The 144,179-nt window shown below is 46.4% G+C and overlaps 3 protein-coding genes and 1 non-coding gene across 5 annotated transcripts; all 4 read left to right on the top strand.

Annotated features, from left to right (window-relative positions):
- Positions 1-75,263: 75,263 nt before the first annotated feature.
- Positions 75,264-78,804, top strand: LOC123053744 (histidine protein methyltransferase 1 homolog). Its single transcript, XM_044477283.1, has 8 exons — positions 75,264-75,568; positions 76,462-76,636; positions 76,753-76,815; positions 76,944-77,010; positions 77,101-77,201; positions 77,532-77,576; positions 77,748-78,203; positions 78,322-78,804. Exons 2-8 carry the CDS (start codon positions 76,505-76,507, stop codon positions 78,490-78,492), a joined length of 1,035 nt encoding a protein of 344 aa, XP_044333218.1. The 5' UTR covers positions 75,264-75,568; positions 76,462-76,504; the 3' UTR covers positions 78,493-78,804.
- A 775-nt stretch (positions 78,805-79,579) lies between these two features.
- On the top strand, positions 79,580-99,043 carry LOC123053743 (eIF-2-alpha kinase GCN2). 2 transcript variants are annotated; one of them, XM_044477282.1, is made up of 30 exons: positions 79,580-80,053; positions 80,852-80,923; positions 81,014-81,073; positions 81,147-81,252; positions 82,126-82,230; positions 83,111-83,548; positions 84,098-84,229; positions 84,331-84,417; positions 84,516-84,602; positions 84,712-84,808; positions 85,346-85,463; positions 89,692-89,746; positions 89,847-90,013; positions 90,712-90,899; positions 91,340-91,488; positions 91,645-91,894; positions 92,683-92,941; positions 93,073-93,169; positions 94,195-94,275; positions 94,410-94,466; positions 94,658-94,789; positions 94,867-94,953; positions 95,172-95,280; positions 95,362-95,498; positions 95,933-96,037; positions 96,835-96,923; positions 97,021-97,123; positions 97,201-97,323; positions 98,131-98,350; positions 98,439-99,043. In XM_044477282.1, exons 1-29 carry the CDS (start codon positions 79,935-79,937, stop codon positions 98,239-98,241), a joined length of 3,720 nt encoding a protein of 1,239 aa, XP_044333217.1. In that variant the 5' UTR covers positions 79,580-79,934; the 3' UTR covers positions 98,242-98,350; positions 98,439-99,043. The 2 variants fall into 2 exon arrangements, with proteins under 2 accessions (XP_044333217.1, XP_044333216.1); XM_044477281.1 differs by having other exon boundaries at positions 79,581-80,053; positions 83,081-83,548.
- Positions 99,044-111,399: 12,356 nt separating this feature from the next.
- TRNAL-UAA (transfer RNA leucine (anticodon UAA)) lies at positions 111,400-111,482 on the top strand. The gene has a single exon. It is a non-coding gene; the product is annotated as a tRNA-Leu (tRNA).
- A 464-nt stretch (positions 111,483-111,946) lies between these two features.
- On the top strand, positions 111,947-112,953 carry LOC123049548 (probable calcium-binding protein CML22). The gene has a single exon (XM_044472448.1). It carries the CDS (start codon positions 112,038-112,040, stop codon positions 112,698-112,700), a length of 663 nt encoding a protein of 220 aa, XP_044328383.1. The 5' UTR covers positions 111,947-112,037; the 3' UTR covers positions 112,701-112,953.
- Positions 112,954-144,179: the final 31,226 nt, after the last annotated feature.

Here is a 144,179-nt window from a genome sequence, read left to right as displayed (position 1 = left end):
CATGGAACCGGAGAAATTTCGAATAACACTATGTTACCTCAACGGGGATGTGCACATCCCCAACAATAAGAATATCATATTTCTTTGATAGTAGGAAGAGGAAATTCAAAACCTCCAATAGTAATAGTTGAATTTTTTCCAATAGAATTGATACTTTGGACTTGAGGCTGTTTCCACGGAAAGTGTACCGTATGCTCATTACCATTAACATGAAAAGTGACATTGCCTTTGTTGCAATCAATAACAGCCCCTGCAGTATTCAAAAAGGGTCTACCAAGGATAATCGACATACTATCGTCCTCGGGAATATCAAGAATAACAAAGTCCGTTAAAATAGTAACATTTGCAACCACAACAGGCACATCCTCACAAATACCGACAGGTATAGCGGTTGATTTATCGGCCATTTGCAAAGATATTTTAGTAGGTGTCAACTTATTAAAATCAAGTCTACGATATAAAGAGAGAGGCATAACACTAACACCGGCTCCAAGGTCACATAAAGCAGTTCTAACATAGTTTCTTTTAATGGAGCATGGTATAGTTGGTACTCCTGGATCTCCAAGTTTCTTAGGTATTCCACCCTTAAAAGTATAATTAGCAAGCATGGTGGAAATTTCAGCTTCTGGTATCTTTCTTTAGTTTATGACAATATCTTTCATATACTTAGCATAAGGATTCATTTTAAGCATATCAGTCAAACGCATATGCAAAAAGATAGGTCTAATCATTTCAGCAAAGCGCTCAAAATCCTCATCATCCTTTTTCTTGGATGGTTTAGGAGGAAAAGGCATGGGTTTCTGAACCCATGGCTCTCTTTCTTTACCGTGCTTCCTAGCAACGAAGTCTCTCTTATCATAACGTTGATTCTTTGATTGTGGGTTATCAAGATCAACAACAGGTTCAATCTCTACATCATTGTTATTACTAGGATGAGCATCAACATGAACATCATCATTAACATTATCACTTGGTTCATGTTCATCACCAGATTGTGTTTCAGCATCAGAAATAGAACTATCATTGGGATTCTCATGTGTGTCTACAACAGGTTCACTAGAAGCATGCAAAGTCCTATCATTTTTCTTTTTCTTCCTTTTGGAAGGACTAGGTGCATCAACATTGGTTCTCTGAGAATCTTGCTCAATTATCTTAGGGTGGCCCTCATGATACAAAGGTTCCTGAGTCATTCTACCCCCTCTAGTCACAACCCTAATAGCATTATCATTTTTCTTATTATTTAATTCATTGAGCAAATCATTTTGAGCTTTAAGCACTTGTTCTACTTGAGTGGTAACCATAGAAGCATGTTTACTAATGAGTTTAAGTTCACCTTTAACTCTAGACATATAATCACTCAAGTGTTCAATCATATAAGCATTGTGTTTCAATTGTCTCCCAACATAAGCATTGAAGTTTTCTCGTTTAACAATAAAATTATCAAACTCATCTAAGCATTGGCTAGCAGACTTATAACGAGGAATATCACCTTCATCAAATCTATAGAGAGAATTTACCTTTACTACCTGTGTCGGGTTATCAAGACCATGTATTTCTTCAATAGGCGGCAAATTAAGACCATGTATTTCTTCAATAGTAGGTAAATTCTTACCATCTTCAGCTTTAATACCTTTTTCTTTCATACATTTCTTTGCCACTTGCATATCTTCAGGACTGAGAAATAGATTACCCCTTTTCTTCGGAGTTGGCTTAGGAGTTGGTTCAAGAAGTATCCAATTATTTTCATTAGTCAACATATTATTCAATAGCAACTCAGCTTGATCAACTGTTCTTTCCCTGAAAACACAACCAGCACAACTATCCAGGTGGTCTCTGGAGGCATCGGTTAGTCCATTATAAAAGATATCAAGTATTTCATTTTTCTTGAGAGGATGATCAGGCAAAGCATTAAGTAATTGGAGAAGCCTCCCCCAAGCTTGTGGGAGACTCTCTTCTTCAATTTGCACAAAATTATATATTTCCCTTAAAGCAGCTTTTTTCTTATGAGCAGGGAAATATTTAGCAAAGAAGTAATAAATCATATCCTGGGGACTACGCACACAACCAGGATCAAGAGAATTACACCATGTTTTAGCATCACCCTTTAATGAGAACAGAAATAATTTAAGGATATAGTAGTAGCGAGTTTTCTCATCATTAGTGAATAGGGTGGCTATATCATTTAATTTAGTAAGATGTGCCACAACAGTTTCAGATTCATAGCCATAAAAAGGATCATATTCAACCAAAGTAATTATCTCAGGATCAACAGAGAAATCATAATCTTTATCAGCAACAAAGATAGGTGAAGTAGCAAAAGCAGGGTCATATTTCATTCTAGCATTCAAAGACTTTTCTTTTAGCTTAGCTAATAATTTCTTAAGATCATTCCTATCATTGCAAGCAAGAAAGTCTCTAGCAGTTTCTTCATCCATAACATAACCCTCAGGCACAACAGGCAATTCATATCTAGGGGGAGAATCTTCATCATCACTTTCATCAATATTATCAGTTTCAATAATTTCATTCTCTCTAGCCCTAGCAAGTTGTTCATCAAGAAATTCACCTAGTGGCGCAGCAGTATCAAGCATAGAAGTAGTTTCATCATAAGTATCATGCAAAGCAGAAGTGGCATCATCAATAACACGCGACATATCAGAATTAATAGTAGAAGCAGGTTTAGGTGTGGCAAGCTTACTCAAAACAGAAGGAGAATCAAGTGCAGAGCTAGATGGTAGTTCCTTACCTCCCCTCGTAGTTGAGGGATAAATTTTGGTTTTCTCGTCTTTCAAGTTCCTCATAGTGACCAGCAGATATAAATCCCAAATGACTCAAAGAATAGAGTTGTGCTCCCCGACAACGGCGCCAGAAAATAGTCTTGATAACCCACAAGTATAGGGGATCGCAACAGTTTTCGAGGGTAGAGTATTCAACCCAAATTTATTGATTCGACACAAGGGGAGCCAAAGAATATTCTCAAGTATTAGCAGTTGAGTTGTCAATTCAACCACACCTGGATAACTTAATATCTGCAGCAAGGTATTTAGTAGCAAAGTAATATGATTGTAGCGGTAACGGTAGCAAAAGTAAAGATAGCAGTTTTGTAGTAATTGTAACAGTGGCAACGGAAAAGTAACTAACAAAGAGCAATATGTGAAAAGCTCGTAGGCATTGGATCGGTGATGGAGAATTATGCCGGATACGATTCCTCATGTAATAGTTATAACGTAGGGTGACACAGAACTAGCTCCAGTTCATCAATGTAATGTAGGCATGTCGTTTCGAAAAAAAAATGTAGGCATGTATTCTGAATATAGTCAGACGTGCTTATAGAAAAGAACTTGCATGACATCTTTTGTCCTATCCTCCCGTGGCAGCGGGGTCCTATTGGAAACTAAGGGATATTAAGGCCTCCTTTTAGTAGAGTACCGGACCAAAGCATTAACACTTAGTGAATACATGAACTCCTCAAACTACGGTCATCACCGGTAGTGGACCCGATTATTGTCACTTCGGGGTTAACGGATCATAACACATAATAGGTGACTATAGACTTGCAAGATAGGATCAAGAACTCACATATATTCATGAAAACATAATAGGTTCAGATCTGAAATCATGGCACTCGGGCCCTAGTGACAAGCATTAAGCATAGCAAAGTCATAGCAACATCAATCTCAGAACATAGTGGATACTAGGGATCAAACCCTAACAAAACTAACTCGATTACATGGTAAATCTCATCCAACCCATCACCGTCCAGCAAGCCTATGATGGAATTACTCACGCACGGCGGTGAGCATCATGAAATTGGTGATCGAGGATGGTTGATGATGACGATGGCGACGGATTCCCCTCTCCGGAGCCCCGAACAGACTCCAGATCAGCCCTCCCGAGAGAGATTAGGGCTTGGCGGCGGCTCCGTATCGTAAAATGCGATGAATCCTTCTCTCTGATTTTTTTCTCCCCGAACGTGAATATTTAGCGTTGGAGTTGAGGTCGGTGGAGCACCAGGGGGCCCACGAGGCAGGGGGCGCCCCGGGGGGTAGGCGCGCCCCCACCCTCGTGGACAGGGTGTGGGCCTCCTGGCCTTGGCTCTTTCACCAGTATTTTTTATTAATTCCAAAAATATTCTCCGTGAAGTTTCAGTTCATTCCGAGAACTTTTATTTCTGCACAAAAATAACACCATGGCAATTCTGCTGAAAACAGCGTCAGTCCGGGTTAGTTCCATTCAAATCATGCAAGTTAGAGTCCAAAACAAGGGCAAAAGTGTTTGGAAAAGTAGATACGATGGAGACGTATCAATTATGCACATTAAATGCCCAAAAACTCAATTAATGTATAAAAAAGGCCAAACGAACCCCGAAAAATTCCAAAATTAAACACAACACTCCTGTTGTTCTATGTTGACACTAGAAATTTTTTGAAAGCAATAAGAGGCAACGGATATCGTTCCGTCCCCAAAGGTGGCACGTTCCCTAGCGAAACCATCACGCTTGTTGTGAGAAGCTCTGGTTTGTGAGAAGCTTATACCCAAACCTGCCCCAAATGGGACAAAATTTTTACCACGGCATGTTGATGCCGCTCCATGATAGCATGCCAAGTTTCATGAATTTCAGACGAGTTTTGGATTTACTAGAATTTAAAAACCAGGTATCTCAACATTTTGCCGGCAACCAACAGTGCTCTGGTGTTTGAATTTCATTCCCATCTCTTGCATGGGGCCTAGAAATGCACCCAAGGACACACATGTGATTTTCAACCAACTTTGGTGCACTGGAGCATGTGCTTGTAGTTCAAATTTGAATTATGCACATTAAATGCCCAGAAACTCAATTAATGTATAAAAAGGCCAAATGAACCCCGAAAAATTCCAAAATTAAACACAACACTCCTGTTGTTCTATGTTGACACTAGAATTTTTTTGAAAGCAATAAGAGGCAACAGATATCGTTCCGTCCCCAAAGGTGGCACGTTCCGTACCGAAACCATCACGCTTGTTGTGATAAGCTCTGGTTTGTGAGAAGCTTATACCCAAACCTGCCCCAAATGGGATAAAAAAATTACCACGACATGTTGATGCCACTCCATGATAGCATGCCAAGTTTCATGAATTTCAGACGATTTTTCAATTTACTAGAATTTAAAAACCAGGTATCTCGACGTTTTGCCGGCAACCAACGGTGCCCTGGTGTTTGAATTTCATTCCCATCTCTTGCATGGGACCTAGAAATTCACCCAAGGACACACATGTGATTTTTCAACCAACTTTGGTGCACTGGAGCATGTGCTTGTCGTTGAAATTTTAATTATGCACATTAAATGCCCAAAAACACAATTAATGTATAAAAAAGGCCAAACGAAGCCTGAAAAATTACAAAATTAAACACAACACTCTTGTTGTTCTATGTTGACACTAGAAATTTTTTGAAAGCAATAAGAGGCAACGGATATCGTTCCGTCCCCAAAGGTGGCACGTTCTGTACCGAAACTACCACACTTGTTGTGGGAAGCGCTGGTTTGTGAGAAGCATATACCCCAAACCTGCCCCAAATGGGACAAAAATTTTACCACGGCATGTTGATGCCACTCCATGATAGCATGCCAAGTTTCATGAATTTCAGACGGGTTTTGGATTTACTAGAATTTAAAAACCAGGTATCTCAACGTTTTGCCAGCAATCAACAGTGCCCTGGTGTTTGAATTTCATTCCCATTTCTTGCATGGGACCTAAGCATGCACCCAAGGACAGAGATTTGATTTTTCAACCAATTTATATGAACCGGAGCATGTGCATGTAGTTTAATTTTGAATTGTGCACCTAAAATGGCTAGAAAACCAGTTTAATGTATAAAATGTCCAAACGAACCCTGAATAATTCCAATTCTTTTACGACACACATATAGTTGCATATTCACTGCAGATAAAAGGTCTAGCAATTCAAGCAGCGTCCATTGCCGTTGTGACCCCATTATGTAATTCAAATCAAGATAAAAAATCAAGTATACCCCACACAGTTTATTATCACCAACCGTGTGAGATGTAGTACAAATATCCCGGAGCACAATTGGTGTATAGTACGCCTATGGCTTACGCGAGAAGGTGCGTCGGCTACAGTCCACAGTCGGCGTGTCAAGCACACTAGCTCGCTCCCCAAATACTCCCGCCTCTGCATCCCTCGCAATCTCAAAAATATTACTGCCTCGTAATCTCAAAAATATCTACCGCCTGGAAGGTTTTAATGTTTGATAGCACACGATTAGTATGTGCGGACTATGTGCGATGTTAGTTACCCCCGCTCTGCTTCAGTCCCTTGATTCAAATTTTCAGGAGCCTCTGCATCCCTTGTAATCTCAAAAATATCTGCTCGCCCTTGATCCAAATTTTTAGTAGCCCCACCTTGTTACACCCGCCTAGTAAAATTTTCAGTTGCCGCAGTATTTCCTCAAACACCACCTTGCCCCCCCCCCCCCCCGCCCCCTCCACACACACCACACACCCCCAAAACCTCCGCTCGCGCAGACACACAGCCCTCGAAACCATTGGTAGGTCCCCGCCATCGCCGGCGCCTCCATCCACAACTCTGCCTGTGTGCCAGGGAGCTCGAGGAGCCAATGGCCAAAAAGAGGTTTATCGCGGCCTTTTCGCCCGACGCCGGCAAGGTGGCCGCCGAGGTGTCCCCGTCATCCTCCGCGGGCTCGATCCGCCGTCGTCGGTCCCCCGATCCACCCGCCGCCGCGCCCCTACACCGATTCATGGACTTCCCCATCCTCCCTCGGACCCGGCAGCCGACGAGGTCCTACCTCGGAGTCCGGCAGTGACGGTGGGGGACGTGGGTCGCCGAGATTACAGATCGGGAGACCCACACCCGCCGGTGGCTCGGTAGCTTCCACACGGCCGAGCTCGCGGCCATGGAGTACAACCGCTGGCAGGTCCGCTACCACAGCGCGGTGGCTAGGCTCAATTTCTCCTTCGGCACATGTCCGGTCGACCTCGTTCCGCTGGACCCAGGGTGGTGAGCTCAGTTATGGCGTAGGAGGACCGCGAGGCGTGGGAGCGCCTCGAGGCCGAGGCTGCCGACGAGGCCTACATGCAAGAGCTCCGTCGGCAGCATCCGGAGCTCGTGGAGGCGGAGCGGGCGATCTTTGCCGGCACGGAGGGCGGCGAGGTTATCGCGCTCTCCTTCGATGACGAGGTCGAAGGCGGCGAGGACGGTGGCATGGAGGGCAGTGAGGTCATCGCGCTCTCCTCCGATGATGAGGTCGGAGGCGGCGGCGACGGTGGCGCGGAGGGCGTCGAGGTGGGCCCCGAGGGTGAGGAGATCGACATCGATGAGTGGAGGAGTGCCTTCCCCAACGACCCTGACGACGACACCGGCCCGGACCCGGCTTGCGGCACACCGTACATGGCGAGGAAGGATTGGCTCGACCTCTACTTCGACCGAAAGTAGTTTAGCTTAGTTTAAATTTATGTTTTATGTATGGTTATGCAAAACTATCTATGTTTATGTTTGAATGCATGCTACTTTCGGTTGAACCTGCTTTGAACTTGATCAAATTGAAGCTTACAACGTTAAGTTTAGGGGATCGACTAGAAAAGGCCAAAAATTGCTGGAGTATATATATATATATATATTCCACTAAGGGTTTTAGTCCTTTAACTTTTTAAGGATCGGCTAGAGATGGCCTTATGACTTGTTTATTTCAGTTCTTCACAATGTGATGCTCTATATGTGCAACTATTTGCCGTGCAGTTCAATTTCCTCAATAACAGTTTCAACAATACCACTATGAATTATGATATTTGGTTGTTGTTAAGGATATTGTAGTTAACATGCCATTTCGTTTTTTAACAATAACTAGTGTATTGTAGACCTGCACAATACTAGTTTGAATGACTATTTGCTTGTTTTTAAATGTTATGCCTGATGCAGTTAACACACCTTTCCACTTCTTGTTTTGCTTAACTAGCGTGCTTAAGCCTGCACACTAAAGCTATCATTTGTAGATTATGATGTCTACCATGGATATATTTGGTTGATGTTTAGCCTGTTGTGCTTAACATGCCTTTATATGTACTCATGCAGGACAATATTGAGAATAGTGTTGTTTTCCATTGAGGTTAGTTTCATCTCATTGCTTATATGTACTCACTGTTCAGGATATTGATAGCTGGTACCATATAGCCTGGGGCTGATAAGGGATTAATCATCGAATCGGACATTTCACTGAATATATCTATAACCCATTTATCAGTAGGTTAACTAGGGCCATATTTAATATATCTGAGGCTACATAGCAACATGCATTGTACTGAATGACTAAATATGCAATCCCAGGCTACATAGCAACAAGGAAGAGTGTTACCTTAATGTTCTGATGATGTCTAGATATACATGTAGTAAAATCTTATATAATGGGACGGAGGGAGTGTTGTACTACATCATTTTCAATTGTTGTTTAGCTTCTAATATTAACTTGGTGTTTTTAGGTACATATATCATTGCCAAAGATCCACACTTTGACCCTTTCTGCGTATGGGGCAATGAGATATTCATGAACCAGCATCAAGTGAGGAAACTGATAAAGATTGTTATTAAATGGGTCAAAAGATGCCAATCGAACTATTTGTTTACACTTTATGCAAGACAACAGTGAACTGCGGGATGGTAAGTAAGAACCCTGTAGCCTTCTTTTTACTGCCCGTAATGAGTTGTGTTAGATGACAATGTCTGAATCTTTTTTCTTTTGCAGTGGATCCTGAAGCAGTTTACTCAAGATTACCTCTCAAACTACATGATTGGCGGTCGGCCATCACAAGGAGTTGGACTAGAGTCCTGCATGCCTTCTACATCCAAGAGAGCACAATAGGGCCATTCCGCTTCACCTTGTTCAGCAACCAGAATGTCTGTCGCCTCTTTCTTTACCATCTGTAATAGTACAAGTATAGAACCCTGGTTCATCATTCTTTATTTGGTGCTTATGTAATTCTTAAACATATGTACCTGTGAATCGAATAATGCATTGGTTGTTTGAGCCTGATGGATATGAATAATTCAAGTTTAAATTAGGTACAATTTTAAATAGCATCAATTAAATTAGGGCGAAATTACGGTGTGCAAGTCATTACGGCACACACAGTTGGTAAAACACAAACGTTTGCGATATACACCATAATCTGAGACGGTTCACAGAGAGGAAATGTGTGCAAGCATGTACACAGTTGCTGTTTGCAAAGCGTGTGTTATGTCAGACACTATCACATACGGTGCGGGAAAACTAAATGTGTGTGATTATCTACCTATCGTACACGGTTTATAATCATGAACTTTTTGTGATGTGCCAGGCATCGTAAAACTCCCATGCATGGAATCTTCCTGGAAAGCTCTCGGGCCTGGAATCTGCTTGGTTTTAGGTAAAACCACAAAACTCCGACTGCGATGGCAATGCGAGCACAAACGAGTAGCAAGTATGAAGCGTTTGGGATATTCGAGATATCGGAAACGGTTATATAGGGACAACTGTATGCATCAAGGCTCCCTATCCCCGACGGTTTCTGGGTCATGTGGGAAGGACCCCCCCCCTATCGCCCACACTCACTTGGCGACGGTTCCAAATGTCGTCGCGGAAAGGGGTTAAAAACCGTTTCTATAGCACCGACGCGCACCAGTGTTTTTAGACATTAAGTACAATGCATGTTGCTATGTAGCCTCAGATATATTACATATGGCCCTAGTTAACCTAACGATAAATGGGTTGCAGATATATTCAATTAAAAGTCCGATTCCCCGATTAGTCCCTTATCAGCCCCCGGCCTATATGGTACCAGCTACCGATATCCTGAATAGTGAGCAGATATAAGCCATGGGATGAAACTAACCTCGATGGAAAACATCAGTCGTTCCCAAAATTGTCATGTGTAGGTACATCGAGAGCATGTTAAGCACAACAGGCTAAACATCAACCAAAATTATCCATGGCAGACAAAATAATCTCCAAAAGATAGCTTCAGTGTGCAGGTTTAAGCACGCTAGTAAAGCAAAACAAGTGGAAAGGTGTGTTAACTGCAACATGCCTAACATTTAACAACAAGCAAACATAGTCATTCAAACTGGTATTGTGCCAGTCTAAGTACACTGGTTATTGTTAAATAAAAATGGAAAGGCGTGTTAACTACAAGATGCAGCAACCAAATGTGTCATTCATAGTGGTACTGTTGAAACTGGTACTGATGAAATTGAACTGCACAGTTCATACTTGCACATATAGAACATCACGTTGTGAATAACTGGAATAAACAAGTCATACTACGAACAACCAAAGATAGCATTTGAAATTGGACATATGCTAAGTACAAACAACCAAACAATCAAAAAACTTTAAAAGAGGCATATGCTAGCTATAACAGGCTTAACAGCAAGCAAATATATGCATTCCTATCGGTATGTTTAAAACTGGATTGATGAAATGTACTGTACAATAAATAATTGCACATATAGAGCATCACATTGTGAACAACTGAAATAAACAAGGCATACTGCAAACAACCAGATATAGCAATTAAAACTGGACATATTCTCACTACACTACAAAAGGGACTCGACAAAACAAATCATGGGTTCCCCCCTGTGAAGAGGCATGGCAAAACAAATCACGGGTTTCCTCACTTGTCACAGATGGGCTCGTTCCCGTGGGAAGAGCACAAACCCTGGATGCGCTCCATGTTGTCGCAGATGGGCTCCTTCCCCTTGGAAGAGCACGACTGTAGGGTGCCCTCCCTGATGTCGCAGACGGGCGCTTTCCCCTTGGAAGAGAAGATGGGCTCTTTCCCCTTGGAAGAGCCGGAGAGGGTGCCCTCCTCGTGGTCGCTGTCGATGAGGTCTGACTTGGAAGCTGTGGATCCCAAGCCAGTGTCGCAGAACGTGTCCTTCAGAAATGACAAAAGGGGCTCGATGGCGATGTAGGATGGCAAATTGTTGACAGCGAGCCAGAGGAGATCAGCAATGGGGCCATGGATGAGATCGACGGCGGTTGAACCCGAGGGGTTGGGGGTGGGCCACTTAACCTGTGACATAGCCCGCCTCAGGCCGTCGCTGTCGATGACCTCGATGTCGTAGCCGACGGCCGAGACATGCCCGCATACTCTAGCCCGCTGCTTGAGTGCATGCTGCCAGTAATGGTCGTCAGCTTCCTCGGCGATGTCGGGCGAAGAGACAGTGATACACCTCTTTTGGGCCAGTCGCTCCTTGAGCTCCACGGGAAGCCTAGCCGGGCTTAGGTTGTGACGCTCTGGAGTGGGGGTGGGGATGGGGATGGGGATTTGTGGGAAAGGGGGCGTTTGTCAGGCGTCATCTAAGAAACTCAGGGCGGCCTAGGTATGGAGATCACTGGGTAAGCTACACGGGCAAACCGACAGAAGTTGACAATGGAGGCCTTGCGGCGGCGGCGGGAACCTTGCTAGAGTTTCGAGCGAGGGAGGGTGTGTGTGTGTGCGCGCATGCCCGAGGAGGTTTTGGTGTGTGTGTGTGTGTGTGTGTGGAGGGGGCGAGGGGTGTTTGAGGAAATGACGCGGGTATTGAAAATTTTACTACGCGGGAGTCAAACGCGGGAGTGAAATGCCGGGGCTTTTGAAAATTTTGGTGATAGTGCATCGCACACGGTCCGGAGATAACAACCGTGTGTTATGAAACACAAAAACCCTCGAGGCGGGCAGATATTTTCTATGGATGCAGGCTGGATTGGGAACAAGAAACATCGCACACGGTCCGGAGATAACAACCGTGTGTTATGAAACAGAAAAACCCTCGAGGCGGGAAGATATTTTTGAGAGGGGGGCCTCGTGGAGCCCAATGTACTGTGCGGATGTGTGCGTGACAGGGGCACCGACATGGCACACGGTTAGTTCGAGTGAACCGTGTCTGTTGTGTCATCCGACTTGTCTAATGTTCATAAATTTGGTGAAAAATGACGCGGGAGAGGGTCAGAACACGAACACACTTGCATGTGGACCAAATTTATGTATGAAAAGGGTGGTTTGATTTTAAAATACCAAATGCAACTTCGATGTGGCACCTATCTCGCAAAGCGCACGGTATAGCTTGCCCCCACCCCCCCCTCATGTCGGCTGATACGTCTCCAACGTATCTGCTTTTCCTAATGCTTTTCCTCTTGTTTTGGACTGTAATTTGCATGATTTGAATGAAACTAACCCCGGACTGACGTTTTTTTCAGCAGAACTACCATGGTGTTGTTTTTGTGCAGAAATAAAAGTTCTCAGAATGGAACGAAACTTTGCGAGGACTTTTATATAATAAATAAGAATTTCTGGAGCCAAGACCTACCGGAGAGGGGCCCCAGGGTGGGCACAACCCACCAGGGTGCGCCCCCTCTCCTGGCGCACCCAGGTGGGTTGTCCCCACCTGGTGGCCCCGTAGACCCTGAAACCGACGCTATAAAATCCTATTTTTCCAGGAAAAAAAGAGGGATAAAGAATTATCGCGATCCACGAGACGGAGCCGCTGTCACCTCATGTTCTTCATGGGGAGTCCAGATCTGGAGTCTGTTTGGGGCTCCGGAGAGGGGAATCTTCATTCTTCATCATCACGAACCCTTCTCCATCGCCAATTCCATGATGCTCCCCACCGGGAGTGAGTAATTCCTTCATAGGCTCGCTGGTCGGTGAGGAGTTGGATGAGATTCATCATATAATCGAGTTAGTTTTGTTATGGCTTGATCCCTAGTATCCACTATGTTCTAAGATTAATGTTGCTATGACTTTGCTATGCTTAATGCTTGTCACTTTGGGCCCGGGTGCCGTGAACTCAGATCTGAACCGTTTATGTTATCATCATTATATCCATGTTTTAGATCCGATCTTGCAAGTTATAGTCACCTACTACGTGTTATGATCCGGCAACCCCGGAGTGATAATAGTCGGGACCACTCCGGGTGATGACCGTAGTTTGAGGAGTTCATGCATTCACTATGCGTTAATGCTTTGTTTCAGTTCTCTATTAAAAGAAGGCCTTAATATCCCTTAGTTTCCAATATGGACACCACTGCCACGGGAGGGTAGGGCAAAAGATGTCATGCAAGTTCTTTCCATAAGCACGTATGACTATTTACGGAATACATGCCTACATTATATTGACGAACTGGAGCTAGTGCCGTATCGCCCTAGGTTATAACTGTCTCATGATGAATATCATCCAATAAGTCACCGATCCAATGCCTACGAATTTACCTTACATTGTTTCTGCTAAGTTACTACTGCTATCATCACTGTTACACTTGCTACAAAATTACTGCTATCACTGCTACTGTTACCGTTGCTGCTGTTACTACTATCAAAACTACCATATTACTTTGCTACTGATTACTTGCCGCAGATAATTAATCTCCAGGTGTAGTTGAATTGACAACTCAGCTTTTAATACCTTCAAATATTCTTTGGCTCCCCTTGTGTCGAATCTATAAATTTGGGTTGAATACTCTACCCTAAAAAACTATTGCGATCCCCTATACTTGTGGGTTATCAAGACCTTTTTTGGCACCGTTGCCGGGGAGCATAGCTATATTTGTTGAGTCATTTGGGATTATATCAATTTATCATTATGAAGAATCTGAAGGATCCTAAGACTATTTATCCCTCTAAGACGAGGGGAGGTAGGGATCTGCCATCCAGTTCTGCTATAGATTCACCTTCTGTTATGAGTAAACTTGCAACACCACCATATGCTATCAATTCTAATATGTCGCAAGTTATTGATGATGCTACTTCTGCTATGGATAATGCTTATGATGATGCTACTACATGGCTTGATAATGATGATGTGCCACTTGGTGAATTTCTTGATGAACAAATTGCTACAGTAATACAACATGATGTTGTTGAATCTGATGATGAGCTTTAAACTGAAACACCTGCTAGAACTAGCCTTCCTAGATATGAATTGCCTAAGGTACCGGAAGGTTATGTTATGAATGAGGAGACAACTAGAGATATTCTTGCTTGTAGGGATAGAGATGATCTCTTACCAATTTGCCACTATCGGTTTGGGGTTATGCATTAGAGACAGCTGCATTCACATTAAATAGGGCACCATCTAAATCTGTTGAGACGACACCGTATAAACTATGGTTTGGCAAGAAACCTAAGCTGTCGTTTCTTAAAGTTTGGGGCTGTGATGCTTATGTGAAAAATCTTCAACCTCATAAGCTCGAACCCAAATCGGAGAAATGTGTCTTCATAGGATTCCCAAAAGAGACTATTGGGTACACCTTCTATCGCAGATCCAAAGGCAAGATATTCGTCGCTAAGAATGGATCCTTTCTAGAGAAGGAGTTTCTCTCGAAAGAAGTGAGTGGGAGGAAAGTAGAACCTGATGAGGTAATTGTACCTTCTCCCGAATTGGAAAGTAGTACATCACAGAAATCAGTTCCAGTGATTCCTACACCAGTCAGTGAGGAAGCTAATGATGATGATCATGAAACTTCAGATCAAGTTACTACTGAACCTCGTAGGTCAACCAGATTATGGACCGCACCAGAGTTGTATAGTAATCCTTTCTGGAAGTCATGTTACTAGACCATGACGAACCTACGAACTATGAGGAAGCGATGAGGAGCCCAAATTCTGCAAAATGGCTTGAGGACATGAAACTGAGATGGGATCCATGTATGAGAAAAAAAGTATGGACTTTGGTTGACTTGCCCGATGATCAGCAAGCCATTGAGAATAAATGGATCTCCTAGAGGAAGACGGACGCTGATAGTAGTGTTATTATCTACAAAGCTCGAATTGTCGCAAAAAGTTTTTGACAAGTTCAAGGTGTTGACTACGATCAGATTTTCTCACTCGTAGCGTGGCTTAAGTCTGTCCGAATCATGTTAGCAATTGCCACATTTTACGAAATCTGGCAAAAGGATGTCAAAACTACATTCCTTAATAGATTTCTTCAAGAAGAGTTGTATATGATACAACAAGAAGGTTTTGTCAATCCTAAAGGTGCTAACAAAGTGTGCAAGCTCCAGCGATCTATCTATGGACTGGTGCAAGCATCTCGAAGTTGGAATATACACTTTGATAAGTTGATCAAAGCATATAGTTTTATACAGACTTGCGGTGAAGCCTGTATTTATAAGAAAGTGAGTGGGAGCACTACAGCATTTCTGATAAGTATATGTGAAAGACATATTGTTGACCGGAAATGATGTAGAATTTTCTGGAAAGCATAAAGGAGTGTTTGAAAGGAGTTTTTCAAAGAAAGACCTCGGTGAAGCTACTTACATATTGAGCATCAAGATCTATAGTGATAGATCAAAACGCCTGATAAGTTTTTTCAATGAGTACATACCTTGACAAGATTTTAAAGTAGTTCAAAATGGAACAGTCAAAGAAGGAGTTCTTGCCTATGTTGCAAGGTGTGAAATTGAGTAAAAACTCAAAACCCGACCACAGCAGAAAATAGAAAGAGAATGAAAAGTCATTCCCTATGCCTCAGTCATAGGTTCTATAAAGTATGCTATGCTGTGTACCAGACCTATTGTGTACCTCACCATGAGTTTGGCAAGAGGGTACAATAGTGATCCAGGAGTGGATCACTAGACAGTGGTCAAAATTATCCTTAGTGGAATAAGGATATGTTTCTCGGATATGGAAGTGACAAAAAGGTTCGTCGTAAAGGGTTATGTCGATGCAAGCTTTGACACTGATCCAGATGACTCTAAGTCTCAATCTGGATACATATTGAAAGTGGGAGCAATTAGCTAGAGTAGCTCCGTGCAGAGCATTGTAGACATAGAAATTTGCAAAATACATACGGATCTGAATGTGGCAGACCCGTTGACTAAACTTCTCCCACAAGCAAAACATGATCACACCTTAGTACTCTTTGGGTGTTAATCACATGGCGATGTGAACTAGATTATTGACTCTAGTAAACCTTTTGGGTATTGGTCACATGGCGATGTGAACTATAGAGTGTTAAATCACATGAGGATGTGAACCATTGGTGTTAAATCACATGGCGATGTGAACTAGATTATTGACTCTAGTGCAAGTGGGAGACTAAAGGAAATATGCCCTGGAGGCAATAATAAAGTTGTTATTTATATTTCCTTATATCATGATAAATGTTTGTTATTCATGCTAGCATTGTATTAACCGGAAACTTGATACATGTGTGAATACATAGACAAAACAAAGTGTCCCTAGGATGCCTCTACTAGACTAGCTCGTTAATCAAAGATGGTTAAGTTTCCTGACCATAGACATGTGTTGTCATTTGATGAACGGGATCACATCATTAGAGAATGATGTGATGGACAAGACCCATCCGTTAGCTTAGCATAATGATCGTTTAGTTTTATTGCTATTGCTTTCTTCATGACTTATACATGTTCCTTTGACTATGAGATTATGCAACTCCCGAATACCGGAGGAACACCTTGTGTGCTATCAAACGTCACAACGTAACTGGGTGATTATTAAGATGCTCTACAGGTGTCTCCGAAGGTGTTTGTTGAGTTGGCATTGATCGAGATTAGGATTTGTCACTCTGTGTATTGGAGAGGTATCTCTGGGCCCTCTCGGTAATGCACATCACTATAAGCCTTGCAGCAATGTGACTAATGAGTTAGTTGCGGGATGATGCATTACGGAACGAGTAAAGAGACTTGCCGGTAACGAGATTGAACTAGGTATGATGATACCGACGATCGAATCTCGGGCAAGTAACATATATACCGATGACAAAGGGAACAACGTATGTGTTATGCGGTTTGACCGATAAAGATCTTCGTAGAATATGTAGGAGACAATATGAGCATCCAGGTTCCACTATTGGTTATTGACTGGAGATGCGTCTCGGTCATGTCTACATAGTTCTCAAACCCGTAGAGTCCGCACGCTTAACGTTCGATGACGATTTGTATTATGAGTTATGTCATTTGATGACCAAAGTTTGTTCGGCGTCCCGGATGAGATCACAGACATGACGAGGAGTCTCTAAATGGTCGAGAGGTAAAGATTCATATATTGGAAGGCTATATTCGGACATCGGAAAGGTTTCGAGCGATTCGGGTGTTTTTCGGAGTACCGGGGAGTTACAGGAATTCACCGGGAGAAGTAATGGGCCTTATTGGGCCATACGGGGAAAGAAGAAGGCAGGCCAAGGGGAGGTGGCGCCCCCCCCATGGGTCCAAATTGGACTAGGGGAAGGGGCCGGCTCCCCCCTTGCCTTTTCCTACTCCCTCTCTCTTTTCCTCTTTCCTTCTCTCCTACTCCAAAAAGGAAAGGGATTCCCACTAGGACTTGGACGTCCTAGTAGGACTCCATACTTTTGGCACGCCCCTAGAGGGCCAGCCTCTCTCCCTCCCTCCTTTATATACGTGGGAAGGGGGCACCCCAAAGGCACACCAAGTCTTCTCTTAGCCGTGTGCGGTGCCCCCCTCCACAGTTACACACCTCGGTCATATCGCCGTAGTGCTTAGGCGAAGCCCTGCACCGGTAACTTCATCATCACCGTCGCCATGCCATTGTGCTGACGGAACTCTCCCTCATCCTCAACTAGATCAAGAGATCGAGGGACGTCATCGAGCTGAACGTGTGCTGAACGCGAAGGTGCCGTATGTTTGATACTTGGATCGGTTGGATCACGAAGACGTTCGACTACATCAACCGCATAACTAAATGCTTTCGCTTTTGGTCTACGAGGGTACGTGGACACACTCTCCCCGCTCGTTGCTATGCATATCCTAGATAGATCTTGCGTGATCGTAGGTAATTTTTTTGAAATACTGCGTTCCCCAACATGGACAATTGTCCTTTCCCAGTGGTGGCGCCCCCTATGGAACTCCAGCCCTCTCGACCTCATCGACAGCCACGAGCTCTGCCATGGCTATCACAAAATCTTGGATGCGTTCTCCAAGATCCTCGACAGTCACCTTGGCCCAACCAAAGGCCTTAGAATGGGCAAGTTCCGTTCCAACGGCAAGGACCGAGCCAAGCTTGACGACTAGTTCCGATCCCCCACCCTAGATCAGCTCGAGGAGCTCACTTTTGATGATGGGCATATGCAGTTGCTGCCAACGTCCGCACTCCACCTCGCGCCCACGCTGCGCGTAGCCAAGTTCAGGAACTGCCATTCCCCCCCCCCCCTTATTGACGCGCCCGCACTTATTCTACCACAACTGAAGCACCTCGAGCTCATCGTCGTCTGCCTCTCAAACGGTGACATGGAGCGCCTGCTCTGTGGCTGTACTGCACTCGAGTACCTTTGTCTTCAGGCGATCAATGGGTTGAGTACCTTCCACATCCCCTCCATGACTCTCCGGACTATTTATGTGTGTTTCTGGTGCGGCAGGAAGACATCACAAGATGTGTACCACGGTATGGTCATTGAGGACACACCTGCACTTGAGAGATTACTTGTAGTTGATCAAGAAGGTCCAACAAGAGTCAATGTCATTTCTGCGCCGAAATTGACAGTGGTGGGCTACTCTCTGACAAATACTCCGAACTTGTTATTGGATCCACACCCGTTCACGTACAACAGCCGCCTTCTACCTATCCTTCTACAAATTAACATTATTTCTAATTTTGAAGATGTTTGTTCGTCTGTCATTCAGAAAATGATTCCGACAAGCTTGACCCCGAAACTGCGCACAGTGAAGATCTTGGCACTAGAATCTATCGGCCCCAACCTGGAGCAAGTTGTCAGTTTCCTGAGATGCTTTCCATGCCTGGAGAAGCTATATATTGAGGTGATGTTACTTTCCTGTTAAATGTTAACCATAAGGGATTTCAATTTGTGACACCTTTTTCCAAGTTTACAATGATAATGTACTACGATTTCTGAAGGTTCTTTTGGAGGATTTCAGTACATACATGTCCCCCCCCCATATTGGTTGCTTGATCCATATGGTTACAATCAATAAGCATTTCTCCTTTGGATTCATCTGTACTAGTTTTCTTAGGGAACTTTTCATCCACTCCAACCTCTTGTGAAGAAGGCTACATTTTTCTGGAATGTAATCAAATGCCCATGTTAATCATGTCAGATCGAAGATGGCATGTTAGTGCATTTTACAAATCCTGCAAACCAAATAGGCATGTAGTAATGTTCAAAACTGCATGTAGGCACTAACACGTTTTCTTCTTTTGCAGATAAGATTAGGCCCAGTGGTGGATAATATGATACAATATCACAATCACGTCGAATGCCTAGATCTGCATCTCTCAGAAATTACTTTGAACTCCTACCGAGGGACCTTACCGGAGATTATATTTGCCAGGTTCTTTGTTCTTAGAGCAAGGGTGCTGAAGGAAGTGAGGTTTTCCCTACATTTATTTCGCAAAAATGAATGGTTTGTTGATCAGCGCCGGCACCTGCGGCAGAATGGAATAGGCTCCAAAAATGCTGAATTTCATTTTGGAACTTCATATGACAGAGTAATCGGAAGTTACCGTGTCAACCCCATACATGACTTCTCAGTGGCTGACCCCTTTGCAAAAATTGTGATGTTTCGAAACCGGACTTAGAAGTGGTAATATTAGTTTGAACCTCTCTGATATCCGTGTTCAGCGGATCAGCGCGAGCATTTGCAGTTGATGAGCTGAATTTCATTTCTAATATCAGTTTGAACCTTGTTATCTTCGAATTTAAGCCATATAACTCTGGAATTTGAACCTTGTAATATTTCGAGCATTTTTGGTACAATCGTTGAAATGGCATCGTATGAGACTCGTATATTGCTAGCACTATTTTGACCTTAATATGCAATGGTCTTAGATTTTATTAATCACTCTTGAATCTATTTACCTTGTCGATCTCACAGCACACGATCTGTATAGCTAACTCGACTGTGATCTTCGACATTATTGCACACAGATGGTTTCTTCCACCATGTGCACTGTAGAGCGCAGAATTAATTATCACACTCGAGTGTCCATCATCACCCTTCTGTGTAACTTTGACCTCATCACCCACGGGTAAACTTATGACTGAAGTCAGTCCACACACTTCGTTTTTACAAAGCTTTTTGCCAATAAACGCCCATGATTTGTCCCTCTTCTAGCTGACGCATGGCCAAACTAGCCGGGTGGGAAGCTTGCGCGATAAACAGCACGGTAGCGCGGGAAAAGGCTCACCGATGATACATTTGGCGCCTCTTCGAGCCCACGCGTGCGGTGCGGTGTTGTCAAGCGTGCACTGGAATCCTCCGCTATGAACGCCGTGACAAGACATGACGATTACAGGCCGGTCGGCCCCCATTTATTACAGCGGCCATTTAACCCTTGTGTCTCTTCAACCTTTCGATCGCGCCCCACCATTGCAAGAAGCACACCCACCACGAGAAATTCATAGAGGGTATCCTGCGCGGCTCCAATGGAGCTCCGAGCGGCTGCCGATAACGAGCAGCAGTTCACCATGCGTGCCGTGGTTGACACCCACAGAAGGTTCATGGACCTCTCGGTGGTGTACACCAACGACCCGGTCTGGGTGGAGCACTCCATCCACATCATGGAGTTGTTGCTTGCCGAGGAGAAGTACAAGTTGGTCGGGTTCGACCTCGAGTACACCCGCGCTAGTGCCGGGTCTCGTCCCAAGGTCGCCGTCGCCTAGATGTGCATGTGCCACCACGTCCTCGTCTACCACTACTGCCTGGCCACAAGGCCTTGCGAGCGTTTTGCCAGGTTTGTCAACAGCCCCCACTACATGTTCGCTACGGTGGACATCACCAACGATGTAAAGGCGCTCGAGAATTCGGGCATCGCCTGCCAGAATCTTGTCGACATCTAGGGCCAGTACAAGATCTGGGGCAGCAAGGAGCATGAGAAGGACTCACTGGTTCACCTCGCCGAGGCCATCATCGACCCCTACTACAGAGACATGAAGGATTCGTGCAACAAGGACAAGCGTGCCTGGCACTCGAACTGGAAGGAGAAACTCGACAAAGCTCACGTCGTGTACGTGGCCAAGGAGGCGTACACGAGCTACGACATGTACAGGTGATGTCTACTACGCAACCTTCTTCTTGTAAACACTAATTAAAACATAAAACCACATCTAAACAGAGCCTAGATGAATTATTTATTACTAAATAGGAGCAAAAGCAAAGGACAAAAATAAAATTGGGTTGCCTCCCAACAAGCGCTATCGTTTAACGCCCCTAGCTAGGCATGATGGTTTCAATGATGCTCACATAAAAGATAAGAATTGAAACATAAAGAGAGCATCATGAAGAATATGACTACCACATTTAAGTCTGACCCACTTCCTATGCATAGGGATTTTGTGAGCAAACAACTTATGGGAACAATAATCAACTAGCATAGGAAGGCAAAATAAGCATAACTTTAAAACTTTAAGCACATAGAGAGGAAACTTGATATTATTGCAATTCCTATAAGCATATATTCCTCCCTCATAATAATTTTCAGTAGCATCATGAATTAATTCAACAATATAACCAACACCTAAAGCATTCTTTTCATGATGCACAAGCATAGAATTTTTACTACTCTCCACATAAGAAAATTTATTCTCATCAATAGTAGTGGGAGCAAACTCAACAAAATAACTATCATGTGAAGCATAATCTAATTGAAAATTAAAATCATGATGACAAGTTTCATGGTTATCTTTATTCTTTATAGCATACGTGTCATCACAATAATCATCATAAATAGGAGGCATGCTTTCATCATAATAAATTTTCTCATCAAAACTTGGGGGACTAAACATATCATCTTCATCAAACATAGCATCCCCAAGCTTGTGGCTTTGCGTAGCATCATGGGTATTCAAAGAATTCATACTAACAATATTGCAATCATGCTCATCATTCACATATTTTATGCCAAGCATTCTATGTAATTCTTCTTCTAGCACTTGAGCACAATTTTCCTTTCCATCATTTTCATGAAAGACATTAAAAAGATGAAGCATACGAGGCAACCTCAATTCCCTTTTTTGTAATTTTCTTTTATAGACTAAACTAGTGATAAAACAAGAAACTAAAAGATTCGATTGCAAGATCTAAAGATATACCTTCTAGCACTAACCTCCCCGGCAACGGCACCAGAAAAGAGCTTAATGTGTACTATGCAACCTTCTTCTTGTAGACTCATGTTGGGCCTCCAAGCGCAGAGTTTTGTAGGACAATAGCAAATTTCCCTCAAGTGGATGACCTAAGGTTTATCAATCCGTGGAAGGCATAGGATGAAGATGGTCTCTCTCAAACAACCCTGCAACCAAATAACAAAGAGTCTCTTGTGTCCCCAACACACCCATTACAATGGTAAATTGTATAGGTGCACTAGTTCGGCGAAGAGATGGTGATACAAGTGCAATATGGATGGTAGATATAGGTTTTTGTAATCTGGAAATATAAAAACAGCAAGGTAACTAATGATAAAAGTGAGCGCAAACGGTATTGCAATGCTAGGAAACAAGGCCTAGGGTTCATACTTTCACTAGTGCAAGTTCTCTCAACAATAATAACATAATTGGATCATATAACTATCCCTCAGCATGCAACAAAGAGTCACTCCAAAGTCACTAATAGCGGAGAACAAACGAAGAGATTATGGTAGGGTACGAAACCACCTCAAAGTTACTCTTTCGGATCGATCTATTCAAGAGTCCGTAGTAAAATAACACGAAGCTATTCTTTCCGTTCGATATATCACAGAGTTCGTACTTTAATAACACCTTAAGACACAAATCAACCAAAACCCTAATGTCACCTAGATACTCCAATGTCACCTCAAGTATCTGTGGGTATGATTATACGATATGCATCACACAATCTTAGATTCATCTATTCAATCCAACACAAAGTACTTCAAAGAGTGCCCCAAAGTTTCTACCGGAGAGTCAAGATGAAAATGTGTGCCAGCCCCTATGCATAAGTTCACAAGGTCACTGAACCCGCAAGTTGATCACCAAAACATACATCAAGTAGATCACGTGATATCCCATTGTCACCACAGATAAGCACATGCAAGACATACATCAAGTGTTCTCAAATCCTTAAAGACTCAATCCGATAAGATAACTTCAAATGGAAAACTCAATCCATTACAAGAGAGTAGAGGGAGAGAAACATCATAAGATCCAACTATAATAGCAAAGCTCGCGATACATCAAGATCGTGCCAAATCAAGAACACGAGAGAGAGAGAGATCAAACACATAGCTACTGGTACATACCCTCAGCCCCGAGGGTGAACTACTCCCTCCTCGTCATGGAGAGCGCCGGGATGATGAAGATGGCCACCGGAGAGGGATTCCCCCCCTCCGGCAGGGTGCCGGAACGGGTCTAGATTGGTTTGCGGTGGCTCTGGAGGTTTGCAGTGGCGGAACTCCTGATCTATTGTGTTCCCTGATGTTTTTAGGGTATATGGACATATATAGGCGAAAGAAGTCGGTCAGGGGAGCCACGAGGGGCCCACAAGGGTGAGGGGCGCGCCCAGGGGGGTAGGGCGCGCCCCCTGCCTCATGGCTTCCTCGAAGCTTCCCTGGCGTCTACTCCAAGTCTCCTGGATTGCTTCCGTTCCAAAAGTAACTCTCCCGAAGGTTTCATTCTGTTTGGACTCCATTTGATATTCCTTTTCTTCGAAACACTGAAATAGGCAAGAAAACAACATTTTGTGCTGGGCCTCTGGTTAATAGGTTAGTCCCAAAAATAATATAAAAGTGTATAATAAAGCCCATAAACATCCAAAACAGGTAATATAATAGCCTGGAACAATCAGAAATTATAGATACATTGGAGACGTATCAACAGGCGGATCGTTGACATGAGGAAGTGCCTCCTTCCCCAAAACGGCCACGGATCCAGCTGGAAGCAGAGCAATGGCAAGCATTGTCGCAACAATAAGTAGATGATTAGATCCTTGTTTCTCCTACTTTAGTATGCGTGTAATTGCTTACTTTGGTGTGTGGAATGTTATGTGTGTAGTCACTTGTGTAATTGTATGCTTAATTTGGTTGTGCAATGCTGTCTTTTTAAGTACATATGTTGATGCTCTGTAGACAGAGCATAGATGTTGTGCGGACAAAGAAAATCACATCACACACGAACTAAACAATGGAACCCGTCGGTGATGTTTTCATCAATCACTCACAATTGTATACCAGCAATCGTTTGCTCACAACACACACGGCTTATTAGCAGTCATCATCTGCGTTGTTATCGGTCTTCGCACACGTTTCCGATTACAGACCTGTTTGCCGCGTATTACACACATCTTGTTAAGTTGAACCGTTTCTGTTCTCATGTCTCAACACAAACGGTTCATCCGAGTGAACCGCATGCCGTATATTGCACACACCTTGATCTGGCTGACCGTTTCTTTTGTGTTGCCTAATCACAAACATTTCAGCTGAGTGAACCATATGCTGTATATCGCACACACCTTCATCTGGCCGCCCGTTTCTTTTGTTCCTCCTCATCGCAAATAGTTTGTTGAGCTGAACCGTATGCCCTGCATCACCTTTTTGACGGGTTTTTTACACCACCGTTTGCGATTATGGCATCGCACACAGTTTCGTCGAAGGGACTCTGATCGTAGTGTCGCGTTAGCAGCATCCTGCAGTAGTGTAGGGTTTGAGATGAGATGGTGTTGTTGAAGATGTTGATGGAGATTGCCTCCCCAAGATGGGAGAGTTGTTAGTGATGATGAGGACGATGATTTCCCCCTCTGGAATCGCTCCGCCAGAGGGCAAAAGTGCTCCTGCCCAAGTTCCACCTCGAGACGGCGGCGATCCGTCCCGAAAGTCCCCTCTCATTTTTTCTAGGTCAAAATGACTTATATAGCAGAAGATGGGCACCGGAGGTGGGCCTGGGTGAGCACAACCCACCAGGGCGCGCCTGGGCTCCCTAGCGCGCCCAGGTGGGTTGTGCCCACCTGGTGGGCCCCCTCTGGTAGTTATTTGCTCCAATAATTATTAAATATTCCATAAAAAATCTCCGTTAAGTTTCAGCTTGTTTGGAGTTGTGCAGTATAGGTAGCCTGACGTAGCTTTTCCAGGTCCAGATTTCCAGCTGCCGAAATTCTCCCTCTTGGTGTGTACCTTGCAAATTATGAGAGAAAAGGCATTAGAATTACTCCAAAAAGCATTATTATGGATAAAAACATCATAAATAACAGTAAGAAAACATGATGCAAAATGGACGTATCATGCACTGATATGTCTCCAACGTATCTATAATGTTTGATTGTCCCGTGCTATTATATTATCTATCTTGGATGTTTTATATGCATTTGTATGCTATTTTATATGATTTTTGGGACTAACCTATTAACCTAGAGCCCAGTGCCAATTTCTGTTTTTTCCTTGTTTTTTAGTTTTGTAGAAAAGGAATATCAAACGGAGTCTAATTGACCTGAAAATTCACGATGATTTTTTATGGACCAGAAGAAGCCCCCGAAGCAAAAGAGTTGGGCCAGAAGAGCCACGAGGCCTCCGCAAGGGTGGAGGGCGCGCCCTCCCTGTTGGAAATATGCCCTAGAGGCAATAATAAATGGTTATTATTATATTTCTTTGTTTATGGTAATTGTCTATTATTCATGCTATAATTGTATTGTCCGGAAATCGTAATACATGTGTGAATACATAGACCACAACGTGTCCCTAGTAAGCCTCTAGTTGACTAGCTCGTTGATCAACAGATAGTCATGGTTTCCTGACTATGGACATTGGATGTCATTGATAACGGGATCACATCATTAGGAGAATGATGTGATGGACAAGACCCAATCCTAAGCATAGCATAAAAGATCGTGTAGTTTCGTTTGCTAGAGCTTTTCCAATGTCAAGTATCTTTTCCTTAGACCATGAGATCGTGCAACTCCCGGATACCGTAGGAGTGCTTTGGGTGTGCCAAACGTCACAACGTAACTGGGTGACTATAAAGGTGCACTACGGGTATCTCCGAAAGTGTCTGTTGGGTTGGCACGGATCGAGACTGGGATTTGTCACTCCGTGTGACGGAGAGGTATCTCTGGGCCCACTCGGTAATGCATCATCATAATGAGCTCTATGTGACTAAGGCGTTAGTCACGGGATCATGCATTGCGGTACGAGTAAAGAGACTTGCCGGTAACGAGATTGAACAAGGTATTGGGATACCGACGATCGAATCTCGGGCAAGTAACATACCGATTGACAAAGGGAATTGTATACGGGATTGATTGAATCCTCGACACCGTGGTTCATCCGATGAGATCATCGTGGAACATGTGGGAGCCAACATGGGTATCCAGATCCCGCTGTTGGTTATTGACCGGAGAGGCGTCTCGTTCATGTCTGCATGTCTCCCGAACCCGTAGGGTCTACACACTTAAGGTTCGGTGACGCTAGGGTTGTAGAGATATGTATATGCGGAAACCCAAAAGTTGTTCGGAGTCCCGGACGTCACGAGAGGTTCCGGAATGGTCTGGAGGTGAAGAAGTATATATAGGAAGTCAAGTTTCGGCCACCGGGAAAGTTTCGGGGGTTACCGGTATTGTACCGGGACCACCGGAAGGGTCCCGGGGGTCCACCGGGTGGGGCTACCTATCCCGGAGGGCCCTGTGGGCTGAAGTGGGAAGGGAGCCAGCCCCTAGTGGGCTGGGCGCCCCCCCATGGGCCTTTCCCTCTGCGCCTAGGGTTGCAAACCCTAGGGTGGGGGGTTTCCCACTTGCCTTGGGGGGCAAGGAACCCCCCTGGCCGCCGCCCCTTGCCCTAGATGGGCTTTGGCCGCCGCCCCCCTCCCAGGGGGCCTATATAAAGGGGGGGAGGGAGGGCAGAACGCTACAGCCTTGGGCGCCTCCCTCCTCCCCTGCAACACCTCTCACTCTCGCAGAAGCTCGGCGAAGCCCTGTCGGAGACCCGCTACATCCACCACCACGCCGTCGTGCTGCTGGATCTCCATCAACCTCTCCTTCCCCTTTGCTGGATCAAGAAGGAGGAGACGTCACTGCACCGTACGTGTGTTCAACGCGGAGGTGCCGTCCGTTCGGCACTCGGTCATCGGTCATTCGGATCACGGCGAGTACGACTCCGTCATCCACGTTCATTGGAACGCTTCCGCTCGCGATCTACAAGGGTATGTAGATGCACTCCTTTCCCCTCGTTGCTAGTACACTCCATAGATGCATCTTGGTGAGCGTAGGAAAATTTTAAATTATGCTACGATTCCCAACAGTGGCATCATGAGCCAGGTCTATGCGTAGTTACTATGCACGAGTAGAACACAAAGGAGTTGTGGGCGTTGAGTTTGCCAATTCTTCTTGCCGCTACTAGTCGTTTCTTGTTTCGGCGGCATTGTAGGATGAAGCGGCCCGGACCGACCTTACACGTACGCTTACGTGAGACAGGTTCCACCGACTGACATGCACTAGTTGCATAAGGTGGCTAGCGGGTGTCTGTCTCTCCTACTTTAGTCGGAACGGATTCGATGAAAAGGGTCCTTATGAAGGGTAAATAGAAATTGGCAAATCACGTTGTGGTCATACGTAGGTAAGAAAACGTTCTTGCTAGAAACCTACAAACCACGTAAAAACTTGCAACAACAATTAGAGGACGTCTAACTTGTTTTTGCAGCAAGTGCTATGTGATGTGATATGGCCAGAAGATGTGATGAATGATATATGTGATGTATGAGATTGATCATATTCTTGTAATAGGAATCACGACTTGCATGTCGATGAGTATGACAACCGGCAGGAGCCATAGGAGTTGTCTTTATTATTTTGCATGACCTGCGTGTCATTGAATAACGCCATGTAAATTACTTTACTTTGTTGCTAAACGCGTTAGCCATAGAAGTAGAAGTAATCGTTGGCGTGACGACTTCATGAAGACACAATGATGGAGATCATGGTGTCATGCCGGTGACGAAGATGATCATGGTGCCCCGAAGATGGAGATCAAAGGAGCATAATGATATTGGCCATATCATGTCACTATTTGATTGCATGTGATGTTTATCATGTTTTTGCATCTTATTTGCTTAGAACGACGGTAGTAAGTAAGATGATCCCTTATAATAATTTCAAGAAAGTGTTCACCCTAACTGTGCACCGTTGCGAAGGTTCGTTGTTTCGAAGCACCACGTGATGATCGGGTGTGATAGATTCTAACGTTCGAATACAACGGGTGTTGACGAGCCTAGCATGTACAGACATGGCCTCGGAACACACGCAATACACTTAGGTTGACTTGACGAGCCTAGCATGTACAGACATGGCCTCGGAACACGGAGGACCGAAAGGTCGAGCATGAGTCGTATAGAAGATACGATCAACATGGAGATGTTCACCGATCTTGACTAGTCCGTCTCACGTGATGATCGGACACGGCCTAGTTAAACTCGGATCATGTTTCACTTAGATGACTAGAGGGATGTCTATCTGAGTGGGAGTTCATTAAATAATTTGATTAGATGAACTTAATTATCATGAACTTAGTCTAAAATCTTTACACTATGTCTTGTAGATCAAATGGCCAACGTTGTCCTCAATTTCAACGCGTTCCTAGAGAAAACCAAGCTGAAAGATGATGGCAGCAACTATACGGACTGGGTCCGGAACCTGAGGATCATCCTCATAGTAGCCAAGAAAGATTATGTCTTAGAAGCACCGCTAGGTGATGCACCAATCCCAGAGAACCAAGACGTTATGAACGCTTGGCAGCAGCGTGCTGATGATTACTCCCTCGTTCAGTGCGGCATGCTTTACAGCTTAGAACCGGGTCTCCAAAAGCGTTTTGAGAAACATGGAGCATATGAGATGTTCGAGGAGCTGAAATTGGTTTTCCAAGCTCATGCCCGGGTCGAGAGATATGATGTCTCCGACAAGTTCTTCAGCTGTAAAATGGAGGAGAATAGTTCTGTTAGTGAGCACATACTCAGAATGTCTGGGTTGCACAACCGCTTGTCTCAGCTGGGAGTTAATCTCCCGGATGACGCGGTCATTGACAGAATCCTCCAGTCGCTTCCACCAAGCTACAAGAGCTTTGTGATGAACTACAATATGCAGGGGATGGAAAAGACCATTCCTGAGGTATATTCAATGCTGAAATCAGCGGAGGTGGAGATCAGAAAAGAACATCAAGTGTTGATGGTGAATAAAACCACTAAGTTCAAGAAGGGCAAGGGTAAGAAGAACTTCAAGAAGGACGGCAAGGGAGTTGCCGCGCCCGGTAAACCAGTTACTGGGAAGAAGTCAAAGAATGGACCCAAGCCCGAGACTGAGTGCTTTTATTGCAAGGGAAGTGGTCACTGGAAGCGGAACTGCCCCAAATACTTAGCGGACAAGAAGAAGGCCGGCAACACCAAAGGTATATGTGATATACATGTAATTGATGTGTACCTTACCAGTACTCGTAGTAGCTCCTGGGTATTTGATACCGGTGCGGTTGCTCATATTTGTAACTCAAAACAGGAACTACGGAATAAACGGAGACTGGCGAAGGACGAGGTGACGATGCGCGTCGGGAATGGTTCCAAGGTCGATGTGATCGCCGTCGGCACGCTACCTCTGCATCTACCCACGGGATTAGTTTTAAACCTCAATAATTGTTATTTAGTGCCAGCTTTGAGCATGAACATTGTATCTGGATCTCGTTTAATTCGAGATGGCTACTCATTTAAATCCGAGAATAATGGTTGTTCTATTTATTTGAGAGATATGTTTTATGGTCATGCCCCGCTGGTCAATGGTTTATTTTTGATGAATCTCGAACGTGATGTTACACATGTTCATAGTGTGAATACCAAAAGATGTAAAGTTGATAACGATAGTCCCACATACTTGTGGCACTGCCGCCTTGGTCACATTGGTGTCAAGCGCATGAAGAAGCTCCATGCAGATGGACTTTTGGAGTCTCTTGATTACGAATCATTTGACACGTGCGAACCATGCCTCATGGGTAAGATGACCAAGACTCCGTTCTCCGGAACAATGGAGCGAGCAACCAACTTATTGGAAATCATACATACCGATGTGTGCGGTCCAATGAGTGTTGAGGCTCGCGGAGGATATCGTTATGTTCTCACTCTCACTGATGATTAAGTAGATATGGGTATGTCTACCTAATGAAACACAAGTCTGAAACCTTTGAAAAGTTCAAGGAATTTCAGAGTGAGGTTGAGAATCAACGTGACAGGAAAATAAAATTCTTACGATCAGATCGTGGTGGAGAATATTTAAGTCACGAATTTGGTACACACTTAAGGAAATGTGGAATAGTTTCACAACTCACGCCGCCTGGAACACCTCAGAGAAATGGTGTGTCCGAACGTCGTAATCGCACTCTATTGGATATGGTGCGATCTATGATGTCTCTTACCGATTTACCGCTCTCATTTTGGGGCTATGCTTTAGAGACTGCCGCATTCACTTTAAATAGGGCTCCGTCGAAATCCGTTGAGACGACACCGTATGAATTATGGTTTGGGAAGAAACCTAAGCTGTCGTTTCTAAAAGTTTGGGGATGCGATGCTTATGTCAAGAAACTTCAACCTGAAAAGCTCGAACCCAAGTCGGAAAAATGCGTCTTCATAGGATACCCTAAGGAAACTATTGGGTATACCTTCTACCTCAGATCCGAAGGCAAGATCTTCGTTGCCAAGAACGGGTCCTTTCTGGAGAAGGAGTTTCTCTCGAAAGAATTGAGTGGGAGGAAAGTGGAACTTGATGAGGTGATAGTCACCCCTTCCGAACCGGAAAGTAGCGCAGCGCGGGAAAATGTTCCTGTGGTGCCTACACCGACTGGGGAGGAAGTTAATGATGATGATCATGAAGCTTCGGATCAAGTTACTGAACTTCGTAGGTCCACAAGGACACGTTCCGCACCAGAGTGGTACGGCAACCCTGTCCTGGAAATCATGTTGTTAGACAACGGTGAACCTTCGAACTATGAAGAAGCGATGGCGGGCCCGGATTCCGACAAATGGCTAGAAGCCATGAAATCCGAGATAGGAATCCATGTATGAAAACAAAGTATGGACTTTGACTGACTTGCCCGATGATCGGCGAGCCATAGAAAACAAATGGATCTTTAAGAAGAAGACGGACGCGGATGGTAATGTGACCATCTACAAAGCTCGACTTGTCGCTAAGGGTTATCGACAAGTTCAAGGGGTTGACTACGATGAGACTTTCTCACCCGTAGCGAAGCTGAAGTCCGTCCGAATCATGTTAGCAATTGCCGCATACTATGATTATGAGATATGGCAGATGGACGTCAAAACGGCATTCCTTAACGGCTTCCTTAAGGAAGAGTTGTATATGATGCAGCCGGAAGGTTTTGTCGATCCTAAGAATGCTAACAAAGTATGCAAGCTCCAGCGCTCAATCTATGGGCTGGTGCAAGCATCTCGGAGTTGGAACATTCGCTTTGATGAGATGATCAAAGCGTTTGGGTTTACACAGACTTATGGAGAAGCCTGTGTTTACAAGAAAGTGAGTGGGAGCTCTGTAGCATTTCTCATATTATATGTGGATGACATACTATTGATGGGAAATGATATAGAATTCTTGGAAAGTATAAAGGCCTATTTGAATAAGTGTTTTTCAATGAAGGACCTTGGAGAAGCTGCTTATATATTAGGCATCAAGATCTATAGAGATAGATCAAGACGCCTCATTGGTCTTTCACAGAGTACATACCTTGACAAGATATTGAAGAAGTTCAATATGGATCAGTCCAAGAAGGGGTTCTTGCCTGTATTGCAAGGTGTGCAATTGAGCACGGCTCAATGCCCGACCACGGCAGAAGATATAGAAAAGATGAGTGTCATCCCCTATGCCTCGGCCATAGGGTCTATTATGTATGCCATGCTGTGTACCAGACCTGATGTAAACCTTGCCGTAAGTTTGGTAGGAAGGTACCAAAGTAATCCCGGCATGGAACACTGGACAGCGGTCAAGAATATCCTGAAGTACCTGAAGAGGACTAAGGATATGTTTCTCGTTTATGGAGGTGACGAAGAGCTCGTCGTAAAGGGTTACGTCGACGCTAGCTTCGACACAGATCTGGATGACTCGAAGTCACAAACCGGATACGTGTATATTTTGAATGGAGGAGCAGTAAGCTGGTGCAGTTGCAAGCAAAGCGTCGTGGCGGGATCTACATGTGAAGCGGAGTACATGGCAGCCTCGGAGGCAGCACAGGAAGCAGTCTGGATGAAGGAGTTCATTACCGACCTAGGGGTGATTCCCAATGCGTCGGGCCCGATGACTCTCTTCTGTGACAACACTGGAGCTATTGCCCTTGCGAAGGAGCCCAGGTTTCACAGGAAGACCAGGCATATCAAGCGTCGCTTCAACTCCATTCGTGAAAGTGTTCAAAATGGAGACATAGATATTTGTAAAGTACATACGGACCTGAATGTAGCAGATCCGTTGACTAAACCTCTCCCTAGAGCAAAACATGATCAACACCAGGACGCAATGGGTGTTCGATTCATCACAATGTAACTAGATTATTGACTCTAGTGCAAGTGGGAGACTGTTGGAAATATGCCCTAGAGGCAATAATAAATGGTTATTATTATATTTCTTTGTTCATGGTAATTGTCTATTGTTCATGCTATAATTGTATTGTCCGGAAATCGTAATACATGTGTGAATACATAGACCACAACGTGTCCCTAGTAAGCCTCTAGTTGACTAGCTCGTTGATCAACAGATAGTCATGGTTTCCTGACTATGGACATTGGATGTCATTGATAACGGGATCACATCATTAGGAGAATGATGTGATGGACAAGACCCAATCCTAAGCATAGCATAAAAGATCGTGTAGTTTCGTTTGCTAGAGCTTTTCCAATGTCAAGTATCTTTTCCTTAGACCATGAGATCGTGCAACTCCCGGATACCGTAGGAGTGCTTTGGGTGTGCCAAACGTCACAACGTAACTGGGTGACTATAAAGGTGCACTACGGGTATCTCCGAAAGTGTCTGTTGGGTTGGCACGGATCGAGACTGGGATTTGTCACTCCGTGTGACGGAGAGGTATCTCTGGGCCCACTCGGTAATGCATCATCATAATGAGCTCAATGTGACTAAGGCGTTAGTCACGGGATCATGCATTGCGGTACGAGTAAAGAGACTTGCCGGTAACGAGATTGAACAAGGTATTGGGATACCGACGATCGAATCTCGGGCAAGTAACATACCGATTGACAAAGGGAATTGCATACGGGATTGATTGAATCCTCGACACCGTGGTTCATCCGATGAGATCATCGTGGAACATGTGGGAGCCAACATGGGTATCCAGATCCCGCTGTTGGTTATTGACCGGAGAGGCGTCTCGGTCATGTCTGCATGTCTCCCGAACCCGTAGGGTCTACACACTTAAGGTTCGGTGACGCTAGGGTTGTAGAGATATGTGTATGCGGAAACCCGAAAGTTGTTCGGAGTCCCGGATGAGATCCCGGACGTCACGAGAGGTTCCGGAATGGTCCGGAGGTGAAGAATTATATATAGGAAGTCAAGTTTCGGCCACCGGGAAAGTTTCGGGGGTTACCGGTATTGTACCGGGACCACCGGAAGGGTCCCGGGGGTCCACCGGGTGGGGCCACCTATCCCGGAGGGCCCCGTGGGCTGAAGTGGGAAGGGAGCCAGCCCCTAGTGGGCTGGCCGCCCCCCCATGGGCCTTTCCCCCTGCGCCTAGGGTTGCAAACCCTAGGGTGGGGGGTTTCCCACTTGCCTTGGGGGGCAAGGAACCCCCCTGGCCGCCGCCCCTTGCCCTAGATGGGCTTTGGCCGCCGCCCCCCCTCCCAGGGGGCCTATATAAAGGGGGGGAGGGAGGGCAGAACGCTACAGCCTTGGGCGCCTCCCTCCTCCCCTGCAACACCTCTCTCTCTCTCGCAGAAGCTCGGCGAAGCCCTGCCGGAGACCAGCTACATCCACCACCACGCCGCCGTGCTGCTGGATCTCCATCAACCTATCCTTCCCCCTTGCTGGATCAAGAAGGAGGAGACGTCGCTGCACCGTACGTGTGTTCAACGCGGAGGTGCCGTCCGTTCGGCACTCGGTCATCGGTGATTTGGATCACGGCGAGTACGACTCCGTCATCCATGTTCATTGGAACGCTTCCGCTCGCGATCTACAAGGGTATGTAGATGCACTCCTTTCCCCTCATTGCTAGTACACTCCATAGATGCATCTTGGTGAGCGTAGGAAAATTTTAAATTATGCTACGATTCCCAACACTCCCCCCCCCCCCCCCGGCACGCCCTCCGACCTTGTGGGCTCCTCGTGGACCCCCCTGACTTGAAACCGACGCCAAAAATTCTTATAAATACAAAAACCCCTGAAAAGAAACCTAGATCGGGAGTTCCGCTGCTGCGAGCCTTTGTAGCCACCAAAATCCAATCGGGACCCTGTTCGGCACCCTTCCGGAGGGGGAAATCATCACCGATGGCCATCTTCATCATCCCGGCGCTCTCCATGACGAGGAGGGAATAGTTCACCCTCGGGGCTGAGGGTATGTACCAGTAGCTATGCGTTTGATCTCTCTCTCTCTCTCTCTCTCTCTCTCTCTCTCGTGTTCTTGATTTTGCACGATCTTGATGTACCGCGAGCTTTGCTATTATAGTTGGATCTTATGATGTTTCTCCCCCTCTACCTTCTTGTAATGGATTGAGTTTTCCCTTTGAAGTTAGCTTATCGGATTGAGTCTAAAGGATTTGAGAACACTTGATGTATGTCTTGCATGTGCTTATCTATGGTGACAATGGGATATTCACGTGATCCACTTGATGTATCACTGGTATGCGTCGGTCCTAAACAAACTGCTTTTAACCCCTTTCCGCGACGGCATTTGGAACTGTCGCCAAGTGAGTGTGGGCGATAGGGGGGTCCTTCCCACACGACCCAGAAACCGTCGGGGATATGCCCTCCTGGCACACACGCTCGGCAAAATGAGGTCGTGTGCGACCGACGAGCGCTCAAATACGGAAATACGTACAGTAGAGCTAAAAAATACAATTATACGGCAAAATTGTTTCCGGTCGCAAGTACATCCCACACAGTCAGTCCCCGCTAAACGTTTCCGTTCGTATGTACATCCCACATAGTCGCTCCAAGGAAAACATTTCCATTCACAGGTACATCACACACAATTTTTCCCGTTAAATCTTTTATGATAGCGTTGCCATTGCACACGATATTAGTAATTTTATCGTTTGCGTTATTGAATGCATCACACACAGTGCGTAGAAGAAACTGTGTGGCAAAGGTTGTCCATCACACACACTTTTTATGTGGTAAACGTTTGCGCAAGGTGGCCTAATGCAAACAGTTTTCAAGAGAAAGTCATGTGTGCAGTGGAGATTGATCGCACACGTAGTGGATCCTAGAAACGTTTCTGATCTCCACGTATATCGCAGACGTTTCGCTTTCGCAAACCCTGTGTAGTGTAAGCCCTAATTAATCCCTAATTGATCCAATTAATCCCTAATTTAAAAATCACATGTTTCGAATTTGAAAGTAGGCAATCACTTATTTCATATCCAACCATGTTTATTACAAATATAGGTTCAACCACGAATCCACAATTCGATGCACAGGTACATATACTGAAGAACTACAGAAGCACCAAGTAAAGAATGATGAACCACAGTTGTACTAAAGAGTGTAAAGAGAGAGGAGAAAGACATTCTGGTTGCTGGAGAAGGTGAAGCGGAATGCCCATATTGTGCCCTCCTCCATGCGTAATGCGCACACGACTCTAGGCCAACCCCTTGTGATAGTTGCCCGTCCATCCTTCACTGTCTTCATTAGGACTTCTCGATGCTCATTGTAGTCTGGATGAAATACTTTAACCTTCATTGCATGTCCACCAATCATGTACTTTGCGAGGTAATCTTGGGTGAACTGCTTTGGGAACCACTGGGAACGAAAAAGATTCAGACATTGTTGTCTAACAACTCATTATGGGCAGTAAAAAGAGAAGGCTGCAGAGTTTGTAGTTACCATCCTACAGCTCACTATTGTGTTGTATAGAGCATAAACAAATAATTTGCTTGCCACCATTCATATCTTTTTGCTAATAATCCTTATCAGTTTCCTCACTTGATGCTTGTTCATCAATATCTCATTGCCCCATACGCAAAAAGGGTCGATGCGTGGATCCTTGCCAAGGGCATATGTACCTACAAGCAACAAGTCGATATTACAAGCTAACTAGTGTCCATGCCTGAATCTATATGCACTACATTATGGAACGACGGGGGAGTACAAGCCGAGGGATGAAGCTAACCTCGGCGGAAAATGGTGGCCACTCCCGTTGTTGTCCTGCATAAGTAGTGGAAAGGCATGATAAGTACAGCAATCTTAACATCAAACAAATATAGCAAAGGTAAACAACATCATCTCCAAATGATAGCTTGAATGTGTTGGTTTCAGCATGCTGTTAAAGTAGATATAAAATGGAAGGCAATGTTACCGACAGCAGGCTTAACAGCCATCAAATATTGCAATTCAAACTGGTATTCTTGAAAATGAATAGAACGTAGGTAATGCTTAAACATCACACTGGATAAATGTGTAAAACTGAAATAAAGGGCATGTGTTAACTACACTAGGAATAACTGAAACCAAATATAGCCGTTCAAACTGGTATTGATGTAGTCGAGCGGCACAGTTCCGACTTGCACATAATGAACAACACATTGTGAATGACTTAAATAAACAAGGCATAAATGACCAGTATAACAACCAAATATAGCCATTGAAAACTGGACAGAGTCTCACTGCGACCAACCTAACAAGCAAATACAGATAAACAGGGCATATGCTTGAAAACTGGACAAATGCTCACTGCAACCAACCTAATAAGCAGATAAAGATAAACAAGGCATCTGCTTGATAACTGGACAAATGCTAAAAAAAAGCAACCTAACAACCAAATACAGATAAACAAGGCATCTGCTTGATAACTGGACAAATGCTAAAAAAAGCAACCTAGCAACCAAATATAGATAAACAAGGCACCTGCTTGATAACTGTACAAATACTCACTGCAACCAAACTAAGAACCAAATACAGATAAACAAGGCATCTGCTCGATGACTAAAAAAATGCTCACTCCAACCAACCTAATAACCAAAATACAGATAAACAAGGCATCTACTCACTATAAACAACCAAATATACCCATTCGTGAAACTAAAGTGGACAATTCATACTTAAACATCACATAGACCTATTGAACAATACATTTTTGCATAACTGAAATAATTAAACACGGCACTGTTAAAGCACCGCATGGCAAATGCTACTACAACAAAGGGTATGGGTTGGCAACCTAGAAAAGGTAAGATTTGTTGATAGAATGTTGCCTCACATTTCATTGACGGGATCCTTCCAGTTGGAAGAGCACAGGCCCATGGTGCGCTCTCTGATGTCACAGATGGGCTGTTTCACCTTGGAAGAACCTTCATGGGTGCCCTCCTCGTGGTCGTGGTCGATGGGATCTGACTTGGCAATTGAGGATCCCAAGCCGCCGCCGTAGAACGTGTCCTTCAGAAGTGACAAAATGGGCTTGATGGCATATAAAGCTCGCAAATCTTTGACCGCTTGGCGGAGGAGATCATCGGCAGGGCCGTCAAAGAGATCGACAGTGATTGAACCAGAGGGGTTGGGGATGGACCACTTAACCTGTGACATGGCCCGCGTGAAGCCGTCGGTGTGGACGAGCTTGATGTCGTAGCCAGCTTTCCCGAGATACAGTAATACGCTAGCCCGCTGACATGAAGCCTTCGGCATGGCAACGTAGTCAACGTCTTCGCCGGCTTCCCGGCGACGTGTTGCTCCGGGATCGACAGGTCGGGGCGAATGGCGGCCACCTCGCCAACGTCCGCCGGAGAGGCCATGATAAACCTCATCTTGGCCGAACGCTCGTCGGGCTGTCCGGGATATGTGGTCGAGCTTAGGTTGCGACATTCTAGAGCAGGGGATGTGGATCTGGTGGGGAGGGACACCGCAGGCCTCATCTAAAAACTCAGGGGAGTGGGGCGACGGTATGGGAATCGCTGGGTAACCTGAACTTTATTATCTAAGCTAGCAGGAACGAGCAGACCGGCAGGGTTGGCGGCGGCCGTGAGCTAGGGTTTGAGGGGGGGAGGGGCGGGTGGGGGACTGTGGAGGGGTGGTGGTGTTTGAGGATACGCCGCGGATACTGAAAATTTTAGTAATGGTGGGTGGAGATGGTGGTGGACAAGGGAGGGCGACGGTTCAAATGCCTCTGCTACTACAATTTTACTATAAGGTCAGTGCTGGAGGAGTGTGGGCGACGGTTGAAGTACGGCGGCTACTAAAATTTGGGTAAAGGCATTGATGCGGGGCGGGAGTGCCCAAGATCGCGCACGGTCCAATAACAATATTCGTGTATGATATTAAGGAAAAGTGGCGCGGATCCGCCGATTTTTGCAACGCTCAAGGCGGGTAGCTTGTTTTTTATATTTCTAGCTAGCTGGTCTATCACACACGGTTCGTCCTAATTTCCAAATAAACTTACCCGCCTTTAGCTTGCACAGGTGGTGGTTTTACAACGCACTTGCATCGCACACGGTTAAGCTAATACCTCCACCCTTTGCTCGCGCTTGCGCGGTCGTGGTGATTTCAGCGCACTTGCATCGCACATGGTTGAGCCAGTACCTCCACCTTAATTTGCTCACGCTTGCATGGTCGTGGTGATTTCAGCGCACTTGCATCGCACACGGTTGAGCCAGTACCTCCACCTTAATTTGCTCGTGCTTGTGCGGTCGTGGTGATTCACATCGCACTTGTATTGCACACGGTTAAGATATTATACCCCGTGTCCGTTGAGGGTCATCAGAGTCTTTGCAGCAAAAAATAACGTTAGAGAGGGTCAAAAGACAGCCACACCAGCATGTGGCCCAAATATATATGAGTGAAAAGGGTGGTCTGTGATGTTCAAAATTCCAATGCACAACTTTGACCCCGCGGGCCCATGGTTGGGCACGTCGTTGAAGATCGATGAGAGGGGCCAGAAGTGAAGAACCACCCGGAAGTGGCCAAATATATGTACGAATATTGGGGATGTTTAAAACTTTAAATACACAATGCATAACTTTGGTGGCACCTGCCTCGCAAACCCGAAAGCACCCTAACAACCACCTAGCTAGGATATATATAATGACATAATGTTGTACCTAGCTAGGATGCTTGGCCCACCACCTCCCACTTCGTGTCAGCGGGGCGGATGCATGTAATGATCGATTCTTTGGTCATACATGCATGTCGCCATGACCTACCATAAGACGGGCCAATGAATCTTTCGTTTGGTCAAATGACAGTTGTTGTTGTCGATAAATCGCCTGGGCCAATAGATTGAACCATCATAAAAATCGCACGAGAGGGACCACAAAACCAGCACCTCTTGCATGCGGCCCAAAATGATGTACGTTGGCAAGGGGTGATGTGTGTTTTCAGTATAGAATAATGTACAATTTAGATGTGGTGCCTACCTCTCGATACAGACAACAACCATGAAGGCAAGGTAGTTAAGGACGAGATACGTACGCAGGGTTTGATGTAGGTCGAACCCAGCAATCCAAGCATCTGGGAGGGAATCCTGACAACGCATGAGCTCGAGCTTTGGTTGACCGACATTTGACGGTGACCAGCCCTAACACGAACTAGGAGGAATCCATTCATGGCCAACACATACCCCTCATTATCGGTCAAAGGGATGATATATATACACTCGGGGAGCCCACAGATATCCGTGTCGTCACCAAAAACCGCACAAGGGAGACGTGGTCGATCAGAAGACCCCGTATACACTTCATGCGGCCCGAAAATGTGTATGGGTACGATGGTGTATGATGTGTTTAAATCCCAAATGCACAACTTCGATGGGCCACGACAACTACATTACAAACCGAACATCGTACACGACTCCAAGCCTAGTTCAATACCTATGATGTCAGCTTCCCAACTTCGAGGCGGCGGGGGGGGGGGGGGGGGTCGTCCCACGCATGCGCTCAAACTTTATTTTGTCTAGCATGGGACACATCTATATATATATATATATATATATATATATATATATACATCTATATCTATACACCTATATAGTGTGCGAATAACTTTGAAACTTGCTCGTTGGATGAAGCCAATCCGACGGTACAGAGATGGCAAATCCGAGCACTACTGGCTATTGGATATCATCTACATTCCACCAGATTTTGCCACATGTACAATCTAGAAGACTCCATGGTTGAACTTAAGCATAATGCACAAACCTCAAAACACAAGCACTTCTCCTTTGTTCTCTAGAATCTTCCATATCTTAATTGCCCAAACCTTTTTTTAAAAATGAATTGTCACTTTTTGTTTTTACCTTTACAATCCACAATTCCATGAATCTTAAAATAGTTTTTTTATAAAACTAATTGATTTCGGATGAGATGAACTATAAGAATTAAACGAACATCTACATCATGCATATCTGGGAGAAGAGGCGGGAAACCGATGAGAGGAGTGGCGAGAAACGGTAGCCTGTTTTGAATGAAAACCTAGTAGAGAAGGAAGCTTGAGCTACACGACGCATGCGCACAGTGCTTACCCATGTACTGCATGTGATGTCAAAAGGGCTCAGGGTTGTCGTTCGATCTGGGAGCATCCAACGGTGCACACGTATGATTCGTGGGGTTTGGGTTGTGGCGAGTCAGAACGCACGACTCAGATCGCGCGCGCAGCGAGGGGGGGATATCATATGGAAACCAACATTCGGTGGAAACCGGTGAAAACCATGAAAAAAAGATGTTTTGAAGTTTAAAAAAATTCAAAAAAATGCGGGATGTTAAGAGGATGATGTTTTATTGCCACAGAAAATTTCAAGTTGAAACACATTACGAGATGTGAGCTATGAAAAAGACAAAATCAGTGTTGAATAGTGCCAATAGTAATGTCACTATTCAGGGCGGAATTTGTCTTTTTCATAGCTCACATCTCGTAATGTTTTTCAACTTGAAATTTTGTGTCGCAATAAAACATCACCTTCTTAACATCCCACATTTCAGATTTTTATGAAACTTTAAAATATGGTTTCCACGAAGTTTTCATTGAATATCGGCTTTTGTGAGTGAACCGTGTGCTATTTGAAAACATTTCGTGAGAAGAACGGTTTTTAAATCCCTGTAAATCCAAAACTAAGCTGAAAATCATGAAACCTGCCATGGTGTCACGACATCGCACTTATATGTCGAGGAATTTTTTTCCTCCATTGTGGCGCAAGTTTTATTACAAGCCTCTTACAAACCGGAGCTTCTCTCAAAGAAGCCTCGTGGTTCCGATAGGGAAATGTGTCCCCCTTGTGGGCGAAACGTAATCACTGCCTCTTTTCGCCTTGTATTTTCTTCTACGGGCAACATGGAACGACAGGATATCCATGCTGAAATTTAAACTTATTCAGGGTTCGTTTGGTCTTTTTATACACTAATTGAGTTTCCAAGTCATTTAATGTCCATAATTCAAATCTGAACTACAAATACATCCTCCAGTTCACCAAAATGGCTAGAAAAATTATACATGTGTCCTTGGGTGCATGTTTAGGTCCCATGCCAGGAATGGGAACGAATTACAACCATACTGGTGTCATGGCTCGTCCTCAAACATTTCGAATCTTGGTTTTTAAGTCCCCATAAATCCTAAACTCACCAGAAAGTCATCAAAGGTGGCATGGTGTCACGTCATGGCACATATATGTCATGGTAAAAACATTGTCCAATTTGGGCCAAGCTTTATTGCAAACCTCTTACAAAAACTGAGCTTCTCTCAAAGAAGCCTCATGGTTCTGATAGGGAAACGTGTTCCCCTTGTGGGCGAAACATAATCACTGCCTCTTTTCGCCTTGTATTTTCTTCCACGGGCAACATGGAGCGACAGGATATCTGTGCTGAAATTTAAACTTATTTAGGGTTCGTTTGGCCTTATTATACACTAATTGAGTTTCCTAGGCATTTAATGTCCATATTCAAATCTGAACTACAAATACATGCTCCAGTTCACCAAAATGGCTAGAAAAATTATACATGTGTCCTTGGGTGCATGTTTAGGTCTCATGCCAGGAATGGGAACGAATCACAACCGTACCGGTGTCCTAGCTCATCCTCAAACATTTCGAATATCGGTTTTTAAGTCCCCATAAATCCTAAACTCACCAGAAAGTCATCAAAGGTAGCATGGTGTCACGTCATGAAACATATATGTCGTGGTAAAAACATTGCCAATTTGGGCCAAGCTTTATTACAAATCTCTTACAAACCGGAGCCTGTCGTAAGAACCCCCATGGTTTCGATAGGGAAACGTGTCCCCTTGTGGGCCAAACAATAATCACTCCCTCTTCTAGCCTCGTATTTTCTTCTACACGCGACACGGAACACTGGAGATTCGTGCTGAACTTTGAAATTATTCAGGGTTTGTTTGACCTTTTTTATTCATTAATTGAATTTTCTAGGCATTTAATGTCCATCATTCAAATCTGAACTACAAATACATGCTCCAGTGCACCAAATGGCTAGAAAAAATGTACATGTTTCCTTGGGGTGCATGTTTAGGTCCCATGGAACGAATGGGAACGAATTCAACCGTCTCGCCGTCCTGGCTTGGCCACAAACATTGTGAATCTCGGTTTTTAAATGTCTATAAATCCAAAACTCACCTGGAAATCATGAAACTTGGCATGGTGTCACTACATGGTACATATAATTGTCCAATTTGGGTGAAGCTATATTACAAGCCTTCTACAAACCGGAGCCTGTTGCAACCCTCGTGGTTCCAGTAGGGAAACATGCCCCTCTTGTGGGCGAAACGATAATCGCTACCTCTTCTCGCCTTGAACTTTGTTTTCTACAGGCAACATAGAATAACAGGAGTGTCAGGCTGAAATTTGAAACTGTTAAGGGTCCGTTTGGCCATTGTATATATATTACTAATTACTAAGTTTTCTATGCATTTAATGTAGTCCATAATTCAAATTTGAACTACAACCACATGCTCCAGTGAAGCAAAATGGGTGGGAAATCGTACATGTGTCATTGGGTGCATGTTTAGGTCTCCTTTAAGGAATGAGAATGAATTACAAACTTGTCGTCGTCCTGAAACAATGAGAATCTCGTTTTTTAAATCCCAGTAAAATCAAAAAGTCACCCAAAAAACATGAAACTTGGCATGGTTTCATGACATGGCACATATATGTCGTGGTAAAAAAATCGTCCAGTTTGAGAAGAAGCGCACACATTAGTAGCCAACGAAGTCCTTTTTGAAACAAAAAGCTGACACGTTAATATCGCAAACGGTTGTATTATATTTACCATGTCGAAATTTAACCATACTCGATGGCGTGCGTGCAGCTGTTTGATTAGACGGGACGAGCGCGAGAAGTCCGCCGCGCAGGCTCGACGGGACGCGTGCGAGCAGTCCGCCGCGCAGGCTCGACGGGACGCGTGCATCCTGTCCACCTCGCAGGCTCGACGGGACACGTGCGAGCAGCAAGGCCGCCCATGCTCACCGGGAAGCGAGCTCTTTGACCTCCATGCACCAGCCGCCGCCCGCCTCGCTCACAACTTCTCCATTAATGGGTTAATTAAAGCACCTGGACGGAGGGTGTTTGCTTGTGATCCCATGGCAGCATTTGCTTTGTTCATGTTTTCAACTCGTATTCCGCCCTAATTTAAATTTCCACATAGGGCAACGGATAATACGACCACAAATAAAATGGCAACGGATAATACGACGACAAATCTACAATGGCGCAGATAATAATTGTCTAACATATTCCAGATTATTTAAAATGCCACATGCGGCAAAGCCCGGAAGACACGGGGGCAAGAGAAGAAGGAAATTGCAGACAACGATCTGGGTCGCTACTGACTCTACTCATCGATGGATCGCCGGGCGGCGAAATTCTCCAGCTCCTTCTTCAATTCCTCACGATCTTGCTTGAAATCAGCCACGGATTCCTCCACCTCCTGCTCGCACTCGATCCGGAGCTTCCTCAAGCCACCCATCAGTTCCTCGACGACCGCTTTCAGCGTCATCTCCGAGGCACTGCTCTGCTCATGCAGCATCTTCCAGCCGGCGGCCTACTCCTCCTTCTCGGCGACCAACTTGAGGAGCTTCGCATTGTCACCCATGAGTTGCTCGATGAGGCCGGTCGCCTTATCAACCGAGGCATCGCTGATCTTGAGTAGCTTCATCAAGCTGTCGACCAGCTCCTGCTGCGTAGTGACGCCAGCGAGAATGTCGTCATCGCCGGCGAAGGACTTCAGGAACGCCGGCTCGTTGTGATGGCCGACGCCGCGAATGCGCTTGTGAGAGACCTCGCGTTCCCGTGAGAGCTCGTTCGAGGGCTCTGTGGCGCGCCGGGACATCTCTGCTGCGGCTGCGGCTTTGTGGCGGGACCTCTCTAGTGCTTCCGCGGCCTTGGTCTTTGTTGCCTGGTTATATGTCCACCCTAAACTCCTCCTACCGGTCATGGCGGAACGACTTGACAGAAAAAACCAGTTTTGTGGGTGATGAGGAGAGGAACTGTGAAGTAATTTTCGAGTGGGTAGTTTTTATAGCCTGGTGCTAAGTGTGAACACATATTAGTTTGATAGGTGTGAACAGATTTGCAATTACTTATTGTGTTGTAATTAGCAATGTGACGAGAAACAAGGTCAAAATTTATTGATGGTAGAAGGTTGACCACGTGGTTGCTCGCCGTTGAGGCGGCCGCGGCGCACTCCGCTCTGGCGTCCCTGCGCGCTCTGCTCGCCGTTGAGGCAAAGTTAGAATGGCAACGGTTAATAATTCTTAATAATTGTCTGACATATTCAGGATAATTTAAAATGCCAAATGCGGTAAGGCCCATAACACTCACGACCTACATATGCATACAATTATAATAGAATATAAGCTAAAAGGCTGAGCTGGCGGCCTTCCAACGATGGTCTTCTCGGACTCCATGATCAGCATAGCACCCTTGCGGCCGTTCACTCCGAGTGTCCCGACCCGCCTCCTCCTACAGAGCTGCTGGCGCTGGGAGGCTCTTGGGGCTACTGGGCCTCTTCCAGAAGAGCTTGGCAGCGTGCAATCACGCACATGACAACTCCGCGGAACCGCTCCATTTCCATGTCTCTGGCCTGGTAGCAAATTCCGTCGATCACCTGCATCCTCAAGATATCACGTTGGCGATGTTCTACTTCGTCGGGGACGTCAACTCCGCCAAGGATGCGCTCGAGCCTGGCCACCACATCATCAGGATCGAGGTTTACACGGCCGCCGCGGGCAATGATGAAGCCGCAGGCTGCCTTTGTCTTGACTGAATCGCAGAGGTCCTCTGCCCATTCCTTGTGGGGCATCGGGCTCCCGATGATCACTGGTGATGGCGGTTCTTCGGGTGGGTCGTCGATCATGCCGCCGAGCAGCTCTGGATCTTTTGCACGGTGGATGGCAAACTGCTCATCACACCTTCTCTACAATATGCCGATTGTGCTCCCAAGGACCGTGACGCCGATATCGCTGCCGATGGGCCATGGTGCCTGCACCGGCCGATGAAGCTCTTGCTCCCCGACCTGCTCCGGCTCGTTCTCCTCGCCGAAGATGTAACGCAGGTAGGCGTCGACGTCGAAGCTTTGGTCGTTGCCTGGCATGCTTGGAATAACTAATGGTAGATGGGTGAGCACTAGATCTTCGCAGAGTGTCGCGGCGGTGCGTTGCCGCCTGGGTTATATGCAGCAAGCCGTTAGCTGGTGGCGGGAAACCGGTGAGGGAATAGGCGTGGATTTTACAATTCACCCATGTGGAGCGCGGGAAGCATTCGCTGGAGCGCGGGAAGACTAAGTGGAGCACACACACAACCCGAATACCGTATCCGGTGCCACGTGTTATTTATCACACAAGTGTTAACATAAGGAAATGCATGTGTAACTTACTAATCATCGCACATGAGTACTCGCAGACGCATCGTGTGCGATACTCCTAGCCACCGCAAGCAACTAGTTTGCATTTTTCAAAGTTTTTTGTACACACAGAATCGCACACGAACTAACTGTATTAACCGTCTGTGTTGTAAATTCTCATCGCAAATAGTTCATCCGAGTCGGCTGTTTGCCACGTATCACACACATCTTGTTAAGTTAAACCGTTTCTGTTGTGTTCGCTAATCGAAAACAGTTCGTTCGAGTGAACCGTATGCCCTATATCACACACACCTTGATCTGTCTAACCGTTTATGTTGCACTCCCTAATAGAAAACGGCTCATCGGAGCAAACTGTATGCCGTATATCGCACACACATTGATATGGTTGCCCGTTTCTGTTGTTCTGCCTCATCGCAAACAGTTCGTACGGGTTAACCGTGTGCCCTGCATCGCACACGCAACTAAAATCTGAGCCGTGTTTGATGCATCCTCCATCGCAAATGTTTTGCACCTTTTATGACGTTTTTTTTACATCCTCGTTTGTGATTAATGCATCGCACATAGTTTCGTGAAAGGGTCTCTGATCGTAGTGTCGCGTTAGCAGCATCCTGCAGTAGTGTATGTCTTGGTGATAAACTTGCGGGTTCTGTGACCTTGTGAACTTATGCATAGGGGTTGGCACACGTTTTTGTCTTGACTCTTCGGTAGAAACTTTGGGGCACTCTTTGAAGTTCTTTGTGTTGGTTTGAATAGATGAATTTGAGATTGTGTGATGCATATCGTATAATCAAACCTGCGGATACTTGTGGTGACATTGGAGTATCTAGGTGACATTAGGGTTTTGGTTGATGTGCGTCTTAAGGTGTTATTTTAGTATGAACTCTAGGGCTGTTTGTGACACTTATAGGAATAGCCCAATAGATCGATCAGAAAGAATAACTTTGAGGTGGTTTCGTACCCTACAATAATCTCTTCGTTTGTTCTTCGCTATTAGTGACTTTGGAGTTACTCTTTGTTGCATGTTGAGGGATTGTTACATGATCTAATTATGTTATCATTGTTGAGAGAACTTGCACTAGTGAAAGTATTAACCCTAGGCCTTGTTTCGAAGCATTGCAATACCGTTTTCGCTCACTTTTGTTACTTGCTACCTTGCTGTTTTTATAATTTCAGATTACAAAGACCCATATCTACCATCCATATTGCACTTGTATCACCATCTCTTCGCCGAACTAGTGCACCTATACAATTTACCATTGTATTGGGTGTGTTGGGGACACAAGAGACTCTTTGTTATTTGGTTGCAGGGTTGTTTGAGAGAGAACATCTTCATCCTACGCCTTCCACGGATTGATAAACCTTAGGTCATCCACTTGAGGGAAATTTGCTATTGTCCTACAAAACTCTGCGCTTGGAGGCCCAACACGAGTCTACAAGAAGAAGGTTGCGTAGTACACATTAAGCTCTTTTCTGGTGCCATTGCCGGGGAGGTTAGTGCTTGAAGGTATATCTTTAGATCTTGCAATCTAATCTTTTAGTTTCTTGTTTTATCACTAGTTTAGTCTATAAAAGAAAATTACAAAAAATGGAATTGAGGTTGCCTCATATGCTTCATCTTTTTAATGTCTTTCATGAAAATGATGGAAAGGAAAATTGTGCTCAAGTGCTAGAAGAAGAAATCAATAAAATGTTTGGCATGAAATCTTTGAATGATGAGCATGATTGCAATGTTGTTAGTATGAATTCTTTGAATATCCATAGTACTAATGATGATTGCACTAGTCATGGTAAAAATATTTCTTATAAGCATGTCAACTTTTGTGGAGTGCATAGAGTTTGCAAATATATACCAATAAGGGAAGATAGATTTTGTAAGAGGCATAAGTATTTAGAAACTAAATGGTTGCAAGAGAGGCTAAGTAGGCATTTTAATTTCCAATGTGAATTATTTCATGATCGAATTGTGTCCAAAAATTGTGATAACCTCATTACCCTTGAGCATCATAATGAACTTAGTCTATTTTGGGGGTATGAAGAAATGAAATATAAAACTAGCGATGTTCCAGATTGGGTTCTCATGAAAATGATTGATTTTGATCTAAATGAAATTTATATGTACTGTGCGGTGAATTGCATTGAGAATCCTTATATTTCCAATTAATTAAAGGCAAGAAAACAAATAGAAGATGAAGAGAATACTAATAAAGGGGAATAGGTTTCCCAATATCGTCCTATTTTTTCTTATGATGAACCAGGTAACGAGGAGGAGCTTTTTATTCAACCAATCTCATCAATAAGGAGCTCCAAAAGGGTGATTAAACCCACACATGATGCGAAGAAGAAGAAAAAGACGGAAAAGCAAAAGTAAAAAGGTATCTCTCCCAAATGATGTTGCTCCTATTATTGTTATGCCTCTTGAGAGTGAATCAAAAATAAATGTGGATGATGATATTGATTCTTTGCCTTATGGTACTATGTCCGAAGAAATTATTGAGGATGATTCCGTTATGCCTATTATTCATTGTGATGACTATGATTGGGAAAGTAATGATACTTGTTATAATCTTGAAAATCTTTTTGGCACCAACTTAGAAAGTTGTGATGATAATAATTGCTATACTATTGGGTTATTCATATTATTAATGATGAGATTGATTATGCTTATGATATGCAAAGGCCCAAGCTTGGGGATGCTATGTTTGATGAGAATGACATGTTTGAGAATTTATTTGCTGCAATTAATGTTTGTCCCAAGCGTGGGGATGCTATGTTTAGTGTTATTGACAGAGTTCTTCAATCACTGCCACCAAGCTACAAAGGCTTCATGATGAACTATAATATGCAAGGGATGGAAAAGACAATTCCCGACCTCTTCGCAATGCTCAAGTTGCGGAGGTAGAAATCAAGAAGGAGCATCAAGTGTTGATGGTTAACAAGACCACTAGTTTCAAGAAAAAGGGAAAAGAAAAGAAGGGGAACTTCAAGAAGAATGGCAAGCAAGTTTCCACTCCTGGGAAGAAGCCCAAATCTGGACCTAAGCCTGAAACTGAGTGCTTCTACTACAAAGGGACTGGTCACTGGAAGCGGAACTGCCCCAGGTATTTGGCGGATAAGAAGGATGGCAAAGTGAACAAAGGTATATGTGATATACATGTTATTGATGTGTACCTTACTAATGCTCGTAGTAGTGCCTGGGTATTTGATACTGGTTCGGTTGCTCATATTTGTAACTCGAAACATGGGCTACGGATTAAACGAAGATTGGCTAAGGACGAGGTGATGATGCGTGTCGGGAATGGTTCCAAGGTCGATCTGATCGCTATCGGCATGCTACCTCTATATCTACCCTCGGTATTAGTTTTAGACCTAAATAATTGTTATTTGGTGCCAGCGTTGAGCATGAACATTATATTTGGATCTTGTTTAGTGCGAGACAGTTATTCATTTAAATCAAAGAATAATGGTTGTTCTATTTATATGAGTAATATCTTTTATGGTCATGCACCCTTGAAGAGTGGTCTATTTCTGTTGAATCTCGATTGTGGCGATACACATATTCATGATATTGATGCCAAAAGATGCAAAGTCAATAATGATAGTGCAACATATTTGTGGCATTGCCGTTTAGGTCATATTGGTGTAAAGCGCATGAAGAAACTCCATGCAGATGGGCTTTTAGAATCACTTGATTATGAATCATTTGATACTTGCGAACCATGCCTCATGGGCAAGATGACTAAAACTCCGTTCTCCAGAACAATGGAGTGAGCTAATAACTTATTGGAAATAATACATACCGATGTATGCGGTCCGATGAGTGTTGAAGCTCGCGGTGGGTATCGTTATTTTCTGACATTCACAGATGATTTGAGCAGATATGGGTATATCTACTTGATGAAACACAAGTCTGAAACATTTGAAAATGTCAAAGAATTTCATAGTGAAGTGGAGAATCATCGTAATAAGAAAATAAAGTTTATACGATCTAATCGTGGAGGTGAATATTTGAGTTACGAGTTTGGCCTTCATTTAAAACAATGAGGAATAGTTTCACAACTCATGCCTGATGACCCACAAGTATAGGGGATCTATCGTAGTCCTTTCGATAAGTAAGAGTGTCGAACCCAATTAGGAGCAGAAGGAAATGACAAGCGGTTTTCAGTAAGGTATTCTCTCCAAGCACTGAAATTATCGGTAACAGATAGTTTTGTGATAAGGTAATTTGTAACGAGTAACAAGTAATGAAAGTAAATAAGGTGCAGCAAGATGGCCCAATCCTTTTTGTGGCAAAGGACAAGCCTGGACAAACTCTTATACAGAGAAAAGCGCTCCCGAGGACACATGGGAATTATCGTCAAGCTAGTTTTCATCACGCTCATATGATTCGCGTTCGTTACTTTGATAATTTGGTATGTGGGTGGACCGGTGCTTGGGTGCTACACTTTCTTGGAAAAGCATCCCACTTATGATTAACCCCTATTGCAAGCATCCGCAACTACAAAAGAAGTGTTAAGGTAAACCTAACCATAGCATGAAACATATGTATCCAAATCAGCCCCTTACAAAGCAACTCATAAACTAGGGTTTAAGCTTCTGTCACTCTAGCAACCCATCATCTACTTATTACTTCCCAATGCCTTCCTCTAGGCCCAAACAATGGTAAAGTGTCATGTAGTCGACGTTCACATAACACCACTAGAGGAAAGACAACATACATCTCATCAAAATATCGAACGAATACCAAATTCACATGACTACTCATATTAAGACTTCTCCCATGTCCTCAGGAACAAACGTAAATACTCACAAATCATATTCATGTTCACAATCAGAGGGGTATTAATATGCATTAAGGATATGAACATATGATCTTCCACCAAATAAACCAACTAGCATCAACTACAAGGAGTAATCAACACTACTAGCAACCCCCACAGGTACCAATCTGAGGCTTTGGGACAAAGATTGGATACAAGAGATGAACTAGGGTTTTAGAGGAGATGGTGCTGGTGAAGATGTTGATGGAGATTGACCCCCTCCCGATGAAAGGATCGTTGGTGATGATGGTGGCGATGATTTCCCCCTCCCGGAGGGAAGTTTCCCCGGCAGAACAGCTCCGCCGGAGCCCTAGATTGGTTCCGCCAAGGTTCCGCCTCGTGGCGGCGGTGTTTCTTCCCGAAAGCTTTCTTATGATTTTTTCCAGGGTAAAATACTTCATATAGAAGAAGATGGGCACCGGGGGCCTGCCAGGGGGCCCACGAGGCAGGGAGCGCGCCCAGGGGGGTAGGGCGCGCCCCCACCCTCGTGGCCAGGGTGTGGGCCCCCTCTGGTTAATTCTTTCTCCAGTATTTTTTATTAATTCCAAAAACTGCCTTCGTGAAGTTTCAGGACTTTTGGAGCTGTGCAGAATAGGTCTCTAATATTTGCTCCTTTTCCAGCCCAGAACTCCAGCTGTCGGCATTCTCCCTCTTCATGTAAACTTTGTAAAATAAGAGAGAATGGGCATAAGTATTGTGACATAACGTGTAATAATAGCCCATAATGCAATAAATATCGATATAAAAGCATGATGCAAAATGGACGTATCAACGCCACCTGGAACACCACAGCGTAATGGTGTGTCCGAACGTCGTAACCGTACTTTATTAGATATGGTGCGATCTATGATGTCTCTTACCGATTTACCACTATCGTTTTGGGGTTATGCATTAGAGACAGCTGCATTCACGTTAAATAGGGCACCATCTAAATCCATTGAGACGACACCGTATGAACTGTGGTTTGGCAAGAAACCTAACCTATCGTTTCTTAAAGTTTGGGGTTGCGATGCTTATGTGAAAAAGCTTCACCCTGATAAGCTCGAACCCAAATCGGAGAAGTGCGTCTTCATAGGATACCCAAAAGGAACTGTTGGGTACACCTTCTACCATAGATCCGAAGGCAAGATATTTGTTGCTAAGAATGGATCCTTTCTAGAGAAGGAGTTTCTCTCGAAAGAAGTGAGTGGAAGGAAAGTAGAACTTGATGAGGTAATTGTACCTTCTCTCGAATTGGAAAGTAGCTCATCACAGAAAACTGTTCCCGTGATGCGTACACTAACTAGAGAGGAAGCTAATGATAATGATCATGAAATTTCAAATCAGGTTACTACCGAACCTCGTAGGTCAACCAGAGCACGTTCCGCACCAGAGTGGTACGGTAATCTTATTCTGGAGGTCATGTTACTATACCATGATGAACCTGCGAACTCTGAGCCCAGATTCCGATAAATGGCTTGAGGCCATGAAATCTGAGATAGGATCCATGTATGAGAACAAAGTGTGGACTTTGGTTGACTTGCCCGATGATCGGCGAGCCATAGAGAATAAATGGATCTTCAAGAACACTGATGCTGATGGTAATGTTACTGTCTACAAAGATCGACTTGTCGCAAAAGTTTTTCGACAAGTTCAAGGAGTTGACTACAATGAGACTTTCTCACCCATAGCGATGCTTAAGTCTTTCTGAATCTTGTTAGCAATTACCGCATTTTATGATTATGAAATCTGGCAAATGGACGTCAAAACTGCATTCCTTAGTGGATTTCTTAAAGAAGAGTTGTATATGATGCAACCAAAAGGTTTTGTCGATCCTAAAGGTGCTAACAAAGTGTGCAAGCTCCAGCGATCCATCTATGGACTGGTGCAAACATCTCGGAGTTGGAATATACACTTTGATGAGGTGATCAAAGCATATGGTTTTATACAGACTTTCGGAGAAGCCTGTATTTACAAGAAAGTGAGTGGGAGCTTTGTAGCATTTCTAATATTGTATGTGGATGACATATTGTTGATTGGAAATGATGTAGAATTTCTGGATAACATAAAAGGATACTTGAATAAAAGTTTTTCAATGAAAGACCTTGGTGAAGCTGCTTATATATTGGGCATCAAGATCTATAGAGATAGATCAAGACGCTTCATTGGACTTTCACAAAGCACATACCTTGATAAAGTTTTGAAGAAGTTCAAAATGGATCAGTCAAAGAAAGGGTTCTTGCCTGTGTTACAAGGTGTGAAGTTGATTCAGACTCAATACCCGACCACTTCAGAAGATAGAGAGAAAATGAAAGTCATTCCCTATGCCTCAGCCATAGGTTCTATCTTGTATACTATGTTGTGTACTAGACCAACTGATGTGTGCCTTGCTATAAGTCTAGCAGAGAGGTACCAAAGTAATCCAGGATTGGATCACTGGACAGCGGTCAAGAACATCCTGAAGTACCTGAAAAGGACTAAGGATATGTTTCTCGTTTATGGAGGTGACAAAGAGCTCATCGTAAGTGGTTACGTCGGTGCAAGCTTTGACACTGATCCGGATGACTCTAAGTCACAAACCGAATATGTATTTATATTGAATGGTGGAGCTGTCAGTTGGTGTAGTTCCAAACAGAGCGTCATGGCGGGATCTACGTGTGAAGCGGAGTACATAGCTGCTTCGGAAGTAACGAATGAAGGAGTCTGGATGAAGGAGTTCATATCCTATCTAGGTGTAATACCTAGTGCATCAGGTCCAATGAAAATCTTTTGTGACAATACTGGAGCAATTGCCTTGGCGAAGGAGTCCAGATTTCACAAAAGAACAAAACACATCAAGAGATGCTTCAACTCCATCCGCGATCAAGTCAAGGAGGGAGACATAGAAATTTGCAAAATACATCGGATCTGAATGTTGCAGACCCGTTGACTAAGCCTCTTCCACAAGCAAAACATGATCAACACCAAGACTCCATGGGTGTTAGAATCATTACAATGTAATCTAGATTACTGACTCTAGTGCAAGTGGGAGACTGAAGGAAATATTCCCTAGAATCAATAATAAAGTTGTTATTTTATATCTCCTTATTCATGATAAATGTTTATTATTCATGCTAGAATTGTATTAACCAGAAACTTGATACATGTGTGGATACATAGACAAAACACAGTGTCCCTAGTAAGCCTCTACTAGACTAGTTCGTTAATCAAAGATGGTTAAGTTTCCTAACCATAGACATGTGTTGTCATTTGATGAACGGGATCACATCATTAGGAGAATGATGTTGTCATTTGATGACCCATCCGTTAGCTTAGCATATTTATCGTTCATTTTTATTGCTATAGCTTTCTTCATGCCATATACATATTCCTTTGACTATAAGATTATGCAACTCCCGGATACCGGAGGAATGCCTTATGTGCTATCAAACGTGACAACGTAACTGGGTGATTATAAAGATGCTCTACAGGTATCTCCGAAGGTGTTTGTTGGGTTGGCATAGATCGAGATTAGGATTTGTCACTCCGAGTAACGGAGAGGTATCTCTAGGCCCTCTTGGTAATACACATCATAAGAAGCCTTGCAAGCAAAGTGACTAATGAGTTAGTTACGGGGTGATCTATTACGGAACGAGTAAAGAGACTTGCCAGTAATGAGATTGAACTAGGTATGAAGATACTGACGATCGAATCTCGGGCAAGTAACATACAGATGACAAAGGGGATAACGTATGTTGTCATTACAGTTTGACCGATAAAGATCTTCGTAGAATATGTAGGAGCAAATATGAGCATCCAGGTTCCGCTATTCATTATTGACTGGAGAGGTGTCTCGGTCATGTCTACATAGTTCTCGAACCCGTAGGGTCCGCACGCTTAACGTTCGATGACGATTTTGTTTTATATGAGTTATGTGAGTTGGTGACCGAATGTTGTTCGGAGTCCCAGATGAGATCACGGACATGACGAGGAGTCTCGAAATGGTCAAGAGGTAAAGATTCATACATAGGACGATGATATTCGGACACCGGAAGTGTTCCAGGGTGTACTGGGTACATATCGAGTCACCGAAAGGGGTTCCGGGCACCCCGGCAAAAGATATGGGCCTAATGGGCCAAGAGGGGAAACGCAACAGCCAGCAGGGGCTGCTGCGCCCCCCATATGGGCCGCACCTGAGGGAAAGGAAAGAGGGGGGAAGAGAAGGAAGGGGAGGGATTCGGCCTCCCCCTTCCTTCCCTCCTCCCTCCTCCTTCCTTCCCCCTCTGGTACTTATGGAAGGGGGGAGGCCGAATTGTGGGAGGCGCCCAAGTAGGATTCCTCCTACTTGGGGCGCCCCTTGCTGCTCCGCTCCCTCTCCCACCTATATATATGTGGGAGGTGTCGGGTGGTTGGTGCGACATATGCCAAGGGATGACTTATCATTGTGGGAGCCAATAAAACGTCGCCGGTGCCCGGAAACGGGATGAGGCGAAGACATGCACGCCGGCGAATCTTACCCAGGTTCGGGGCTCTCCGAGGAGATAACACCCCTAGTCCTGCTCTGTGGGGTCTCCGCATGATCACTAGATCGATAAGGGGTAGCTACAATCGCTCCTAGAGCTGTTGAGATCAAGGAAGAAGAAGAACAAGGCTAGCTCTTGCTTCTCTCTATCTATGGTGTGTGTGCTATGCGTGGGTGTTAACCTAGAAGCCAACCCTTTGCATGGGTGCTCCGGGGGGTTTATATAGGCCTACCCCCCGGGGGTACAATGGTAATCCGACTGGGAACTGGTCCCAGCCGTCGGTGTCTACGCTCGCCGGCTTCTCCGCCGGCTGCTGGGTCCCGCCGGCTGGTGGGTCCTGCCGGCTGCCGGCTACTTGGTCGACAGGCCGGTCCCACCGCCTAGGGTTTTGTCGGCGGCTGCTTACTGTAGCCGCGCCTCTGATGATGAGGGCTTTGTCGAGGTGAGCGTGGCTACAGTGGGCCGCCTCGGGGGCTATCACTGTAGCCTCACCTCGTCTTGTCTCCTTAATGGGGCTCCTGCTTCGAGGAAGGGAGTAGCCGGCTTCTGGAGGCCGGCTATACTCTTGGCCGACTAGGAAAAGCCGGGCCGCCTTCACGCTTCTCTCTGGCTGAAGGGGCCCGCAGTCCTTGGGTCGTACAGGAGTGGGTCGTGGATGACGTCGAGGCTAGCGTGGCTACAGTGCCGAGCCGCACGGGAGACGTCCCTCCCGTACGGCCTCCTGTAGCCATGCCCGCCTCGGGCTTAGGGGGTCATGGGCCGCACTGTGGCCACACCCGGTCACGTCGCCGTTATGGAGGGGTGGTTGTGATCTTGGCCGGCCCCTAGGAGTCGGCGTCCTTCCTGGTCGGCTTCTTGGAGTCGGCCACCCCGTAGTCGTCCTGGGGAGGAGTCGGTGAGGCTGGGTCGCCTTCCGGGAGTCGGCTTTAGTGGTAGCCGGCCGGGGAAGGCGGCCCAAATGCTTGGAGTGCTTGAAGGCCCAAAGGCCTGATAAATTTTCTGAAGAGCCAGGGGTAGTCGGTTAGGCTACCCGTGGCCATTTACTCCGACAGTAGTCCCCGAAGCTGATTGGGCTTCGAGGTGGAGTGGGGTTCAAGAAGCTCGATCAGCTTCCTATCGTGACAAGCCGGCAGCTGGGAGCCGGCCTTGGTCAGGCGCGCCGCCTTAGTCGAATTCTTCTATAGTCGGGGGGCGGGAACCCGCAGGTACGTGCACCGGGCCGCGGGCCAGCCTCGGGCCGTTGGCGTGCCACGTGGCCGGAAAGCCTGCCAGCCCACGCGCGTGACGGGACATCGCCGCAGGGAGGGGGCCCGCCACGTCCGTGCCCCGGCCCAGGCGCGGATCCTTTGTATCCCGAAACCGCCCGCACGTTCCGTGCGGCAGTTTCGGCTCGCACTTATGCGTAATAAACGCGAGACGTGGGGGGAGTGGGCGCAGTTAATCCCACGTCTCCCCCCCACGTCCGGCCTCTTCGGCCGCGTGAGGCTATAAGTAGGGGGAGGTGGAGGGCGGCAGGCCCTCGCACGCTCCTCCTACTTCCACCGTCTTATTGCCTTGCTCGTTCTCGCGACAGCGCTTCGCCGCCGCGCTCTTCCTCCGCACGCTCCTCCGCCACCATGCTAGCTTCCGCTATGCCTCCCCACGTAGAGCAGCTTGGCGGGGATTGGGATGGCTCCATCGTCCATAACGATCACATCGACTTCCTCCGCGACACCCGGCGTCTGCCCAGCGCGGACAAAGTGGAGGTCCGCCTCGCGCCGGAGAAGGAAGTCAGGCCGGCGCCGCGGGAGGGCGAGCGGGTGGTCTTCCACTCGCACTTCCTGCGCGGCTTCGGCCTGCCAGTGAGCGCCTTCTTCCGCTCCTGGCTGGAATTCTATCAGCTCCAGCCGCACCACCTCACCCCCAACGCGGTGGTGCTGCTGGCGGCCTTCGTCACCCTGTGCGAGGGCTATCTTGGCGTCCTCCCCACCCTCGAGCTCTGGGGGGAGTTCTTCCAGTCGAAGCTGGGCACGCGCGTGCGGGGCGTGCCGGCTCAGACCGGCGCCTTCATCGCGTCGCGGAGATCAGGCGCCGACAACCCCTTCCCCATCATCACGCTGATCCAATCGGTGAAGAAGTGGCAGAAGTCATACTTCTACGTGCGGAGCATCGCTCCCCGGGGCGACTACCTCAACTTGCCGGCCTACGTAGCCGGCCCACCGGCGGGCAGGCTGCCCCAGTGGTCCTTCCGGGCCGTGACGCTGTCGCAGGCAGGAAACGCCGCCATCGCCCGCCTGCGGGTGATGGTCCAGTCGGAGGGCCTGACGGGGCCCGACCTCCTGGCCGCGTTCGTCACGCGCCGGGTCCTTCCGCTCCAGAGCCGGCCTCATCTGATCTATCAGATGAGCGGCCAGCTCGATCCGAGCCGAATGTGCACCAAGGAGATGCTGCGGCCCGACGCCGCCGACATGGTGAATTACCTCGCCAACTGCCAACTTTCCGAAGATTGGCAATTCGGCAAGGAGCCATATAGCCGTGCCAATCCTCCGCCTACGGTACGCTCCCCTCGTCTCTTTTTCTCTCTCTCTCTCTCAGCTTTGTCGCCGAGTTCCTCTGGGCCGGCTCTAACTCAGTCGGCTTGCTCTTTTGACAGAGTCCTCTGCTTCGGCCGGCCGGCGGGGCAGACGTGGAGCGCCGCTTCGTCCCCGACCGGACCGAACACGACCAGGAGGACCCCGACCTGGGGGCGGTCCATATGGAGGATGCCGTCGAGCCGGCCGGTGGCCAAGCCGGCGGCGAAGCAGGCGGCTCCGGGTTCACCGCTACCTTCGACGACTGGCCGGACGAGGACGAAGCCGAAGCCATCCCGCACCGCCAGCCGGCATCCGGACGCGGCGCGGGCTCCTCCAGCGCGCAGCCTGCTCGGGGTAGAGGCCAGAAACGTCACGCCACCCAGGGCATGTTCGGTAGCCGTACGAAGAAGCCCAGGGGTGGGGCGGCAACCACCAGGCGGGAAGAGGCGGCGCGGCTCGCTTCCGCAAAGTGATGAAACAGCCGCAGACAGTGTCGGCGTAAGTTCTCTCTTTCTATGTACTGTCCTTCTTTCTTTCCTTTGGTGGTTCTTGAACCTTCGTCTTCTTTTTCAATGGTCAGAGCTCCGCTGTCACTTGAGCGGGCGGCTGCCGGCTCCGTCGTCGAGTCGCCAGGGGGCTCTGGGAGCACCACCCGCCGCGTAGATCCCCGCGCCGCCCTCCTGGAGGCGACGGAAAGGAACGCGCGGGAGGTGCGGGAGGAGCAGGAAGCGCGGGAGGCGGAGGCACGGAGGGCAGCCGCCGCCCAGGCAGCTCGGGAGGAGGAGGCGGTGAAGGCGCTCGCCGAGGCCGCAGCCAAGGCCCAGGCAGAGGCCGAGGCCGAAGCGGCGGCAGGGGAGGCTTTGATGGTCACCCCCCTGCGCACCATGGCGCCCGGGGACGTGGATCCCTCGCCAGGGGAAGCCAGCGGTTCCCAGCCGGGGCTGGGAGGAAGCGGCGACGACGTCTTCATCTTGGGGGAGGCGCCGGGGCCGACTCCTCCGACTAGGGCGACCCAAGGCCGCTAGCCTGAGCCTGCGCCCGCACAGTCGGCGGAGGGCGAGCCGGCCGCGGGGGCTGAGGTGGCGGTCCGGGTTCCGCCAAGCCGGCGTGCAGGGAAGGCCGTGTCTGAGCCGCAGAAGGCTGCGTCGGAGCCACAGCCGGCCGTGGGCTCCAGCTCGTCGGCCCGAGACGCGGAGGCGGCTAGCGCTACCTCGGGGTGGACGCCGGGCGGAGGGACAGCCGTGGTGAACGTCGCTGCACAAGACGTCCGGACCCGGCTGCAAAGCCAAGCCGCGGCGCTGAGGCAGTTCACCGACGAATTCCTCGCCACGCGGGCAGCCATCCAGGTTAGTATTCTCATCTTGTTCTTTCTTGATCCTGATTTCTCTCGTGGGGGTGCGTCAGCGCACCCACTGGGTGTAGTCCCCGAGTTCCGAGTCGGCTGCTGAGTAGGCGGCTTGGAACTTCTTGGAGATTTTGTTTTTGCTGCTTTTGTTCTCACTTCGGTCTTCTGTCCGTCTTGCAGGACTACCACAACCTCCGAGCGGCCGCCTTCAACTCCCAGGCTCGGGAGCTGACTCAGAAGACCGCCGATCTCACTGAAAGCCGAGGTATGTGACTTGATCTTTATCTCATGTGGGGGCGCGTCAGCGCACCCACTGGGTGTAGTCCCCGAGATTCGGGCCAACTGCTGAGCAGTCGGCTCGGATCTTCCTTGATGATTTCTCATTGTTCTTCTTCTATCTCTGCAGCAGCCCACGCCAGTCTGAGGGCACAGCTGGGGGAGTCCCAGACTGCTCTTCGTGCCAAGGACGCGGAGCTCGCCGCCTTGGTGCAGGAGCGCGACCGCCTGGTCAAGAAGTTGGCCGACCAGGAGGAAGGCCACCAGGCGGCGCTGAAGGCTGCGCAGGATCGCGAAGCCACCCTCCAGGCCGAGTTTGAGACGGAGGCGGCCGGCTGGGCAGAGGCCAGGCAGACTCTGGTCTTCGGCTATGGCCAGATCGAGGATCTGGTTGACGGTAAGTCGTCTACCCCTTCGTCCTTTCTTGCCATCTGCCATTTTGACTTGTTTTTCTGATTTTGGTGTTTTTCTTTCCTTTTCTTCTTCGCGCAGAGTACTTCCCCGGCTATTCCACTGCCGCCAACCAGGCCATCGAAGCCCGTCGCCAGGCGAAGAGGCAAGCCGGCTTCGAGATCTCGCCAACCGCCGGCCGCTCGCTGGAGGAACAGCTCCTGGCGATCCAGGCTCGCATCCAGCCGGCTCACAGGCTGCTCCGCCGGCTTCAGCGCGCGGGATCGCAGGTCTTGGCCGCCCTCTGGCCCGGCCAAGTGGTCCCTCGCACCCCCAGTCGGACCGCCGACTGGCTGGAGGTGGCAGTCGGCCGCTTCGAGGCTTGGAAGGCGTCAGCAGCTCGCTCCGGCGCCAGGCGGGCGCTGGAGTTCGTCAAGGCCTGGTATCCCGGCCTGAACCTGGACCAGCTGGCTACCTGGCGGCAGCAAGCCGACACGGAGCTGGAGCCGGCGCGGCCGGCCATCATTCGGCGGGCTTCAGCGATCGCCGACTACACCGACACCAACGTCTTCGCCCCCGAGGTGGACGACAATGGAGTCGCCCAGCCGGAAGATTGGTTCGGGATGGACCTGGCGTACGGCGAGGACTCGGCAGAGGAGATCGACTCCAGCGACGAGGGCGAAGAGAGGAGGAGGAGGGTGAAGACGCCGAGCCGGCTGGCGGAGTAGCCGGCCAGCCTGACCGCGCCTCCAGCACTACGTCGCGTGCGAGTGCGTCTCCTGCCGCGGGAGGTGGTCAAGCCGGGACCAGCTAGGCGGCCACTCCTACAGCCGGCGAGGCCGCCTTCACCGACCAGCTCGGCCTTCCTGTCGCGCCTTAGTCTTCTTTCTTTTCTTTTCCTGTCTTGTTACTTTTGAACAATGTTTGGTTAAGTCTGCACAATTCCACACACTGGGTGTATTCAAACTCAAGTCTGTTGCCAGCCTTTGGGCGGCTTTATGTATATAAGTTATGCAATCGGTCTTTCCTTGTACTTTTGCTTTTTGTCCTTCTGCTTTTTTCCTTTGCCGCCCTCCCTTGGTTGCCGCCTCCCTAGTCAAACAGTTGCTCTGCAATCTGTAGCCGGGGAGTGCCTGGCCGATTGGGGAGGGGGAAGTACTTTTAGCTTTGCCGGACTTAAGCTAAGTTTTTTAGGAAGCCGGCTAGCCGGCTGCTTTGACAGCCGGCAGGCATGTTTGGAGGCCGTCTCTTTACTATATAGGTTAGTTGTTCCTTAGCCGTTTTTCGTGTGGGCGTCCTTTCTGTCTTCTCTCTTGCTAGTCGGACAGTCAGTTCTTTGAGCTGCGACTTTCAGCAAGAGAGGACTTGGGAGCCGGCGCACTACTTTGCTGACTTCGGGAAGAACTTTGAATATAGCTCAAGGTGGCCAGTCCTCGGGCAGACTAGTCGGACCCGGTGCCGGACAAGAATTCAAAATGTAATAATACATTCATGGATATGATACTCGTCATTCATAGATAAACAAAAAGGCAGTCCCCGAGTACTGTTCGGGGGGCCTGTTGGTTTGTACTTAATACAAAAAGGGGTAGCGTGATACATACTGCTTTTCAGCTGTAAAACCGTCTTAGGAGGTTTGCGTTCCATGGTCGCTCCGACTCCTTGCCGGAGTCGTCTCTCTTGCGTGCTCTTGGTTTTTGCGCGTCGATCAAGTAGTAGGAGTCGTTGCCGAGTGCCTTGCTGACGACGAAAGGGCCTTCCCAAGGGGCCGAGAGCTTGTGCTGGCCGGCTGTTCGCTGGATCAGCCGGAGCACAAGGTCGCCCTCTTGGAAGGATCTTGGCTTGACCTTGCGGTTGTAGTAGCGGCGCAGGCCTTGTTGGTAGATGGCGGACCGGCTGAGGGCTAACAGCCGGCCTTCTTCCAGTAGGTCGACGCCGTCTTCTCTTGCTTCTTTGGCTTCCTCCTTCGTGTACATGGTGATCCGAGGCGAGTCGAACTCGATGTCTGTTGGGATGACAGCCTCGGCACCGTACACAAGGAAGAATGGAGTGAAGCCGGTTGACTTGTTGGGTGTAGTGCGCAGACTCCAGAGGACAGCCGGCAGCTCTTCGAGCCAGCAACCGGCCGATCGCTCCAGTGGTACAACCAGTCGGGGCTTGATGCCGGAGAGGATAAGTCCATTTGCTCGCTCGACCTGGCCGTTTGACTGCGGGTGGGCAACGGACGCTAAGTCTAGTCGGATGCCCTGCGTCGCGCAGAAACGTGCCAGTGCGCCTTTGGTGAAGTTCGTGCCGTTGTCGGTGATGATGCTGTGCGGCACGCCGTACCGAGTAGTGATGTCGGTGATGAACGTCACGGCAGTCGGCCCGTTCAGCTTCTTACTTGGCTTGGCTTCGATCCACTTTGTGAACTTGTCCACCGCAACGAGTAGATGTTTCATGCCACCGCGGGCTGTCTTGAAAGGGCCCACCATGTCCAGTCCCCAGACGGCAAAAGGCCAAGTGAGGGGAATGGTCTTGAGGGCAGAAGCCTGCAGGTGTTGTTTGGAACTGAAGACTTGACATCCTCTGCAGCTCTTGACTATTTCTTTAGCATCCTCCAAGGCAGTCGGCCAGAAGAACCCGTGGCGGAAAGCCTTGGCCACGAGGGATCTTGAGGCGGCGTGATGGCCGCATTCGCCTTGGTGGATGTCTTTGAGGATTGCCACTCCTTTTTCTGGCTCGACGCAACGCTGGAAGACTCCAGTGACGCTGCGCTTCACAAGCTCCCTGTTGATTATTGTGTATGCTGCGGCTCATCGTTGCACTAGTCTTGCTGAGATCTCATCAGCCGGCAGCTCTCTGCTGACTAGGAACTTGAGGATGGGCTGGGCCCATGAGGGAGCTGTGACTTCTTCTGCTGTTAATGTGGCCACCATGACTCGGGTGGGTGGGTTGGGTGTTGCATTGGAGTCGACCACCGCTTCTTGTGTCGTTGCAGTCCCCGGGCCGACTGCTGCAGTCCCCGGGCCAGGTTCTGAAGTCCCTGGGCCGGGTGCGACTACGTCAGTCCACGGGGCAGTCGTCGAAGTCCCCGTGCCGCCTGCGGGATTTCTTGAGCCGGATCCGGCTGTTTCTGGCGCAGGCGGTACGAAGATGGAATCCGACTCTAGAGACGGCTTGATGGACGGCTTGAGGAGGCGCTGGAGGGAGACGCCAGTCGGTATGGCTTGTCGGGTGGAGCCGATCCGTGCTAGGGCATCTGCTTGGTCGTTGTCGGCCCTTGGCACGTGAAGGAACTCGCACCCTTCGAAGTATCCGCTCATCTGCTGGACGAGGAAACGGTAGCTCGCCATGTTTGCGTCCTTGGCGTCCCAGTCGCCAGATGATTGCTGGACCACCAAGTCTGAGTCGCTGTAGCACAGGATCCAGCGTATGCCGAGTTCTTTGGCTAGCCGGAGCCCATGTACGAGCGCCTCGTACTCGGCCACGTTGTTGGAGGCGGCGAAGTGCATCTGCAGCGTGTACTTGAGCTTGTCGCCTTTGGGAGAGGTGAGGACGATGCCAGCTCCCAAGCCGGTGCGCATCTTGGACCCGTCAAAGTGCATCCGCCAATGGGTAGAGTCGGGAGCCGGCGGTAAGTACTGGGTCTCGGCCCAGTCGACGAGGAAGTCGGCCAATGCTTGCGACTTGATGGCGGTGCGGGGTTGATAGAAAATCGTGTAGGGCGCTAAGGCAATGGCCCATTTGGCCACCCGGCCGGATGCATCCCGGCTGCCTATGATCTCGGCGAGCGGGGCAGTGCACACGACCGTGATGGGGTGCTCTTGGAAGTAGGGCTTCAATTTCTTGGCAGCGAAGTACACCCCATAGCACATCTTCTGGTAGTGCGGGTAGTTTTGCTTTGAGCTGGACAGTACTTCGCTGAGATAGTAGACCGGCCTCTGGACCAGCTGGGCTCGGCCTTCCTCCGGGCGCTGGACCACAACAACAGTGCTGACGACTCGGCTTGTCGCGGCGATGTAGAGGAGCATGGGCTCCTTCTCAGTCGGCGCAGCCAGGACAGGCGGAGTGGTCAACATTTTCTTCAACTCATGGAAGGCTTGGTCGGCTTGATCATTCCACTCAAAGTGAGTGGACTTCTTCATTAGTCGGTACAGGGGGAGAGCCTTCTCTCCTAGTCGGCTGATAAAACGGTTCAGGGAGGCTAAGCGGCCAGTGAACTTCTGCACATCTCGCAGCTTGCTGGGAATCTCCATCCTCTCGATGGCCTTGATCTTGACAGGGTTCACTCAATGCCGCGTTCGGAGACCAGGAAGCCTAGCAGCTGGCCGGCTGGTACTCCGAACACGCACTTCTCGGGGTTGAGCTTGATCTGGAATCGGCGCAAGTTGGCAAATGTTTCTTTCAGGTCTTCCAGCAAGGTACCGCGCTTCTCTGTCTTCACCACAATGTCGTCTACGTAGACGTGGGCATTTCTGCCGAGTTGTTTCAAGAGACATTTCTGCATGCAACGCTGAAAAGTGGCACCGGCATTTCTCAAGCCGAATGTCATTGTCAGGTAGCAGAAAGCTCCAAAGGGTGTGATGAAGGCAGTCTTCAGGCGGTCAGCCGGGTCCAACTTGATCTGATGATACCCTGAGTATGCATCCAAAAAACTTAACAGCTCGCATCCGGCTGTGGAGTCTATCACTTGGTTAATCCGTGGCAAAGCAAACGGATCCTTTGGGCAGGCCTTGTTCAAACTTGTGTAGTCTATACACATGCGCCACTTGTTATTCTTCTTCAAAACCAGAACTGGATTGGCAAGCCATTCTGGAAAGAACACTTCCATGATGAAGCCGGCTGCAAGGAGCCGGGCTATCTCTTCTCCCACGATTCTTCGCTTCTCTTCTGATAGTCGGCGGAGGGGTTGCTTGACCGGCTTCGCATCAGCTCGGACATGTAATTTGTGCTCGGCGAAATCCTTCGGGACACCCCGCATGTCCTTTGGGGACCATGCAAAGATGTCTCGATTCTCACGGAGGAAGTCGACGAGCTCGCCTTCCTATTTACTGTCCAAGTTCGCCCCAATCACGGCGAACCTCTCCGGGTGATCCGGGTCTAGAGGTATCTTCTTCGTCTCTTTTGCAGGCTGGAAGGAGCCCTGCGCATCACAGTCCTTGGGGTTGGGGGACAAGGCCGGCTGCTTGCCGGCCATGGCCACAACCCGTTCCAACATCTTCTTCTCTTCTGCCACCACGAGGGACTCGGCCAGCCGGCTGCTGGCCATGGCACACTAGATGGACTTCTTGTAGTCGTCGGCTACCGTGATGATCCCCTTCGAGCTCGGCATCTTCATCTTCAGGTAGGCATAGTGGGGCATAGCCATGAACTTGGCCAAAGCAGGTCGGCCAAGTAGTGCATGATAGGGGCTCTCCAAATCCACCACCTCGAACCATATTGCTTCCCGGCGAAAGTGATCTTTGTCTCCGAAGAGAACATCCATCTTGATCTTGCCGATTGGAGAGCAAGATAGGCCAGGTACGATACCATGGAAGACGGTGCGGCTCGGCATGAGCTGCTTCGCTTTGATGTTCAGCTTGTCCATGGTATCGCGGTACAGTATGTTGATACTGCTTCCGCCGTCTATCAGGACGCGGGAAAATCTGGCAACTCGCCTCTCCGTCGCAAGGGTGACGTCCAAGACCATAGCATAGGAGCCAGGCGAAGGCATCACCTCTGGGTGGTCGGCCTGGCTCCAGCTGATGGGCTTTTCCGACCAGTGCATGAACTCGGCGGTGCTAGAGACGACTGCGTTTACTTCTTGGTGCTGCCGGCGTCGGCTTCGCTTGTCGTCGACTTGACTTGTGAAGACGACGTAGGCGTCGTGCGCTTCGGGGAACTCGTCTTGGATGGCGCCGACTGCCGGCCGGGCCGCCGGCTGCTGGGGAGCTGGAGGCGGCGGGCCGGGAGGCGGAGGCGGCACCATCCCTTCGCCCTTGGTGATGCGGGTGAGCCAGTGGCATTTCCGTGTCGTATGGTTGGACGGCTTCGCGCCGCTGTGGAACTTGCAGGGAGCATCGAGTGCTTGTTCGTAGGAGAAAGACGGCTGCCAAGGCGGCCGGCCACCCTTCTTCTTGGGAGCGGGCCGCTCTTCGGGCTGCTCGTCTTCAATGGTGGCCACCTGCCGACTGGAGGAAGTCGGCATGGGGCCCTTGCGCTTGTGGTCGTTCTGGTAGGGGCGCCGGTTAGGGTCGCCAGCCGGCGTCTTGGGAGCCGGAGCAATTACCTTCCCCGAGGCGTCCACTCGGAGCTCAGTCTTCATGGAGGAGTCGGCAGTGGCATACTTGTCGGCGGTGATTAGCAACTCATCGAGGGTAGCCGGCTCATCGCAGAGGAGTCGGTGCTTGAGGAGGGTGCCCTCTCGGCACCCGGCAGTGAAATACTCGATGGCCTGGACCTCGTGCACTCCCTCGCAGGAGTTGCGGAGCTCGGCCCATCGCGTGAGGTAGTCGCGGGTCGACTCGTTGGGCCCTTGGACGCAGAGGGAGAGCTGGCGAGGCTTGGGAGGCCGCTTGTAGGTGCTGGTGAAGTTGCGGACGTAAACTTCGGTGAAGTCCAGCCAGCTGTTGATGCTGTAGGGCTTGAGGCTGTTGAGCCATGTGCGCGCTGTGCCTTGCAGCATCAAGGGGACGTACTTCACGGCGACGCGCCGATTGCCGTTGGCGATGCTGACGGCTGTGGAGTAGTCGATGAGCCAATCTTCCGGCTTCACCGAGCCGTTGTACTTGGGCGTGTCTCTGGGGAGCGAGAACCCCTTGGGGAAGGGCTCGTCGCGGATGCGGGGGCCAAAGTATGGCGGGCCGACATCGTCTTCTTCTTCTAGCGCCAAGGATCGAGCAAGGCGATCGATCCTGTGGCGGGCGTCGTTTTCGCCGACTCCTTCTCGGCGGCCGAGTCGGTCGCCAAGAGTCGGATGGGTGACAGGCGGTGGAGTGAGGCGTCTTTCTCTTCGAGGCGGGGGAGGAGGCAGGTTTCCCTGGTGCTCTACAGCTCGAGGGCGGCCATCCGCGTCGCGCTCGATGGTAATGCGAGTCCGGCTGCGGCTGGCAGCCGGATCCTTGTCTTTCTTCTAGCGCGCGCCGCTCGCAGTCGGCGAGCGGGACGTCGCGGCGTGCTCCCGGCGCGGGGATGGCTATCAGCTCGGGCGCCGGCTTCGTGCCGTTCTGCAGCCGCGTCGATCAGCTGCTGGATCCGTCTTGTCATGTAGGGGAGCTCGTCGGCTCCCAGCCCATTGAGCTCCTCTGCAGCCGCCTGAGCGGCTCGCAGATTCTCGAGCGGGGTGGCGTAGACAGGGCGATCTGTGCCCAGCATGCTGGCAACGGCTGCGCCGCGCTTCTGGACGAAGCCGGCTCGGCTCGGGCCGCTAGGCGGCGGCGTCCCGAAGGCGGCGCGGTCGACTTCGCGCTGGTGGGCCTCGGTGAGGCGTCTCATCGAGGCTATCTTCTTGCCCTCCGTGATGAGGGCAAGGCGGCGTGCCTCCAGGGTCTCGGCATCGGCGTCGGCCGGGATGGGGACGGAGAGGTCGTGCATCGCCGCTTGCTGAGCGTCGCGGGCGTTCTCGCCCGAGTTGGAGACGTGGCTGATGACCAGCACTTCAGTGACAGCGCTGCTGCCGCTGTCAGCTCGAGGGAGGGGGTCGTCGAAGACCACCACGTCTGAGGGGTAGGCGTCGAGCGACGCGGTGTCGGAGTCGATGAGCATCGGGTCAGTGGAGCCGACCGACTCCATGTCCGCAGTGGGCTCGTTGGAGACGTGAAGTTGGTCGAGGAGGCTGACGAGGCGGCTTTCGGGGTAGTCGGTGCCTGCGTCGGACGCAGGCTCGTCGGAGATGCGAGTCTCGCCGAGCAGATCGGTGAGGCGGCTCGCTGCGCAGGCGTCGTCGACGCCTTGCAGCGCGTCGGGGCAAACGCCATCGGGCGCAGCAGGCTGGCTGCGCTCGCGGGGAAGGAAGAGGGTTCCCGTCCAGAACAGGTCTCCGGACGACGGTGCACCTGGCCCCACGGTGGGCGCCAAATGTCGGGTGGTTGGTGCGACATATGCCAAGGGATGGCTTATCATTGTGGGAGCCAATAAAACGTCGCCGGTGCCAAGAAACGGGATGAGGCGAAGACATGCACGCCGGCGAATCTTACCCAGGTTCGGGGCTCTCCGAGGAGATAACACCCCTAGTCCTGCTCTGTGGGGTCTCCGCATGATCACTAGATCGATAAGGGGTAGCTACAATCGCTCCTAGAGCTGTTGAGATCAAGGGAGAAGAAGAACAAGGCTAGCTCTTGCTTCTCTCTATCTATGGTGTGTGTGCTATGCGTGGGTGTTAACCTAGAAGCCAACCCTTTGCATGGGTGCTCCGGGGGGGTTATATAGGCCTACCCCCCCGGGGTACAATGGTAATCCGACTGGGAACTGGTCCCAGCCGTCAGTGTCTACGCTCGTCGGCTTCTCCGCCGGCTGCTGGGTCCCGCCGGCTGGTGGGTCCTGCCGGCTGCCGGCTACTTGGTCGACAGGCCGGTCCCACCGCCTAGGGTTTTGTCGGCGGCTGCTTACTGTAGCCGTGCCTCTGATGATGAGGGCTTTGTCGAGGTGAGCGTGGCTACAGTGGGCCGCCTCGGGGGCTATCACTGTAGCCTCACCTCGTCTTGTCTCCTTAATGGGGCTCCTGCTTCGAGGAAGGGAGTAGCCGGCTTCTAGAGGCCGGCTATACTCTTGGCCGACTAGGAAAAGCCGGGCCGCCTTCACGCTTCTCTCTGGCTGAAGGGGCCCGCAGTCCTTGGGCCGTACAGGAGTGGGTCATGGATGATGTCGAGGCTAGCGTGGCTACAGTGCCGAGCCGCACGGGAGACGTCCCTCCCGTACGGCCTCCTGTAGCCATGCCCGCCTCGGGCTTAGGGGGTCATGGGCCGCACTGTGGCCACACCCGGTCACGTCGCCGTTATGGAGGGGTGGTTGTGATCTTGGCCGGCCCCTAGGAGTCGGCGTCCTTCCTGGTCGGCTTCTTGGAGTCGGCCACCCCATAGTCGTCCTGGGGAGGAGTCGGTGAGGCTGGGTCGCCTTCCGGGAGTCGGCTTTAGTGGTAGCCGGCCGGGGAAGGTATCCCAAATGCTTGGAGTGCTTGAAGGCCCAAAGGCCTGATAAATTTTCTGAAGAGCCAGGGGTAGTCGGTTAGGCTACCCGTGGCCATTTACTCCGACAGGAGGGCACCGCTAGAACACAGAACATTGATTCCTAGCCGTGTGGGGCGCCCCCCTCCATGGTTTACACCCCCGGTCATATTCTCGTAGTGCTTAGGCGAAGCCCTGCGCGGATCACTTCACCATCACCGTTACCATGCCGTCGTGCTGACGGAACTTATCTACTTCCTCGACACTTTTCTGGATCAAGAGTTCGAGGGACGTCATCGAGCTGAACATGTGCAGAACTTGGAGGTGTCGTACGTTCGGTGCTTGATCGGTCGGAACGAGAAGAAGTTTGACTACATCAACCGCATTGTCAAACGCTTTCGCTTTCGGTCTACGAGGGTACATAGACACACTCTCCCCCTCTCGTTGCTATGCATCTCCTAGATAGATCTTGCGTGAGCGTAGGATTTTTTTGAAATTTCATGCTACGTTTCCCAACAAGACAAGCCTACCGTTGGGGAGGCAATGGTTGTATCTCTGGTTAGGGTTTGGTGCCCTGAGGGTCTGGACAGCAAGGATCTCAGCGATAACATCTTTTTATTCAATTTTCATCAGCAATCTAGGAAGCGGAAGGCGCTGGAGGAGGGACCTTGGGAGTTTGGCAAGTCATTGTTGGTCGTGGAAGACTGCATTCCCACAAGAATAGTCAAGGAGTATGAGTTCAGGTGGAGCCCTATATGGGTGTGAGTCTTTGATCTCCCTCTTGGTATGATGTGTAGAGAGGCATGAGAGGGTATATGGAATTTTATTGGCAAGGCAATGGAGGTGGATGTTGGTTCTGATGGAAGGGCGGTGGGCAGATATATCTCCGAGTGAAGACAAGGATTGATATAAGGGAGCCACTGATGCGAGGGTTTATGCGTGCTGGGGAGGAAGAGGAAAAAGAAGCTATGAAGAAACTGAAAAAATAGGAAGAGGAAGATGATGAGTTGTGGTGCCGCTTTGAGTATGAGTTCTTGTCGGACTTTTGTTGCATATGTGCTCCTGGATCACATTGACAAAGACTGCGGTATCGAGTTGGTTAAGGGAGAGGGGCAACAAGTGGGCTCATGGTTTAGAGCATATATCACGAGGAGAGGGTGGGCTCAGGTAGTAGAGGAAGCTGGGGGTGGTAGGAGTATGGGGGATGGAATAAATAGTTCAAGCTTCAGATCATACAGCCTGGGCGCTAATAAAAGCAGATCAGTGAGTGATAGTGAGAATTGGAGGAGGCAAAGTCATAGTGACTCGAACCAAAGTAAGATAAGAAGTGCTCGCGATGAAGAGGTCACCAGCCCGCTGAAGAAATTGCAAGAGGCGACAACATAAAACAAAGGTGATGCATGGTGGGTCGCCGCCCAAGAAGGCCTTGGTGTTTGTGGGTGATGTATCTGAAAATAAAGGGGGTAGCATTGTAGCTGCTACGTCTATGCAAAAACAGAGTGAAGGGGGGGGGTCAGGTGATCCTATGGTAATTGTGCACATAGAGGTGAATGAAAAAAGTTGTTGGAAATATGCCCTAGTGGCAATAATAAAGATGTTATTATCATGTTTCCCGTTCATGATAAATGTTTATTATCCATGCTAGAATTGTATTGACCGGAAACTTAAATACATGTGTGGATACATAAACAACATCATATCCCTAGTAAGCCTCTACTAGACTAGCATGTTGATCAAAGATGGTTAAGGTTTCATAACCATAGACATGAGTTTTCATTTGATAACGGGGTCACATCCTTAGGAGAATGATGTGATGGATAGACCCATCCGTAAGCTTAGAATCAGATCGTAACACTTAGTTTATTAGCTACAACTTTCTTCATGTCAAGTATCTGCTTCTTAGACCATGAGATCATGCTACTCCCAAATACCGGAAGAATGCTTTGTGGGTTATCAAACGTCACTTCGTAACTGGGTGATCATAAAGGTGCTCTACAGGTATCTCGAAAAGTGTTTGTTGGGTTGCATGGATCGAGACTGGGATTTGTCACTCTGTGTGACGGAGAGATATATGTAGGCCCTCTCGGTAATACAACATCGTAAATAGCTTGCAAGCATGTGTCAATGAGTTTGATCACGGGGATCTTTTTTTACAGAACGAGTAAGGAGACTTGCTGGTAACGAGATTGAACTAGGTATGGAGATACCGATGATCGAATCTCGGACAAGCAACATATCGCCGGACAAAGGGAGTTGCATACGGGATTAACTGAATCCTCGACATCGTGGTTCAACCGATAAAGATCTACCAATATGGGCATCCATGTTCCACTATTAATTATTGGTCGGAGAAGAGTCTCGTCATGTCTGCATGTTCCCGAACACGTAGGGTTACACAGTTAACATTTGGTAGCGTTAGGGAAGTATTGAGATATTAATATGGTGAAGTCCAAAAGTAGTTCAGAGTAGCGGATGGGATCCGGGACATCACGAGGAGCTTCGGAGGTAAAGATTTATATATAGAAAGTTGTTGTCGGGGTTCCGGAAGAAGTTCGATTTTTTCCAATATTATACCGGGAAGCTTCAAGAAAGTTTCGGAGGGTTCCAGAAGTCCACCAGGGGTTCCACCACGTTCATTAGGCTAGCATGGGTAGTAGGGGCGCACCAGCCCGCGCAGGGTATATCGACCAGCGCTACTACTACATTGTACCTGTATCGTGGGATTCTGACCCGTGCTACTACTTATTAACAGTAGCGCGGGCTACATATATTATTGGTCTACCTATAGGGTTTTCCCTAATAGTGGAAGGTGATGACTTGTTGTGTGATCATGCACAACACGATTGTGGAGACGAGGGTGAGGGTGTAAGTAATGTTGATTTTGACTTCATGGGAGAGACTCTTAACCTCCCACAAAAATACGTGGCTAAGTTTGAATTTTTTCTCAAGACACCTCAGAAAATTCGTGACTGAGAAATATATACACAATCTCACAATGATCCAGTAGAGCGTGCAGGTGCACCATGGAAACCAAATAGAAAACTATCTTTGGATAAATCGAATTGAATTGTGATATTGTGAACTATGTAATTTGAAAAGTCTATTTGAATTGTGATATTTATCTTTGAGTTTTTGTTATGCAGAAATATTTATCTTAAAATTATTTCAATGATAAATCTATATTGAAGTGGAAAAATTATCACCTAACAAGTAGTGTGTGTCCGCGGAGGATTAGATAAACACCTTTCGAGATGCCCTAAGTAGTTTACAATCATAGATTGAGATGGTTCCCGCCTAAGAACATGGCCAATGTCGATCAAAACTTGGTGCTAAGGCCAATTCTAATCGATCCCCTATCCGGCGTTAGAGGAGGATAAAATTCGATTTTACTCCTCTAACCGGCACCTAGCCAATCCCCTAAACCGAATAGAGAAGGATAATTTATCCTCCGCCGCTTATCCCGCCCCTATATTTGCTCGGCTACTACTACTTTGAGGAAAAAATCCCCTCCTCCGATGCCTCATCCACCCCACTCCCGCGCCACATCGACGCTGACGCCATCCTTCCCGCCCCTCGCAGGCCATCACCCGCCACCGCGGACACTCCGTAGGCTCTGCACCCGTCCTTGACCACCCGGATTTGTGCCTCTCTCGCACCGTCCCCGCACGCAGAATCGGTAGATCTGCGATTGCCACCGCCGCCGGATTTGACGCATCCGGACACTAGGGATTGCGCCTTCGTCATGGATTGGCCGGGTACCAAATCGCACAGCCCCGCTAACGCCTCTGCGCCGCATGTAGGTATGGCCTCCTCCTCTAGCCGCTTGGATCTCACTCGTCGGCGGTTCGCCGACAAAGACACGACTGGTTGTCGACCGGGCACGGCACTGGCGCAATAGCTCGTCGGCTCCCCGTTGCCGGTCATAAAGTGGGACGACTGCCCGCTACATGTGGTGCGACGAGTTTCGACCACGCCGGAACACCCCGGATGGGTGTTCTTCAAGTGCAAAAAAGATGGGGTGAGTGCGAGTTTTGATTCGGTTGTTTATCGGATTTGGTGCAATTTGTAGCTCATTGTTTGCTCAAATTTCTGTGTAGGATGGATGCAAGATGTGGTTTTGGGAAGAAGATTACATCGATCTATTGATAGCGCGGAATTTGATAGATGTCCATGCACTCGTTGCTAAAGTAGAGACTAGAGATCAGATCAGATGCGACGCAATATCGAATTCTTCATAACCAAAAAAGGAAAAAATAGTGTGCAAGCTTGAGAAATCAATAGAGAGAATCAACAATGAAGACATAAAGAAAATATTAATACAATTAGTGGAGCGGTTTTTTAACCTATTTGTGAGAAAGCGTGAAAAGAGCGACTTTAATTCTGGATTTCAACAATAAGAAATAAGAAATAATTTTATGAATTGTACAAACAAATTCGAATTAGCCAATAAATTAGCTATCGTCTTTTCAATATGAAAGTTGGATATCTATTAAAGTGTCTAATTGTGGTTCTTATTTTCTTTGATTTAGTTCTCGCAGCGAAGAATGGTGAATTATGTAGTCCAATGTACCAAGTTTTAGCAATTTTCTTAGAACCAACGACACATTGTTCATGCTCTCCTCTAATGATCCAGAGTTCCTGTCTCTGCAATCAACAGTCATTCGCCCTCATATCATTGTACCATGCCATCGACTCAACGGCACTGATCCTCCCCGGCCCCGGAGAAGCCGGGGAAACCATGTGTGCACAGCTGGTGCAAGCACCACACACGTAACTACTTTAATGCTCTCGTTCGTGTGGGCTGCAACCTTTTACGTATTTTCAGCAGCCGATGGAGTATTTAAACCACAGGCAAAGTTGTGCATGTCAACCAAAGATTAATTGGCCGGACTCATCGGTTGGTCGTGCAACACTAAAAAATGAGAGCATGTTGCACACTTGCATGGAGACGACCAGATCCGGGCACAAAGGCAAACTAGCGAACCATGACTTTATCCCTTGTTTGCTGCTGATCTGGAATGCGCAACAAAAAAAAATGCTGATCTGGAATGGGATAGTCTCTCCAACGGCTGTTTGACTTTGAATAACGTATTGCCAATAATCCTTTCTTGGGAAAATGGTTCATATATATTATCAAACTTCATGAAAAGTACAAAGCACTCCAAACATAATAAAAATTGAAGTACATCAAGATTCCAAGACCACCGAACGACCGCTACTGTCGTCAGAACGAGCCGCTGTTCCCACTCCCCTAATCTTTTGCATTCATCCATATTATTTACGAGGTATAAAAGTATAGAGAAGAGAATTTGGTTAGTGAAAGAAAGGATCCTAAACAAAGACAATTTGAGCAAAAAAAAAGTTGGAAAGGCATCACAAATTGTGAGTTCTAGTGCTGATGAAAATACATGTCATTTTACTTTACCTGCTTGGTGGCTCAATTCCTTTGGAACGTAATTAGGGGCGCGTTGGGTACCCAAAAATACACCCGTCTTCCTTTGACCTTTGTCAGAATTGATTGTCAACACACAAAGGCAAAGATCGATCTGCTGTTTCTATTGGATGTCAAGTTCAAACTTAAAGCAAAATATGCATGAAAACAAGTGCAATCAAGTTTAAATGGATATGGCAATAAGAAATTTACATACCATTAGAACGTCCCTGAATTAGTTTTCTTATTTGAAACGTACATTGCTTTGCTCTTTAGTCCTTCGGCTGTTTGGCAACATTTCACTCTTCAGCAGCTCACCCATTTGCGATCGTCACATTGGGGTTGTCCAGATGCATCATTGTACCAGCACGAGAAGAGTAGCAGTAGTGATGGTGTGCATATAAGCAACAAGCCACCGACAATGAACGGTGACGTGCAACACGGCATGAGCCCGAGATGACGAGAAGGGTAACAACATCGGTGGCCTGGAGCTGCAGCAATAAGCTTCCGACACGGTTCGCAGCCGAAGCTTTGATGGAGAAGTTGAGAAGGGGAGAAGCTGATTTGGGTATCCCATTTCAAAATCCACATGACCTGGCTTCCCCCTCAGCCAAAAACACTGTTTTGACGTTTAGTGAGAAGTTTAGCACGAAATGATTCTAGTTGAAAATCACTTCATGATTTGACTTTTTTCTACGGCCAACCACTAAAAGGTCATATCGTGAAATAATTTTCAACTGGGGTTACTTTGTGCTAAACTTTCTACTAAAGGCCAAAACAGTGATTTTGATCCGCACGGCGCGGTCCGCGGCGTACTCTCTCTACCAGTCCACCATACTCCCAGGGGCAGCCTGGTAATTACGCCACCGCCGCGGAGAGAGAAAGGGAGGGGACTGACTGACTATTTCTTTTACTCTCGCCACGACTGTACACGGGCGGCCATGGCAGAAGCAGGGCCGAAGTTTCTCCCCCATTTGGCCGTCGGTCTCCGCCTATATATACCCCGCCCGCACGCGCCTCCTTTCCTGGCCAGACGGAGTCCAGACGTGGCGGTTTGACTTTCTGACCTCGGAACCGATCGAAGGCGCCTTCCGTGGGAGAATTCCCGGACGATTCTTGGAGAAGAAACCGCGGATTCAGGGCCGGCAGAGGAGAGCGCGCCTCGCCGTTGCTAGGATTTTTGCTCCCGCTCTCGCTCCGATCGAGGAGGTAATCCCCGCTGCTCGTCGCTCCTCTTAGTTCAATTTGGTAGAGGACCGGTGGGGATTCCGTTGCTGTTCTTCGGTTGTTCGTCTCGCGGCGTGATCTGACGGAAATTTGGTGAGATGTCGCTGCGTTTAGTGGGTTTCAGTTCCGGGGATTTGGATGCTGAAGAGCTCTGTGCCCCCCGTCTTTGGATGACGACCTCTCTGATGTGCGTTTTAGCCATAAACAAATTGTAGTTTTGGCTTTGCTAGCCAAAGCATTTCTTTAGGTTGCGTCTGCGGTTCAGGGGTCTAGCGATCTGTCAGGGCTCTGTGCTTGAGCTGTACTGGTAATCTTGCCGTCCCCGGAAGCTGAATCTGGATAGATTTGGTTCTGCTGCTGTACTAGTACAAAATCTCAATTCTGGACCAAAGAAGTGGCGCAGAGGAGCTAGCGTGGGTCACTGTTATTGATTTCGTACTTGCAGTCCACCCTTGCGGGCGGCTTGTTTTATTCCCCCATGGTCCACACTAGAGTCGATTTCCAGATTTTTGCTACAACCCATGTACTAGTGTTCTGCCCACACTCGACTTTTGGGGAGCACTTTTATGGATTTGGAAGTGGCACGCCTCAAACCTTTAGGATTTTTATCTCTGAAGAAAGGTGTGGAAACTTGGCTGCAGAATAGAGAAAGTTCCATTTTGTTGGTTTACCTATTCTCATTTGAGAGTAGGGATCGATGGTCCTTGAATAGTTTGGAGCCCCAAAGATCTCGATCCATTAGTTAGTACATGGATGGGGCTTCTTTTTTGTTGGAAACAAAGAGTTATGTTTTTTCACATGATTTCCGTTTTAATGTAGCCAATTGTCTATTCTTCTGTCAAGGCATAACTTAATTTCAATACTTTTTTATACAGAACTTTATTAACTACTGAAGATAACTGGTAGCAGCATAGCGGAATGAAGGCACCATCGCTGCTTGTTCAGTGTTTCCCTGGCTTGCTTCCAAGCAAGGCCACTAGTTGTGTGCCGATTATATCAGAGAGGGATCTGCATCTACCATCACCAGCTGTTGAACTAATCCCTTCAAAGGTAATACTTGTTTGATCGTTCATACATGGAACCCCAAATGGCTATGCTATTTGTGTTCAAAGAGGGTCTTCTGAACTATTGATGGTAAAATAAAGTATGCCTTGAATCTTTTTCAGAGTGCTCATCCTTACAAATATGCTGGAGAGAAGGTCGATGTCCAAGGTCTTGATGTTTTCAAGGTGAATAGCTCATGCAAATTCCCTAGTATTCTCCCGGCACTAAATTTCAAATCATTCTGCTAGTAATTACTCAAACATTTAAATTATTGATTCTAAATTTTAATGCATGTCTTTTTTTTTTGGTTCAGGGGAAGGTCAGTGTAGCAGATATGATAGCCTTTTCCCCTTCTGAAGTAGCATCATCAAAGCATGATGGTAAGTTGACCACTACATATGCAATATTTCCTCCTTTATGAATATATTTTTAAATGGAAAGCTTATTCATTATTGTGTTTCTTTTCTCAGGTAGTCTCAAATATTGGGAGAGTTCCATCACTATCGTGAATATTATTAAGAATGAGATCCGTGATGGGCAGCTGAGCTTCAGGGGCAAGCGAGTTCTAGAGGTAATTTCCCATTCTACAGATTTCATCTAAATGGTGCTCTGCTTTCTTACTAGGTGTCTGGTCCTGATTTTGCTTCCATAGAAGCAGAGTGTGTGCCACATGGTCTGGTATCCTGCATAAGACTAGTGTTAGGTGCTTAGGTTATTTCGTTTTTTAGGGAAAAGTTATTTTGAGCTTGATATCTATGTACTCAAGGGAGCTGCTAAATTCAGTGTCAACTATGCCTACTACCCTAGCAGTCATATATTTTCATACAGGACTATCAGCCTGTACCTTTTTTATTTCTTAATGCTTTCATGAATCATTAATTTATTTTGGCAATTGGTGCAGCTTGGATGTGGATCTGGCCTTGCTGGGATTTTTGCCTGCTTGAAGGTGTGTCATCTCCCCATGGTTTATGGTGTTTGTCTAAATTATTAACTTATTGTTTTGATAATAAATTTACGGTTCCCTTCAATTTTGGAAAATGCATGTTTGTACTTTCTCTTGTCATACTTCACCAAGTGATGTACATGTGTATTGATTCTTGCTTAAATGCTACTACAGGGTGCATCTATAGTTCACTTCCAGGACACAAATGCAGAAACCATAAGATGCAGAACAATGCCCAATGTGCTTGCGAATCTTGAGCAGGCTCGGGACAGACAGAACAGACCATCAGAGAGCCCGGTTACACCATCCAGACAGTTGTTAGCTCCCGTTGTCCATTTCTATGCCGGGGAGTGGGATGAGCTCCCCACAATTCTCTCAGTTGTGCATCCACCTGCACAACCAACAAACCTTAGCTTCTCTGAGGATGATTTTATGGATGGCTGCAGTAGCCATGACGGAAGCAGTATAGTTGGTCAGGACCCCAGGCGATCGAGGAAGCTTTCTGGCAGCCGTGCATGGGAGAGGGCCAGCGAGACCGACCCAGCAGATGGAGGGTACGATGTAATTTTGATTTCTGAGATCCCTAATGCGGTGAACTCTCTAAGGAAGCTCTATGCCCTTATCACTAAGGTCAGTTTCTCCCATCATCACCTTCTCATGTGTCATATGTTTCCTCGTGCATGTAGCCGATGGAGCACAGTATGATTTACTTATTCCAAGTATTTAACTGTGCATGTTACGCTTGCAGTGCCTACGCCCTCCTTATGGAGTCTTGTATGTGGCTTCAAAGAAGAACTTGGTTGGCTCAAATGGCGGCGCAAGGCAGCTTAAAAGTTTGATGGAGGAGGAAGGTGTCCTTGGTGGTCACTTCTTGACTGAGATATCTGACCGGGAGATATGGAAGTTCTTTTTCAAGTAAACCGGCAAATGTTGGAACTGAAAAAGATGATCCTGGCCATAGTGTCGTATACAAGAAAAATTCATTTGTCTACTCGCAGCGCTGTACATACCGCGAAGCTTAGTTCGATTAATTCTTTGGTGATAGGTTCAAGTATGCGTCCCAGTTGTTAAACCTGCAAATGTGTTGGCATTTTAACCCTTTTGTAGATCTCCTATCTCCTAGGTGACTGTTGAGCTTTTGCATACCGAATCTATGGTGCTGGCATATCACAGCACGCTATCAGCAATATGTACAAATGGAAATGGTTACTGTACTTGCTTGTCGGTCTTACTTGAATCGTGTCTGTCGTGTCTTTGTTTTGAGAGCTTGTTCTTTCTTTAAGGTTGAAATATTTTATTATACCAGTAGTTCAGATTTAAGGAAGCACAATCTCAACAAAGGACTTATCATGCGCATGCATAATTAAGCGAGGGATCTGTTAGATTTGTTTCTCTAAGGAAATCTGTTAGCTACAGTACACCATAATGATTTGAGTTCATGTCAAGAAACCCGATCCTCTCATGAATGCTTTGAGTTTGTGTATCAGTGTAGTGTATGATAGTGTGAGTGTTGCGTGTGTTTGCCTTGAACTCTTGCTACATGTCAACAAAACAAATTTGGTAATATCTACCCTCACAAACTTTTTACTGCAATCACTGCCAGTAATAGAAGAGACTTTATTTCAACACATCATTGTTGTCGCCACCTCACCGATGCCACTTAGAAAATAGAACCTAAAAAAGAGACCTATTAAGACTGGAATTAACAAAAATGATTATTAACGAAGGATCCCTTTAGTTGCTGGGGATGGCATTTGCAAAAGTTTTTATGGCAAATTCTTCAAGCACACATGGCAATTTCTTTGGAAACATATATCAAATTCTCGCAAACAACGGATTTGTTGTGAAAATTGCCATGTCGCCTGAAGGAATTGCCTAACTTTCAACACATAAATTGCCGCAAAAAACGTTCATTTTGCTGTGCCCCTAGCGAATGTTCGCTGAATAACATTGTCCTTAACGAAAAGGATGGATCCCACTCATCTATCTGCTGACGGAGTCTCGAGAAAGAGAAGGAGGCGGCGGGGTGGAGGAGACACTGGGTGGCGGCTAGAGCAGAGGAAGGAAACGCTCAAGGTCTCGCCGCCTCTGCGCTGACTGGATCGAGATAGCAGTCTGGACCCCGGTCTCGACGCACGCAGCCCCTTCCAGTCCATCGCTCCATTCCACGTCAAAACCTCCTCCCCGGACTCGAGTCAGAGAAACCCCAACGCAGATCCCCTCCTCGTCAGACCATCCTCCCTCACCCGAAACATCCAGTCCGATCAATCCCGTCTCCCCGCCGGACCAAATCGCCGCCGCCGCGGCCACCCTCCTCTGGTCCGGCGCTGCCTCCGACGCGGCCGCGCGCGCTCCGCTCCGATGGGGCACAGCGCGAGGAAGAAGAAGAAGAAGGGCGGCGCCGGGCGCAAGGCGGCCAAGGACCACGCCGCGCAGCTCGAGGGCGACCAGACCGCGCTCACGGACGAGCTCACGGCGCTGTAAGCCCCCATTGCACCAGCCCCAGCCCCACCGATTTCGTGCTGCGCCCCTGTTCGGGTTTCCAGGTTTTCGGCAGTCTGCGAACCCAGTGTTGTTCAGCTGTCTCTGCTTGAATACTGGAGTAGTTTGATAGCATTTGTTTCTGCTTGAACCCAGTGTTTTTCAAATTTTCGCAATCTGCGAACCCAATGTTGTTCAGCTGTCTCTACCTGAATACCGTACTAGTTTCGTAGCATGTGGTGCACATTTCTCCGACCGGTGCCCTATGAGATTCTGGAGGTAGCATCACCTTTTGTTTTTGGAATTGGATTGCCATACTGACTGTCACAGATGGTTTACACTATGTGATGATCTTACGCTGTCTAATATGTTAGTAGTCTTTTGGAAACTACAAAGCTTGGGGTCCTGTAGAGTATTTGCTTATTGTTTATGTTTATGTGCCAAGTACTCCTAGATTGTCAAGTATGGTTTTATTGCTCTGTTCCTGATGACTCCATGGCGGGCGGTCCTGAGTATGTAGGTGCCTAACATTTTGTCTATCGCCAGCTCTGTTTGCTATAGCATACTTTTGGTACTTGTTCTAGCCTTTTTGTTCTCTGGTTGTTTTGTGATCGTTAAACTTGAATTATGGAATGTGGAGTATTATCCAACTGTTGGATACAGAACACCTGCGTGGACTGAATACTGACAAGTTATAATGCAAATTGTCAACCAGGGCACTAAAAAAAATTAGTCTGCCTTATTCTTATGTGTTTTGGTTATCTGATCTTAATGCCACCTTTTGGTATATCAATTAGGGCTGCAATTTTTCTCGAGGACTTCAAAATAACTTCACAATCACCTCACACCCGATTTAGCATATGTATCAGGTATTGTCTTATGTGAACCCAAACATACTTCTAAATGTATCACTATGTATTTGACCATCTAAAGTTTCTGCATCAATGAATAACATACAGGCCTTACTCTGATGGCATGGGCTTTGGAGATTTAAATGTTTCGGCTATTCTTGACGTAATGTAAGTCTTTTTGTTTAAGAGATGTTTCGTGTGTTTTGCACTTGATGACATCCGTCTTTTGATTACAATACAGTTGCTTTGCTGGTTACCCCCACAAGTGCCCGAAGTTGCGAATCATACCTGAGAAAAACTTGTGTAAAGAAGATGCTGATCGGCTACTTTCCCTTCTTTCTGACCAGGTATTTTGACTTCATCTGACTTTATTACCTATCACTTTGGTTAAATCCTTTGACAGAGGACAGTTGAGTGCCCACGCATTGCAATGGATCAAAATATATCATGACCAATTTAAAAAGTCGGAATTAGTTTTACAGCGAGGACCAGCTCAGGAGATAAGGTCATTAAAAGAAGATGGATAGGGTATGCTTATAGTTTGCTTAGGATTTTTGGTGGAGATGATTTATGTGGTGTGCTCATTCCTTGTGTGGTTTCTTAGCCACTCATCACCAATTTTCCCTTTAACTTCTGGGGGCAACAACTTAACTTTATGCAGTACAATTGACACATGACTCTAACGGCAACTAAATAACACAGCTAACCAAGCACACACTTACTAGCGGTATGAGCCTTGACAGTAAAAAATAGAGACCATAACAGCGACATGACCCTTAACAGTAATTAAATATAAGAAGCCTCATTCAAGTTTTGTGGCTTTATGAGCTTAAGCTTGTATTGTTATTCGGTTTGCCTCTAAATATCATTTTCATTGAACCATTGATAGTCCTGGAACTTCGGTGCTGCAAACGGTAAAGCTCGGCTTTGCATGAGCATCCTGTTGTTAGATGCTTGTGTTCAAACGGTAAAGCAGTTTATGTGCGTTCCTGGCAAGTAGTAGAGTAGCATCCGAAAGCTGAGTACCTTAGTAAGTTAGTAGTATCCCAGTGAAGAAAACCACTTTAATCTAGTTGCAAAGATAAAATTTCTGTCTCACTATTTTCTTATTAAGTCCAAGTTTTTCTAATCAGACAACGATGCGAAATGTGATAATTGCTTTTCCTTGGTATGTGCATATACTAAGCATCTTCGACTTGTCTGTTGGTGTTTGTTTTCAGGCAAACATTTATTCCCGAGAAGGGCGTGTTATGATTTTTGATTTGGTAGAGGCTGCCCAAGAATTCCTGTCAGCAATTGCTCCAGCTACTGATTCAACGACTACTGTAAGTCGATTTCATGGCATTCATTATAATACATAACATTGAGTTTGACATCCTTTTCATTGTTCTTGTATCCGGTGCATTGTCTATTTTTCATTATGACATTAATTTGCTTTCATATAAGATGGTCAAGATTGACCCTTAGAAAAAGATAATCAAGATTCATCCGTTTCCTGACCATTTGTGTTGACCTAAGTTTCCATTGATATCTTCTCTTCTCATGCTCCTTCGTGCTTGAGAAAGTAGACCAGTTGGCTTTTCTTGTTTAGTTTGGTCAGGTTTGCTGAAGTTGCATTTAACTTGGGATTATAGGTTATCTATCACCTTCACTGGTTGATGCTCTACTACAAATTCTTTGATATGCTACCCTTCTGCTTTTGACTCATTTGGTCAGCTAATTTCATCATGGTTACTTCACGTGTTACTTGGTAATTAGCGCACCATGTTTTATGATATATATATTGTGAGAACTTGTGGTAATGCTCTATTTCACATTCTGTGCAATCTTGAACTCATGCAAATAGCTCTTTTTTTAGAACGTGCAAACCACTGCATGTGTGTATAGTAGATATAAAGAAATGAGGTCTTAGAGACTGTACAAGCCATAGCAGAAAAAGAAGGACCATCAGACATACTCATGCAATAATAACTCTGTAAGGTACTTGATTAGTACAGTTTAAATATATAATCTATTGCCTCTGCTACACATTGCAATCTGGAATAACTGATCCTAGGATTTCATGTATGGGATTACTTGTTTTTCCACTTCATCACTGGATAACTTTATTTTGTTTATTTATCGAGCTTTAGCATAAGAAGCATATCTTAGGAGGCTTATTATCCTATATTGCAGGCTCCTCACTTAGGTTCAAATACAATACAGGAAGCAACTGACGCAGATGTGAAAGCTAGCCTTGACAGTGGTCCTTACCCTGGAATCTATTACATCTATAACTCATTCGATTTGTATAATCAACTATATGATGATAATAGTTGGCAAAGGCAAGGTTTCGATCCTACAACTGATAATGCCAAGAAAAATATTGGATCTCAAGTCAATTCAAATGTTAGAAGCAAGAGGAAAACAGTCAATGAGAAATCCCGTTTTTCAGCTGATAAGGTCAATGCTGCAAAAAGTTCATCTCAGGATAATGGTGAACAGCAGCATGCCATGAAGCATGGTGTTGTACGAGAGGTAGTTCCAAGTTTACCTGTTGTTGCAGAGGAAACTGATAATGACAGCAAAACTTTGTCCACAAGCAACGGAGGAGGTATGGCAGATACTCCAGAGAGGAGTTTCAGCAGTGCACATGAATCCGAGGTGATAAAACAGAACTTCTATAGGTTCTCGGTGCTTCACAGTTTTCCTTTTAATACATTATGACATATGGTTCACATATTCACAAAGAAAAGGAGTTGTTTATTTGAAGGACAGTCTGATTCGAGGAATGCTGTTCTGGAGAAAGAGAAAACTGTATAATAATGCGAGATTTTTAAGGAACTCTTTATGATCTAAGCTGTACATGAACATTCAAATTTTCTTTCATCCTACTTCTTTTCACGGCTTTGAATTATGTGTTATAATGTTTTGTTCTACTTATTTATGCTTTTCTGTTTGGTAAATTGATAGCACTAGCTTACATTTTCCACCAGGTGTCAATTTTTATTCCTAAAAAACAAATGTTTATTTGATGGTTTGCCTTTTTTGGGTGAAAACTAGATGGTTTGCTAGAAACTTCTGCAGTGCTGCTCCTACTTTATTACTTGTACTACCTTTCTGCTTACTTTTGAATGATCACATCTACACTGATATACTGAAACGAGTCATCCAGCATGCTGAATCTGACGGCATATTTGTTAATCCTCGTAGGACTCTGACCTTGCAGATGAAGGTTGGAATGATGAAGATTCTGCCCCAGACTCTGGCTCTTCAAATGCACCATCTCATGTTTCAGACATGTTTGATGATGCTTCGCAAAATAAGAGAAAGGATTTAATTCTGGTATTAGTTTCACATACATATTTGTTCCAGTGAGATTTTCTCATCCCGTTTTGAGCAGGATTTTCTCCTTGAGTAATGACCATGTTTGGTACCCTCATTAGGTACACTTGCTTCGGTTAGCCTGTGCATCAAAAGATTCTCTTTCAGCTGCTTTGCCAGTAATATCATCGGAGTTATGCAACATAGGGGTGTGTCAATCTAGTATAATAATTTATGTTTCCTTGTCGATTTCTCTTGACCACATTTCCCAGTTAGATGATTTACATGTTATTTTTCTGTTAACCAGGTTCTTTCTGAATGGGCTAAGCAATTAATTTCTGAATCTCCTGCTGTTTTTGGGGAAACTTTCGATCATGTTTTTGGGCAACAAATGGTATGCCACACCTGATACTGTTCTGCCAACTCATGATTTACTTCTACCAATACTGCTGTGGTGTTGAGCGTTTCTAATTGCTATTTGGCTTTCTGATGACATCAAACAGATATCTTCGGAGTGCTCTATATTTTGGAGGGCTGACAATTCATCGTCTAGGCCAAACTCCCGTTATTTGAATGATTTCGAAGAGCTCCGTTCACTTGGTGAGTGTCTTGCTTCCACTTGATACTGTTCTGCGTACTATGAATGGACAAATCATTTACCACACTCCTGGATAATTTGGATGTTGGATACGCACCAATTACTGTGTTCTGTACTATGCAATGAGGTTCTACTACATAATACTTTTTAAAAGTTTTAAACATGATTTAGTCCAAAAGGTAAGGAATTCATTAGAAGTTCTGACACTTACCGAGCTTGCTTATTATAGGCCTTAGGTCTTGGTTTCAGGTGCTTAATCTGCTCAACGTTTCACACTAAGTGACTAACATGAGTGGTGCTGGCTTGTTCTGTATTCACTTTTTCATTTGGTATGATAAGTAAGACAGTTATGCTAAGATGGTTGATAGTTGTATAAGTTATGTATTGATAATGTCTTATGTCCCCAAATGTTACTCATTATAGAGTGGATTAGTATGTATTAAATGTATGCACCTTATCATTCATTTTGTTGGGACGTGCTAACAAAATGAATGTATTTTCATGGATTGGCATAACTCCTAAGAAATCATTTGTGGCAGGTCAGGGGGGCTTTGGCCGTGTGGCATTGTGTAAAAACAAGCTCGATGGACGCCAATATGCTGTAAAGAAGATACGCCTCAAGGATAGAAGTCCTCAAGTGAATGAAAAGATTCTGAGGTTTGGATGTCCCTGATCTTGTTCTTTTAGTTGAGATGTGCTGTCTCTCTATCCTTTTCATGTACACATTTGCAATTTTACTTGCTAAATGGTGCATCTTTATTGCACCCAAGCACACCTGCTCCTGGAAAGAATAGTGACCATTTGCACTAAAAGGCATCAAATGTTAGTTTGTATTCTTGCACAAAAAATCGACAAGGAATGAAGGGAGGGGTTAACTTTTATCAATTACTCCCTCCGTTCCTAAATATATGTCTTTGTAGAGATTTCACTATGAACCACATACGGATGTATATAGATGCATTTTAGAGTGTAGATTCACTCATTTTGCTCCGTATGTAGTCCATAGTGGAATCTCTACAAAGACTTATATTTAGGAACGGAGGGAGTATATGTGTATCCAATTTGACTATTTTTGTGCAGGGCAAACATACATTTGTCATTTTTTTTATGCAAAAGTTTGCAAGTGCACATAATATTCCCACATGTACATATATGATTTTTTGTGGGTTATTTCAAAATGCATTTCTTTTCTTGCCTGAGAGCAATTGCTGGTTGTTAACCAATGTTGATGAGTTACTCAAAAAAACTTGACAATTTCACTGTTTCCTTGAGATAAACTATTGGAAGGACTACACCGAGTAGGAACATGCTCTAAAACTTGTTTGGTAATAATATATACTATATAGCCATACACTCCCAAGTCCATATAGCTCTATATGTTTTCATTTCACTTATGTTTAAGGTACTAATCTAACTCCAGCATTGTCATTCCCTATCTATGAGTTGCTATAACTGTGTGAATTTAATAAATACCCTAATTCACTTGTTACTCCCTTTGATCCCAAATGTAAGTTGTTTTTGGACATGATCATGGCCTCTAAGGTGACACTTTGACCATCAGTTTCTATGAAATTTGTTGCTTTATATAATAAAATAACTGTGCATTATGAGAATATGTTAGATGATGGATTTGGTAATTTCATCTTGGCAACGTTTGTATTTATTTTTATATCCATGGTCGAAGTAAAAAATGTTGGCACATATTAGAATGACCTGTGTTTCGATTTTCAAGAGGGATTTATACTTGATCCTCTTAGGTAGCTGGAACGTAGGGTCCCTGAAGGGTGAGTTACAGAAGTTAGTTGATACAGCGGTGAGGAGAGATGTTGATATCCTATGCGTCCAAGAAACCAAATGGAAGGGACAAAAGGCGAAGGGGGTGGAGGATACCGGCTTCAAGCTGTGGCACACGGGAACAAGTACAAACAAAGATGGAGTAGGCATCTTGATCAAAAAAAGCCTCAAGTATGGAGTGTTGGACGTCGAGAGGCAAGGGGACCGGATTATCCTAGTCAAGCTGGTCATTGGGGACTTAGTTCTCAGTCTTATCAGGGTGTACGCCCCACAAGTAGGCACAATGAGAGCACCAAGAGAGAGTTCTGGGAAGGCTGGAGGAGATGGTTAGAATGTACCTATTGGTGAGAAGCTCTTCATAGGAGACCTCAATGGGGAAGGCTGGAGGAGATGGTTAGAATGTACCTATTGGCAAGCTCTTCATAGGAGACCTCAATGGCCACGTGGGTACATCTAACACAGGTTTTGAAAGGGTGCATGGGGGCTTTGGTTATGTCGATAGGAATCAAGGAGAGGATGTCTTAAGCTTTGCTTCGGCCTACGACATGATCGTAGCTAATACCAAGGATGGAGCTGCCTTGTAAAGCATTGGGGTCAATTGACCCCAATGGAAGTAGCAAAACCTTCACTAACTTAATACTAATCACTATACATTTATAGAAGATGACCCCACTGTAATAAACACGACCCCATTAAACTTTTTTTCTAGCTTCATCCTTGGCTAATGCCCTCTTTAGGAAGAGAGTCCCATCTAGTGGCTTTTAGTAGTGGTCAACACTCTAGCTCGATTGATTTAGTCCTCAAGAAGAGAAGACAAGCGTGCTTGCCTAGATTGAAGGTCATACCTGAGAGAGTGTTGTCCCTCAGCATAAGCTTGTGGTGGCTGACTTCCGTTTTGGGCTCGTGTCCAGCGAGATAAGGGCGCCAAAATGCTAGAACGAAGTGGCGGAAGCTCAAGGGGGAGGCAACTCAGGCTATCAAGGAGGGCCCTTGGGAGGAAGGAGGTGATGCAAACAATATGTGGATGAAGATGGCGGCTTGCGTTCGAGAGGTGGCTTCAGTGGAGTTTGGGGTGACTAGAAGTAGAAGCAAAGCTAAAGATACCCGGTGGTGGACCGATGATGTCCAAAAGGCTATTAAGGAGAAGAAAGATTGTTACAGACGCCTAGTGCAGACATCATAGAGAAGTACAAGGTGGCAAAGAAGAGCGCAAAGCGAGCTGTGAGTGGAGCAACCCGGGTGTATGAGGACCTCTACTAGCGTTTAAACACGAAGGAAGGCGAAAGGGACATCTATAAGATGGCCAAGATCCGACAGAGGAAGGCGAGGGGTGTCAACCAAGTCAAATGCATCAAGAACGGAGCAGATCGGCTTTTGGTGAAGGACGAGGAGATCAAGCATAGATGGCAAGAGTACTTCGACAAATTGTTCAATGGAGAGGAGAGCTCTACCATTGAGTTGTATGACTCCTTTGATGGTACCAACAGACGTTTTGTGCGATGAGTCTAGGAGTTTGAGGTCAGGGAAGTTTTAAAAAAGATGAATGGAGGCAAGCTATGGGCCCTGACTGTATCCCCATTGAGGTGTGGAAAGGCCTTGGAGGCATAGCGATAGTATGGTTAACCAGGCTTTTTAACCTCATTTTTGGGTCAAACAAGATGCCCTAAGAATGGAGGCGGAGTATATTAGTACCAATGTCAAGAACAAGGGGGTGTTCAAAGTTGTACTAATTACCGTGGATTTAAGCTGATGAGGCATACAAAAGCTATGGGAGAGAGTCACTGAGCACCGCTTAAGAAGAATGACAAGCGGGACAAAAAATCATTTTGGTTTCATGCCTGGGAGGTCGACCATGGAAGTCATTTTCCTAGTACGACAACTTACGGAGAGATACATGAAGCAAAAGAAGAACCTGCGTGTGGTGTTCATTGACTTGGAGAAGGCCTACGCTAAGATACCACGACATGTCATGTGGTGGCCTTGGAGAAACACAAAGTACATTACCTTCATCATGGACATGTACGATAATGTTGTGACAAGTGTTCGAACAAGTGATGGCGAGACTGATTACTTTCCAATTAATGTAGGACTTCACAAAGGGTCAACTTTGAGCCCTTATCTTTTTACTTTGGTGATGGATGAGGTCACAAGGGATATACAAGGAGATATTCCGTGGTGTATGCTATTTGCTGACGATGTGGTGGTGCTAGTCGACGATACTCAGATGGGGGTTAATAGAAAGTTAAGAGTTGTGGAGATGTACTTTGGAATCAAATGGTTTTAGGCTTAGTAGAACTAAAACTGAGTACATGAGGCGCGGCTTCAGTAATACTCGGCATGAGAAGGAGGCTAGCCTTGATGGGCTGGTGGTACCTCACAAGGACAACTTTTGATATTTGGGGTCAATGCTGCAGAAGGATGGTGATATCGATGAAGGAGGTGGCATCAAATCAAAGCTTGATGGATGAAGTGATGCCAAACTTCTGGCATGCTCTGTGATGTTCTATAGGACGACAATTCAACCTGCGATGTTGTATGGCTGTATGGTGCAAACTGCCAGCCAACTAAAAGGTGACATGTCCCAATTGTGCATGTTGAGACGGATATGTGGCCAAACAAGAAAATATCGGGTTCAGAATGATGATATACGTGATAGAGTTGGGGTAACACCGATTGAAGAGAAGCTTGTCCAACATCGTCTTAGATGGTTTGGGCATATACAATGCAGGCCTCCAGAAGCGCCAGTCCATAGTAGACGGGATGAACGTGTTGATAATGTCAAGAGAAGTTGGGTAGACCAAACTTGACATGGGAGGAGTCCGTTAAGAGAGATTTGAAGGATTGGAATATCACCAAAGAACAAGCCATGGACAGGGGTGCGTGGGACTTGCTTTTTGAGATCTTATGGGTTTCAGTTCTAGCCAACCCCACCTTGTTTGCGACTAAAAGATGTTTAGATTTTCAGAGGGATTTATACTTGATATACTTGTAGTTCAATAAGTCTTCTTTGCTTAATTTATTGACAGTTTTTTCCGCATTTCTGCTCTCTCTTGTTTGATGTATGTAATTGATATTTTGACGAGGTATTCAGAGAAGTTGCCACACTTTCACGATTGCAGCATCAGCATGTTGTTCGTTACTACCAGGTGAATATTTTATACATAAGTTTTTTTTCTATTGAAGTTGTTATTATGTTCAAGTTTAGGAGATCATACAATTATATCTCACCTGTCTTCGTGATACTAGGCATGGGTTGAAACTGAATATGGTCAACATAATGTCGTGAACACTGGGGGGTCACGCACTGCTGAGAGCTCTATGTACAGTTTCGACGAGATCAGCTTGTCAGATGCAGGTGCTGGAAATAAGCAGGAATGCACATACTTGTACATCCAAATGGAGTATTGTCCTAGGTATGTTCATTACGCAGTTAGTGCACTAGGGAAGTTTTATTGGAACACAGGGTCTAAAGCTGGTCTTGCTTTATTATGGTGAAACTACGTTAGTGTACAACAATTGAAAGAAACCAGAGAAACATCGGAGGAGAGTCATGTCCCACGTTAGTGCACTAGGGAAGTTTTATTGGAACACAGGGTCTAAAGCTGCATCTCTCGACTCTCAGTACCTGGAACTTCAAATAACTTTCACTACGTAAAGCTATGCGACTGTTATCTCTAAAGAAATGAGTGACATTTATACGAGGAGTCATGTCCTATATGCACCAGACCTAGTCATAGTCTGAATTTTGTTTGAGGAGCTCAGGCAGGCAGTCTTTTCATGGTTGGGCAGTGCTAAGGTTCACCTGTAAGCTTGATTGCTGACCAGACAGCTTTTGGTGTAGTTGTTTTACCTTACACGTCCACTTTAGGAATAATAGAAGCTAATTAGTATTTCAGAATAAACGGACTAGACTTACAATAATAAAAGGGTTAATTGTAAACTTCTAAGCTGGGTCATGGGCATGATCTTTGGCCTGAGAATTCAGATGTGGGACTGTGGACTACCCAATCATTCTATTTCTTATTTTGGTCATTTAGTGACACCATAATGTTACCTATGGTATTGATAATGGTTTCTCTTTACCTAACTTTGTTTTGTGTGTTGTTTTCAGAACCCTGCGACAGGACTTTGAGACATATAGTTCATCTTTCAATGTCGACCATGCATGGCACCTATTTCGACAAATCGTGGAAGGCCTAGCACATGTTCATAGTCAAGGCATCATACACCGGGACTTGACACCTAGCAACATATTTTTTGATGTGCGCAACGATATCAAAATTGGAGATTTTGGTCTTGGTAGGTGAACTTTCTAGTTATATCCGGAACTGACATTTCTTTGCAGTCGGTTGGATTTCTATTTTCATTCTAAATGGTATGTACTGGTTAAGCAACAAATCATGTGGTTTCATAGATATGGTTATTGGCAATATTTTATTTCTTCCTGGAGTTGTGATGTTGATTGGTTGGATACTGTCATCTTGACATGAAGTGTTAACATGACGTACAAAGTTACCACTTCAGTTTTTTCTCTCCAGTGTATTGACATTTGAATGTTGAATGAACCCACAAAATAGTTCAGATGTTAAATTGGCATGAATATCTTGGCAGAATTTTTGGGGTTTGACATCCTGAATTGCAGATGTTTTCTATTTAGTTAATTACCCTGTTTTATGTGAAGTGTAACTCTAGGTGATTGAGGAAAGTTTGAACTGACACCATTTTAATCATTTTTTCAGCCAAATTTCTAAAGCTGGAGCAGCTGGATCATGACCAATATATTCCTACTGAAGGAATGGGCGTTTCAATGGATGGAACAGGTCAAGTAGGCACCTATTTTTATACTGCACCAGAGGTAGAACAGAAGTGGCCACAGATAAACGAAAAGGTCAGAGTAGAGTTCTATTTTTTTCATTTAAAAAAAAGAACAAATAGATATTATCTTTGTTGAGAATTAGTTAGAGTATTTCTTATGATAATAGCAACTTAATACCAGTTGTAGTATTTTCTAAACTTCTTGGGTTTTTATCTTGGTTATTTTCAGGTTGACATGTACAGTGCGGGTGTTATATTCTTTGAGCTTTGGCATCCATTTTCAACAGCAATGGAAAGACATCTTGTTCTCACTGATCTTAAACAGAAAGGCGAGTCTCCAGTATCATGGTCAACACAATTTCCTGGTCAATCAAATCTATTAAGACGCTTACTATGTCCAAGCCCGTCCGAACGTCCATCTGCGATTGAGCTTTTGCAAAATGACTTGCCTCCTCGGATGGAGGACGAGTGGTTAAATGGTAAGTTTTTGACTTTTCTGCATTAACATCAGGTCGTACCATTTGAAGAACAGATCATGAGGCGATGTTTAATTGATGACTGCTAATTCTTTTAATTGATGAATTTTAAGTTTCTTCTATTTTGTGTGGTCCCTGAAGGATTGGAGTATCACCAAAGAGCTAGCTATGGACAGGGGTGCGTGGAAGCTTGCTATCCATGTGCCAGAGCCATGAGTTGGTTGCGAGATCTTATGGGTTTCACCTCTAGCCTACCCCAACTTGTTTGGGACTAAAGGCTTTGTTGTTGTTCTATTTTGTGTGGTCCCTCTGCACAAAAACAGGTGGGTGGGTGGGGGGGGGGGGGTGGGGTATCATTTCTCTGTTTTATGCCTTTATGTGCTCATGTCGGTGCTTTATACTTTGTTTTCTCGAACACGTACTGGACTGCGTGTCTTTTGTATTAAGAAGAGCACCAAAGCGGTGCAAAATTTATAATTGGTGAAAAAACAACAACAAAAAAAAACAAAGTAAAACTTTACAAGGGCAATTATGCTGCACAAATATAGACTGTGCTTTGTACTTTGTTGATTTTGACTGCAATTGTGCTCGTCCAACAATAGACTGTTTGTCTGCTCTATGGTGCTCGCTTTGTGTGCTCTGTAATTTAATAAATTGGTGGATATTATTATCATCATGGGCCTTTCAGGCAACTTGTTTCAGCCTTTCCTTGTATATGGATATTGAATATATTTGAAGTGGCAGTTCAATCTTTTTTACTTATTATGTCTGCCTTTGCCCACTTGATGCAGATGTACTTAGAATGATACAGACACCAGAAGACACTTACGTTTATGATCGAGTTATATCTACAATATTTAATGAAGATCAACTGGTCGCCAAAATGCAATGTCAGCATGAAAGCAGTAAAAAATCCACTTATAAAAATGATAACAGTGAACTCTTGGATTCCATTATTGAGGTTAGCAAAGAGGTTTTTAAGCGACATTGTGCTAAAAGGTTCCAGATATCACCCTTGCATACATTGGATGGAAAATTTACTGAAAATAGGTGTGTTTGAATTCTAGTCCGCTTACCTTATGAATATTTAATGTGTGAAGAAGAGAAACTAGTGATTGTTCCATCACAACTACTCTTTGCTGACAATTATATTATTATTTTTATTATTTGCAAATTTGTAGTGGAAAGACAGTGAAGATCCTAACACAAGGAGGAGAGATGCTAGAACTTTGCTATGAGCTGCGAACACCATTTGTTATGAGCGTTGCTGCTAACCAGGTCTATAACAAGTGACACACTTGTTTTTTTAGTGGCTCTTATCTAATTGTGTGACTGTATGCCTTGATTGTCTTTACATCATATTTGCTCCCAACTTTCAGATCTATTTCTTTTATTTCCTATTTCCTTTAGAAATAGGGCGAGTGCTGTGTAGGGGAATTGATCTGGAAATCGGGGTTGGGATGCAGTGATCAGGGAACTTGGGCACAAACTTGATCAGGGTAACTGATGTCATGAGAATCGATCAGAAATAGAAATCGAGATGATACCGAGAAAAGATAAAAAACAATCTGTCTGAGTTAGAGAGCAGGAGTTGGTGTGCAGTGGGAAGAAAACCTAGGGCTCTGATACCATGTGAGGAAGTATGCAAATGTGCAACTTATATTTCCATAAGGCCATAGGCCGATAGCAGCTTTATTTCCATAAGGCCATTGGCTGATAGCAACTTGTATTTCCATAAGGCCATAGGCAGAAAACCCCTTATACAGTGGAGATACTACACAGCTAATTCATGGAAAGCATATACAACTTGAATGTGCGTCTAATGTTTCTGATGAATGGTAGTAAACCATTTGTTCCAGACTAGTGTAGTAAATTTGAATGTGCGTCTTGTGTAATGATTTCACTTATTCATTTTAAGAGTTGTAAGAGATTGCCAGTGAGTACGATGGTGTATAGCTAACAGCTTTCTAGAATGGAAATGTTTCTAATGAATGGTAGTAAACCATTTGTTCCAGACTAGTGTAGTAAATTTGAATGTGCGTCTTGTGTAATGATTTTACTCATTCATTTTAAGAGTTGTAAGAGATTGCCAGTGAGTACGATGATGTATAGCTAACAGCTTTCTAGAATGGAAATGTTTCTAATGAATGGTAGTAAACCATTTGTTCCAGACTAGTGTAGTAAATTTGAATGTGCGTCTTGTGTAATGATTTCACTCATTCATTTTAAGAGTTGTAAGAGATTGCCAGTGAGTACGATGATGTATAGCTAACAGCGAATACTTTTACACAATTCACTTGCAGTTATCATCATGTAAGCGTTATGAAATATCATGGGTTCACAGAAGAGCAGTTGGCCATTCAACTCCTTATCGTTTTCTTCAGGTGATGTTCTATTTATATAATTATTATTTACTGTCAAGCTGGATTATAGCCATATCTTTCTTTGTCTACTGTTTCACTGTCATGAAATCATTTCCAGATTCCTTCTCTAAGATTTTATGTTCATGCCTTTTTAGGGTGATTTTGACATCATTGGAGGTTCTTCACCAATAACACATGCTGAAGTTATCAAGGTAATACATTTTCATGTAGCATCATTTGCCTTGTTTCTGTGACTGCATTTTGCGGTGATCTTATATTCTTTAGATTATGTTTCATTTGCAACAATGCATTTTGAAGTAGGCATTTATCTTAGAAGTTTTTTTTTAATGTTGAAGATGTACTTTTGTATCGTGACATAAACAATTACTCCATGCAACCATAGGTAGCTTTGGACCTTGTGAGACGTTTTTACAATTCGAAGGCAATAGTTATTCGGCTGAATCATAGCAAACTCGCTGAAGCAGTTTGTTCCTGGGCAGGAGTTCCTCAGGAACGAAGACAGAATGTTGCCGAGGTATGCTATTTTGCCTTAACAGTTTCTGTAATTTGCGGAATCATTTTAGCTGATACTTATCCTTTCCTGTTGTTCAGTTTCTATCTTCTACTCTTGTTCAATATTGCCCAAATAAGGCGGATCGTAAGTCACAGTGGAGTTTGATTCGAGGGCAACTATTACAGGTATAACCTGCTCCACGAGTAGGAAGTGTAAAGTTTGTTTATAATTCACACACTTCATTAAATGTGTCACAAGTTAACTTATGTGTTTCATTGTGTTTTATGAATTGAATATACTGGTTATTTCTGCGAGTCTTGTAGTTACACACCTGAACATCATAAAAGAGACATTTTGTGGCAAATAATTTTCAGTGTTTAGGCTAATTTATTGAATCAACCAGGATCTTCGTCTTTCTGAAGAAGTTGTTGAGAAGCTGCATAAAGCAGATCAGCGGTTTTGTGGATCTGCAGATCTAGTACTTGCTAGATTAAGAGGGACCCTTTTCTATGGTACTGGCTATTACATTTCTTAACATAGCTCCTTACACTAGGAATTTCTATGATGGCATCATTGTGTGTTTCCTGTTGTAGATAAATCTGCTTGCAAGGCTCTTGATGATCTCTCCACTTTCCTCAAATGTTTGAGGGTATGGTCAGTTGAAGAACATATTGCTATTGATGTACTTATGCCTCCTTCAGACTATTACTACACGGATCTGTTTTTTCAGGTGATGAACTGTATCTTTATATCTTCTCTTTTCTGGAATTCTAAAGCATTGGTGAACAGTCCGATTGTATCTTTGGAGATAATTCTTTTTCAGTTCTCATGATATGCAGTATAGGCTGTACATCATTCTCGTCTTATATTTACCATAATGTAATGAGAATATGGTAATGGGAATAAATAGTACTGTATTTTTCTTCTCAATCTCAACTTGTGTTAAGTTCAGTCACATAGTTTAAAACATGATTTGTTAATATGCGCAAAGCATACGTTACTGCTTGATGACTTATTAGTCATCAATATGGCAATAAAAAGTACTGTATTATTCTTAATCCCAACATTTGGTAAGTTCAAAGTCACATGGTTTAAAAGATGATATGTTATATGTGCACTTAATGTTTGATGATATAATATCTCAGTTAACCATGTTTATCACAGATCTACTCAAAAGAAGGTAGTCCTGCGTCGAGTTCCCATGAAAAGTTGCTTGCTGTTGGCGGGCGATATGATATGTTGATGGAAAATGCTTGGGATAACACACATGTAAGTTGTTCTTGATGCTACTGTATGCTTGAGGGGAACTTAAAAGAATTAATGAAACTGTTTGCAGTAACAAGTAACTACATATAGATGGCACGGAATCCTTAAGGACATCTTAAATCTTCCAAACCCCTTTTATTCCATACTCGCCCATCGAAGTAGATTTGCTAGGGAATGGATGTACATAACAGAAGAGTGCTTTACCACTGCACCAGCTGTTCTATTGTGCAGCTTTTTCACCAGCAATGTGATGGGAGGTGTACATAACTCTAATTCTTCCTTTAGCACTGATGTCCTGATAAGGAGAAATAGATAATATATACCTTGACAGGGAGGCTTCTGGCCTGTGCTTCAGAAAGATGCAAAGGAGATGAGTCATGAGATGGAACTTTTGTGGCATTAGAACTGAAGGAGTGACTAGGGGGGTACATATCATATATTTTGTGTACTTTATAGAAACTTTTCACTGGGACCAGATGGGAAATGGGGAGAAGTGCAAAATGTGGAAGGAAAAGTAGGTCTAGAAACTTTTCTCAAGTTTTCTGTACCGTAGCCATCCCCTAGATAAACTTTTCTCAAGCCGTATGATAAATGACATTTTGATCTCATCTGCTTAGAAACTCACTCTGCATTCTTCGATCATGACCTTTAGACATTCAAATGCTGGTGATTCCTCGGAACGAGAAAACAAAGGAGTTATATAATTGTTGTTACCACAATATTTTCCCCTGTGAATGCTTATCATGCAATTAAAATGAAAGACTGCCAAGTGATTAACTTGTATTTGATAACCTGCACAGAAAACCAAACCCCCGGGTGCTGTTGGTGTGAGCATTGCACTTGAGAAATTCCTTCCTAATAATCCTTCATCTGACGTTGGGTTGCCAAGGTTACACAACTGATCATCTATCTTTTCTGCATTTCACATCCCCCTTTAATGGGTCACTGAGATTTCTTTAGACGCACTAATATTTTTTGGACATCAGGATTGAAAATAGCATCAGTGTACTTGTATGTTCAAAGGGTGGCGGCGGACTCTTAAACGAGCGCATGGAACTTGTTGCAGAACTTTGGGAAGCTAACATAAAGGTGAATTCTACACAAGCCTTGCAGATTATATATATTATTATATTTTCAGCCAGTGCTGATAGATTTACTATTATTAGGCCCAGTTTGTTCCTCAGGAAGACCCAAGTCTTCAAGAACAATATGAGTACGCCAGTGATCATGACATCAAATGCCTTGTGTTTATCACTGAAGCAGGTCTTTCGCAAACAGATCTTGTGAAGGTAAATATGTTGAGGTTATATTACCTTATTGTGTTTTTACACTGTTAAGAAGTGGTATTTTATCATCGTCACAAAATAAAAAGAGCCTGTGACATGAATACCAGAATGATGTGCACTGATTTGCATTTGGACCATCTGCTTCTATTGTGAGTACAAATCTTAAGTTTTACAGGTTTTTTCTTTAACCTAGTTTTACAGGTTCTTGACTGTACCTTCTTGCTGGGAAGACTTCTTGAGTGTCTTGTACGAAAATTTTCAACATCTTTAAAAAACATTGGATTTTGTTTCTCTATTTTGGATAATCATTGAGTTACTGGTTCCATCTGAAAAATCTAGTACTCCCTCCGTCCGAGAAAGCTTGTCCTCAAATGGATGCATCTAGCATTCAGATTGAACCAGTAACTCAATGATTATCCAAAATAAAGAAACAAAATCCAGTTTTTTTTAAAAGATGTTCTTTTATTCTAATGTAGTACAGAGGCACACTAAAAACATCGTGCAAAATACTCCCTCCGCTCCTAAACTACATAAGGAGCAAAATGAGTGAATCTACACTCTAAAATATGTCTATATACATCTGTATGTAGTTTGTAGTGGAATCTCTAAAAAGACTTATATTTAGGAACGGAGGGAGTAGTGAACAATTTAGGATAGATGGAAACTTGACAGTTGATATGTCTATTTCGACGAGGAAAATTAGTGTCAAGGAAAACCACAGATTGTTCTACCTGCACTTAGTGAATCACTAATGCACTTAGGATTTTTGAAATTACTAATGTTTCTATGTTTTTATTATCTTCGGTTCAGGTTAGACATCTCGATGCAAGAAAGGAGAAAGATGTTGAAAAGGAAGAAATTGTGAAGTTCCTGTCTGAAGCAATATCTTTACAGTTCAAAAATCCTACAATCTGGAGTTGATTGGCAATCTGCTCGTTAGTGAATTTTGTTCAGGTTTGCTATTCCAAAGGATCGATCGGTATCAGACTTTTTATCTACCTGTCCTGGATATAATCTTTCCTATGGTCAGGTTAGTTTCCATTATTTTCTCGAGCTCCATCTTTTTCTGCGGCTGAGCCAGTTTGTGGTTACTGATATTTTTCTCTTTGAACTTCCAGGTGAAAGCAGTGTTGCCTTTCCAAACATTTTGACCTACACCAAATGCATTCATGATGCTACAGTACAAGATTGCAAGGTGACTGGTGGCTTTGTGCAATCTTGGTTGTCCCTGCATGGGCCAAGATTATGCGGTGTGTCTTCAGTTCAAGAAAAGTGATTGTCCTGGAGCAGTATCGCGGTCGATGCAAGCTGACGGGTAGCTGTTGTACGGCAATATTGGCTGCCACCATTCTGTGGATAGCTAGATGGGGAGAGTTGCTTCTGCGATGTGATCATGGAGCTGCAAGGCTGCACAATGTTCTTGTTGATAGCGGAACAGCACAATGTTCTTGTTGATCTGCACAAGGTTCACCTAGTTACGCCCTTTGCAATCTTTTTGCTTCAAATTCTTACAGAAGGCAGTCTTGTGCATAGCTCAAATTGTTTACGATCATGTACCGGCCAATTTAACTTCTTTGATGCTCATAGGAAATGCCCTGTTTTGCAACTAGCTTAGCTTGACAAGCCAGTGCAGTTTTGCTACATATCAGTCAAAGTAGAATGTATGTAATCTGTGCACGGTGCTAGAAAGCATCACTTGATTCAACTCAAGTGTTTTCGTCACTGTGCCAAGTACCAACCCGGCATGAGAGGCCGGTGTCGTGACGTTGATCTTTGCAGTTGCCACCTCCCGTTTAAGCCTTTTGTCAAACTGAACACCACATGATTAGGTAAAGCGAGCTACTGTCCGTCCGTGCCCATCACTGCCAGGACTGCTCGCCTGCTCGCCTGTTCTTTATTCGCACTAGTAGCTCCTGTTCTTTATTCGCACTAGGCGAGCACTGCTCGCCTGCCCGTTGGAAATTCACGCCATGTACTGCGCGGTGCACATGGAATGCCACCATTCGAGAAGGAATCTATCGCCCTCCCAACTCGTAAGTCTCCTCCCATACTATTAAGCTAACCCGGCATGTCCAAACGATTCTTAGCACGGGGATTAATCTATCAAATCCACGCACGCGCATCGCGAACCACATGTCAGTTCCGGTCGACTGCCACCCTTTTCAATTCAGGCTACATAATACAGCGCCAAGGATGAGCTGCAATCCAGTGAAGCCAGCTGCAATATGTGCATGTACCGGCGGAATGAGAGGGCGCCGGCCTGTCGGCGGTTCGGCACGTGCGGCCCGCACGGGCCCCCACGTGCGGCAGCGCGCACATCCGTCGCGTCGTGCGCCGTCGATGTCCGATCGGACGGTTAGATCGCGGGCGACGGTCGACGGTCGACGACCGAGATCCGCATCCGACGGTACAGTGGGGACTGCTTGCTCCACGCGTTTTTTTTTTATGCTCCACGCGGTTTCGGTTGACCTGTAGTTTTCTTGGCCTTTCTTTTCTCTCCTGTGCCTCTGCGGCTCAATAACTTGAATATGAAGAGGAGTGCAGACCAACTACCTGCCAAAACGCGTTTGCATGCGACTTGATGACAAGGGCCGGCCACCGTTTTCGTCGGTATCCTTTCGGGAGCTCCCGCCTCTCACCTGGCATGGCAACAGGTGTCTCCAGCCCCCAAACGTAGGAGGTACTATCGGCGGCAGCATATCCCGTTCTCTTGTTTAGGAGGAACGGGCGTTCAGACAATCAGACGTGACAAGATGTTCGCTTTATATTAACAAATGGTTCTGTATGCCGGTGCACTTAACGAGCAATATGGAAAGTGGTTTGTCCATATGTTTGCATCATTTCTCTTCGTTTATTTGGGTATATATGTATATTGAGTGGGTAGTACGTGCCAGCAAGTCTTTTAGTATGAAAACAGTAAGATATGTAAGGGCATCTCCAGCGCCGGCCGGCGTCCCAAAACGGGCATACTAGTATTTGTCCGTGGACAGGTCCAGACTCGTCTGCAGACAGTGATACGGTAGCGGGCCAACCAACCATGTCCCTCAAATGTCCGCCTCTGGTTTTTTCGTAAGCCCGCAACACTTAAAATATTTACGAATATAGTTGTCCCCCTTTTAGCCGCACACAGATGTTCAATTAATTTTTTCTTGAGTTGCTCGATGCCGAATTTATTGATGCTTTGGGACAAACTCATCAAACATGGTCGGATTTTGATGTGGAAGATAGATAGGATCACCTATGTTCTCAAAGTTCAGACCCCCGGCAACATCTTCATCCCGACAACATCTTCATCCGCATCTTCAGTCACATTGTGCATGAACACACAACATATCATCACCTTCCACAAGGTTTCCGTATCCCATTGTTTAGCAAATCCACGAATAACTGCAAAACGGGTTTGGAGCACTCCAAATGTAAGTCTCCATATCCTTTCTAGCTCCTTCTTGTCTTTGGGTAAAGTGCGTCTTTTCTGACCAACTGGCTCAAAGATGGTCTTGACGAAGGTAACCCATGAAGGATAGATATCATCAATCAAATAGTAGCCTATGTTTTTTTATGCCCATTGACAACTTAGTTGCACGGAGGAGCTTGTCCTTCAGTACACCTAGCAAACAATGGAGACCGCGGTAGCATATTGGTACACCAAAACATGCCAAAGGAAGCATGCCAAATTCAGAGGTCATGTGTGAAGGAAATATGCCCTAGAGGCAATAATAAAGTTGTTATTTATTTCCTTATATCATGGTAAATGTTTATTATTCATGCTAGAATTGTATTAACCGGAAACATAATACTTGTGTGAGTACATAGACAAACAGAGTGCCACTAGTATGCCTCTACTTGACTAGCTCGTTGATCAAAGATGGTTATGTTTCCTAGCCATAGACATGAGTTGTCATTTGATTAACGGGATCACATCATTAGGAGAATGATGTGATTGACTTGACCCATTCCGTTAGCTTAGCACTCGATCGTTTAGTATGTTGCTATTGCTTTCTTCATGACTTATACATGTTCCTATGACTATGAGATTATGCAACTCCCGTTTACCGGAGGAACACTTTGTGTGCTACCAAACGTCACAACGTAACTGGGTGATTATAAAGGTGCTCTACAGGTGTCTCCAAAGGTACTTGTTGGGTTGGCGTATTTCGAGATTAGGATTTGTCACTCCGATTGTCGGAGAGGTATCTCTGGGCCCTCTCGGTAATGCACATCACTTAAGCCTTGCAAGCATTGCAACTAATGAGTTAGTTGTGGGATGATGTATTACGGAACGAGTAAAGAGACTTGCCGGTAACGAGATTGAACTAGGTATTGAGATACCGACGATCGAATCTCGGGCAAGTAACATACCGATGACAAAGGGAACAACGTATGTTGTTATGCGGTCTGACCGATAAAGATCTTCGTAGAATATGTGGGAGCCAATATGAGCATCCAGGTTCCGCTATTGGTTATTGACCGGAGACGTGTCTCGGTCATGTCTACATAGTTCTCGAACCCGTAGGGTCCGCACGCTTAACGTTTCGATGACAGTTATATTATGAGTTTATATGTTTTGATGTACCGAAGGTTGTTCAGAGTCCCGGATGTGATCACGGACATGACGAGGAGTCTCGAAATGGTCGAGACATGAAGATTGATATATTGGATGACTATATTCGGACACCGGAATGGTTCCGGGGGTTATCGGATATATACCGGAGTACTGGGAGGTTACCGGATCCCCCCCCCCCGAGGCTATTGGGCCTCATGGGCCCAATTGGTGGAAGAGGAGAGGCGGCCAAGGGGCAGCCGTGCGCCCCTCCCCCCAAGTCCGAATTGGACAAGGAGGGGAGGGCGACGCCCCCCCCCCTTTCCTTTCCCCCTCTCTCCTTCCCTCTCCTCTCCTAGTCCAACAAGGAAGGGAGGGAGTCCTACTCCCGGTGGGAGTAGGACTCCTCCTGGCCGGCCGCACCTCCCCCCTTGCTCCTTTATATACGGGGGCAGGAGGGCACCCTGGACACAGCAATTGATCGTTTGATCTTTTAGCCGTGTGCGGTGCCCCCCTCCATCATAGTCCACCTCGATAATACTGTAGCGGTGCTTAGGCGAAGCCCTACGTCGGTAGAACATCATCATCGTCACCACGCCGTCGTGCTGACGAAACTCTCCCTCAACACTCGGCTGGATCGGAGTTCGAGGGACGTCATCGGGCTGAACCTGTGCTGAACTAGGAGGTGTCGTGCGTTCGGTACTTGATAGGTCGGATCGTGAAGACGTACGACTACATTAACCGCGTTGTGCTAACGCTTCCGCTTTCGGTCTACAAGGGTACCTGGACAACACTCTCCCCTCTCGTTGCTATGCATCACCATGATCTTGCGTGTGCGTAGGATTTTTTTTGAAATTACTACGTTCCCCAACAGTGGCATCCGAGCCAGGTTTTATGCATTGATGTTATATGCACGAGTAGAACGCAAGTGAGTTGTGGGCGATATAAGTCATACTGCTTACCAGCATGTCATACTTTGGTTCGGCGGTATTGTTGGATGAAGCGGCCCGGACCGACATTACGCGTACGCTTACGCGAGACTGGTTCTACCGACGTGCTTTGCACACAGGTGGCTGGCGGGTGTCAGTTTCTCCAACTTTAGTTGAACCGAGTGTGGCTACGCCCGGTCCTTGCGAAGGTTAAAACAGCACCAACTTGACAAACTATCGTTGTGGTTTTGATGCGTAGGTAAGAACGGTTCTTGCTAAGCCCGTAGCAGCCACGTAAAATTTGCAACAACAAAGTAGAGGACGTCTAACTTGTTTTTGCAGGGCATGTTGTGATGTGATATGGTCAAGACATGATGCTAAATTTTATTGTATGAGATGATCATGTTTTGTAACCGAGTTATCGGCAACTGGCAGGAGCCATATGGTTGTCGCTTTATTGTATGCAATGCAATCGCCCTGTAATGCTTTACTTTATCACTAAGCGGTAGCGATAGTCGTAGAAGCATAAGATTGGCGAGACGACAACGATGCTACGATGAAGATCAAGGTGTCGCGCCGGTGACGATGGTGATCATGACGGTGCTTCGGAGATGGAGATCACAAGCACAAGATGATGATGGCCATATCATATCACTTATATTGATTGCATGTGATGTTTATCTTTTATGCATCTTATCTTGCTTTGATTGACGGTAGCATTATAAGATGATCCCTCACTAAATTATCAAAGTATAAGTGTTCTCCCTGAGTATGCACCGTTGCGAAAGTTCTTCGTGCTGAGACACCACGTGATGATCGGGTGTGATAGGCTCTACGTTCAAATACAACGGGTGCAAAACAGTTGCACACGCGGAATACTCAGGTTAAGCTTGACGAGCCTAGCATATAACAGATATGGCCTCGGAACACGGAGACCGAAAGGTCGAGCGTGAATCATATAGTAGATATGATCAACATAGTGATGTTCACCGTTGAAACTACTCCATCTCACGTGATGATCGGACATGGTTTAGTTGATATGGATCACGTGATCACTTAGAGGATTAGAGGGATGTCTATCTAAGTGGGAGTTCTTAAGTAATATGATTAATTGAACTTAAATTTATCATGAACTTAGTACCTGATAGTATCTTGCTTGTCTATGTTGATTGTAGATAGATGGCCCGTGCTGTTGTTCCGTTGAATTTTAATGCGTTCCTTGAGAAAGCAAAGTTGAAAGATGATGGTAGCAATTACACGGACTGGGTCCGTAACTTGAGGATTATCCTCATTGCTGCACAGAAGAATTACGTCCTGGAAGCACCGCTAGGTGTACCACCTGCGCCAGCAACTGCAGACATAGTGAATGCCTGGTAGTCACGTGTTGATGACTACTCGATAGTTCAGTGTGCCATGCTTTACGGCTTAGAACCGGGACTTCAACGACATTTTGAACGTCATGGAGCATATGAGATGTTCCAGGAGTTGAAGTTAATATTTCAAGCAAATGCCCGGATTGAGAGATATGAAGTCTCCAATAAGTTCTACAGCTGCAAGATGGAGGAGAATAGTTCTGTCAGTGAGCATATACTCAAGATGTCTGGGTACTGCAATCACTTGATTCAACTGGGAGTTAATCTTCCGGATGATAGCGTCATTGACAGAATTCTCCAATCACTGCCACCAAGCTACAAGAGCTTCGTGATGAACTATAACATGCAAGGGATGGATAAGACGATTCCCGAGCTCTTCGCAATGCTAAAGGCTGCGGAGGTAGAAATCAAAAAGGAGCATCAAGTGTTGATGGTCAATAAGACCACCAGTTTCAAGAAAAAGGGCAAAGGGAAGAAGAAGGGGAACTTCAAGAAGAACAGCAAGCAAGTTGCTGTTCAGGAGAAGAAACCCAAGTCTGGACCTAAGCCTGAGACTGAGTGCTTCTACTGCAAGCAGACTGGTCACTGGAAGCGGAACTGCCCCAAGTATTTGGCGGATAAGAAGGATGGCAAGGTGAACAAAGGTATATGTGATATACATGTTATTGATGTGTACCTTACTAATGCTCGCAGTAGCACCTGGGTATTTGATACTGGTTCTGTTGCTAATATTTGCAACTCGAAACAGGGGCTACGGATTAAGCGAAGATTGGCTAAGGACGAGGTGACGATGCGCGTGGGAAATGGTTCCAAAGTCGATGTAATCGCGGTCGGCACGCTACCTCTACATCTACCTTCGGGATTAGTTTTAGACCTAAATAATTGTTATTTGGTGCCAGCGTTAAGCATGAACATTATATCTGGATCTTGTTTGATGCGAGACGGTTATTCATTTAAATCAGAGAATAATGGTTGTTCTATTTATATGAATAATATCTTTTATGGTCATGCACCCTTGAAGAGTGGTCTATTTTTGTTGAATCTCGATAGTAGTGATACACATATTCATAGTATTGAAGCCAAAAGATGCAGAGTTGATAATGATAGTGCAACTTATTTGTGGCACTGCCGTTTAGGTCATATCGGTGTAAAGCGCATGAAGAAACTCCATACTGATGGACTTTTGGAACCACTTGATTATGAATCACTTGGTACTTGCGAACCGTGCCTCATGGGCAAGATGACTAAAACGCCGTTCTCCGGAACTATGGAGAGAGCAACAGATTTGTTGGAAATCATACATACAGATGTATGTGGTCCGATGAATGTTGAGGCTCGTGGCGGATATCGTTATTTTCTCACCTTCACAGATGATTTAAGCAGATATGGGTATATCTACTTAATGAAACATAAGTCTGAAACATTTGAAAAGTTCAAAGAATTTCAGAGTGAAGTTGAAAATCATCGTAACAAGAAAATAAAGTTTCTACGATCTGATCGTGGAGGAGAATATTTGAGTTATGAGTTTGGTCTTCATTTGAAACAATGCGGAATAGTTTCGCAACTCACGCCACCCGGAACACCACAGCGTAATGGTGTGTCCGAACGTCGTAATCGTACTCTACTAGATATGGTGCGATCTATGATGTCTCTTACTGATTTACCGCTATCGTTTTGGGGTTATGCTTTAGAGACGGCCGCATTCACGTTAAATAGGGCACCATCAAAATCCGTTGAGACGACGCCTTATGAACTGTGGTTTGGCAAGAAACCAAAGTTGTCGTTTCTTAAAGTTTGGGGCTGCGATGCTTATGTGAAAAAGCTTCAACCTGATAAGCTCGAACCCAAATCGGAGAAATGTGTCTTCATAGGATACCCAAAGGAGACTGTTGGGTACACCTTCTATCACAGATCCGAAGGCAAGACTTTTGTTGCTAAATTCGGAATCTTTCTGGAGAAGGAGTTTCTCTCGAAAGAAGTGAGTGGGAGGAAAGTAGAACTTGATGAGGTAATTGTACCTGCTCCCTTATTGGAAAGTAGTTCATCGCAGAAACCGGTTTCTGCGATGCCTACACCAATTAGTGAGGAAGTTAATGATGATGATCATGGAACTTCAGATCAAGTTGTTACTGAACCTCGTAGGTCAACCAGAGTAAGATCCGCACCAGAGTGGTACGGTAATCCTGTTCTGGAGGTTATGTTACTAGACCATGACGAACCTACGAACTATGAAGAAGCGATGGTGAGCCCAGATTCCGCAAAATGGCTTGAGGCCATGAAATCTGAGATGGGATCCATGTATGAGAACAAAGTGTGGACTTTGGTTGACTTGCCCGATGATCGGCAAGCCATTGAGAATAAATGGATCTTCAAGAAGAAGACTGACGCTGACGGTAATGTTACTGTCTATAAAGCTCGACTTGTTGCAAAAGGTTTTCGACAAGTTCAAGGGATTGACTACGATGAGACCTTCTCACCCGTAGCGATGCTTAAGTCTGTCCGAATCATGTTAGCAATTGCCGCATTTTATGATTATGAAATTTGGCAAATGGATGTCAAAACTGCATTCCTGAATGGATTTCTGGAAGAAGAGTTGTATATGATGCAACCGGAAGGTTTTGTCGATCCAAAGGGAGCTAACAAAGTGTGCAAGCTCCAGCGATCCATTTATGGACTGGTGCAAGCCTCTCGGAGTTGGAATAAACGCTTTGATAGTGTGATCAAAGCATTTGGTTTTGTACAGACTTTTGGAGAAGCCTGTATTTACAAGAAAGTGAGTGGGAGCTCTGTAGCATTTCTAATATTATATGTGGATGACATATTGCTGATTGGAAATGATATAGAATTTCTGAATAGCATAAAGGGATACTTGAATAAGAGTTTTTCAATGAAAGACCTCGGTGAAGCTGCGTATATATTGGGCATCAAGATCTATAGAGATAGATCAAGACGCTTAATTGGACTTTCACAAAGCACATACCTTGACAAAGTTTTGAAGAAGTTCAAAATGGATCAAGCAAAGAAAGGGTTCTTGCCTGTGTTACAAGGTGTGAAGTTGAGTAAGACTCAATGCCCGACCACTGCAGAAGATAGAGAGAAGATGAAAGATGTTCCCTATGCTTCAGCCATAGGCTCTATCATGTATGCAATGCTGTGTACCAGACCTGATGTGTGCCTTGCTATAAGTTTAGCAGGGAGGTACCAAAGTAATCCAGGAGTGGATCACTGGACAGCGGTCAAGAACATCCTGAAATACCTGAAAAGGACTAAGGATATGTTTCTCGTTTATGGAGGTGACAAAGAGCTCATCGTAAATGGTTACGTTGATGCAAGCTTTGACACTGATCCGGACGATTCTAAATCGCAAACCGGATACGTGTTTACATTGAACGGTGGAGCTGTCAGTTGGTGCAGTTCTAAACAAAGCGTCGTGGCGGGATCTACATGTGAAGCGGAGTACATAGCTGCTTCGGAAGCAGCAAATGAAGGAGTCTGGATGAAGGAGTTCATATCCGATCTAGGTGTCATACCTAGTGCATCGGGTCCAATGAAAATCTTTTGTGACAATACTGGTGCAATTGCCTTGGCGAAGGAATCCAGATTTCACAAGAGAACCAAGCACATCAAGAGACGCTTCAATTCCATCCGGGATTTAGTCCAGGTGGGAGACATAGAAATTTGCAAGATACATACGGATCTGAATGTTGCAGACCCGTTGACTAAGCCTCTTCCACGAGCAAAACATGATCAGCACCAAGGCTCCATGGGTGTTAGAATCATTACTGTGTAATCTAGATTATTGACTCTAGTGCAAGTGGGAGACTGAAGGAAATATGCCCTAGAGGCAATAATAAAGTTATTATTTATTTCCTTATATCATGATAAATGTTTATTATTCATGCTAGAATTGTATTAACCGGAAACATAATACTTGTGTGAATACATAGACAAACAGAGTGTCACTAGTATGCCTCTACTTGACTAGCTCGTTGATCAAAGATGGTTATGTTTCCTAGCCATAGACATGAGTTGTCATTTGATTAACGGGATCACATCATTAGGAGAATGATGTGATTGACTTGACCCATTCCGTTAGCTTAGCACTCGATCGTTTAGTATGTTGCTATTGCTTTCTTCATGACTTATACATGTTCCTATGACTATGAGATTATGCAACTCCCGTTTACCGGAGGAACACTTTGTGTGCTACCAAACGTCACAACGTAACTGGGTGATTATAAAGGTGCTCTACAGGTGTCTCCAAAGGTACTTGTTGGGTTGGCGTATTTCGAGATTAGGATTTGTCACTCCGATTGTCGGAGAGGTATCTCTGGGCCCTCTCGGTAATGCACATCACTTAAGCCTTGCAAGCATTGCAACTAATGAGTTAGTTGTGGGATGATGTATTACGGAACGAGTAAAGAGACTTGCCGGTAACGAGATTGAACTAGGTATTGAGATACCGACGATCGAATCTCGGGCAAGTAACATACCGATGACAAAGGGAACAACGTATGTTGTTATGCGGTCTGACCGATAAAGATCTTCGTAGAATATGTGGGAGCCAATATGAGCATCCAGGTTCCGCTATTGGTTATTGACCGGAGACGTGTCTCGGTCATGTCTACATAGTTCTCGAACCCGTAGGGTCCGCACGCTTAACGTTTCGATGACAGTTATATTATGAGTTTATATGTTTTGATGTACCGAAGGTTGTTCGGAGTCCCGGATGTGATCACGGACATGACGAGGAGTCTCGAAATGGTCGAGACATGAAGATTGATATATTGGATGACTATATTCGGACACCGGAATGGTTCCGGGGGTTATCGGATATATACCGGAGTACCGGGGGGTTACCGGAACCCCCCCGGAGGCTATTGGGCCTCATGGGCCCAATTGGTGGAAGAGGAGAGGCGGCCAAGGGGCAGCCGCGCGCCCCTCCCCCCCAAGTCCGAATTGGACAAGGAGGGGGGCGGCGCCCCCCCTTTCCTTTCCCCTCTCTCCTTCCCTCTCCTCTCCTAGTCCAACAAGGAAGGGAGGGAGTCCTACTCCCGGTGGGAGTAGGACTCCTCCTGGCGCGCCTCCTCCTGGCCGGCCGCACCTCCCCCCTTGCTCCTTTATATACGGGGGCAGGGGGCACCCTAGACACAACAATTGATCGTTTGATCTTTTAGCCGTGTGTGGTGCCCCCCTCCACCATAGTCCACCTCGATAATACTGTAGCGGTGCTTAGGCGAAGCCCTGCGTCGGTAGAACATCATCATCGTCACCACGCCGTCGTGCTGACGAAACTCTCCCTCAACACTCGGCTGGATCGGAGTTCGAGGGACGTCATCGGGCTGAACGTGTGCTAAACTCGGAGGTGCCGTGTGTTCGGTACTTGATCGGTCGGATCGTGAAGACGTACGACTACATCAACCGCGTTGTGCTAACGCTTCCGCTTTCGATCTACGAGGGTAAGTGGACAACACTCTCCCCTCTCGTTGCTATGCATCACCATGATCTTGCGTGTGCGTAGGAATTTTTTTGAAATTACTACGTTCCCCAACAATGTGATGCAACTGTTTCAAGAATGATGGCGGTCTTCTTATCATGGCCCTGATATTGTCCTTGTAGAGCTTTTGAGCAGTTTGTCCATATCTAGTGCATGCAATCAAGAGATATGAACATCCATGGCTATCCTCTTGCTTCCAAGTGTGCCATGAGCCTTTCCGTGACTGCGCAACAGCTCTCTCAAGTAATGAGGTTCAAACACCCCGACCACCACAGTAGCAAATCTGACCATGGCATCTTCGTATGTGCTCTCAGATATCCGGAGGTACTATTCCCACAAATCCGCGGTCATGCCATATGCAAGCATTCGCTATGCGGCCATGCACTTCTGCTAACTAGAGAATCTAATTCTTCCTACAACATCCTTGTTCGAGATGAAGTAGTCATCGTAGGACCAGATGCCACTGTAGATGCGTCTGAACACATTTTTTCGCACTCGAAAGCACCGACGAAAAATGTCACCGAATAGGGCATCAGGGGTGAAGTAGTTGTCCATTAGCATCAAATGCCCATGTGTGTTGTTCCAATTCAGCACTTGCTGACCATTGACTGATCCCTTGAAATTGAGGACACGCCCTTCCACACGCTCAATGTCTGCATGGACCGCTTGCATCATCATCGTTTTATCCGCATAAACCTCCTCATCAGACGACTCAGCGTAGTGCTCGTACATGGACCGCATGTCTGAATCCATTGCTTCAAAGAAGGGAGAAAAAAATATCAAAAAATTAACACGGGCATTTCACCAAACACTTGCCGGACGTCGTGACCCCACGGACAGAATCCGCAAGGGCGGATGGTGCCTGCGTGGTGGGCAGACGAGTGGTGACGAACGATGGTGTAGGCAAGCATGTGGCGACCGGGTGGAGCGATGGAGGTAGCGGAGGTCCGACAAGGGCTTGACGGGCGGTCGGGGTGGTACAACGATGGCGGCTAGGGAGAAAGCAGATGCAGAGAAAGGGGAAATTTATGAAGACCGACTCTGGGTGTGGTTTTGGGTGGGCCCGGGGTGTCGGAGTCCAACGTGGCGACGTACCCCCGCTAAGCCTCCCTAGTTTGCTTACGGTTTACGGGAAAATGGGCGCGCGAACTGGTCCGTAGACTGATGCAGGACAATGTTGGATGTCAATACGTCTAGATAACGAGTTCCAGACGCTTGCTGGCGGTTTGAGGTCCGCTTTTGGAGATGTCCTAACCTGGCCAGATTGTATTCTCAAAATTGAAGTCAAATGTATTTTATCTTGCTTAATGTATTAGTTTTCACCTTCTAGTTCCATCGTGGCAACAAGTCTGGGACAAAGCATAGCACACCGAAATAAAGAATAAAATGCTGCATTTTTAAGTTGTGCGGAAACCATCTGCCTCGTAACAATTCAAAAGTTAAATTTAATAATTCAAAAATACCAAAGAATTTCCCCTCCCCTCCCCGTCTTGCTCTTCTCTTATCTTCCACATATATTAGCCATATTTCAGATTTTTTTCAGTAGGGCCAAATTAAAGGGGAGTAGCTCTCCTCTTCCCAGATATATATACCAACGTTGATCAACTCTAGCAAGCTCCATATTTCTACACAGACATTAAATAAAGTGTCATTTTGTCTCTACTGTTATTTTAGTATGATCATATGTGAGTTATGAAACCATAGTATATATAAAGAAAGATGTAACATTTTTAACCAAGAGCTGGTTTGCCCGAGTGGTTAAGGGGGAAGACTTAAGATCTTCTGCACATAATTGCGCGTGGGTTCGAACCCCACAGCCAGCATTTTTTTGTCTACTTTTGACACGCAAAAAAACACATGCACATGTATTTTCCCCAAAACATATAAATGCGATTTTTGCAAATTTCGTGAAATGGGTTCATATACGCAGACATGTCCAGAGTAGCATGTTCCTATACATGGGACACAGAATTTCAGTGTACCGTTGTTCGTCCTTTTTTTTCCGAGTCATACCAGTACAGTGCTTCTAAGGCAAGGGAAAAAACCAGAGTAAATTAAGTAAGACAAAATGACACTTTATTTGGAAGTCAAATCAAGACCCGGGAAAATAGAGTGCGTCCCAAATTCTTCGTCGACTGAACTCTCATTTTTAAAAGCAATAGAGTTCATCGACTGAACTCTTGACATACGAGGGCACGGAAGCACTTTATCCCTTTTACAAGAAAAGGAAAGAAAGACGCGAGAAAGTAGTATAAATACAACCCTGGTCCACGGCAAAAGCTTTGCGCCAACACCACCACCAAACCTCTCCCCCACCCAACTCAACTCGAGCGACCTTCAAAGCCTCCACAGCGAGCAAAGCAACACTACCACCCTCCATGCCACCCTCCGGCATCCTCTCCTACATCCCGACCAGCCTCTCCTCCATCCTCCCGGTCCGCGGCTGCGGCGCGGCCCCCTTGCCGTCTCCGTCGCCGTCGCCTCCAACTCCACCGGCGTCCCCGGCCCCGAGCAAGATGTCGCCCTCGGTGAAGGCGGCGGACCGCGCGGAGCTGGCGCGCGTGTTCGAGCTGTTCGACCGGAACGGCGACGGGCGCATCACGCGGGAGGAGCTGGAGGACTCGCTGGGCAAGCTGGGCATCCCCGTGCCGGGCGACGAGCTGGCCGCCATGATCGCGCGCATCGACGCCGACGGCGACGGGTGCGTGGACGTGGAGGAGTTCGGGGAGCTCTACCGCACCATCATGTCCACGGGCGGTGGCGGGGGCCAGAAGGGCTCGTCGGGCGAGGAGGCGGCGGCGGAGGAGGACGAGGACGAGGACATGCGGGAGGCGTTCCGTGTGTTCGACGCCAACGGCGACGGGTTCATCACGGTGGACGAGCTGAGCGCCGTGCTGGCGTCGCTGGGGCTGAAGCAGGGCCGGTCGGCCGAGGAGTGCCGCCGCATGATCGGGCAGGTGGACCGCGACGGCGACGGCCGCGTCGACTTCCACGAGTTCCGCCAGATGATGCGCGGCGGCGGGCTCGCCGCGCTCGCCTGATCGACTGATGCTGATGAATGTGCGCTTTGTATGCTTGGTTGGTACTAGCAGGTGTATGTAGATATTTGGCTCGGGCCGGGGGGAATCCGTGTAACCGCTCCCGAAATTCTTCTCGTTTTTTCTGGTTTGTTTGTTCCTTCGTACGCTTAATCTAAGATGTACTGTAAGATTGATGGGCTTGCAGATTAATGGTTTGTACTGCTTGCTGCTCGCAAGAATTGCTTGGAAGAATCACCACAAGGTTTTGTACTTTTGTTCGTCGTGTGCATGTAAACACTGTAGCGCATCTCTTGGCGCCAGATTCTGTCAACTCTTCGAGTTGAGTTGAATCCGGCGTCTCTGCTTGGTTATTTGCGAACATTCCGGCAGAGTCTCGTTGCTGGCCTGCGTGCTTCGTGGCACTGGATCTGAAATGTGCAATTGCGCATCAAGAGTTGAGTCCCCTTTTCCCGCTATTACCATTGCACTTCACGATGCATGTGACGATGGGCTCAGCGGCTACCTCACACGAATTAGATATTCAGTCTTTGATTGTGCATAGAGATTCGTGCAAAAAATTCTTTTCAATTTATTCTTCTTCTTACGTATACTATATATCACTTGACTTAGACTTCGTTAAATCTCAGTCAACTGAGACCTAGCCACACACTTAGATATTTGTGTCCTCTCCGGCTCCCCCCCCCCAGACTAGGAGCATTGCAGCAAAGAGCTAGGGGAATAAGAGCATCTGTCAGCGAGACTTGACAGATCCGGTCCCTTAAACGCCCACGGACACGTTCGGATGCGTCAGTCAACACTGACCAGTCATGCCTCAAATTACCTATTCTCCATTCGAGTCTCTCATATTTCAACCCCTAAATCCATACAAAAGCATGCAAAAGAAATCATACGTATTACCCTAGCTAATCTTCGTCGTTAGAGATGTCCACGACATCGGTGCCGGGCGTCGGGTGGACGGGTGCGTAGGAGGGCTCCGGCTCCTCCTCCTCTTGCTCGACCTCATCCATGTAGGCGAACATCTCCTCCTCCGCGGCGATGGCGTCTCGCCTCCGCATCCGACTCCGATCGGAGGGAATCGAGGATGGCCTGCAACTTCGCCTGCAGATCCGCGTCCCCGGCGTCCCCCACATCCTCCTCCTCCTCCTTCTCAACCTCCTCCTCAACCTCCAACTCCTCCGGATACACTACATTCGAAAGGTAGCCTCGTACCTTGCCTGGATCTGCTCAAGGAGCTGCAGCCGGCGCCCCGACGTTAGAATGGGTGGCCCCTTATCCGGCGGCGTGGGGACGTGGCTACTAGTGGTGGCGGACGAGGAGTGAAAAGTGGTGTCGGCGGCGGACGACGGAGGAAAATATGGAGGGGTAGGGTTTCGGTGCCGACGGTCAGATTAAATAGCCGGGCTAGGCACTACGTGGCCCGCCGGAGCGGCGCCACGCAGCGACATCGGTCCGACGGAGGAGATGAGCTTCAGACCGCCGGGTTTTCGGGCGATTCTGCGTGGGACCCCGACGTCAGTCCGACGTGGTGGGCGTGCCCGGACACCCCATATTCGTCCTATATATTAGACTACATATGAGGGGTGCCGGTCAGTCTAGGTGTTTGAGACCTATTTAAGGCGCTCGGCTGGGTCAAAATTTCGTGACCAGTCAGTGACCGGGCGGTCCGCTCGGGCGTTTGAGGGTGCTGGGTGTAATGCTCTAACGATCTGCTAGTCGGCCTATCGACACGCTTCCTGCGCGGCCCATCCCATGTAACAGAGCGACGCGTAGGCCACGTCGCCGATCGATCGTGCGCCCACGGCCGCGCGCACCTACCTGGCGTCGAGCGGAATGACGGGGACGCGTGCCATATTGCGACAGGTCAGCCATCCCCCACACGATCGGCCCGCGCTGCGTGCGTGCACGAGGCCGATACGGCCGTTAGAGGCGCCGCGAGCGTGGGCGCCGGCGTCGGCGTGGTCGCGTGGCGGTGCATGGGCCATTCGGCGCCCAGCCGTTGCCTCGGTCGGCCAAACCGGCGGACGTGGCTTGGTCGGCCACAGTCAGAGTCACAGTCACACACAACCTTCAACCTGGCCTAAAAACGGCTGACGTCCGTGTGCGTCGCGATTGGCAGAAAACACTCGTGAACGGAAATCCGGTGAACGTCAGTCCAGGTTCAGGAGATGACCTGGTAAAGGTTTCAACTTTTTTTCCTTTTGATTTGACAATGGAATGGTTTTACGTGTTCAAGGTCAAGCCTTCAAAGGAGTATGTTGCACCTGGTCCAGGCCTCATTGAGCCGTCAACGCAGCTGCATAACGAATGTACAAATTACGACGACGACAGAGATGCAGATGCAGAGCGACGTGATGTGCTTCGTCGCCGTGCCGGCGGCCGGTTGCCTAATTCAACGTCGCACACGGCCTGGTAAGAGTGCACGGCAGGTAATGATGCAGCCAGGGTGACCAGCAAGTTAATCCCGCCGCTCTGACTCGTTCGGTTTCAGGATTGGTCAGGGCATGTCAAAATCCTCTGCTTTATAGCGCGTCAACAACAGCAGTAATCCCTGACAATGCAGGCTAATAATTACGCCCATAGTCCTGATATATTGCTTTTTTTTTTGCGGTAAACCACAATGCATGCTAATAATTATGTCCGTAGCTCTGACTTGGCGTTCCCACATGGCGAGGAGCCCACTTTCAGTGGCCAAAAGGGTTGGGCTGGGCGTGTGGCCAGTTTATTTTGCAAAAAGCCCTTAATATATTTTTTCTCCATGAAAAAGTACAAAAAAGAAAATGGTCGGCCAAGGTTTTAACCGGCGACCTGCGGATTGCGTGAGCGGGTTCTAGCCAGACCACCTAGGTAGACTTCTTGCAACTTATTTTGATGTCAATTACACTTTATGAATATAACACAACGCGATCGTTTGACTAAACTGAATTGCAGTCAGCGCCACCATTTTCAACATTTTATTCTATTCCATTTTTTAAATTTTGTAAAAATTATGTAAACCATAATCATGTGATACAAATAATATACATATAAATAAAATAAATTACATTGAAAATGTTCATACAACATCAAAACATATCCATGTACTAATTTAACAAAATCCATATAATTAAATTTTATGACTATAACACAAAATGATTGGGTGGCTAAACTGAATTGTAGTCAGTGCGGACAATTTCAACATTTTAGTTTTTCGCATTTTAAAATTTTGTAATTATAATGATGTGTTATAGAGAATATAAATAAAATAAATTACATTAAAAATGTTCATATCACATCAAAACATATCGCCGTACTAAATTTAACAAAAAACGATATAATTAACTTTTAAAAAACTATGATTTAAACGTGTTCACATTTTAAGAAAATATTAAATTATTTTTAGAATTTTTTTATATATTTAAATAAATTTGTATACATGTTAATCTTTTTCCTGATCTTCAGTATCATATTCATGTAGTATATAAAAGTGATCATGGTTTAAGATTATTTTAGGTTATTTTAAAAAGAGTTCATGTGTTTTAATAATTTTTTTGTGGTTTCTATTTTTTTTACATATTTCTAACTAAAACTATATATAAAATATGTATGAAAAATAAATATGAGCCTAGTGTGCCATCGGATTGCAGATTCTGATTGTGTAATATTTAAATCATATAAACAATTTTTATAATTCATAAATATTTTAAATTGTATGAATATGTTTTAAACTAACACATGAATTCTCTTTACAATGACATGAACCTTTTGAATTATGCATAGCGTAAGTATACTTTTTAAACAAGAGACGTCTTGTGTTGGGGTGGTATGCCCGGGTATTTAACTTGTTGTATTTTGTTTATGGGATTAAAGTTCTTAATTTATATTGTTCAGCCTAATAAAGTATATAAAGGTTATATATATTAATGTGTTGTCAAATCCGACTCGCTGTGCTGGATAGCCAACTGCGCATGTAATCTGTACGTCGTGTGTTTGAATCTCAGGACTAGCATTTTCATTTTATGTACAATTTCTCTGGAGCAACTTTTTCACGAGAGAAAAAATTCGAGGGGTTTGTCGCAAAAAGACAAACCACACGCCATGCCCTCCCCTTCATCTCACTGACAGCGGGCCCCACGCCGAGTTGGCACACCTAGTCAACACAGCAGGCGTATATAACATGGTATTTCCACCGTCAAGCCAAGTTCTTGAACCACTTATATGTACACCACAAGTTCTAGCACTAAAGTGATTATTTGTGCCAAGTTCTAGCACCTACGGTGTAATTGACTCATAACAAAAAGGTCATGGGGGTATATACCCAACTACAAATGGCGATCAACATTCAAGGAAGTAGAAAAATTAACTAAATTGTGTACATCAACATTCATCTGACGTCCTTCAAAAACAAAATCACATCTGGTAAATTCCCGAGCATGAGCTGTGATCTCCTTGATGATAGCGCCGTATCTCCCTTCTGATATAGACCCGATCTCTTCTACTACTGTTTTGCAATCACATGCTATAACCACTTGGTCCAAAGATAGGTCAAGTGCCAGGGCGAGAGCCTCTCGGCATGCGAGTGCTTCCAACGTCGGCGGGTCAATAATGTTACTCAAAACCACTGCCGAAGAGCCTAAATATAGCCTCGTGTGATCTCTGCATACCATTGCCGCTGCTCCCCTTCTGTCATTCCTTGAGAGCCCACCATTAACTTGGATTTTCGCCACACCTATTTCCAGTGCTTTCCACCCTTGCGAGCCACTGGGTCGAGCGACGTGAGATGATGTATATGGCGTGTCTCCTGCTGGGTTTGGATAGTTGCTAGTTCAGTGATGAAGTTGTTAACGAAAGAATGAGTAGCATGTGGACTTTGTAGTACACCCTCATGGATTGCCTTTCGTCGGGCTGACCAAATGGCCCACATGGTGTATGCCATCTTGAACAAACTGTCATGTGGTAGATGATCTATTGCTTGAAATAAACACACTTTGGCCGTTGGCTCCGTAGATGCTTGTATAAAATCTGCCACATCTTCATCTACTAGCGCCCATACGCATCGGGCTATCGAGCACTCCATAAGCGAATGGCGCCATGAGTCCCGCATTCCACACAGCTGGCACTTGTCATCGTCTATGATGCCAGATATCCTCGGTAGGGATCGAGTGCTTGGCCAGTCTCCACAAGAAATTGCGTATTTTTCTAGGAAGTTGGACAGACCACAAAGATGACCATGCCTTTGCTTCAGATTCATAATCATAGTAGCTCGCATTACCTTCTAGCCATTCTTCATGTTGCCTCTTTGTATCTACGAGCATGCGATATGTTGATCTTACTGTGAACAATCCATTCCTGTCGAAGTTCTCGACCCAATTGTCATCTATCTGCCGAGTGCAAATAGGTATACTCAGAATAGCTGCCGTGCCCGCCGCCACAAATGTCTGATCTAAAACCCCTTCTATTCCATGATACATTATGAGTATCAATCAATTCACTTACCATCATGGTGGGTTAGCTGACAAGCATGCTATCAACCTCATCGTGGCATTCTGTTAGAGTTGTGTCGAATATTATTATACAAGGTAGGTTACAATTGGACTTGGCTCTGGACTATGTGTAGACAAGGTAGGAGTTGTGTCCTAATAGGACACATGTATCTTAGACCTCTCATATATAGTGGGGGTAGACACACAATGTAACCTATGCCAACATAATAGCACAGGCACGCAGGGGGAGCCGATGGCATGTGTCGGCGCCCGGGTGGCCGGTGCACAGTATTGTGACGGTATCACGGGGAGGAGCGCCCGTAGTCAGGCCCCGGGGATGTAGCCATGATGGTGAACCTCATTAACAAATCTCGATGCCGTGATTGTGTGATTGCTTGGTCCTCGAATGATCGACGGTATGCCTCGGATTTATTCTAACAAGTGGCAGCGGCGGCGCCAGGGGTATTCACATGTATTCATGTGAATACCCAAGATTTGGCCTAAAAAAATTAATGCATGTCTTATTTAGCGGCCCACAAGCCCACAACAGCACAACCCACCGGTGGAAGCTACCGCGCATGCGCAGTCGTTCCCCAGCCCCCACTCGTTCAACCCGAATCCATTCCCCAGCCCCCACTTGACCGTTCCCCAAGCACCCAACCTAACCTAGCGCCTGCTGCTGCTGCGGCGGCGGCGGCCAGTACCGACCGCAGGCAGCAGCAAGCGGAGCCGTTGAACGGGCGACCAGTGGACCAGGTTCTATTCTCCTCTTCTCCTACTCCTAGTTCTAGTGTTTCAGATTCAATCAGCTCATGAGTAGGTTCTGCTTTTCTTTTTTCCTCAAATCGAGTAGTTTCTGCTCTTGAACTATAATGAGTCGAGGATGGGAGATGTTTTCTAGTGCATACATGTTTCCTGTTACTGTTTCGTTGCTACGCAACTATTCTGAGTCATATTTCACATGGCGTATCATTAGCACAGTCAGCGTGAAGATGCTTTTGTTGCATTGTGGGAAAGAGCATTGTTGCATTGTGGGAAAGAGCTTCCAAGGCAAATAAAAGAACTTTGACATCTACACCAAATCCTCCTGATGTTGAAGTTGAGAGCAGTATCATTCCTCCTACTATTGAGAGCAATCTGCAACTGGCACTTGTGCAAGCACGTGAACCTGATGATGGCCACATAGAACCTGAGAGTGGAGCTGGCTCCACAACCCCAATTGTAGAAGATGATGAAGCACATGATGAAGTTCAGTTTGAAGTAGATTTGGAAGCACTTGAGTCTGATCCTGGGAAACGGATCCCCGTCTCTAGGTACAATTTCAATGATCAGGATAAAGTTAGAAGGAGATACATCGAGTTGGGGGCATGTCAACCAAAGAATCATAATTTTGAGTATAGAGATATAAGTGGATTACAGCGTCGCTTTTCTCCTTCTTGGTTTAAGGAGTACAAGTGGCTTGAGTATAGTGTGGACAAAGAAGCCGCTTTCAGCTTCATTTGCTATTTGTTCAAGGATAAAACAAGATGTCCCGGTGGAGATGCTTTTGTGAAGAAGGGATTTAATAACCGGAACATGAAGTCGAGATTAAAGAAACATGAAGGTGAGGTTTGTTGTTCTTGATAACCCACAAGTATAGGGGATCGCAGCAGTTTTCGAGGGTAGAGTATTCAACCCAAATTTATTGATTCGACACAAGGGGAGCCAAAGAATATTTGTAAGTATTAGCAGCTGAGTTGTCAATTCAACCACACCTCGAGATTAATTATCTGCAGCAAAGTGATCAGTAGCAAAGTAGTATGATAGTTTGATAGTAGTAGGAACAGCAATAATAATGGTAACAGTGATAGCAATAGTTTTGTAGCAGTGACAATAGTAACAGCAACGGTAGTAACTTAGCAAGATCAATATGTAGGAAAATTGTAGGCATTGGATTGGTGTTTTGTTGGATGATATTCATCATGTGACAATTATAACCTAGGGAGATACGACACTAGCTCCAGTTCATAAATATAATGTAGGCATGTATTCCGTAAATAGTCATACATGCTTATGGAAAGAACTTGTATGACATCTTTTGTCCTACCCTCCTGTGGCAGCGGGGTCCTGTTGGAAACTAAGGGATATTAAGGCCTCCTTTTAATAGAGAACCGGAACAAAGCATTAACACACGATGAATACATGAACTCCTCAAACTACGGTCATCACCGGGAAGTGTCCTGACTATTGTCACACCGGGGTTGCCGGATCATAACACGTAGTAGGTGACTATAACTTGCAAGATCGGATCTAGAACATAGATATAATGGTGATAACATAAATGGTTCAGATCTGAAATCATGGCACCCGGGCACAAAGTGACAAGCATTAAGCATGGCAAAGTCATAGCAACATCAGTCTTAGAACATAGTGGATACTAGGGATCAAGCCCTAACAAAACTAACTCGATTACATGATGAATCTCATCCAACTCCTCACCGACCAGCGAGCCTACGAAGGAATAACTCACTCCCAGTGGGGAGCATCATGGAATTGGCGATGGAGAATGGTTGGTGATGACGAAGATCGAAGATCCCCCTTTCCGGAGCCTCAAACGGACTCCAGATCTGGCCTCCCGAAACAGGAGACAGCGGCGGCTCCGGCTCGTGAAACGCGATAATTCTTTTTCCTTGATTTTTTTATGAAAAAATGTGATTTTGTAGCGTCGGTTTCAGGGTCCGCGGGGCCACCAGGTGGGGACAACCCACCTGGGTGCACCTGGAGGGGGTGGCATGCTCTGGTGGGTTGTTCCCACCCATGTGCCCCTCTCCGGTGGTTCTTGGCTCCAGAAATTCTCTTTTATTGAATAAAAAATCCTCGCAAAGTTTTGTTCCAATCCAATAACTTTTATTTCTTCACAAAAACAACACCATGGTAGTTCTGCTGAAAACATCGTCAGTCCGGGTTAGTTTCATTCAAATCATGCAAATTAGAGTCCAAAACAAGAGGAAAAGCATTAGGAAAAGTAGATACGACGGAGACGTATCAACTCCCCCAAGCTTAAACCTTTGCTTGTCCTCAAGCAATTCAGTTGGTAAACTGAAAGTGAAAAAGAAAAACTTTTACGAACTCTTTTGCTCTTGTTTACATAAATAAGCTTAAACAGCACCCATGTTTTCAGCCAAGATTATAACAAACCATGTCGATAATAACTCTTAAAAATTATATTAACTCATATCAATGACACAATCAGCTAGCGAGCAATAATAAGCTATCTCAAACAACAACACATTGTCAAAACAACCATGATATAATATGACAATAGTGGTATCTCGCTGGCCCTTATTGAGACCGCAAAACATAAATGCAGAGTGAGGGAGTCCTGGATTAGGGGGTCCCCGGACGTCCGGGCTATGTGACGTGGGCCGGACTCGTGGGCCGTGAAGATACAAGATGGAAGGCTTTCCCCCGTGTCTGGATGGGACTCCCCTTGGCGTGGAAGGCAAGCTTGGCGTTCGGATATGAAGATTCCTTTCTCTGTAAACCGACTCTGTATAACCCTAGCCCCCTCCGGTGTCTATATAAACTGGAGGGTTTAGTCCGTAGAGGCAATCATAATCACACAGGCTAGACATCTAGGGTTTAGCCATTACGATCTCGGGGTAGATCAACTCTTGTAACCCCTATACTCATCAAAGTCAATCAAGCAGGAAGTAGGGTATTACCTCCATTAAGAGGGCCCGAACCTGGGTAAACATCGTGTCCCTGTCTCTTGTTACCTTTGATCCTAAGACGCACAGTTCGGGACCCCCTACCCGAGATCTGCCGGTTTTGACACCGACATTGGTGCTTTCATTGAGAGTTCCTCCGTGTTGTCGATAGAAGGATCGATGGCTCGCCTCGTCGTCAACAACAAAATCACCTCTGGAAAAGCCCTAGTTCCTGGGCAGATCCTCCAGATCGGCAATTTCACCATAGGCGCCCGCCCGGCCATAAAGCCTGAGGCGGTCCCCCGGATTGCCAAAAATCATCTCCGCATCAACCCCGAAAGCATCGATAAGATGGATCCGACAGATGTTTCGTCTTTAAATGAACTACTAGATCGCATCGCCGTCCTAGGGGTCTCAACAGATTATGATTTGAACGGGCTTAAACCCGACCGGAGAGAAATCATATCCCCACCGGTCACCCACCTGGTGACTGTCGTGGAAGAGCAAGGTGAGGATACCGCTCCTCCTACGCTAAAAACAAACTATGTTCGAATCTCAGAGCTCTGCGAACCGGACACCCATCTTCGAGAAACTATACGTCCTCCGAACATAGAACCAGGCTTCAAGCCTAAACACCCTCAGGACACTCCGGATCCTGGGCCATTAACCTCAGAAATTTTTCAAAACCCAGATTCCACAGTGGGCCACGGGTCAGATTTAATCCCACCCGCCCACCACAAGCAATACTCTCCAAGCAATTCCGGTCCCCCGGACATATGCGATTTAATGTATATACGACAGCAACCTCAGGAAACAGTCCATCACTTTTGGGCTAGATTCCTACTTGTTAAAAACAAGATTAAAGATTACTGCGACGATGATGCGGTATCAGTCTTTTGCCGCAACTGTACGGACGAGGGGATCCTCAATGCCCTCGATCGACGCCGCATACTGCACTTCATAGATTTGGCTCACATATTATAGAAGTACTGCCCAATGGAAAGCGCCTGGAAAGCCCAAACAGCTCGGTGGGAACCACGGACCTTTAAGCCACCCACCGGCCGGGCGAAAGGGATGCACCGTCACGGGGCACCCGATCATCGCTTCACGGACAAGAAAATTAAGCCCTTAACAGGGCACAGGATTGTCCTTGATGAATGGCTTGACAAGCCTTGCCAGATACATACGATGCCGAATTCCGAACCAACACATAGCCTCCGGGCATGTTGGATACTTCGGCAGGTGGCTAAAAGCGGTGAGGCCATCCTCACTGAAACTACCCCAGCAAGGTACCCCTTCGAGGGTAACGATCTCAATGTGTTCACGGTCTTCGAAACCTTCTCTTCAAATAATAGGCGCAAAAGGGCACTCCGCGACCTCGCCGAAATCAACCAAGTAGCTGCAATAAACCCTTGGAACGACATGGCGATAACTTTCAATGCCAATGACGAACCATGGGCCCGATCAGTCCGAGCACCAGCCGCCTTAGTTCTAAACCCAATTGTGGATGGATTCCGGCTCACTAAAGTGCTCATGGACGGGGGCAACGGACTGAACCTCATCTACGAGGACACGCTCAATAAAATGCAAATGAATAGGAGTCGCATTGAGCAAAGTAACACAACCTTTCGAGGAATCATCCCAGTTCGAGAAGCAAGATGCTCGGGGAAAATTAAACTCGACGTGGTATTCGGCACGCCAGAGAACTATAGGTCCGAAGAGATAATCTTCCAGGTGGCCCCTTTCAACAGCGGATATCATGCCCTATTACGGCGAGATGCATTCACACACTTTCAAGCCATACCTCATTACGGCTACATGAAGCTCAAAATGCCCGGGCCCAACGGTGTTATCACTATCTCCAGTGATCTGGACATAGCACTCAGTGCTAAAAACAAAACCGCATCCCTGGCCCTCGAGGCACTGTCCGAAGCCCTGGCGACCGAGGAGCTCACCGCTCCGCGTTTCACAGTGGATAGAGACGACGTAATTCTCGATAAGAGGCCTAAATCCACTTCTTTCAAGCCAGCAGACGAGATAGTCAAATTTCAAGTTCACCCGACGGACCCCAAGAAGACAGCTTCTATTGGGCCACAGCTGGATCCGGCGGTCGACGCTGCATTACGCGCGTTCTTGCGTGAGAATTGGGACATCTTCGCCTGGCACCCCTCGGACATGCCGGGAATCCCACGCGCGCTGGCCGAACACAGTCTCAACATACTGAAGGGATACAAGCTAGTCAAGCAAACCCTGCGGCAATTTTCCGAACCCAAACGACAAGCTGTGGGTGAGGAGCTAGCCAAGCTACTCGAAGCCGGGTTTATCAGAGAGATCAAACATCCGGATTGGCTAGCAAATCTGGTCATGGTGCTGAAGAAGGATAAATCCTGGCGCTTGTGTGTCGACTTCAAGGACCTTAATAAAGCCTGCCCTAAGGATCCCTTCCCACTACCTTGCATCGACCAGATCATTGATGCCACCGCAGGACACGACTCACTGTGCTTCCTCGACGCATACTCCGGATACCATCAAATCAAGATGAAGGAATCCGACCAAGCCGCGACGGCATTCATCACCCCATATGGGCCCTTCTGCTTCAACACCATGCCCTTCGGACTCAAAAACGCCGGCGCCACATACCAACGCATGATTCAAACATGCCTGGAAAAGCAATTCGGCAAGACAGTTGAGGCATATGTAGATGATGTAGTCATCAAAACCAAGCATGCCGAATCATTGGTGGACTACGCCTTACATTCGACAACCTCCGAAGACATGACATACGGCTCAATCCAAAAAAGTGCGTCTTCGGCGTTCCCGCCGGAAAATTGCTTGGGTTCATCATTTCCAATAGGGGAATCGAGGCAAACCCAGCCAAAATCCAAGCCCTGTCACAGTTGGCTACACTAATAGACCTCAAGCAGGTCCAAAAACTGGCCGTATGTGTCGTAGCTTTGAGCCGCTTCATCTCCAGATTAGGAGAAAAAGCGCTGCCATTGTATTGCCTGCTCTGACGCACCGACCACTTTGTGTGGACGGATACTGCAACAGCCGGACTAGAAGAAATAAAAGCTTTGTTAGCAAGCAACCCAATCCTGGCCGCGCCAAACGTCGGTGAACCCATGCTATTGTACATATCTGTAACGCATCAGGTGGTGAGTGTGGTGCTCGTCGTCGAACGAGAGGAAGAGGGACATAAATTCTCACTTCAAAAACCAGTATACTATGTGTCAACGATCCTCACACCATGCAAATCCCGATACCTGCATTATCAGAAGATAGCATATGCGGTCTTCATGGCATCCCAGAAGCTGCGGCACTACTTTCAAGAATGTTCGATCACGGTAGCTTCCGAGGTACCACTCAATGATATCATAAACAACCGGGACGCCACTGGCCGGATTTCCAAATGGGCTATTGAGCTCTTACCGTTTGAAATAACATATAAGCCACGCCGAGCCATTAAATATCAGGTGTTGGCTGACTTCGTCGCTAAATGGACGGAAGCCGAACTTCCTAAAGAGTATGGCACATATTCCAACTGGGTGATGCACTTCAACGGCTCTAAAATGCTAGCCGGACTTGGGGCTGGCATCATCCTGACATCCCCCACAGGAGATACAATCCGTTATGTGCTCCAAATACTGTATACAGACTCTAATAACGCAGCTGAATATGAGGCCTTATTTCATGGTCTTCGGATGGCTGTCTCTATGGGCATACAATGCCTCGAGGTGCGCGGGGATTCAAACCTGGCAATATCCCAAATAAACGGAGATTTTGATGCCAAAGATCCGAAGATGGCGGCTTACCGCAACGCCGTACTCAAAATATCAGCTCGGTTTGACGGGCTTGAGTTTCATCACGTGGCCCGAGAGAGCAATCAAGCAGCGGACATCCTTGCTCGCATGGGCGCGAAGCGCGACCCTGTCCCACCTAACACCTTCGTGGAAAGGCTCTTCAAGCCATCCGTGGTATGGTAGGACGAGTGCAGCAACGCCAGTCCAGATCCAATCATACCCCCAGATTACGAATGCAATTCCGATATCATCAGGGGCTCGGCCACCGAACCAACGCCATCGGCTCATGTAATCATGGCAGTAATCGCCCCATGGACCGAACCCTTCTTGGCCTACCTCAATAGGCAAGAGCTCCCCGAGGACCAGAATGAGGCTCGATGCATCGTCCGACGCTCAAAAGCCTACAAGGTTCATGAAGGAGAGCTCTACAAGAAAAGTACTACTAGAGTCCTTCAAAGGTGTATCTCCAAAGAAGAGGGTCGGCAGCTCTTGGCCGAAATCCATGCTGGTCTTGGCGGTCATCATGCTGCAGCTCGGGCCCTTGTAAGTAAGGCCTTTCGAACTGGATTTTTCTGGCCTACAGCCCGAGAAGATGCGCAAGACCTCGTCCAGTGTTGTGTAGGATGCCAGCTTTTCGCCAATCAAAGCCATATGCCGCCTACCGCCCTACAAACAATCCCCATTACTTGGCCCTTTGCGGTCTGGGGGCTTGACATGATCGGACCCCTTAAAGGGGGGGAAGCCATAAGAAAAAATATATGTTTGTCATGTTGGATAAATTCACTAAGTGGATAGAGGTCAAGCCAGTTAAAACGGCCGAAGCCGAACCAGTGATAGAGTTCATATCCGGTGTCGTACACCGTTATGGTGTCCCACACAGCATCATCACCGACAACGGCTCTAACTTCACAGCCGACGAAGTAAAAAACCTGGTGCGCTAATTTGGGAATCAAGCTCGATTATGCCTCCATCTATCACCCTCAAACAAATGGTCAAGTCGAATGGGCTAATGGCTTGATAATGAGCGGCATTAAACCCAGACTAGTGCGGTCCTTATAGGAGTCAAATAATCACTGGGTTGAGGAGCTCGACTTCGTACTCTGGGGGCTGCGGACCACGCCCAATCGCACGACCGGATACACACCATTCTTCATGGTGTACGGCGCAGAGGTCGTCTTGCCCTGCGATATTATCCACGACTCACCTCGAGTCCGCATGTACGAGGAGAAAGAAGCCGAGCTCGATCGGCAAGATGAGTTAGATGTCCTGGAGGAGGAGAGTGATGTCTACTACGCAAACTTCTTCTTGTAGACGTTGTTGGGCCTCCAAGTGCAGAGGTTTGTAGGACAGTAGCAAATTTCCCTCAAGTGGATGACCTAAGGTTTATCAATCTGTGGGAGGCGTAGGATGAAGATGGTCTCTCTCAAGCAACCCTGCAACCAAATAACAAAGAGTCTCTTGTGTCCCCAACACACCCAATACAATGGTAAATTGTATAGGTGCACTAGTTCGGCGAAGAGATGGTGATACAAGTTGAAAGAACATGCGGTGCCCCCATGTTTGGTTTTGGTAATTGATGTCAATCTCTATGGACTAATGGTTGCCTTGAGTTATATTTGAAGGATTTGTCCATAGGCATTTCTTGAAGTCCATGTGTTGGTTTCAAGGAGTTTATGTGGTGACCAAGGTGTTATTAAGGAATTATCCAAAGATTGGTCATGTGAGAGTAGAACTTATTGCAAGCATGTCTTGAAGAAGAAGATTGTGTGATCATTCATGTTTACCTTCAAGACATCATCCAAATGAAGAGAGTTGGAAAGAGTCAAGGTTGATCAAGACTAAGTGAAGAGTGAATCAAGTTGATCAACACACAAAGCGCACAAGATATACCGAGAGGGATCAAGCGATCCCATGGTGTGGTAAGCATTGTCGATTACGCTTTGTGTACTAACCCATGATCTTCGTGAGAGTTCTTTGTGGGGTTAGGTTGCGGTGTGCAAGTTCAAGTGAAGCATCATGAAGAGATCAAATGCTTGAAGCTTGCTGTCCATTGTGGCGACAATGGACTTGTGAAGATGTTGCGGTGCACAAGTTCAAGTGAAGCATCATGACGAGATCAAATGCTTGAAGCTTGCCGTCCATTGTGGTGACAATGGACTGGTGAAGATGTGCGGAAGAGTGGCTCACCCATAGTGGAGTACGGGGGAGCAATCAACTAGTCTTCATCGAGACAACACAACCAAGAAAGGTGGTCCAACTTGAGGGAGTCAAGATCGTCATCATCTAGCTCAAGTGGACCATGTGCAAGGCAAAGGTGTGCTCTTGATAGGTTTTCTATTTTACCGGTCTCATGATGGTAGTTGGGAGACCGGGTTATAGGATCGATTGCCGTACTATCAAGGGGGGCTCTCGATGAGTAGCTTGATCGTATCGTTCATAGAGAGCTCAAACCATTGCATCCTTGCATCATCTTTGTTGGTTCTGGTTTGGTTCTTCTCTTTGTGAGTTTTGGAGCTTATGGTCATCTTGATGACAAGCTCGAGTTCATCGAAAACGGGGTTCACTCGCATCTTCTATGATGTTTTCGATGTTGGAGGTTATGCCGGTTCTTCTCGGTTGGAGGTTTCACTCCTCTATTTTTTGGCATACCTCCCCTGCCTCTTCTTACTATAACCAGTCGCTGTTTTGATGCTACTCGTCTTTCTCTATCCAACAAGCTTGAGTTTGCTCAATTCGGAGCTCATATGCAGAAGTTATGGCAGTCTTGGTTTCCTAGCGGTAGTACCGCGGCCAGAGCGGCAGTACCGCTTATCACCCCAAGCGGTAGTACTGCTGTCCAAAGCGGTAGTACCGCCTATGGCCATAAGCGGTAGTACGGCTACGGTTCCGCGCTGGTACCGCCTCGATTTTGGGTCTTGCATTTTTCGTGTCGAGTTTTGCAGTAGTTGCACGGCAGTAAGGCGCGGCAGTTCCACCTATAAGCGGTAATACCGCCCTGATGGGCGGTAGTACCGCCTATAAGCGGTAGTACCGCTCCGGTCGGGCAGTAGTACCGCTACTGTTTTTTTGGGTCCCGTGTTCTGCTCCTCCAGCGGTAGTACCGCTGGGGTGCGCGGTAGTACCGCTTATAAGCGGTACTACCGCCCCAAGGTTCATGTTTGGTTGCTCCTTTTCCCTGCTTCTTCCGCCAGAGCGGTAGTACCGCTCGTGGAGCGGTAGTACCGCTCGTGTGCGGGCTGAGCACACTAACGGTTGGATTTTTCCCCTTCTATAAAAGGGGGTCTTCTTCCCCATTGAACCTTATCCTTTGAGCTCGTGTTCTTCCCCCATTGTTGACCTTCTTCGAGCTTGCTAACTCTCAATCCCTCCATGGATCCTTGCTAGTTTTTGAGGGAAAAGAGAGAGGAGATCTAGATCCACATTTCCACCAATCACTTTCTCCTCTATGTGAGGGGAACCCCTTGGATCTAGATCTTGGAGTTCTTGGTGTTCTCCTTCTTGTTCTTCCTCTCATTTTCTTCCCTAGCATTAGTTGCTTCGGTGGGATTTGAGAGAGAAGGACTTGGGCACTCCGTGTGCCCTTGCCATTGCATTTGGTGCATCGGTTTGAGTTCTCCACGGTGATACGTGGAAGTTACAAGTTGAGAAGCTTATTACTCTTGGGTGCTTGGTGCCCTTGAGCTTGTTCCTCTTGGGTGCTTGGGCACCCTAGACGGTTGGTGGTGTTCGGAGCTCAATCATTGTGGTGTAAAGCTCCGGGCAAGCGTCGGGGTCTCCAATTAGGTTGTGGAGATCGCCCTGAGCAATTTGACGGGTACCGGTGACCGCCTCCAAGGGTTGCCAAAGTGTACGGGTTCGGTGACCGCCCCCAAGGGTTGCCATTTGTACGGGTTCGGTGACCGCCCTCAAGGGTCCCTTAGTGGAATCACGGCATCTTGCATTGTGCGAGGGCGTGAGGAGATTACGGTGGCCCTAGTGGCTTCTTGGGGAGCATTGTGCCTCCACACCGCTCCAAACGGAGATTAGCATCCGCAAGGGTGTGAACTTCGGGATACATCGTCGTCTCCACGTGCCTCGGTTATCTCTTAACCGAACCCTTTACTTACGCACTTTACTTTGTGATAGCCATATTGTTTCTTGTCATATATCTTGCTATCACTTAGTTGTTTATCTTGCTTAGCATAAGTTGTTGGTGCACATAGGTGAGCCTAGTTGTTGTAGGTTTTGAGCTTGTCAAATTAACCGCTAGGTTTATTCCGCATTTGTTCAAGCCTAAACCGTAATTATTTTAAAGCGCCTATTCACCCCCCCTCTAGGCGACATCCACGATCTTTCACAAGTGCAATATGGATGGTATATATAGGTTTTTGTAATCTGAATTTATAAAAACAACAAGGTAACAAGCGATAAAAGTGAGCGTAAACGGTATTGCAATGCGTTGAAACAAGGCCTAGGGTTCATACTTTCACTAGTGCAAGTTCTCTCAACAATATAACATAATTGGATCATATAACTATCCCTCAACATGCAACAAAGAGTCACTCCAAAGTCACTAATAGCGGAGAACAAACGAAGATATTATTGTAGGGTACGAAACCACCTCGAAGTTATTCTTTCGGATCGATCTATCATAGAGTTCGTACTAGAATAACACCTTAAGACACAAATCAACCAAAACCCTAATGTCACCTAGATACTCCAATGTCACCTCAAGTATCCGTGGGTATGATTATACGATATGCATCAAACAATCTCAGATTCATCTATTCAACCAACACATAAAACTTCAAAGAGTGCCCCAAAGTTTCTACCGGAGGATCAAGACGAAAACGTGTGCCAACCCCTATGCATAAGTTCACGAGCGGAACCCGCAAGTTGATCACCAAAACATACATCAAGTGGATCACGTGAATATCCCATTGTCACCATAGATAAGCACATGCAAGACATACATAAAGTGTTCTCAAATCCTTAAAGACTCAATCCGCTAAGATCACTTCAAAGGGAAAACTCAATCCATTACAAGAGAGTAGAGGGGGAGAAACATCATAAGATCCAACTATAATAGCAAAGCTCGCGGTACATCAAGATCGTACCATCTCAAGAACACGAGAGAGAGATCAAACACATAGCTACTGGTACATACCCTCAGCCCCGAGGGTGAACTACTCCCTCCTCGTCATGGAGAGCGCCGGGATGATGAAGATGGCCACCGGTGAGGGTTCCCCCCTCCGGCAGGGTGCTGGAATAGGGTCCCGATTGGTTTTTGGTGGCTACAGAGGCTTGCGGCGGGCGGAACTCCCGATCTATTCTGTTCCTCGATGTTTTTAGGGTATATGGATATATATAGGCGAAACAAGTCGGTCAGGGGAGCCACGAGGGGCCCACGAGGGTGGGGGGCGCGCCCAAGGGGGTAGGGCACGCCTCCCTGCCTCGTGGCTTCCTCGAAGCTTCCCTGACTTCTACTCCAAGTCTCCTGGATTGCTTCCGTTCCAAAAATAACTCTCCCGAAGGTTTCATTCCGTTTGGACTCCGTTTGATATTCCTTTTCTTCGAAACACTGAAATAGGCAAGAAAACAACAATTTGGGCTGGGCCTCCGGTTAATAGGTTAGTCCCAAAAATAATATAAAAGTGTTTAGTAAATCCCATGAACATCCAAAATAGATAATATAATAGCATGAATACTTCATAAATTATTGATACGTTGGAGACGTATCAGCATCCCCAAGCTTAATTCCTGCTCGTCCTCGAGTAGGTAAATGATAAAAGAGATAATTTATGAAGTGTGAATGCTAGCAGGTGCACAAGTTTGATCAATGATAATTTCAATCACCTTTTCTAGCATCATCATATGTCATAACAGTAGCTCATCTCATAAAACTTTTCATGATCAAGTAACAAACTATTCACATGTTAAAGTATAGATCATAAACTTTCTTGAAAACTAACAAACCGTGTTATTAGTCATCAAACAATTACAATTCATCTTATTTTCAGGAAGAGTCTATGTCAGAGCTTTGATTCAGCAAACTTCACATACTCAACTATCATTTAGTCTTTCACAATTGATAACACTCACACGATATTTATGGGTTCAAAGTTTTAATCAGACACATAGAAAGATAGGGGCTTATAGATTCGCCTCCCAACATTTTACCTCAAGGGTAATGTCAACAATAATAGTTCATGATGCCTTACATCCAATTGGATATATATATATTAGGATCTTTCCAACACAAGGTGCTTGCCAAAGGATAAAATGTAAAAAGGGAAGGTGAAGATCACCATGACTCTTGCATAAGGTGTAAGACAAGAATAAAAGATAGGCCCTTCGCAGAGGGAAGCAGAGGTTGTTGTTAAGGCATATCTCTCTAGATGTGGTTTTGGTGATTGATGACAACATGTTTGCGGACTAATCGTGTGCTTTGAGCTTTTCAGAGATTCATCCTTTGGCACGAGATGATTTCTTTCCCCTCAGAGTGTTATTCAAGACGGTGTAGCTCTTTCGTTTCTATTTTGGTGAACTAGTTCCGTAGGAGTCACCGTACTATCAAGAGGGGGTCCGCTTTGGTAAGGCTAGGGTGGAATCAACACGTACACATCTTTTTCACACCCTCTGAGCCTTCCCGCTTCGATGGAGGTTCCATTCCCATTCCTCTTGAGTTCGTTCTGGTCCCAGCGGTAGTACCACGGTGCCCAGCGGTAGTACCGCTTAGGAGTCATAGGCGGTAGTACCGCTCGGCAGCGGTAGTACCGCCGGTGGGTCCTCGGCCGTAGTACCGCTGCGGTACCGTGCTCCTACCGCGTCGACTCGAGGGGGTCGCTTCTCGTGTCGGATTGTGCGGCACTAAGCAGTGGCAGTAGAGCGGTAGTGCCGCTCATGAGCGGTAGTACCGCCCTACCACCGCGGCAGTACTGCACTGGGTCCAACTCCTGCTCTCTCGCCAGCCCTCCCAGACTGAACGACATTACCGCGAGGGGGAGCGGTAGTACCACTGTCCGCAGCGGTAGTACCGCCCACACCTGCGGTAGTACCGCCCTCTGCGGGGCTGTTTGGGGGGTAACGGTTGGATTGTTCCCCCCTCTATAAAAAGGGGTCTTCTTCTCCAAAGTTGACTTACCTCTTCCCCCAAAAGCTTCATTGTTGCTCCAAGCCCCATTTTCGTCCGATCTCTCTCCCTAGCCAATCAAACTTGTTGATTTGCTCGGGATTGGTTGAGAAGGCCCCGATCTACACTTCCACCAAGAGAAATTTGATCCCCCCACTAATCCCTAGCGGATCTTGTTACTCTTGGGTGTTTGAGCACCCTAGACGGTTGAGGTCACCGCGGAGCCATAGTCCATTGTGGTGAAGCTTCGTGGTGTCGTTGGGAGCCTCCAATTAAGTTGTGGAGATTGCCCCAACCTTGTTTGTAAAGGTCCGGTCGCCGCCTTCAAGGGCACCAATAGTGGAATCACGGCATCTCGCATTGTGTGAGGGAGTGAGGAGAACACGGTGGCCCTAGTGGCTTCTTGGGGAGCATTGTGCCTCCGCACCGCTCCGATGGAGACGTACTTCCCCTGAAAAGGAAGGAACTTCGGTAACACATCCTCGTCTTCACCGGCTCCACTCTTGGTTATCTCGTCCCTTTACTTGTGCAAGCTTACGTGTGTTATATCCCTTGCTTGCTTGTGTGCTTGTTGTTGTTGCATCATATAGGTTGCTCACCTAGTTGCATATCTAGACAACCTACTTTGATGCAAAGTTTAAATTGATATAGAAAAGGCTAAAAATTGTTAGTTGCCTATTCACCCCCCCTCTAGTCAACTATATCGATCCTTTCAATTGGTATCAGAGCCTCGTCTCTTTATTAAGGACTTTGCCGTTCGAAGAGTATGGTTGACACCGTAGATTGTGCGGAGGAGCACTCCGGTGTGAATCCAGTCTCGTCTATGGCCGATGGGGGAACCGCGGTCTCTCGTGAGGAATTCAATGTGGCTTTGGACACATTGAAGACCTCCATGACGACCGAGGTTGAAAGCATGTTTAATAAATTCTTAGAAGGGCTTAAACTATCCACCGTACCGTTGAAAGTGGGTGATCCCGCTAACAAGGTGACAGATGCTAACTCCGACAAGGGGGAAGCTACTAGTGAGAAAGCTCCTTCTTCTAGTGGTAAAAATGGCACCGGCATCTTTGCCCATGTGGAACCTCCACTTGTCTATGGTGGACCGCTTCCCTCCACTCATTTGAATCATGCCGGCCCTGCGCCTAAGATTGAGAAGAATGTGGACTTTGATTCTTGGGTCTATCGCTTTAAACGTCATTTACATCATGTGAATACTAACCTTTGGAGAATCATTGAAGAAGGTTTCTATCCGCATGACCGAAGCAACTTCACTCCTAGAGAAGCCGTGGATAATCAATTCATGAGAATGCTCTCTTCATCATCCAAGAAGCAATTCCACCCAAAGATCTTCCTCATCTCCGGCCCTACTCCATGGCCAAAGATGCTTGGCACCAAGTTGTTTCCCTCTACCGGGGAAGTGCAAGCATTCAACGCTCAACTATGAAGTGGTGCAAGATGAAGCCGATGAGTTTGCAATGAAAGAAGATGAAGAACCTCGTGAACTTTATCGGAGAGTTACCAAACTCGCGGTTTCACTCCGAGATCTTGGAAGCAAGGACACAGATGACAATTGGATCAAGCGCAAATTCCTCAAGGCAATGAATCCTTGCCACAAAGCCATGTCCTCCGTCATCCGTCAAAGACCGGACTTCCACACCTTGTCCTCAAGTGAAGTGTTGGATGAGTTCGTTGCTATGAGCATCTTGGACAAGACCGCCGACAATGCGGTACTACGCTCTCAACGAGTAAAGAAGCCCAACCTTGCACTAAAGGCCAAGGTTAATGTGGAGGAAGAGGACGAAGAGGAAGAAGAGGAGAGCAACCCCGAAGATACAAAGTATGCCTATCATGAACACATGGCTCTTGCTTCAAGGCAATTTTGGAGCAAGAAGAACTCAAGGGCCAACTTCAACAAGAACAATTCAAGTGGCACAAAGGTCAAGCAACGTGTGAGGACTTGCTATAATTGTGGCAATGTGAGCCACTTTGTTGCGGAGTGCCCTTATGAGAAGAGGGAAGACAATGGTGGCAAGCTCATCCGAAAGGACAAGGCCAAGTCTTTCCCCAACAAGAGCAACTTCACCAAGAAGACTCCTCCCAAGGCATTGGTGGTACAAGAGGAGTACAATGATGATGAAGATGGTGAATCGGTTTCCATGGCCTCCGTTGCCATTGCGACGACACCACAGGTGTCTCTCTTCGACTCACCCAATGAGACATCACCGCCAAGTGCCTCATGGCTAAAGCCACCAACAAGGTAACCCCCAACATCAAAACTACCATCATTAATCATCCTTCTTTGACGGATTGCATTGATGAACATGAGGGATCTATTGTGGTGGAGAATGAGTTTGAGTCCTTTATGAGTAAACTCAAGGGTAAATCCAAGAAGCACTTCGTTGCTCCCTTGGAACAACTTGGTGAAGCCAATGACATGATCGAGGCTCACGAAGATACCATCTCTAAGATGGAGGGGCATAGTCGTGACTATGCCGATGAGATTTCGGATCTTTCCAATGCTCTTGAGGAAGAGCGTGGTCTTCGTTTGGCTCTTGAGGAGTCACACAACGATGATCATGCTAAGTTAAAGAAAGATCTTGATCATGCTCTTGTTGTTTCTCGTGTGCTAAATTCCGAGAAGGCCAAACTTGGGGTTGATCTTGCTAGACTCAAGGAGGAGTTTGATATACTTGACAAGGCTCACAAGGCCTTGAAAGGTATTCATGCTAGCCTCAAGGAGTCTCATGATCAACTCCGAGTGAAGCTAACCAAGGAGAAAGCCACCTTTCCTCATGGTGTTAATTGATAATGCAAATGCTACTAACCCTTGTTGTGAGCATGTGCATCTTGTTGAGGAGAATGCTAAGTTGAAGGAGCAACTTGAGAAAGGCCTTGTGTCGTGCATTCAAGGTGAGAAGAACCTCAACGACCTTTTGAGCAATCAAAAGGAAGTTGCGGCCAAGGAAGGGATTGGGTTCGCACCCATGCCCAAGAACAAGAAGAAGAATGACAAGACCAAACGACCTCCCCCTCTCAAGCAAACCTTTGTGAAGGAGGGAGAGGGTGCTTCCAAGGAGAAGAAGAACAATGTGAAGGGTGGTGGTGTCAAGAAAGGCAATGCCACCCCTTCCAACAAAGCCGGCGACTTTAACCCTTCTTATGTGTTGTGCCGTGCTAGTGATGGGCATGTTTATGCCAAATTTGTTGGTTCTACTTATGAGTACATTGAATGGTCCATTTGGGTTCCTAAGACCCTTGTTACTAACATCAAAGGACCCATTACAAAATGGGTACCTAAAACCAAGCATTGATCTCTTGTAGGTGTTTGCTTCCGGTGGGGGATCATGGTTGCTCGATAGTGGAGCTACAAATCATATGACCGGAAGCAAGGACTTGGTGGTGGACGTGCACAAGATTCCATCTATGCCCACCAATGTCGAGTGGGGTGATGCCTCGTCTTCTAAGGTATTGGGACTCGGCAAGGTTGTCATTTCTCATGATCTCACGATCGAGAAGGTCATGCTTGTTGAGTCCCTTGCATACAATTTACTTTCCGTTCGTCAACTTGCAATCATGGGTTTTGCCACTTTCTTTGATATTGATACCGTGGCCCTCTTGTGGAGCAAGACTCTTAAAGTAGCCTTTGTTGGGCATGTCGAGAATGGTCTCTATGTGATTAACTTTTCGGAGCGACCCACTAAGACCGCGACATGCCTAATGGCTAAAGTTGACGTGGGATGGCTTTGGCATCGCCGTTTAGCCCATGTCAATATGAGATCTTTGCAAAGTCTTCTCAAGGGGGACCATGTCCGTGGACTAACGAATGTTAGTTTTGCTAAAGATCGTGCTTGCAGTGCTTGTATCGAAGGAAAGCTACATGAGAAGGCTCACCCTCCCACGACTATCATTTACTCGAAGAGGCCTTTGGAGCTCCTTCATTTGGATCTCTTTGGGCCTCCATCCTTTGATAGTCTTGGGGGTAGGAAGTATTGCTTGGTGATTGTGGATGACTATTCAAGATACACTTGGGTATATTTCTTCAAGAGGAAGAGCGAGACCCAACAAACCGTCATTGACTTTGCAAATGAAGCCCAACGTCAACACAATGCAAAGATCTTGACTATAAGAAGTGACAACGGCACCGAGTTCAAGAACTACACCTTGGATGAGTTTCTTAGTGATGAGGGGATCAAGCATCAATATTCCGCACCATACACCCCTCAACAAAATGGTGTAGCGGAGAGGAAGAACCGGACGTTGATGGATGCGGCAAGGACCATGATGGCGGAGTTCAAGTCTCCCTACAACTTTTGGGCCGAAGCCATCAACACCGCGTGTCATGCATCTAATCGGCTCTACCTCCGCAAAGGCTTGAACAAGACTCCATATGAGATACTCACCGGCAACAAGCCCAACCTCAAGTACTTCCGGGTGTTCGGGTGTAAGTGTTTCATTCTCAAGAAAGGTGTCCGTTTGTCTAAATTTGAGGCTAGAGCTTATGAGGGCATATTTGTTGGTTATGCTACAAACTCTCATGCTTACCGTGTTCTCAATAAGTCCACGGGACTTATTGAGGAAACGTGTAACGTGGAGTTTGATGAGAATAACGGCTCCCAAGTGGAGCAAAGTGGTACTTGTGATGTAGGTGATGAAATTCCTCCCCAAGCCATAAGAAGAATGGGTGTTGGTCATATCCTACCCATTGAGGAACCCCTTGTGGCCGAAGGAGAAGGACAATGTTCCACTCAAGTGGAACCATCACCAACCCAAGACCCACACGCTTCCGAAGAACATAGTGAAGGCCCTCAACCAAATGAACAAGATCAAGGGCAAGATCACCCTCAAGATGGTGGTGAACCACCACATGATGCCCAAGGTCAAGTTCTCACCACCGAGCAAGTTCAAGATCAAGAGCAAGCTCAAGATCAAGAACAAGCTCAAGACGGCGCTCAAGATGATCAAGTTTCCTCTCCTCATCTCACTTCCGAGGAGGAATTGGAGCGTCGTGCCGCCAAGATTGCTTCCAAGCTCACCACCAAAGGGCACATCATGGAGAATGTGCTTGGAAGCTTAACTAAGGGGGTAAGCACTCGTAGACAATTAGCAAACTATTGTGAACATCATGCGTTTGTCTCTTGTGTGGAACCCCAAAAGGTTTATGAAGCGCTCGAGGATCCGGATTGGCTCAATGCAATGCATGAAGAACTCAACAACTTCGAGCACAACAAGGTGTGGAGATTGGTGCCAAGGCCAACGGGGAACCATAATGTCATTGGGACCAAGTGGATATTCAAGAACAAGCAAGATGCTCATGGAACTATCATTCGCAACAAGGCTCGTTTGGTGGCACAAGGCTACTCCCAAGTCGAGGGTATCGACTACGGTGAAACCTTTGCTCCCGTTGCTCGCCTTGAGTCCATTCGCATGTTAATTGCCTATGCTTCTCATCATAACTTTAAGTTGCAACAAATGGATGTGAAGAGTGCTTTTCTTAATGGTCCCATTAATGAGTTGGTCTATGTCAAACAACCCCCCGGGTTCGAGGATCCCTACTTTCCCGATCATGTGTATCAACTCGATAAGGCACTCTATGGCCTTAAACAAGCCCCACGTGCGTGGTATGACCACCTTACCGAGTTGTTACAAGATCGTGGATTTGAAGTTGGGCTAATCGACCCCACTCTTTTTACTAAGAAGGTCAAAGGGGAGTTGTTTGTGTGCCAACTATATGTTGATGATATTATCTTTGGTTCCCCTAACAAAGCTTTCAATGAGGAATTTGCCGCTCTCATGACCTCAAAGTTCAAGATGTCTTCCATGGGAGAGTTGAAGTTCTTCCTCGGGTTCGAAGTGAAGCAAAGAAGAGAAGGAACCTTCATCAACCAAGCCAAATACACCCAAGACATGCTTAAGAGATTCAAGCTAAATGATGTCAAGCCGGCTTCCACTCCAATGCCCACCAAGTGCCAACTTGACATTGATCCCAATGGTAAAGCGGTGGATCAAAAGGTATATCGCTCCATGATTGGCTCCTTGCTTTACCTTTGTGCATCTAGACCGGATATCATGTTGAGTGTGGGGATTTGTGCACAGTTTCAAGCCGCACCTAAGGAAAGCCACTTTGTGGCGGTCAAGCGAATCTTTCGATATTTGGCTCATACCCCAAACTTTGGCTTATGGTACCCAAGAGGAGCAAACTTCAAGCTTGTAGGATATTCGGACTCCGATTGGGCGCGAGACAAAGTGGATAGGAAGTCCACTTTCGGAGGGTGCCAATTTCTTGGTTGCTCTTTGGTGAGTTGGTCTTCCAAGAAGCAAAGTTGTGTGTCTCTCTCGTCCACCGAAGCGGAGTATGTGGCGGCCGGTAGTTGTTGTGCACAACTCTTATGGATGAGGCAAACTTTAAAGGATTACAGTGTCATTTGTGACAAAGTGCCTCTTTGGTGTGACAATGAAAGTGCCATCAAGATTTCTCTCAACCCGGTGCAACACTTCAAGATGAAGCATATTGAGATTCGGTATCACTTCATCCGGGATCACATTAGGCAAGGGGAGATCGAGCTCAACTACGTCAACACTCATGATAACCTTGCACATATTTTCACGAAGCCCTTGGATGAAGCAAGATTTTGCGAGTTAAGGCATGAGCTAAATATCATTGATTCAAGCAATGTTGCTTGAACCCTTGCACACCCCACCATACTCAACTTGTTGTCTTGTTTAGGTGTAGGCATGGACATAGGGGGAGTGTTGTTCTCTCAATGAACTTTCCCTCCCCCCATTATGCATAAACTAATCAACCTCTTTCACATTAGCCATTTTTGATGGTACTTGTGCTTCAAAGATGAGTTTTGGTCATGGGCCCAAGGTTAAATCTTCGCGGCGCCATACCTCCGGACTCAAACATAGGTGGCCTCGGCCACCGCCCTCTCTTGGAGAGGCGTGTGCTTCTCGTCCCCTGGTGCTGGTTTTGCGTGTGTGTTTGCCCTCATTTTTTTGTTTGTCGGTTTCTTTTCTTGAGCTTAGCCATGTTGGCCAGTCTTTTTGCGGCTGAGCGGTACTACCGCTGGGTGTGCGGTACTACCGCCTATGATCGTCAAGCGGTACTACCGCTACGGGGCGGGCAATGGGGGGTTATGTCGGGGCAGGGGGAGTTGTTTTTCTCCCCCATACCCATTCACTCCACTCGCCCGTCCTCTTCATCGCTCCAGTGACGTCTCGCCGCGGGAGGGCTTCGGCCGGCCGCCGTCCTCGTGCCGTCCCTCTCCATTTTTTCCGGTGGAGTCGATCCCCACCGTGTCCTCTTGCCATGGATGCCGGTATTGCCCCCTTTCCCGTTCTCTCTTTGCCTAGATCTCACATCTAGTTGTTAGGGGCAATAGGCATTGTTCTTCTTGATTTTTGGCTAAGTCGAGGCTTGAGTAGGATGGAGAGGGCTTCTAGGCCGATTGGATTAAGGTTTGGTAGGTTTATTTTTGAATTTGGCATCCCTAGTAGTGCCGGATCTGTTCACGGTAGTAGGGAACCGCCGTTCCTCGTCTCGAGTGGTACTACCGCTCACCTCGCGTGGTACTGCCGCGGTTAGGTCGTGGTACTACCGCTGCATGCCCAATTCCATCTTTTTTCCTACCACTTTTTGATCCATGTTGTTCTGTTTGGAGGCTTATGCTCTTTCTTTCGTGTTGTTTCTTCTGCTCGTGTGTTTGGCCCCAGGTGATGAACATCCTGAGCAGCAAGTCCGCCGTGTCAACCCCGGACGTGCAACGTCAAAGCGCTACCGCACCTCTGAATCAGCGGGTGCTTCCTCAAGTGCGCCACCTCCGCCTCAACTCCAGAAGAAACCTGCCAATAGGCTGAAGCCAAGGGGCAAGACTGTGACTGGGTTGACTGCCAAGGAGTTCTGGGAAAGGCGTCAGCGCAACCCCTATGCAGAAGACCAAGAACCCAATTTGATCAACCGCACGTTCTGGAACCACTTTCAGTTTGCCATCTACTTTGATGTGATCAAGGCCAAGAAAAATCTCTATGTTGATGTACGCTCCATCGACACGGATGCCATGGAAAAGGACCCTGAGTACTTTGGCGAAGCCCTTCAGATGTGTTCTCAGCTGAACATTCTCAGAATCATGCAATTCAACAAGGACTTTGATGCCGATTTGGTGGCTCAATTCTATGCTACTGTCCATCTTGGAACTGATGAAGAAACGACTCTGACTTGGATGACAAATGGCAAGTTGCTTTCTGTCAAGTGGAAGGCCTTCATGGAGTTACTTGAGGTGGAAGATCACTGGCTTGAGACTCCTGTCGACTTCCGCCCTCACCACAATGCAAACTCCACTCACAAGCAAGCCCTCTGGCCCTACCTACTGTACTGTGAAGGTTCACCCTGTGACTAAGAAGGAAACCTATGAGCTGTCTGCCTTTCTGGATATCCTTCATCGCGTCTTCCGTGAGACTCTCTTCCCTCGTATAGGGAATCTGGATATGGTCCACTCCTATCTCGTGGACATGCTTCTCTTCTGCCAGCAGGAGAAGGAAGCAAACACTGGCGAGTCCCTGGACATTTCTCATGTTATGTGGTCTGAACTTCTTTCTGCCGTTTCTGAGCGCAAGTGCCCGATCTATGGTCCATTCATCATGTTGCTCATTGAGAAGGCCTGGGCACGTGTCTATCCCAAGGTTATGCTAGAAACTGGAGAATTGGTTTCTCATGAGATCAAGCGTCTGAGGAAGAAGGACAACTGGGGCACCCCGGCTCCTAAATCTGGGGGTCCATCTACTGCTGCTGACATGGAGACCGAGGGCGAGGCTGAGGCCGATGATGACAATGAGGACTATGAGCCTTCTGGAGTAGAGCCCTCTTGGGCAAAGAAGCTCAAGCGCAAGATGAAGAAGCTCTTCTGCATGGAGTCTCATGGTCAGTACATGACTCATGTGGCTGAGAAGCAGGCCAGGGGGCGTCACAAGGAGCTCATGCGTCAGTTGGGTGCGACCATTGCCAGCGGTTCTGAGGGCCAGATCAATGAGGAGGGGGAGTGGATTCAGCAGCACTGTCCGTGGACCGATTCAGACACCGAGCAGTTTCCGACTGAGGATGGCAGTGCGGATGACCCCGCCAGGATGTGATGAGAGAGCTCCTCAGTTTGCTATCACCTGGAGCCATAGCAACGCTCTTTGCCCTTTTGGTGTCTCGATGCCAAAGGGGGAGAGAGTTTAGGGATTTGTGCTTTGTGGTGTTGTCGTTTCTTTGTGGTGTCGTTGTGTTTTCTCGCCATTTGCTTTGTTTGGTTTTGTGCTAGCGAGACCTAAGTTCCAGACATATGGTGTGAGACATATGCTACCTTATCTTTATCTTATCTTTATCTATGTCTATCTAGTACTTTGGTATCTTATGAGTTGCTTGCTTATCCTGTTATATACCCTGCTCTCATGTATCCTATGCTTAGGTTGTTGGACTATAAAATATAGGGTGTGTGTTGATCCTAATGTGTGTGTGTCTTGCATTCCAAAGGCACTACTAACTAGGTGCACACATTCAGGGGGAGCCCGTCTATATTTTGTAGTTCTAAGTATCTTTACTTACATGTCGTATCCTTGTGCAAATCCCTGGTTGTCATCAATCCACCAAAAAGGGGGAGATTGTTAAGGCATATCTCTCTAGATGTGGTTTTGGTGATTGATGACAACATGTTTGCGGACTAATCGTGTGCTTTGAGCTTTTCAGAGATTCATCCTTTGGCACGAGACGATTTCTTTCCCCTCGGAGTGCTATTCAAGACGGTGTAGCTCTTTCGTTTCTATTTTGGTGAACTAGTTCTGTAGGAGTCACCGTACTATCAAGAGGGGGTCTGCTTTGGTAAGGCTAGGGTGGAATCAACATGTACACATCTTTTTCACACCCTCTGAGCCTTCCCGCTTCGATGAGGTTCCATTCCCATTCCTCTTGAGTTCGTTCTGGTCCCAGCGGTAGTACCGTGGTGCCCAGCGGTAGTATCGCTTAGGAGTCACAGGCGGCAGTACCGCTCGGCAGCGGTAGTATCGCCGGTGGGTCCTCAGCCGTAGTACCGCTGCGGTACCGTGCTCGTACCGCGTCGACTCGAGGGGGTCGCTTCTCGTGTCGGATTGTGCGGCACTAAGCAGCGGCAGTAGAGCGGTAGTGCCGCTCATGAGCGGTAGTACCGCCCTACCACCGCGGCAGTACCGCACTGGGTCCAACTCCTGCTCTCTCGCCAGCCCTCCCAGACTGAACGGCAGTACCGCGAGGGGGAGCGGTAGTACCGCTGTCCACAACGGTAGTACCGCCCACACCTGCGGTAGTACCGCCCTCTGCGGGGTTGTTTGGGGGGTAACGGTTGGATTGTTCCCCCCTCTATAAAAAGGGGTCTTCTTCTCCAAAGTTGACTTACCTCTTCCCCCAAAAGCTCCATTGTTGCTCCAAGCTCTATTTTCGCCCGATCTCTCTCCCTAGCCAATCAAACTTGTTGATTTGCTCGGTATTGGTTGAGAAGGCCCCGATCTACACTTCCACCAAGAGAAATTTGATTCTCCCCACTAATCCCTAGCGGATCTTGTTACTCTTGGGTGTTTGAGCACCCTAGACGGTTGAGGTCACCGCGGAGCCATAGTCCATTGTGGTGAAGCTTCGTGGTGTCGTTGGGAGCCTCCAATTAAGTTGTGGAGATTGCCCCAACCTTGTTTGTAAAGGTCCGGTCGCCGCCTTCAAGGGCACTAATTGTGGAATCACGGCATCTCGCATTGTGCGAGGGCGTGAGGAGAACACGGTGGCCCTAGTGGCTTCTTGGGGAGCATTGTGCCTCCACACCGCTCCAACGAAGACGTACTTCCCCTCAAAAGGAAGGAACTTCGGTAACAGATCCTCGTCTTCACCGGCTCCACTCTTAGTTATCTCGTCCCTTTACTTGTGCAAGCTTACTTGTGTTATATCCCTTGCTTGCTTGTGTGCTTGTTGTTGTTGCATCATATAGGTTGCTCACCTAGTTGCATATCTAGACAACCTACTTTGATGCAAATTTTAAATTGATATAGAAAAGGCTAAAAATTGTTAGTTGCCTATTCACCCCCCCTCTAGTCAACTATATCGATCCTTTCAGTTGTCATGCACTTTTATAGTTGGATGCACAAAATCTTAATGCAAAAGAACGTCACTTTATATTGTCACTTGCGATAGGGACCTTTATTATGCAGTCTGTCACTTTTATTGCTTCTACATCACAAGATCGTACAAAACTTATTTTCTCCACACTAATAGATATACATATTTAGAGAGCAATTTTTATTGCATGCACCGATGACAACTTACTTGAAGGATCTTACTCAATCCATAGGTAAGTATGGTGGACTCTCATGGCAATACTGGTTTAAGGGATGTTTGGAAGCACAAGTAGTATCTCTACTTGGTG

The sequence above is a fragment of the Triticum aestivum genome, chromosome 2D (assembly GCF_018294505.1).
Source record: "Triticum aestivum cultivar Chinese Spring chromosome 2D, IWGSC CS RefSeq v2.1, whole genome shotgun sequence".
Lineage (NCBI taxonomy): Eukaryota > Viridiplantae > Streptophyta > Magnoliopsida > Poales > Poaceae > Triticum > Triticum aestivum.
The sequence above is the reverse complement of the archived record's forward strand: the minus strand, read 5'-3'. Positions and strand labels throughout refer to the sequence as shown.

What these genes read in the sequence shown, in the direction of transcription:
- LOC123053744 (XM_044477283.1), top strand. Translation starts at nt 76,505, where the DNA reads ATGAAGGCACCATCGCTGCTTGTTCAGTGTTTCCCTGGCTTGCTTCCA. An exon ending in GGGGCAAGCGAGTTCTAGAG is followed by an intron (nt 77,202 to 77,531) that starts GTAATTTCCCAT and finishes CAATTGGTGCAG; the next exon opens with CTTGGATGTGGATCTGGCCT. An exon ending in GGATTTTTGCCTGCTTGAAG is followed by an intron (nt 77,577 to 77,747) that starts GTGTGTCATCTC and finishes ATGCTACTACAG; the next exon opens with GGTGCATCTATAGTTCACTT.
- LOC123053743 (XM_044477281.1), top strand. Translation starts at nt 79,935, where the DNA reads ATGGGGCACAGCGCGAGGAAGAAGAAGAAGAAGGGCGGCGCCGGGCGC. An exon ending in GAAGACAGAATGTTGCCGAG is followed by an intron (nt 94,790 to 94,866) that starts GTATGCTATTTT and finishes CCTGTTGTTCAG; the next exon opens with TTTCTATCTTCTACTCTTGT. An exon ending in ACACGGATCTGTTTTTTCAG is followed by an intron (nt 95,499 to 95,932) that starts GTGATGAACTGT and finishes TGTTTATCACAG; the next exon opens with ATCTACTCAAAAGAAGGTAG.
- LOC123049548 (XM_044472448.1), top strand. Translation starts at nt 112,038, where the DNA reads ATGCCACCCTCCGGCATCCTCTCCTACATCCCGACCAGCCTCTCCTCC.